Below are 144,179 nucleotides of genomic sequence, written 5' to 3' on the forward strand. Positions count from 1 at the left end.
GGTTGTTTGGTTCAAAGTGTGAGAATGGAATGGATTGGGATGAGAATCCAGGGTGGAATGGAGTTAGAACCCCATACCTTTTAACACTTGTTTGGTTCAATTTTGTAATGGATTGTAATTCAATCAACAGACGGAATGTAACTGGTCATAGACAATGAACTCTACTATTCAATCCTGCGAAAATAATTCAATCATGTGCATATTTCAATATTACTTATACAACAACACAATTTTTTAAGGCAATTGTCATACGAGTCGTCATACAACCCGTAAATATTGTTTAAAGCAATAGACACATGTATTATTGCAACGAATCATGTATACCTATGAACAATCACAAGCAATTTTTTTATAAAAGCAAAAAAAAATATTATGAAAGTACAAGATGAAGACTTACGTAGAGTAGAACAACAGCAATTTGTTTTTTTTTCTTTCTTAATTTTAGGTTTTGTATCCAAGGGGGATTGGATTTAGAAACTTGGGGGAGGAGTAGAGTATGAGATTCCAAGGGATTGAGGTGGATTGAGAAACCCTTGGGGTTCTAAATCCATTCCAAAAGTGGTCAACCAAACACTTGAATCGGTGATATCCATTCCAATCCATTCCATACCCCCCAACCAAACACCCCCTTAGTAGCTTGCCTTCAAAATCCGTCTGAATGGCGTAGTAAAAATCTGGATCGACTTCCTTAAGTTTAATAAATCTAGCCTCCAAAGCCGCTGCATCCCCGTTAATTCTACTACGTCTTCGTTCTTGATTAAGAAAATTCCGTATGTCAGGCTTGTTGATTTTTAAATTTTCATGCCCACCCGCTTCTCTAACGAGAATTTGAAAGTTATTGGCAATAGAAATACCGGCAGCGTCGTTCAATAAGGCCCGTCTTTTGAAATATTCGTCAAACATCCGGTAACTTACCATGTGATGAGTAGTTTCACGTTTTAATACGTGATTGTGTTCCAACGAACACGCACCGATGACAATAAAATCGTTTTGTAACGATGCTTCTATTGCAAATTTGCATTTCTCAAAATTTGCAATGTCTTTAAACCCGTTTTGTTTGTTCGGATTGGCCCCCCATGTGCAACATAATCTTATTCGCTTCATCATATAGAAACGAGGTTGCTTCTTCCCCATACCATTGCGCTTGACACCTCTTTCCTGGTACATCTTCACTAGTTCAGTACACCTACAAAAAGGTTGAAAGGCGTTTTTATACGCATATAGGTACGCAAACGCAGCAAACTCGTCACCATTCACGAAAGACATTCCTCTGGTGGGAGTATTAACTTCTAAAGAATCGCCATTACCGTCCGTGTTTAACATATTTCCTACCTTTTCAACCCATCCTCCTTCAACAACTGCAGGACCATCGTCAATATCGTCTGCGTTGGCAACATCGTTACTAACATCATCATCGATAATAACGACATCACTACTTGATTCATTGTTTTGTTCTTCCCAAGGAACATTCAAATCAAAATCCATTTTAGTTTAAGTTTTGTTTTTTTTTGATCAAATTATAGCAATTTGATCATCAAAACGTGAAATTTCTTATAAACTGATTGATTTTTTTTTTTTAATATTCTACTGTTATTGCTACCACAAAAAAATATTGAAGATCTTTTCTAAAATTTCTCAACAATAAGATAAAATATTGAAAGATCTTTTCTAAAATCTCTCAACAATAAGATAAAATATTTAAAAAAATATTCCATAAATCAATCAAAAATCTTTTCTAATAAGGAAATGTAAAATTCAAAATTTAAAATAAGGCAATTTGTAAATGAGGTAGTTTTTAAATAAGGAAGTTTTAAAAATCGTGGAAACAATTATTTTGATTAGACGGTTAAAAACCGAATTAGGGTTTACTTTTAACAATATAATGAATTGAAATGGGTACTTTGACGTGCTGATACCCCTAGGTTAGATGATTACTATACTCTTTGCAAACAATAGCCCTCTACTAACAATAACCCGTGCTCGAATCTCCTTACCAGCAAATTTTTTTGTTTTTTTTTTCGGTTTCTCAAGTTAGGGTTAGTTCATTTCGATTTTGATTTTTTTTTTCATTTTTTTCGATTAATCATTTCATAAACATTTTCATTTTGATTTTGATTAAGGCAAAATATTTATCTACAATTTCATTACAAAATCGATTAATCAATTTGGGTTTATTGCATTAGGGTTCATCAATTATATGAATTGGAAATTTTCAATTAAAGTTGATTAATTGAATTTTGACGATTACAATTAGGGTTCATCAATTATATGAAATCGAAATTTACAATTAGGGTTTTCATCAATTTGATAAATGAAATCGAAATTTTGAATTCGATTTGATTATTGAAATCGAAATTGGGAATTAGGGTATTCATCAATTTGATTAATAAATTAAAGGGTTATTTCATAACAATAATCCATCCTATTGGTGGTCTGCAATAATCACTTCATTATATCAATAATCTCAATTAAATCCAACCTAAGCACCATAACTTCTAATAACGATCCAACTGATATTTTTTTAAGTTTTTGTTGGATTATTTGATAGTTTTTGGACAACCTAGCTGGTATATGTGCTGTTTATGTGTAATATTTTCAAGTGATGAATCAAGTACTTGGTTTATTTGATACACATAAACATAAAAAAAAATATCAGTTGGTTCGTTATTAGAAGGTATAGTACTTAGGTTGGATTTAATTGAGATTATTAATAGGATGGAGTGATTATTGCATACCACCAATAGGATGGATTATTGTTATGAAATAACCCTAAATTAAATTAGGGTTTGATTAATTGAATTCAATTTTTATCTATTTTATTTTATTGTTTTTAAAAAACCGATTTTCCTAATTATAAAAGCTAAATAACAAAAAAAATATAAATAATAACATAAATTTAGGTAATTATAAAAGAAATTAAAGAAAGTCAAAACAAATTAAAAAACTTCCATAAAAACGGTTAACTACTATAGTTAACTTATTAACCCAATATGTTAAATTACTAATCTAACCTTACTCTAACCTCTACAAGTTAACTCTAATTTGCCATGTGACGCATTTTCATTGGTCGTGTATGAAAAAACTCATACACCTCGTGAGTATCATCTTTTGTATAAGGATTGTAGTCTCTCGGGTCTGGTACACCGTACACCGTACACGTAACTCGTAAGTAGGGTTTAGTTTATCTGCCACATTCATTTGATTTGATTAGGGTTTATCAGTAATTTTTCTCCATTTCTCCGACTTCTGACGATTTCCTTGCATCTCAAAAATGTTGGCTATTCGTCGAGCTTCTGCCTTTTCTCTCAGGTTTATTCTTTTCTCCATCTTCTCCCTTTTCATCTTTTCTTATTATAATTCTTTCTCATGTTCAATCCAATTAATGCTTACATTTCTGTTACTGTTCCATTTTTTTTGCCAATCAAAGATTATTGTAATCTAATTCAGCATGCGCTTATTATGAATTTTAGAATTACTGTCTGGTAGTTTATGTGAATTTCAGTTTTAAAGCGGGTTTGTTTTGTCAATCTACTAATTTTGAACTCGCCTCAAATGACAAACAGGATTCCTTATTTTGTTTAAGATTTTTAATATATTCAAACATTTCAAAGTGTTAGTAGATGCGAGTGTGTGTGTGTGAGAAGATGGCGAATATCAAAATTGGATCATGGTGTGGTGGCTGTTGGTAGTGAGACCTTGAAGGGCAGGATGTATGGCAAGATGGATAAACACGCTGACACTCTTTTTGAATAGTTGGTGTTTCAGTTTTACACGAGAATTTAAAAGAGTTAAATACCATGTTACAACTGTTCGATTTTTGGAATCGATAGGTTGCAAACACTATAACCTGTAGTGGGTTGGGTGGAGAATACCACTTGGGATTATAGAAAATAACCAATAACCAATGAAATAGAGTTGATTAAGGAAGAAGGTGATGAAAATAGATTTCTTGTTAAACAATATTCTTGATTACACTCTAAATGGAGAATGAGGCTTATATAACTGTTAGGAAATGCAAGTAACTAAAATGAGTAACGACAGTTACTAAATTACCCTTCCTCTTAAAAACGGTGTGTATCATTTCCGACCCCTGGAAATCATCCTTGTCCTCAAGGATGAGAGCAAACTCATCAGTCATCAATATATGCAGATGAGATTCAGATGAGCTTAGAACTTAGAAGAGTAGCCCTATGCGAGATTGACATCAGTGTTTCATGGACATCCTTATAAGCCAAGTCAAAATAACCATCAGACACGTCAGCTCCACCAGGAACAAATACCCAAATAACCACTCCACCACTATACTGAATCTTTGGTAGTAAGTCCAACTGTGCTAGAAAAAATGACATGGCTGCTTTAGTTTCATCTGTCTTCAAAAATCTGGAGTTCAGCTTGTCATTTTTAGTGGTATACCCACTTAAAGTACAAACAAAGAACCAATTTTCGACTTCATTGGCAGCAGCAACAAATACTTGTCCCACCATATTTCTCTTCATGTGCTCTTGCCCAAACTGATATACATGGGTGAAGAAACTCTTATCCCTTAACATTTCTTCTTTGCTTCCATTCTCACCAAAGTTCTTTACATTCTCAATCATCAAAAGATAATCCAAAAATATCCTCGCATTTTTCAAGTTATTATGGTTTCTCCAACTCACAAGAAACATGGCATCCCTAGGCCAACTGTTTGCAGGAATAACATTGTCAAGCATGGAAAATTCTAAGTAGGTTACCATTTTATAATCAAACTGAGCATGCAATGTTTCTTTTCCCTTATAAGCATCTACCCACATAAAATTTGTATCAAGAAGCTTAAAATCCCAAATACTAAGAAACTGTACTATTCCATCGCCCATGAAAACACTCTTGTCCTCAAACATGATCCCAAACATGTAAGAAATGAACTTGCTATAGTGCGATCTGATCGATCATATGGGCATGACCTTTGCCGCCAGTGTTGATGATAATCACCAAATGATATGTGATTGTGTCTTTAAACAAAGGATGTGTAATACCATATTGAATAGAAGGGGGCTCTATTGTATTATCTAATTTCTTCCAGAAAATCAATCTCATTAGTTTACCCCAATAGTGTACCTACTTCCCCTTGAAAACACCCTTGTCCTCAAGGAGTCAAGGGTGATGGAAAGAATGCAATCTTGTAACTCACTAACATCAGTTGTAACGAGGAAGGCGTTACTATAATACATGGAGTAAAGTGTATTGGTAAACAGACATATCAACTTACGTCCATCATCCAACGCACTTGGGACAACCAATGAGCACAAATATCCTCCGAGGTCAAAAACAATTAGCTTTAGGTCGAAGGCATCAAATAATAAAGGTACTTGTAGAGCATACATATTGAAGTTATTATGCTGAGGTGAAAAGACTGAAACCATACCAGCTTTTTTTTTTTTTTGAAGTAAAAGATCAATTCATTAATAAAACGCCAAACGACACTTACAAAAGATAGGCATAATCGAAAACAATTCTAATAGAAACCAAAGGACAAATTTCTCATGTAAAACTACGGATCTCAAACATGATATGACAATTCGGCTCGTCCTTGTATCGCTCTTTTCATATAGCTTTTAAGGGGATCCTTTGTTTGATTCATTGATGGAGAAAATTTACCTGCTACTGGCACCATAGATCGCTGACGAATAACGCATATCCATTGTAGAGTCGTATGATGAATCATCAACAAACCGCTCTTATCTATAATTCCAATAATAATACTAAACCCTAGAAAGACAAGGACTGAAAAAACTCTGAAAATAGAGACGGAAAAATAGATCTCACCAAAAGGGAGACTTTTATTGATTAATTCATAATATTCCATACTAGAAATTGATAAATGAAACTATTTGAGGGGCTTACCATCAATCAATGATCGATGGAAGCCCCAGATTTGATTGATGGAGGCTAGGGTTTATTTTTTCCATACCAGCTTTTTTGAGATACCAACATCCCTATCATGCCCGAACAACTCAGTTTTGACGAAATCGTCACTTAACAAATCATAGTTATTATGCTGAAAATAAGGAAACCAACCCGTATGCTTCACCCTCGCCCCACAACCTAAATTACCAACTATTTTTTCCAAACTCAAAAACCTATTAACCATCTCAGCAAGTTGGAGAAAAGGCTTAGTTATAACCTTAATCAATGTTGGCATTACTGTAATTTCATGCTCAAAAGAAGTCACTACTGGTATAGACTCGTTTTCTGGTACACACAGTTCGTTGAACATGTTGTGGGCGTTTTTCTTTTGTTCATCTTCGGCAAAATGGTACTTTTATGTTGCTCATGATCAAATTCAGCAGCTTTATCACTCTCCATTTTTGCACTTTGAACCATTTCCCGTATAAAATCTGGCAGAGGCATTTCGTCGAACACCTGGTGTGCTTGAATTACAGAAGTTGTAGTGCTCGTAATACCTTCAGTCGGAAGGTTGTGCACCTGATTTTGGCATAAATCATTAGCAGGCGCTTGAGGATTTGGTGTAGGAAATTCGTCGAACACCTGTTGTGCTACACAAAAATTTGTCTCCCTCGCCTTTAATATTCTTGTCCGAGCCTCAAAATCTTCATCTACTTCAAATGTTCTAGGCGAAATTTTGTCGAACACCTTCTGCTCACCAGTGACCATTGCTCCCTTTTTCGAAATATATGAGTTCAACACACTCATTTCATCAAACAACTCGTCTGCAATAGGAAGTGGTGCTTCATGTTGAGTAATTTTTTGTTTCCTGGGCTTCAACACCTCTTTAGGTACCTTAACGAGAGCAACACCTTCACCGTCCTAACCAAAAGTAAACCTACATTTATGATCAGGTGCACTGTCACAAATATGGTCGACAGACCATAATTCGTCACACTACAAGCACAAATCCCTGACTCTTCTTGCATTCATGGCACTCTTGGTAGTGAGTATGTAGGAAGTGATGATGCCATCTTGCTTTTGCATCTGCAATTCGTTCTTCATCTGAGCCGTCAAGCCTCAAACTCTTGTAGAATTCTTCGATGATAATTCTCAATCTTTTTGTGAATTTTTTTTTTTTGGGATATGATGGCAGTCACTAGTCCGAGGATGGAGTAGCTCTGATACCACTTTACAACTGTTCGATTTTTGGAATCGATAGGTTGCGCACACTATAACCTGCAGTGGGTTGGGTGGAGAATACCACTTGGGATTATAGAAAATAACCAATGAAATAGAGTTGATTAAGGAAGAAGGTGATGAAAATAGATTTCTTGTTAAACAATATTCTTGATTACACTCTAAATGGAGAATGAGGCTTATATAACTGTTAGGAAATGCAAGTAACTAAAATGAGTAACGAGAGTAAACTACCCTTCCTCTTAAAAACGGTGTGTATCATACCATCATTATACCAAATTAGACTCTTATTGCGACCTTTTCGTTGCATTGATACATTAATTAATTGAGATTACCGTCTGTATTACAATAAGTGGATATTTAATTCAAGGTTGGCATGTCTTTTCTATATCACATTTAACTAATGGTATAGTATTTTCATTGTACTTTTAGAGCTCCAGGTTTGAAGATAGCAGCTTTTCGAGCCTGTGCTGGACATGGACCAGTCAGCATTCATAAAGAAGACAAGTCAAGTCCCTCTGAGCTTCATTTGTTCAGAACTGATAGATCAGTTACATCTAGGACATGCAATTGCACAGTACTTGTTCCCAGACTATTCTCAGTCGGGTGTCGATGTCTTTCTTCTCAAGCAGGCGCTAAGAGTGGTGGAGAGGAAAATGATGATTTGGAAGACGGGTTTTCTGAGCTAGAAGCCCCGGAAGCTTCTGCAACAACCGAGGCGAAAGTTGTAGATGGTGACAGTTCTGCTGACTCTGCATCTGATTCTGAGTCTGACTTATCTAGTCTTGACGATGCGAGTTTGGAAGAGACATTGGAAACTGATCTACTTGGAGAAACAGAGGAGGATGCGGGCAAGGCAGCATCAAAGAAGAAATATGCACCCTCACCTCTGTTAAAGTTAATTTTGGAAGAGTCAGGTCCATCTATGGCTGGTGCTCTCGACAAGTATTTTGAGGACAAGGAGTTTAGTCGCCCTGAAGTATATGAAAGTTTGCTGAACCTTCGTCGACGCAAGCTATTTGGGAAGGCATTGCAGGTGTGTTTTTGCGTGATCAGTATACTCTCTTGTGCTCTGTAGATGAGTCTGTAGCTATGCCATGATTTTTGTTCTCAGATTTATCTTCGTTACTGTTTGACATTCATAGTTATTTTCCTTTTTCTATACCAATTGGGCTTCTTACGTAGAAGTGATGATAATTGGTATATTTCTCTTGCAAGTTTTAGATGAATCCTACCTTTTGAAGGGGGGCTCTTAAATAGCTGAGCTACCGCCGTTCAACAGAGCGATCAAATAGTGGGTACAACTTCAATTGACCTATTTAATTCCAAGGGCATTGAATTTCGACCACAAACTTCAATTTGCCGTTATATATAATTTGGATTTACAATGATGCTTTTAACTAAATGTTGCTAATCTTAACGAGCAGCAAAATATTACCTTTGTTGAGTTGTATTAGTTGTGTCTCAACCTGCAATGATTGAGAGGCTTGTTGTTAAATCTACTTTCTTGACAAACTGGGGTTTTGCCTTGTTTCGACTCTGTATAGCTGTTGGATGTACTGAATTTGAGGAACAAAGGAATTTTTCTTCTGCTTGTATTTCAAATGCATATTATCCACGACATATTACTCAGCAGAATCTTTTGTTTTACAGCTGTCAGAATGGTTCGAGAAGAGAGAGGATTCTGATTTTTCGGAGCGAGACTATGCATCCAGGGTTGATCTGATTGCAAAGGTACGCGGGCTTCATAAAGCAGAGAGCTATGTTGACAGTATACCCAAATCCTTCAGAGAGGAGGTGGTCTACAGAACTTTGCTAGCAAACTTTGTGACGGCTAGACGTTTGGATAAAGCCGAACAACTCTTCAATAAAATGAAGGATCTAGGTTTCCCGATCACGGTTTTCACTTGCAACCAGATGCTACTTCTTTACAAGAGAAGCGATAGAAGAAAAATCGCTGATGTGCTTTTAATGATGGAGAAAGAGAATCTTAAGCCTTCTCTGTTTACTTATCAAGTGTTGATTGACACAAAAGGCCATTCAAGTGATATCCATGGCATGGAGCAAGTTATTGAGACCATGAAAGCCGAAGGCGTAGAACCTGGCATCCGTGTTCAAGCCATTTTGGCTAGACACTATGCTTCAGCCGGACTCAAAGAAAAGGCCGAGGACGTTCTAAAAGAGATGGAAGAGACTGACTTGAAGAACAACCGTTTTATCTACCGTACTGTCCTCCCTATCTATGCAAAGCTTGGGAATGCTGAGCAAGTAGAAAGAATCTGGAAATTTTCAGAGTCAAGCCCTCGACCAGCAGATTGTTTTGCTGCTATTGATGCCTTTGGAAAGCTTAAGAACATCAAACAAGCAGAAGCCATCTTTGAGAAAACGATAAAAACAAACATGAATTCCACTAGGCCCTACACTATAATGCTCAAAGTTTATGCAGAAAACAAGATGTTAAGCAAAGCAAAGGAGCTACTTAACCGCATGGGAGATGCTGGTTGTGCTATTGGACCAATGGCTTGGGATTCACTGGTCAAGCTCTATGTCGATATAGGGGAAGTTGAGAAAGCCGACTCGGTATTGCAAAAAGTCGTTCAACAGACCCCAAGACTCAGGCCAATGTTTAGTACCTATATGACCATTTTAGACCAGTATTCTAAAAGGGGTGATGTTCATAATGCTGAGAAAATTTTCCAAAGGTTGAGGCAAGCGGGTTATGTTGCTCGTGCTATGCCATTCCATGCTCTTCTCCAAACATACATAAATGCCAATGTTCCAGCTTATGGGATAAGGGAGAGAATGAAGGCTGATAATTTGTTCCCGAACAAAGCTTTGGCTGCCCAATTGGCTCTTGTGGACGCATTTAGGAAGACGACTGTGTCGGAGTTACTTGATTGAAGAGTGTGTTTATTTGATGACCGAGAAATATGGGCTAGAGTTTAGATTGGCCAAGGATAAATTCTTGCGGTTGCTGAGGCATAGGCAAACGTTTATGTTTTTATTTTCGTTTTATGATTTGTTTTGCGCAATTAGAAATAGAACTTCTTGTCGTCCAAAACTGGCAATTTATTGTTCCTTGTACATTAGAATGATCGTCTGTTGGGAGTTGAATTGGCGTACCTCGTAAGTTTGGTAATCCCAAAATAATACTCTTATTTTGACGTTTCTTAACTTAACATGTTCTGAAATTGGTTACAAATGTAACTGGATTACAATGTGTCTTAAAATAGGTAATAGTTATGTATTTGTGCAATGTGTTACTAGTAGCCACTTTAGAGTTAATTAAGTATAATTGAAATGGTCACAGAGTGAGTTAAATTGGGTGTATTTTTAGTATGTTAACGGAGTTGTGTGCGATGTTAATCACTTAAACCAAAATGTGACAATGTGTAACCATTTTCTGTTTACCACTAGTTTAGGACCCGTGCAAAGTTGCACGGGCGTGTATAGATTGTATATTTAAATTTTTTCGCAAATTCTTATATTTACAACATTGTTTTGGTTTCTTATTTGAGGTAATTGATTTCCCATATGTTACATGAAAATTATATACTTGACATACAATTACAAATACAATACTTTTATAACAGTATAATCTACATATTTAAATTATAGTATTTTTTTTTTTCAAAATAACATTAGTATTAAGAGAGTATTAATTGTAAAAAACATAGTTATACTCTTGTTGTATATTATGCTTACACCCGTCGTATCTCATATCTTTGATTAGAGCATGCATATGCCGACATGTTTACACCTATGTTAAAGTATGTTAATAATTTCAAATATCGGAAAATTTTACCATATAGGATAAGTTTTGAAATGTTTGCACAAAAATTAAAATTGAAATGAGGACAAAATAAAAAGTAGAATTACTAATTAAGTCAAAACAATATCAGTTAACGTATACACTTGAAAACTCGGCATAAAAGGAAAGAACGCTTATGAGTATACACATTATGATATCTCTATAAATTATTTTCTATTTGATATACTAATCAGTATATGTAAATGATCATACTAAAACCTCTCTGAGCTTTTGAAATTATTTTACGACCCGTTAATTGCGAAACATATTTGGTCTCTATGTCCCATAACATTACTCGTGTCTCATATCTTTTGATGTACACATTCAAAAGTCATAAACTAAGTTGAATTTATTTTTTAGTTTCAAGGTATTCAATATTTGACTGGTAGAAATTGGTACAAAATCAATTTAAAAATCAATTTGAGGTTCATTTTTATTAACATTGTTCCGGGTGTAATTCCGAAGCAAGTATTGTTACCACTCGTGGCTTGTAGAATGATGTCTTTGACTGAATCCTCCTTTTGGCCTCTCCTGAAACAATGAACAAACTGAGGGCTCGGCTTTGGCCGAGCGTACTCACTCCGACGCCCAAGTCAGTGAACTTGAAGAGATAAGTTATGTGTTACTTGGCTAAGTATATATTGTAGAGAGATAAGGAAGATATTACCAGATTATAGGGTATTTAGGTTATGATTTTTGGGATCCTTTCCTCAATGAGGGTTGAGGAGTATTTATAGACTTTCACCTTTTGTCACGTAGTGGCCAAGTGGCCAAGTGGCTAGCAGGTGGAAAGACTGATCTACCCTCGGCCGAGGGACCCATGGCAGGCCGGCGGGCCCTGTTGACTCGCCACCGAGGGGTCTTGGATATGAGTACGCGGATATGTGCCCTACGGCTAGTTGTCCCGGTAGAGACCCAAGAGACAGCCGACGGGCCGCGTCGGTTCGGTTAGGGTTGTCTAAGTCGTTGACTTGTTGTGGATATCTTTGACCTTGCTCAATATGTTGACTCGGTCGGTGGTGCGAGAATATGCCCCATCAATTTGCCCCCAGCGTAGTCTATGCCGTGGTATGGGCTCCGATGTATGTTGAGCGTATATTCTGCGCAAGTAAAAATTTTCTGTCCCGGCTTCTTCTATCTCGGCTTGGTTCTGCTTAGGCCGTACCATATCCCCCCTCCACATGGATGTGTAAAGGGCATCCGATGTGGAAAAGAAAGTGACGCTGGCCGAGACCAGGGTTGAGAGTGCCGGTTGTCTTTGATTGCCCCGTACCGTGCTACCTAGCTTGGTTGATCATGTGGCCGGCGGAGAACAGATACTTAGGAATTTGTTGAGGAAGATGAATAGGCAAAGAGATATGAAGGGGCGTGTTGAAGACGCTTGGTCACTGTTGCGTTGATTGACGTTCAACTGTTGCAACGATTGACATTCCGTGGTTGCATGTCTGACACGTGTCTGTTCGCTGATTGGCTGACGTTTCATGGGCTGTGCCTTGATTGGTCCTTCTTCGTGGGCTTTGCTCTATAAATAGAGCAGTATGCCCCATGATTTCTGCACAAAGTTCATTTCCTCAAAAAATTTTCTTCTTCCTTAGATTTTCAAGGGTTTCCTTCTCTTCAAATCTTCAGAATCGTCACTTCGGCGTAGCACTTTTTCTTCAAGGTAAACAAACAAATTTTCCAACTTTTAATTGTTAGGTTTTTTGTTGTGAACATGTCTTCTGCTGACGCCGGACCTAGTAACCGTGCGCCGGAGGGTTCCCCGTCGCGTCTTGATGAAGAGGAGGCACTGGATGCCATCCCGCTAAGGTCCGGGGGTCCTAGGTCTCCTTCTCCCGAAGTTGACCCAAAAGTTTTGGAGGATTGGGAGGATGATGATGAAGCTGATGAAGACTTTGATGATGACGGTGAGGAAAGGACTCCTTCTGATGGGGATAGGCCGCTTCTCCTGGATCACGGCGAGGCCTGTACGACTGGTCTTGATCGTGCCTGGACCAATAAATTTGCCAGTTGTTCCGGTGAAACTCTTTTCGAGGGTCATTTCTCCTTCGGTGAGGGGTACAAAATTGTTATCCCCGAGGAGGGTCAGGCGGTCTGTTGCCCTCCCCCGGGCCATATCGGCGTATACATTAGGCACCTGGAGTATGGGCTTCGGTTTCCTTTGAATGAATACGTCACGGCCATTATCAAAGCTATGAACGTCGCTGTGGCTCAACTGCATCCGTTGGCCATTAGGACGATAGTCGGCTTCGTGTGGCTCTGTCTCTTTAAGGGGGAGGTCCCAACAGTTAACTTATTCCGCCGGCTTCATCATCTTCGGCCATCAAATTCCGGTAAGGTGGGGTGGTACAGCGTGCATATGGAGCCGGGCTACGTTTCCGTGTCCAAGATTACTTCTTGTAAGGACTGGAAACGGCGGTGGGTGTACGTCCAAGTGCCGGAGGACTACCCATTGCCTCGGTCTTTCCAGAGCCTTATTCACTTGCGGTGCGAGAACCGGGGAGAATATGAGAAATATATCTCCCGGGGTAAGCTTAAGATGGACGCTTCGAAGGTCTATCTTAATGCGGATGAGAAGCGGGCGTCTGTTTGTTTGATCTTTGAGAAGGGATGGATGCCCCGACTCAGATTATTCTTGAGGATGAGTTTGCTTTCTTTGCGTCGGCCTCATCGGCCCTCAACCGGGGTGAGTAGGGTCGGTGTGAGGCCCATCTTTGTCTCTGTTATGTACATTTTTAGAGCTTTGTTTTATTTCTTCTACTTAACTCTTGCTTCGTTTCCTTTGCAGACCATTTTGGCCCGGATCTGTCGGAGGATATCCTTGAGAGAATAGGGCTTGATAAGGACAAGAACGTTGTCAATTTGCATCCTAAGGCCCAAACTCGTGATCGCAGACCGACTCCCACCGACCTCATGGATCAGCAGCTGAAGGCACTGGATCCGGCGGTGGCTCAAGCACGGGTTCTCGAAGGCATGCCGAAGAGAAAACCAAAGGCAGCGTCCAGGTCGGCGACGGCGTCAATCCCAACTCCCTCTTCGATCCCGGCGGTCCAGACGGAGCCGGTGGAGGTCGTCGATATTACCGATGAGGAGGCAACTGTTGCGAAGGGCCCTCCTCCTCCCAAGAAGAGAAAAGAGCCACTGTCTGCTTCCACCGTTGCCGGGGAGAAGAATGACTCAGCCGGCCCTCCATTTAAGAAGGTCCAGACTGGTATGGATCTAACCTGTGGTTCAGACTTAGCTGGTTCATTAGGCATTCCCAATGACAGACTCTCTGACGTGTCAATGAACGTTGACATGGATGCTCTGTGTGAATTTTTTGTAGATCCGCCGTCGGCAGTCGTCGTTCTTACTGAACGACAATTAGAGAAGCAGCCTGAGAAGGCGGGTGATAGAAATGTCACCGTTGACTCCTTACTCCAGAAGGTTCCCCCCGCCGAGCTTGTGGCGGAGGGTACGAGAATATACAAGAGGCTGGCGAAGTGGACTCAACTAGCCGGCTCCCACATTATGGAGCAAGAAAAGGCCATGGCTCAAGCTGGGCCACTGATCGAACGGCTTAAGCTTGATCTTTCCGCTGCGAAGGGGGAAGCCGGGAAGGCTAAGCTGGACCTCCTTGCTGCCCGAAAGCGTGAGGAGGAAGCTGAGAAGCTGCTCTTGGCCGAAAAGGCCAAAGTTGAGGCTGCTGATGCCACCGTTGCCAAGCTTCTGGAGGAGCGGGACAGGTATAAGGGCGGTTATGACGCCGTGGTTGCCAAGAGGGAAGAATGGAAGGATCTGTACTTGGCCCAGTCGGAGGCACATATGGGCACAAGGGCTATCCTTGCCCAAAGGGAGAAAGATATTGAGATGCTTCAAACTGAGCTCATCCCTAACATGTGCGCCCCGGATTAGGGAAGCCGAGAAAGCGACGGGGAGGCAATCAAGAAGCTCGTTCTGAAGGCTCCTTCCCGTGGCAAGCATTTGACGAGCTTCGGATGAGATGGCGTCTTTGCGGAAAAAGCGGTTGCGGAGAAGGCGGAGGCGGCGAAGCGGCTCGGATAGCCGAGGCAAGGCGGCCTATGATGCAAAGGTGAAGGAGGTCGAGAGAGGAGGCCGAGAGGCTAAAGGCGGTGAAACAGAAGCGCAAGTCACCTTCTCGGGTCACCCACCAAAAATGATCTTTTTGATGTCGCCGTTGGCGAGCAGCCAATGAGCATAGGGAGACGGGCGGTCGTCACCGGGTTCCCAGAAGCATCTCGGATAGCTTTAGCTGTTCGGGGGCCAACTATTGAGCCTTTCCTCCCTGCCATCTTTTGGCGCTTCAAATGATATGTTTGTAACCTTTTGCTTTTCTTTTCCTTGTTTTGTTGTAAAACTCTTGGTAGGTTGTGTTTAGGCTATCCCAATGGGGACGGCCGTCCCCGTATTCTCCTTGTAATCATTTTCAATAAAGTTTGTCTTATTTGCCCTCGGCTTGGCGGGTTTTGATCCGATTCTTCACTTGTCTTCTTGCGTTATTAATTGAGCGTTTTTTCATTTTTACCTTCGGCTGGCCGAAGCGGTTAGAATGCGTATCTGTTGTGTTTAACGTCTTTTTAAACATGTTGGCATGTTGGTCGCTTCCTCTTTCACTCTCGGTCTTGGCCGAGGCGTCCGATTTGCGCTTCCCAACCGCCGCTGTGAACATGTTAGCGTATCTGTAGGCATATTGATCGCTTCCTCTGCCAGGCCTTCTGTTGGCCGAGGCGGCTAGAATTGCGTCTCAACCGCACCGAGTATACGTTGCTTTTAGCGTATCGGTCGTTTGTGTCCCCGTCGGGGTTAACGACGCGACAGCGTTCAGTATCTGACACATATTGATCGCTTCCTCTGCGGACCTTCGGATGGCCGAGGCGGCTATATTTGCGTCTCAACCTGCATCGAGTATACGTTTCTTTTTCTTGGGGTGGGCTGCCGGTGGCAACCGTCGGCGTCTACCTCGAAACGACTATGGAGGGGACAAGCACTTTGATGGAAAACTCGGGTGATTCTTCATTTGATATAATCATGCGTTGGGGTGCCCACAATGGGTTTGGACACCTCCGCCGCTATACAAAGTACTTTCTTAGGTTGTCGGTGTTCCAATGGCTCATCAAAGGCACACCCTCCATGTCTGTCAGCCGGTATGTACCCGGCCTCATCTCTTCAACCACTTTGTAGGGACCCTCCCAGTTGGCCGTCAATTTACCATGAATATTTCCTTTGTTGGTGGCGGCCGACTTTCTTAGGACTAGATCCCCTACTTTTAAGTCCCTCTTGTGGACTCTTCGGTTGTAGGCTCTTCTCATCCGGTTTTGGTATCTTTGCCAAGTTGAGGCGCGTCTTGTATCTCGGCTTTCTTCGACCAGGTCTAGGGAGACTCTCAGTCCTTCCTCATTTTCAATCGGGTTAAAGGCGGCCGTTCTGAATGTCGGCACCGCTGCTTCAATTGGCAGGACTGCTTCAGACCCGTAGACTAAGTGGAATGGACTGTACCACGTTGCTTCTTTCTCCGTGGTTCGAAGGGACCATAAGACGACGGGTAGTTCATCGGCCCATCTTCCCTTTAGGTCTTCAACTTTCTTCTTTAAACCGTTGAGGATTGTTTTGTTGGCTGCCTCCGCCTGTCCGTTGCTCTGAGGGTGGTAGACGGAGGAGTATGCAAACTTGATGCCCAGCTCTTCTAACCAGTTCATTATCAGGTCACTCCAAAATTCTCGGCCGTGGTCGAACACCATGACTTGGGGTAGTCCAAAACGAGTTATGACATTTTCCCAGATCACCTTTCTCACAGCCGCCGTCGTCTTCGCAGGTACCCCTACAGCTTCAATCCATTTGGTGAAGTAGTCAATGGCGACAATCAAGTACTTTCTTCCTTCGGATGCCGTTGGAAATGGCCCTAGTAGATCCATCCCCCACTGTGCAAAAGGAAGGGGATTAAGTACCGGCTGCAGGTCTCGGGAAGGTGCATGTATCACCGGAGCATGCATTTGACAGTTCGTACACTTCTTCGTTTTTGCCCTGGAATCTTCAAGCATGGTGGGCCAGAAATAGCCGGCTCGGAGAGCTTTGTGGGCTAGTGTTCTTGCCCCCATGTGGTGTCCACAGATGCCTTCATGAATTTCTCACAAGATATTAGCTCCGTCGGTTTACCGGGCCGACACATTTCAAAAGTGGTCTTATTACGGACCTTCTGTATAGTTCTCCTTCGAACACCAAGTACCTGGCGGCGATCCTTTTTATCTTGGCCGAGAGATTGCGGTCCTCCGGCAACTCATTTGTAAGTTTGTATTTCATTATCGGAGTCATCCACGTCGTCTCGGCTTCCACGTCGCCCACCATGCCGACGGTCTCAGTGATGCTCTTCGCATTCCTGATATCTACCAGCACGGTTCGGCTGACATTCTTGATGGTTGAACTGGCAAGTTTTGAGAGAGCGTCGGCCCGGTTATTCTCAGACCTAGGGACGCATTGGATCTGGAAAGATTTCAGTTTTGCTGTGTCAGCTTTTACCCTTTCCAGGTATCTTACCATCCCGTCGTCCCGAGCCTCATACTCTCCTCTGATTTGGTTCGTCACCAATAGCGAGTCTGTTTTCAACACAATGTGTTCCACTCCGGCGGCTCTAGCTAGCTCGACTCCGGTTATCACCGCCTCGTATTCGGATTCGTTGTTTGAGGCCGAGAAGGTAAATTTCAAGGCATACTCAAACTCGTCCCCGTTTGGGCTGATGATAAGGATGCCGGCCCCCGCGCTGTTCGTCGTGGAGGAGCCGTCGGTGTATACCTCCCATACACCTGGATTTGGCTCTTCTTGATATGTGCATTCGGCCAGGAAATCTGCAAGTGCTTGCCCCTTTATCGAAGGCCTCGGCTTGTACTGAATGCCAAAGCCAGAGAGTTCCACTGCCCATTTGATAAGCCTACCAGATTGTTCGAATTTTTCCAATGCCTTCTCCAACGGCTGGTCGGTTAAGACCGTTACGGGATGTGCGTCGAAGTAGGGTTTTAACTTCCTTGCGGCAACGACGACGGCGAAGGCTGCTTTTTCAATTAGTGGGTAGTTCCTCTCGGCGTCCAGTAGTGTATGGCTGATAAAGTAAATTGGGTGTTGCTGCTTGTTCTCTTCTCTGACAATCACGGCACGGACCGTGGCCGAGGTAACTGCTAAGTATAGATATAACATCTCCCCCAGCATCGGCATGGACAGGGTCGGCAGTGTCAGAAGGTGAGCTTTCAGTTGCCTGAAAGCTGTGCTCTGTTGCTCCCCCCAGCTGAAGTCTTTATTCCCTTTTAGCACTGTAAAGAATGGAGTGCTCTTGTCGGCTGACCGAGAGATGAAACGGGCAAGAGCTGCCATCCTCCAGGTCAGAGTCATTACTTCTTTTCGGTTCCTCGGCTCCGGCAGGTCCAGTATTGCTTGGACTTTCTCTGGATTGGCATCAATTCCCCTGGCACTGACAAGTACGCCGAGGAACTTGCCGGCCCGGACACCGAAGTTGCACTTCTTTGGGTTTATTTTCATCTTGTATTTCCTTAGTGAACAAAATGTCTCGTGTAAATCGGTTAGGTGCTCGTTGTCAGACTTGCTCTTTACAATAGCATCGTCGACATAAGCCTCAACGTTTCGCCCTTTCTAATTTTGGAACACTTTGTCCACCAGTCTTGTGTAAGTTGCGCCGGCGTTTTTCAAACCGAACGGCATCATTTTATACATGAATGTGCCGTCTCTGGTGATGAATGCGCATTTAGGCATGTCTTCTTCGGCCATGAATACCTGATGATACCCTGAGAAGGCGTCCAGCAGCTCAAGATAGTGTAACTTCTGCCGTGGCGTCAATTAAACTATCTATCCGAGGCAAAGGATAACAATCTTTGGGGCATGCTTTATTAAGACTGGTAAAGTCTACACACATTCTCCATGCCCCCGATGATTTCCTCACCATTACAACATTAGCTAGCCACTCAGGATAAGTACAAGGCATGATAAAGCCCGCCGCTAGTAATTTGTCTACTTCGGCTTTGATGGCTTCGTCCTTCTCGGCTGAGGAGTTCCTCATCTTCTGCTTGACAGGGCGAGCGGTGGAGAGTACGTTAAGCTTGTGAACAATCACCTCCGGCTCACACTGCATCTCGGCCGCCGAGTAGGCGAAGACATCCTTATTCTTCCTCGGCAGTCCGGAGGTTGGCTCGAATTTTGGTTCCAGGTTGACACCGACAGTTACGGTGCGGCCTGGGTCAATCTCCACCTCCTCGGTCTCTGCTCCTTCAACCATGCCGACGGTGGTATCCATGCGTTCGCCCTCCTGTCGCAAGGATGGGCTCTTCCCTTTCTCTGATTTCTTCGCCACTTTGAAGGATTGCATGTTACACCCTCTGGCGGATACTTGGACATTGACTACCTCGTCCTTCTCGTTCTTCGAGACGAGCTTATGCGCTTCCCCCCGGTCCGAGACATACATCAATGTCAGGGCCCGGATGGACATCACAGCGTCGGCCTCACTCAAAGTGACTCGGCCTATGAGAACGTTGTAGGCGGACGAGCCGTCAATGACCACGAACTCAGACATAACATTCTTGGCCGCACTCCCCTCGCCGAACCTCACCGGCAGTTTGATTGACCCAGGGGGGTAGGCCGGCCGGAAAAAAGTCGTACAACGGGTTGGTGCAGGGGCTCAAGTCCTCAACCTTCAGACCGAGGTTGAGAAAGCATTCTCTGTACATAATGTTTGTGTAGGCGCCTGTGTCAATCAGGCACCTCTTCACCAAGTGGTTGGCTATGTCCAAGTGGACTACAAGCGGGTCGCTGTGAGGGGCGATGACTCCCTCGTAGTCCTTCTTCCCAATAGTTATATCGGGGATGTTGGAAGCGGGGTTCTTTGTGTTGGGCACAAAGTTGATGGCCACGATACTGAGTTCATTCAGTGCCGTTTGTGCCCATGAGCGGACCCACCGTTCTCGTTGCCCCCGATGACAACATGGATTACTCCTATCCGTTCGAAGACGGATTTCTTATTTGACCCACCGGTATCAGTTTTTTGGCCTCCGGCAACATATTTGCCGAGGCTCCTCTTCCGGATCAGCTCTTCAATGGCACTCTTCAGATGCCGGCAGTCGTTAGTTAAGTGGCCGGTGTGGCCGTGGTACTCGCAGTATTGGCTCGTGTCACCGTCCCCCCTCGCCTTGGGAGGCCTTTCCCACTTTTGACCCTCATTTTTGCTCAGGGCGAAGACTTCGGCAGGAGATACGACTAGGGGAGTGTGATCATTGTACCGCTTTTTGTAGTACGGTACCGAACTTCCCCCGGCGCCCGCCGAGTTTTGCTTCCTGGCGGATCTGTCGGACCGTGACTTATTATTGTCACATCGTCCTTCATCCGGGTTGTCATCCCGGTGGCTCTTCTTTTCTGAGTGCCCAGCCTCGCTGTGGCCTACCCAGGTCTTGTGATAGTCCTCCACCTTGATGGCTTGGTCGGCCATCTTCCTAGCGGCGTCTAAGCCCAGGCCTCCGTACTTGATGAGCTCGTTTTTTAAGTCTCCCCTTGGGAGGCCTTTCATCAGCGCGAAGGCCGCCAGCTCGGGATTCAGCTCTCGAATCTGCTGAACCTTGGCGTCGAACCTCTTCACATAGCTTCGTAGAGACTCGCCCCCCTCCTGTCTGATAGTCAAGAGATCCGATGTCTCCACGGCCCTCCTCTTATTGCAAGAGTACTGGGCTAAGAAGGCGTCCCTTAGGTCGGCGTAACAGTATACCGAGCCGTCGGGCAGCCCCTTGTACCAACTTTGAGCCATCCCATGCAAGGTCGTTGGGAAGACTCGGCACCAGACCTCATCGGGTTGTTCCCACACCGACATGTACGACTCAAAGGCCTCAGCATGGTCGGTGGGGTCGCTATCCCCTTTGTATGTGAGCGCCGGCAACTTCAGCTTGGTTGGCACGGTGGTTTCAAGGACATAGCACCGAGGGGGCTGTCTGACCACGTGTCGAATGACACGCGGCGATCGGCTCCTCGCAAACCTAGTCCGGCTACTCTCCCCGTGGCGGGAAGGGCTCCTTCTCCGACTCGGGCTTCTTCTCCGGCTCTGCTGGGTCGGACTCCTCTGGCTCCTTTGGGGTAGGCCTCGTTGGTGTCGCGGCGGCGCTGTCCTTCCCTGAGTGCGGGAAGGACTTAGGTCTACCACTACCACTCTAGGCTCCTCCGGCGTCTTGACATGGTCAGCTTCCTCCAAGTCTTCGTTCAAGTTTCTCGGAGTCACATTTTGGGCCCTGGTCTCCGGTGGGGGTGCCGCCGCTCTTGTCGTTGTGACAGTGTGAGTCGGCGTGCCCCCCATTAGGTCCAGGAGTAGCTTCAGTTTAGCTGCATCAACCACATGTCCCATGATGGTGACCTGGTCGGCGGGCAGCGGTGTATCTTGTTCCTTTGGCATCCCGTTCGTCGTATCGGTGATACGGCCGGTGGGGGACTACCCGATTTCAGAGTTGTGGAATGTGTCATCCTGGTAGAATTCATTTTCCACCAGCACCTTCTCTGGTTGTTTCGACATCTTCTTAGCTTGATGGGTGGGTTTTGTTTTTATGTTTTTTTTTGTTTGGGAATGAATGTGACTAGCTTCTAGTATCCTTCCCCACAGACGGCGCCAATTGTTCCGGGTGTAATTCCGAAGCAAGTATTGTTACCACTCGTGGCTTGTAGAATGATGTCTTTGACTGAATCCTCCTTTTGGCCTCTCCTGAAACAATGAACAAACTGAGGGCTCGGCTTTGGCCGAGCGTACTCACTCCGACGCCCAAGTCAGTGAACTTGAAGAGATAAGTTATGTGTTACTTGGCTAAGTATATATTGTAGAGAGATAAGGAAGATATTACCAGATTATAGGGTATTTAGGTTATGATTTTTGGGATCCTTTCCTCAATGAGGGTTGAGGAGTATTTATAGACTTTCACCTTTTGTCACGTAGTGGCCAAGTGGCCAAGTGGCTAGCAGGTGGAAAGACTGATCTACCCTCGGCCGAGGGACCCATGGCAGGCCGGCGGGCCCTGTTGACTCGCCACCTAGGGGTCTTGGATATGAGTACGCGGATATGTGCCTCGGCTGGCTAGTTGTCCCAGCCGAGACCCAAGAGACAGGCCGACGGGCTGCGTCGGTTAGGCTGTCTAAGTCGTTGACTTGCTGTGGATATCTTTGACCTTGCTCAATATGTTGACTCGGTCAGCGGGTGCAGAATATGCCCCATCAAACATGATGGGCTCATTTCATAGTTAATATTAGTGGGCTAATGAATTTTGGTAAAATTGTGCTTAGTATGAGGTGAGTATTTAGGCGGGAAATTAAAAAAGATATTTATGGTTTGTGTTTTATTATTTATAATAAGTAATAAATAAGAAATTGATCACTTTTATCAATGTAAGTAGAATATAGACTGGTAAAAGTGACCAATTTATAAGAAATAGTGAACATTATGTGTAAAAATGATTGTTTTTTTTTTAAGTAGTCACTGTTAGTAAAAAATAGTGGTAACTTTTAATATCAAAAGCTAAATTTTTACCATAAAATGGTCATTTTTATGTGGTCTCACCATATTAGGGTATCATATCATAGTATAATTTGTGATTGAGAATTAGGCCATTGAAACTCTAGAGTGTAAACCCCTTATTCATGTTCGCTAACGTTAAATATACATCCAATCAAAACTCTTTAATACATACCCTTTAATACTTTATTAATGTTTAAACAATGTCAACCTACTCATAATCAAATTTCATTCGTATAAATTGCATTAACTAATAAAAATTTATGAGGAAAATCAGAGATAGTCTCTAAAGAAGTTATTGATATAACATTGTAATCATTTATCGTTTTCATGACCATTATATAATTATATTGTTAATCATGACTTGAAACGACTCTTTAACTTTGTATATATTCTTATAATAAGTGTACTCATTTAATTTTTAACCATGTTTTCATCTGTTTTATTGACAGTGGTATTGTTTTGTATTATAATTATAAAATAAGCTCATAATAAATTTATTATGAGACCTTCTCTAAAGACATTTACCCAATGATTCTCAAATTCAATTTGTTAGTTGTTAGATTATTCAATTTACTCGTGCAAGGAAAGGGGAGATGCTATAATAACATGATAATCGAAGATCGGCAACAAAACATTAAGTTCATAGTAAAAAAAATTAATCAAGATACTATAGGAATTGTTATTGTTTTATTAATTAGTATAGATAGTTAGATTGAAAGTTATGAACACTTCAACATGATTGGCCACTGTAACAAATAGCTATTCACACCGATTTAAAAACGTAAAAAGAATGATTTTGAGACTAACAATTATCTAAATTGCATGATTAAACAATATTGTCTAATCGAGTAAAAATATGATGCTTAAAAAATTTAAATTCATGCCATCAAACAATTGTATATACTATATAGGATATGAAAATTATTTAAAAAAACCACCAAATTCTAAAACTAATTATGATATTATGGAGACCTTAAAATATAGAGAAGTTAGTAAAAATAACAATAAAATATGGTGGTATAAATTTTATGTTAATAACATAAAATATATTTTATATATTGGGCTATTTAGTTAGTGGGCCTATTTTTAAGGAAACCTAAAATCTATGTTAAATGTGGAGTGGAGTTTTGGAGGGAAAAAATATGTTATGGTTGTTGTTTTATTATTTTATATAGATTCTATCATTTTGTGCTCTCTGAAATTGGATGACAATGAGGAGAAATATTTCGGTGGTAGCCGTTATGCACAAGAACCTGACGTAGCAGTTGGAAGGCTAGGAAGAGGGAGCTTATGAGCCTTACGGATCAATAAATGAAAGTGAGATAACGCACCAGGAGGAAGAGGGTCACTGGAAGGAATCAATAGTCTCATGTTTCGGGGTTTATTTAGGACATGTTGTATGACCTTATTTTGGACATGGTGTATGATTCTGTTAATTTGTCTGTAAACTTATGACTTTGCTTATGCCCTTATTTTACGACATGCTTTGTGAAGTATTTTGGGCATTTACTTTTGGACAATTGTGCCTACAATGGTGACATTTTCCTTAAGAATGTGAAGTAGTTAGTCATATATATTGGCAATTGCAATTTGTCTGAATGATCACATGGTGGAACACAATTGTTTACATTTTTAACAATTATGTTACCATAAGAAAGATTGAACAACGTTGCCATTAAAATACAATGACAAGAATGTCAATTGTTTACATATTGATCTATTATGTTACCAAATACAATATGGTAACATATTGTGCAAGAATTAAGACATTACATAACTTATATAATGTAACCAACTATGAAATGGTGACATTTTCTTAAAAAAAATGTGAACTTAATGGGCATAAACATTGGTTATTACAATTTGTTTAAGTGATCGCATATATGAACACAATTGTTCAAATTCTTATCAATTATGTTACCAAATTGTATATAGAAACATATTGTTCAAGAATGGCAATGTGACTTATAAATTTCAATGCCTTAAAAAATACTACATTGATTGTGATTTGTTTACATATTGCGCAACATTGAAAAACATTACTGTTAAAATGCATTGGCAAGAATGTTAATTGCTCACATATTGATCTATTATGTTACCAAGTTATATATGGTAACATCTGGTGCAAGAATGAAGACAACGCTTAAATTACATAATGACAACTCTAATTCACCTTGTGTAAAATATACTACAATAGGTGTCCCCATGTCTATCCATTATGTTACCAATTAAAAGATGCTAACAATATGTGCAAGAATGGAAACATTTTTTTTAACAACTTGTTGACATACTTGTCCATAACTCACAACATTATTTGAAAATGACAAATACTAGATCATATTATTATTTGAAACTGACAAATAGTTGAGCACATGTATTAAGCTTAGCAAAACGTAATGTAGTGCATTGTCATTTGAAAAAATTAATGTGGTGCATAGTCAATTGGGGTGTAGACATCAACATTGTATAGAAACAAAAGGGGTGACCAAGCCTTCTCTCATGGCCTTTATAGCCTCTCACTCGGCATCAGTTATTTTCCTCTCCGACGGGTGGTGCTTCTGCTCCTCTCCGAACGGTGGTGCTTCTGCTTGTGGACAGCGGGGGCCCACGGGGGCGCTTGGGAGGAAGAGAACAAGCGTTTGCATTTTGTTGGAGTCGCCACCAATTTTTATGAGAAATTGGAACCGTTCGAATACCTCGTGTCATGTCAAGACACAAAGTAGAGACATGAACACCAAGAACTCGTTACCCTTAGCATTCTATGTCTAGAATGACTCTCGTGGATGCCAATGAACACGGATGTTCACAGAGATCTGGAGTAAGGGGTGAGGGTACGTATTAGGAAGCTCTTTTGATCGAACACCTAATCCCGCCCGCCTCGATAGCGGCCTCTACTAATGATTAGAGACATCATCTATACTCGATATATCGTCGATTATATGCATGCAATGCAACATCCAAGTTTTAATCCTAACATGTGAAGATTAGACTAGGTCGGTTAACAATTAATTTAACATACAATTAATGTCGAAGTAGGATTTAATGCTCAATTACATGTGAAAACATACAAATGATGCAAGAAATATGATAAATACAATAAAATAAAAATTACAATAATGAAAATTACAATAATTACAATGGAATAGGCGATTTATGTCGAAAATACCTTTAAAACGGATAATTTGAGAAAACGAATAAAAGAATGAATCAACGAACAAGTCAGAAGGTGATAATACGGATAATAGTCAATTATACGTAAGCTAATTAAACTAGGTCAAGCAACAACGGAGTTCAGAGGCAGAACTCAACCTGGAACAGGCGCAGCAGAAGTGCATATGGAAAGAGACAGCTTGATTCTTGCGTCATTCCAAGGGGTGAGTTCTCGGGCATTTGTGAAGCGGAAGCGCAAATCGTTAATTTGAATCGGTGAATTTAAGGATTAATTAATATATTTACTCGGATGGAAGTGATTAATAGGTTATTTACATGTGATTAATGGTCATAAAAGCAATAAAACATGGATGAGACAGAATATTACTAATTATTTACATGAACGAATGATTGATTAGTGACATGGGTGAATGAAATAGGCTATATATGACGAATTAATGACAAATTAATGGCGAACATGCGATGAATATGACAATAAACAGATGGAAATATATCAAAGATCGAATTCCAGAAATCCGATATGAACGAATCGAATTTCTACAACCCGGATTGATTTTAATGACGAAAACCCGCAAATATGATATTATAGGGGATTTAAGTCGGATTTATGATGGATAAAACATGTTAATGATGAATAATAATATACATGTGAAATTAATATGATATTGTAACAAAGAATTAACAAGAACAAACAAAGACGAACGAATTACAGAGGACGAAGAAAGAAGAAAGGAAGCAGGAACTGCAGCAGCCTCACGAAGAGGCGCAGCAGGAACTGCGCTCCTTCGAAGAGGCGCAGCAGTTGCTGCGTCCTTTCTCGACGGTTTGTCTTCTGGAAATCCGTAAAAGAGAGGTTTTAAACAAGGTTTTAGAAATCGGTTTTAAGAGGTGTTTTCGACATAAACCTTACATTAATGATACAAAAAGTAAATAACAATAATAAAACAAGGATTATACACCCTCAGACTTACATGTTTGACGAAACGAGAAGGACTAAGTTATCGATTAGCGATGCTCGACTCGAACTATAATGCAAATATGAAAGTGCCCTCGTAAGAGGAAAACGATTAGATTAATTATGTTGATTGATGTGGAGTTGGTCAAATTGGTCGGTTATGCAAAGGAGGCTGGTACTCAGAAGGATCCGAGCTTACGTGGTCGAATGTTCAAGCACGTAGACGCCAAAAAGTAAGAACAAAGGTCTAGAATGCAAATGGAGAAGAGAAGGGCGGACACTCGCGTGAGAAATATGAGGAGCGAAGGCTCCTATTTATACTAATCACGTGAAGGAATTAAGGTTTCGGAGAGTCTTTGGAAGTGAATCTCGGAAAGATATGAAAAAGATACGAAAATTACGCAGAAAAGGACCTGGGAATAGGCGCAGCAGCCACTGCGTCTCTTGGAAGAGGCGCAGCACCTGCTACGTCTGTTCCCAAGTGGTTTCCTCCTGCGGAAGAAAGATTTTCGTGTTTAAGTTATAGAAGGACGGAACAATTTGGTTTTCCTTAATATTTTGTGTGAATATTACGGGAAATTGTTTACCAAAATTAAAGATTGTGAAATATTTATAAAATATGGAATAGAAATATCCGGAACATTCCAGAACATTCTGACTCGGGATTTAACGGTTATCAGAAAATGAAGACGGTTTTAGGCCCGGACTCTAAATGTACTCTAATTACTGTCAAAACGACCGTATCGGCACGTAGATGACAACTAAGAGGTAGGTATTAATGTTTGAGCAATCACTTGACGACAAACTTACGAACTGTCACAAATCGTTCCGCGTAGCAAACATGCGGCCCAATCATCACCGGGTGGTTTGCGAGAGGTGCAGAAATGAGGTATCTACAGAGCCCCCACTTTGACCGAGGCTTGGACAAGGCGAAAGTCAAAGTATAGCCATCAGGTCAATCGAAGATTACAACCTGATGACTATGGCGACGCGAGGCGGCTCAAGGGGTTTGAACCAAGGATCTGTCGTCGGGAACATTTTAGAGTCTGTCGACTATCGGGGAGGGTCGTTTAAAGTCCATTAGACTACGTAAGGAGGCTCGCCAGCCATAAGAAGAGACCATACCTGAGACTTGTTCCTCGAGATGCTTCCGGAGGTGCATAGGAGCTAAGGGTGAGACCTAAAAGATATATAAGGATTGGTGCTAGGGTAGGGGGCCCTATGAGTTTAAACTAAAGGGTAACTAAGGCTCGAGTATAGGAACTCTACTGGTTTGGGAACTTATGGAGAACGACATATTTATCGCACTCCGAGGGGAAACAAGAAATATTGTGCGTAGCAGGACACAGGCGGGAACTGCTGGGAGAAATCTGTTCGTGTTCAGCTTCGAACAAACTTCGGAAGAAATGGGGGCTGATGTTGATCTCCATGTCTCGAGAGGGAAAGTCTATCCGCTTACTCTCGTTGGGGAAATATAATCGGGAATTAATCTCCATGTCTCGAGAGGGAAAGTCTATCCGCTTACTCTCGTTGGGGAAATATAATGAAGGTGTGTCGAAACACTTGTGAAGGAATATCTGCTCGTTGCGACAAGCAAAGGGGCTTGGAAGCGATAAATAACGTGTAATAGTCTGTTGTTGGCTTGGAAATGCGGGCCGGAACGAAAGATAATCGTCAAACGGACCAAAAAGATAAAATAGCATCGGGGAATAGGCGCACCAAAGATGGGGTCACAAATAACGAACTCATAACGAATTTTTGAAAACTCGTATAGAGGGAACACCAGGAAGAGGCGCACCAAGAGCTGCGTCTCTTGGAATAGGCGCAGCGCCTGCTGCGTCTGTTCCCAAGGGTGTATTTTTTTGCGTAAAAACGCGATAAACAGAGGGATTATTTCATTTGTTTCGAAACACAAATCACACAATACTCTCTCAAATCTTAACCATTTCCGCCAAGGTTTGATCCAAAAGCTTTCATTAATCATGACTAAATCGAGGTATGTGTCTCATTCTTACATTAATCTTATGTATTTGTTCAATTTTGGATCGAAAAAATTAGGGTTTGTGACCCAATTAAATCGAAAATTTAGGGCTTTTCCCCCAAATGCATTTGCCTTGTGAAATGGGTATTAGAAACGGATAATTGGTAATATAAGGAACATAACCATGTATTTGTTTCGAATTTTCGTTGAGTTTTGAGCATTTGAGTGAATTTGAGACGGTTTCACAGCTAAACCGTAAATTGCTTCGAAAATAGCCGTAGGATTGCCCATTTGCGATGAAACTTGATATTTGGGATCCTTGGATGACGGGTAAACTTCCTATAATCTCGGAATTTTGGTTTGTGACAGCTTTTTCAGGACACTTTTCTAGGGCATAATTGCCGTTATAACGAAATGCTGCCGAAATTTCGACTCGAACCCGGAAATAGGCTTTAAATTAGGCTTGACTTGACCCTAATTACCACATGAGTGATCGGGTTTGTGAGAATATGGCCAAAGATGGCGAGAAAAGAGCGATTTCAGGGCTTCCGAAGGCTCGAAAATCCCTTAACTAAGGCTCGCCGTCACGTGACGCGGCCTAAATTCGCTTTAATGTTGCAGGTGATGAGGCTTCTACTTCTGGGAGAGCTCCCATGGAGATTGACACTGCTGTGGTTGAGGAGGCTTTGGAGTAGGCTTTCACCGCCGCGGTGATGGCTGCTGGGGACGAGGTCCGTGAGGAGGAGGCTGTTGAGGAGGAGGAGGCCCCGAGACGGGCCAACGTTGGGCGAGGAGGTCGCCAGCTGAGGGGAGCTCCCGCGTGGGCTGAGACCTGGGAGAGTAGGTGAAGGAAATGTAGATCTATATACATACTAACATACTCATATATGTTTAAATTAATTTGTCATAAAATTAAAGATGGAACTTATGCATGAAAACAAATGATAAAATAGAGGAGAAATCATGTTCTTACATTGGGTATTTCGGTTTTATGGGCACAAGAGAGATCACCTTTCTCTTCTTGTTCTTGTGCTATCCTTGAATGGAAGAACCAAGATCCAAGTATATGATCTCTCCCTAAGCTTTATACCCAAGGCTTTCTCTTAATTCAAATTAATATTATAAGTACTAGTATAATATTAATCTAGTAGAAAATTGACCCAAAAATATTATAATACACTTAATATTTTCGGTTTATAGAGAGAGGAAGAAGAGAATTATTTTTCTCTCTAGAATTGATATTTTGGATGAGTGAATGAATTAAGCACACACTTGAAGTAATGTGTTAATAGAAAATCTAAGGCAAAACTCTTGCCTTTCCTTTGGTAAAACCGGGTAGGAGGGAAGAGGAGGGAAGAAGACTTACCCAATGCATGCCCTTGTTTGCCTTTACAATGCAAACTAGGGTTGCATGCCTACTCTTGTAAGTAATCATTATGTTTACAAGTTATAATATAAACATAATATGTAGCTAAATACTCCTCCAATTTTCGGCACTTTTCTTAATATGGATTCCATATTATTTTTGTCAATTGTCAATATGTCACATGTCATATGTCACATAAATTTGTTATGTATTTTTTAACATTTTAAAAATCAACGTATTATTAAAAATACGTCACATACAAAAATCGACTTAGTAATTTCATAATTACTTGTACCAAAATATTTTACCATTTATAAATCACAACAGATTGTATTTATAAAAATTCATTCAATTCCGATTGTTTCTTTAAACAATAATTTCATCCGAGTAATGAAACAATTCGATTACTCAGACCGTATCTCATTTAATCATTATTCAATATGATACGTAAATTTTACTTCCAAAATCGTCCGTCAATTTTCAAGTAATTTAATTAACTCGTAACGTTATACGATTAATTAAATAATCAATTAAGAGTGTTGCCCTATAGGTATGACCTAGGGGTCAATCGATCACCACCGTCACACGACAGTAATGTCAAACTCTAGTCAGCCAATCATTACCGATATATGTTGACCAGTTGACAGTAACAATATTACTTCCCAATTGTATTCTTTATAATGAGACTTGAACATGTGATCATCATGATCAACAGTCGTGATCGCATTATTGTCGGAGGACACATATTCCAACAATCTCCCACTTGTCCTCGACAAGTGTGCGTCACCAATTCTCTTGTCCTATTACTATCTCCCACTCAATGCAAGGTGTCTTTCAGGTCGTACTTGCAAGTGATCGTATCGAGAGTGGTTTCCTCGATCTGGAGAATAACTGATTGACCGGATTTATCCACTCTTGATACCTTCCGAGCGTGGCCACGCATTTCCAGTTCATTACTCCTCGAGTGGCCCTAAGATATTTTTATAACCCTGACTAGGGGTGGACAATTCCTATCGCACTCATTCCCTTCGACTAGCCACATCCATCATAACCCAAAATATGCCCATTTGACCCCATTTACGAAGGTCGTAGTAACACAAATCAAAGTTAATCTGAAACTGTGCCATCTTAGGTGAATAGTCTTTAGTCAAAAGAATCGACTCATTTGAATACTATAGTAGCTCTCGCCACGACCAGGCTATATAAATTTGCCAGAACTCTATAAGCGGTCATTAGGCCCGACATAATGTTCCTAACAGTCTGTCTATGTGATCGACTAGTCATCTCACATGACTCTATGGCACTTGAACTTGCCATCAATCGCATCACACTCTAGTCACTTCGAGATGTCACCTCTTACAAGCGACTATGGGCAAATACTATGTTAATCCGTGTTCACTTTAACGGGGTTCAATTGTCTCCACAACCCGTTTGGATGTAACAAGGTATAAGGTGAGTTAATAATAACTCAAACAACAAATGTCGACATCACACTCGGGTAGTCAATATCATATTACAACCTTGTGATGTATATCGTAAGTGTAAACACTTATTGATTGCAATAGAAGTTTAACATGCCATGTGTCCATGTGTTCAAACTTCTTATACTTGCAATTTCCTTTACATCCATGTTCTCTCTCATAGCATGAATCTTGCCAAGTACACATCAAGGTTCCCAACCTTGGTGTCGGTTCTTTATCTTGAAAGAACTTCCTTGTTGATTATCACATAACGAACGAATTTGTGGTGAATGATATAACTTGTACTGATCAAGTACCCATCCACACACAATGCACTAGGTATATGTTTTGTAGAATCTTACAACAATTGTCAAGATGATTAGCGTAGCACTTCTAACAAGTCCTAACTTATTAGGAAAGATTAGTTTTAAGCAACTTCTTGTTCAACTAAGTGTCTTTCCACAACTTCTTATTTCTCTTTCTAGCTCGAAAGTTTCTAGGATTCTCATAAATCCTTACATGTGCTCGGATTTCATTTATATGTGCAACCTCTTGTCACATAATAGAGTATTCCGTCAAACACCGAAATCGCTCATCGGATTCTACTTGAGAATTCATGACGTTTCTATTATGGCTTGCCAATCAATCATCATGCTCTTATGCATATGATTCATATTTGGACATGTGCATGATTATTCTAATGGCGGAAACATTAGTAACTAATAATCATGAGATCAACCGTTCTTAGGTTCTATGAACGACCATGACTGCTAATGGTAATTCCATTTTCATTCATATGAATAACCTATGTTGTAAGTTGATGTGATGTGTATCTCTCAATACTAATCCAACATCCCTTGATATAATTGGATTCATCATAGTCCATTTTCATCCAGAATTGAAAACTCAAAACTTCCTTTATGAAGGAAGGTATTAGCTCGTCATTCTTCAATGAGTGATGAGTTATAACCCTTTTTCAAGATGATTGCTCCCACTAAATTCCATGTCTTCACATGATAATTGCCTAACTCCCACTCAATTCCACATGTTACGAAATTGACTTCTCAATCGGAACCTTATAAGAATTGAAATATTAAATTGCATTGCCAAGTTATTAAGATAGAACCATATATGTTCCCATCATATCCCTTCAAAATACCTATTTTGAAGTGGTCTCACCTTAACCTTATAAAAGGAGATTTTAATCTCTAATTCACACATATTATAATGATGTGTAGCAATGTCATTATATAAATATAAATAATATTTAGAACACGTCCTTCGAAATACCCTATCAGAAGGAGGTTTAACCATTTCATTTTCATAATGAGGTTAAGAAATGACATTTGCATGGTCAATGCTTAACTTAGCTTTTGAAGATATCGGTATATCAATCCTTGCAATTTATAGTCATAAATCTCGTATGTATATACTAGAATGTTACTATGATTCATTTAGGCTCTTAAGTAAATCTCGGTTGAAACTATAGGTCAAAATTTATCACAAAAATAGTCTAAACTTAGTCAAAACTCTCATTAAGACTTTACATTAGTCATTTCTTCCAAAACTTTCTTTTGGTGTCCTCACGTAGTTATCTCAAGAATATAGACTTTCGATTACTTCACGTGGTCTCTTTAGTCATATAGAACTTGCTTGAGACCATAGATCTCATCCATCGGGTATACTATTTAAATAGACATACCTCTATGCAAATCATTCTTCTCTTGCGTAGATCTCATTTACACAAGTACACAAGTTTAATCTCCCCTCGTGTGTTGTGTCCTCATCTCATTTACACAAGTACACAAGTTTAATCTCCCCTCGTGTGTTGTGTCCTCATTTTTCTCCCACTCTATCTTTAGAATAAATACGCTAGAGATTCAAAGATAGCATATGAGACACAAATAATGATTTTTGAAGTATAAGGAGAACTACCTCATAGGTTGACTAATAGTTTTAGATTTTGTATGTGTACTTGGTGATTGACATACCTTTAAGAGAGTTCATAGACTCAATACTCACGTTATAAATGATCATACACAAGCCTTAAGCATGTGGACATATAATGAAACCGATCATTATATTTGTCTATTAGATCACTTTAAGTGAATAATCTTATGTTTCTAAGTGCAAGCATTTAAATACGAATTTTAGAACGTAAGGATAAATTGATAAAACGGGTGACTTGGGTTGCAAACCAAGTCACCATTATCCAAAATACAAACCATTATCCAAAATACCTTTCCATGTCGAACACGGAAACTTAAGGTTCTAAAATCCAAAACATAATTTAAAATAAGACAATGAAAAGCAAAGCTCCATAAAAGCTATCCCTAGCTTCTTGATGGTTTCTCATGCTTGCTTTTCCTTTCCCTTGTCTTTGCTTGGTGGAGGCCCTATTTACAATAAAAAGGGAGATACATTATCACAACTTTGCATCATAATACCATAGTTGAATTAGAAACATAAAAGAAGGATAGTCTTTTACCTACTGGAGTAATCTTTCCAGCTTTGATATCACCAAGATATTTGGAACAATTTCTTTTCCAATGTCCCATACCATTACAATAATGGCATTTATCAAGAGGACCCTTCTTGATCTTTGAAGTGCTAGCTTCATTAGGCTTAGCTTTGGTGAATGTGGGATTTTGCTTCTTGCCCTTTCTCCCATTCTTCTTGAACTTCCCCTTACTCTTAGTGCTTATGTTAAGCACATCCTTGGGAGGGTTCACATTTAACCCCATGTCCCTCTCGGCTTGCACAAGTAACTTGTGCAACTCCTCAAGAGACACATCCTTGTCTTGCATGTTAAAATTCACCTGGAATTGAACATACGCTTTTACTTTGGACAAGGAGTGTAGAATCCTATCTACGATGAGTTCTTTGGGGATTTCAACCTTTTGAATTTTCAAGGTCTCGACAAGCTCCATGAGTTTGAGCACATGAGGGCTAACCTTTTGGCCCTCTTTGAAGTCGAGATCAAAGAATGCCGCGGCCGCCTCATATTGGACGATCCGCGGAGTTTGTGAAAACATGGTCACAAGTTTGGAGTAAATTTCATTAGCATTGCCCATTTTAAAGGCTCTCCTTTGGAGGTCCGCCTCCATCGCAAATATCAAGACATTTTTCATTGCGGCGGACTCCTTTTGGTAAGCCTCATATGCTTCCCTAGTGGCGGCGGTTGAGCTAGTAGTAGGTTCGGGTGGAGAGGCCTCGGTAAGGTAACGAAGCTTGTCGTCACCTTCGGCGGCTAATTTGAGTTGGGCATCCCAATCGGAAAAAATTGACCCATTCTTTTCAAGTTTACATCGATCCATGAAGGATCGGAGCCAAGACGAACTAGCGAGAGGCGTGGTATTAGGGGTTGGTGTTGCCATTTGTTATGAGAAAAGAGAAGTGGTCTACAAAACAAAATAGAAGGAGTAAAACAAATGTCGTTTTAATAATACTCGTAAAAATGTATGATTTAAACAAGTTTTATGCATTTTTCTAGTGACCTCTACCCAACTAGATAAATGATTCCAAGACCCAAATTCATATCAACTTAGGCACGGGGTAGCCGATGAAACCTTTATCAATATAACTCGGTGGATTAACCTTTTAATCGATTCTACTTTTAGAACTCTTGGTCGATAAAATTACTCTAATGTTTACCTATAGCCCAAAACACATCAACAAGGGCACGGGGTAGCCGATGAAACCCTTTTCAATTACTTTTGTTGAGTTCAATCCAAATTTCGAATAAATGTGTCCATTATCCAAACCCATATTAACTTAGGCACGGGGTAGCCGATGAAACCCTTATCAACATGAATTCGGTGGATTAGACATTTATCACCCACTTCCCCTACGTAACAAGGTTTGTACCCCGGGGTAGCCGAGTGCACTCCCTCGCGAAATAGGTTTTCATGGTTTCTACTATTTGGTAAGGCTATGTCTCAATTAATTGTTTTAGCGAGAGGTCATGTCAATTTATTATCTATCACGTTTTAAGTGAACTAAAGCGGTGAACTACGATAATTCTAATTGACACGGTCGATGAATTCGATAAAATGACAATGCATGTTTAGTTATGGCGATTTAGCAATGCATGTTACATAAGATAAAATGCAAGCATAAAGTAAATAAATCCTAGTATGGCATTTCCTAAAATAGAAAAACTATTTAACTATTACATTTCGGAAACCAACTCCATTGGTCCCTTGAACTTCGGTTGTGACAAGCATCTCGAGGTAACACCGTCTTTATGTATCGCCATTCTTGAAGAAATCCGTCTTTGGGAACTCCGGAATGAATAAAATTACATAAAAATTACATAATTTCCTATTATACATTTGTAACTAAAATAAAATAAATCTATTAAATTACAAAACGGTGATACGAGATCACAATAAAATTACAACCGAATCGATATTCCCATACATTTCGGGAAATACCAATTAAAATCTAAGGCCATACTAAGTAAAATTACATAATTCAAAATTACATAAATTAAAATTATGACAATCATAAAGAAAAATGCAGCATTATAATATGTATGAACATGCTTCATTTTATGCTAAATCGCCTTTAATTAGCCAATATCGTATATTACTCGGTTTTTACGGATTTGCGTGATTTCAACATTTTATAATCACAAAAATTACATAAATTCATATTTATGCACTAGTTAATTACCCTAACCACTTAGGACTCAAAATTTAGTCTTCACTAATAAATTGACCATAATTAACTCAAAATTCTAAAATTGTTCATTAATAGTCCAAAATTACAAAAATAAGCTATTAAACTTCAAATAAATCACAAAACTTCAAATAAATTCAAAATTCAAAATTTAAACTCATGAACATTCTGGAAAAATACCATGACACTCATAATGTTCAAAATCTTAGGTTAAAAAATTTCGAAATTTTCGGAAAAACAATGTTGCGGTTTATCGATTTTAACTAAAATAATCATAAAACATGAGAAAAATTATATTCATTAACTTTTCAATTTTAGATCTGAAAATGATAATAAAAACAACATTAGACGTTTTTCCTAAGTCCTAGATTATGTTTTATTAATTTTTTACTAATAATGTCACTATTTATGCTATTTTTCTTCAAAAATCCATAAATCATGCAAAAAGACTTCTTTATGGCCAATTATTTTACACACATCTTGTAAAATTGCATGTGACAACATATTAAATTTCTATGACCAGATTCGAAATTTAACTCATATTAACCTATTTTTCACATAAATCCGAATTAAATAATGAAAAATCCATTTTTCGATCATAACAAGTCCAAAAATTATGAAAATTTACAGGTTATCTCAAAATAATATATGTGACAACATATCCAAAAATCACTGGAAAATTCGAAGTATAGCAAATTTTAGACCGAAAATGACATTTTTACTCATAAAATCATATTTAAATGTCATTATTGTATAATATGAACAATAAAAATCCGTAAAATTAACCAAAATATCCTAAAACATTTTAGGACCAGAAATATTAACATGCATGGATGAATTTCGTGATATATCATAATAACACAAAATATACAAGTTTTATATGTTATTCTTTATAACTCGGAAAAACTTTTAACCGATTTGCATGCCAAAACCGTGGCTCTGATACCAATTGAAGGAAATGTAGATCTATATACATACTAACATATTCATATATGTTTAAATTAATTTGTCATAAAATTAAAGATGGAACTTATGCATGAAAACAAATGATAAAATAGAGGAGAAATCATGTTCTTACATTGGGTATTTCGGTTTTATGGGCACAAGAGAGATCACCTTTCTCTTCTTGTTCTTATGCTATCCTTGAATGGAAGAACCAAGATCCAAGTATATGATCTCTCCCTAAGCTTTATACCCAAGGCTTTCTCTTAATTCAAATTAATATTATAAGTACTAGTATAATATTAATCTAGTAGAAAATTGACCCAAAAATATTATAATACACTTAATATTTTCGGTTTATAGAGAGAGGAAGAAGAGAATTATTTTTCTCTCTAGAATTGATATTTTGGATGAGTGAATGAATTAAGCACACACTTGAAGTAATGTGTTAATAGAAAATCTAAGGCAAAACTCTTGCCTTTCCTTTGGTAAAACCGGGTAGGAGGGAAGAGGAGGGAAGAAGACTTACCCAATGCATGCCCTTGTTTGCCTTTACAATGCAAACTAGGGTTGCATGCCTACTCTTGTAAGTAATCATTATGTTTACAAGTTATAATATAAACATAATATGTAGCTAAATACTCCTCCAATTTTCGGCACTTTTCTTAATATGGATTCCATATTATTTTTGTCAATTGTCAATATGTCACATGTCATATGTCACATAAATTTGTTATGTATTTTTTAACATTTTAAAAATCAACGTATTATTAAAAATACGTCACATATAAAAATCGACTTAGTAATTTCATAATTACTTGTACCAAAATATTTTACCATTTATAAATCACAACAGATTGTATTTATAAAAATTCATTCAATTCCGATTGTTTCTTTAAACAATAATTTCATCCGAGTAATGAAACAATTCGATTACTCAGACCGTATCTCATTTAATCATTATTCAATATGATACGTAAATTTTACTTCCAAAATCGTCCGTCAATTTTCAAGTAATTTAATTAACTCGTAACGTTATACGATTAATTAAATAATCAATTAAGAGTGTTGCCCTATAGGTATGACCTAGGGGGTCAACTGATCACCACCGTCACACGACAGTAATGTCAAACTCTAGTCAGCCAATCATTACCGATATATGTTGACGATTGTGAGAACAATATTACTTCCCAATTGTATTCTTTATAATGAGACTTGAACATGTGATCATCATGATCAACAGTCGTGATCGCATTATTGTCGGAGGACACATATTCCAACAGTAGGCACCTGCTTTGGGCTGAAGAGGGTCACCTGTCCTACGGGACGGTGAAGAGTTTGGTAAATAGGAATTCACTACTCATCACTCATCTTCTTTCACTACAAAAAGAATTAAAACAGGCGACTGATTTTGGCGACTGAAATCAGTCGCCAAAATCAATTTGGCTACTGAAATCAGTCGCCAAACGACAGTCGCGGACCTTAGTCGCCTTTTCTAGCTTTGGCGACTAAAGTCGGTCGCCAAATTTGGCGACTGCCAAATCAGTCGCCAAATACCAAAAATGGCGACTGATTGGGTAGTCGCCAATTTGGCGATTAAAGGTAGTCGCCAATTTGGCGATCAATGAATAACGCCGCCAAATGCCAACTCGATCGCCTTTTTTGGGTGACGAGCAGATTTGGCTGACCAAATTTGGCGACTGAATTGGGATTTAGCGACTGCTATTCAGTCGCCATTTTGGCGACTACCTTTAATCAGTCGCCAATTTGGCGACTGAATTGTAGTCGCCAAATCACAAATCAGTCGCCAAAACCACTGTATGTTTTGGTGGTTTTTTTCGTTTTCATTGCTAGCCAAAAATTTACAACCTGCATACAAACCGATGTTCCACAACACCATACATCCCATTTCAACACACACAACACCATACATTTCAACCCAACACCTCCCAATTTCTCAAACTTCATTTCATATATTGAAAATGAAAGTTTTACAAGCTAAGCTATTCTAAATGTTCAAGTCTAAATGTTCAAGTCTTACAAGCTAAGCTAACCTCCCAATCATCCTACTTGGAAGCCAACACCGGCTCCACTCCCCCCATGTGGACCATGCGGATCATTTGGATCGTAGTTGGGTCCAGGTCCGGGGTTACAACCTTGCCACCAAGTCTCAAACATTGCCATTCTTTCCTTCATTTGGCGCAATTCTTCATCACGTTTGGCATCACGTTCATCACGCTCTCTTATTTGACCTTGAAGTTGACTAATAATTCCCGGTTGATACGTGTTGCTGGGAATTGTTGAAGTCGATCTCCTACGCGTTTTCTCATAGAAAGCCGGTGTTGAACTTCCGGTACCATACACGTGCCCTTTCTTGAAGCCATCCACCAACTTATACCATATGTCATTATCCAGGAGTTTCGGATTGGCGGCTTTTTCTTGTTCAAATGCTTCCTACAATATTAAACAAATGGTTGTAAGTTAATATGGTAACCACCTTATATACGACATTTTAAAAGAGAGTAAATTAACAAAAATTAAGTGTTACGGAAACTTACATATAATTGCTTGTCTTTTGGCTTAGTCCAAGTTCTAACCCCTTTGTGGTCAACCCTGGAATGCGTGTCCGTAAACAGATTCCGTACCGTCGCAATCGGGGCTGTGACTTCTTCTTCCTTCTCTCGAATGAAAAAAAAAACATACATGTTAGAAAATCAACAAAAAATCTAACATAAAATAAACATGTTGCATTGAAAACAAAAAAAAAAAAGTGTGAAATAATAGACAAACTTACCCCCAACATACGATTCCAGAACGATCGTGAACCCGCGTAATGAGTAGGCTCGTTCACGGCGTCTTCCTTTCCTCCTCTTTTGTTGAGGGTTGCTTGCTTAGACTTCTTCTGAAAAGCGGGAGTTTTGGTATGCTTTATTAAGCCTTCATACTTGTCACCTGCAATTACACATGAAATCATAACTAATAAGTTACTGATATTATTTATAATATAAGAGAGTATATACTAATTAATACAAATAACAAAACAAGTTAATTAAATACCTTTCATGTGCTCTGGTTCCTTTGGGCGCCTAACTACCTTCCAAATCACGTCCCGATATCGTCGAGTACCGACTTCCTCGTACCTGATACGGACATTCCGTTCTTGAGACGGTGACCAAGCATATGCTTGCTACAAAAAAAAAGCGACAAAATTTCATATTAGTATTTATAAAAGTATAACCTTGGTTATTAAAACAAAGAAATACGGAAAATATATACCCGAAAGTTATTGAACCACGCATCTCTTTGTGCAGGAGAAGCTTGTGTCCACGATGTAGGAATTGGACCCACGAAATTAGTCTTCGTGCTTTTCGTGACACCTCGTACCACGCAATCGTCCATAAACCTGCATTTATTTTGAACATGTAAAATTACAAACAATTATTATTTAAAAAAATAAATAAAAAAAAAACAAAATAGTAGACTAATAAAGAATAAAACTTACCATAATCCCGCCGGCTCAAGGATCATCTTATGATCCGAAGTGTACCGTATCGGCACCCGTGGTGTCTCGTCGGTAGCGTCGGTCTCTCTCACCACCGTCACCCTCATGCCCGATCGGATCCTCCTGCACAAACTCCTGCTCCTGCTCCGGACGCGTACTATGTCCTCCTCCTGAGCCGCCTCCACGCTTCCTACCTCGACCTGCTCCAGCCATCTGCAGTAATACAAATAAAAATTAACACAAATAATGATAAATGAAAATTATACAGACTTCTAAATTTTAATAATTTACTCTTGAGGAATACAAAATTATACCAATTTAATCATCTTCATCTTCAAACCCCTCGTCCTCATCCTCTTCCTCATCGTCATCATCGTCATCATCATCATCATCATCATAATCATCTTCATCTCCAAACCCCTCGTCCTTCCTCCTTTTCTCCTCCTCACCTCATCTTCCCCCCTCCTCTCCTCCTCTTCTTCCCTTCTCTCCTCCTCCTCCTCCGCCTCATCCTCCCCCGGCAGTCTCTCTTCCACATCATAAAATTATTCCTCTTCCATGTCTTCACCATCTTTATTCTCATGTTCATAGTTGATTTCATCGGGTGGAGACAAAAGCGTTTCATTTGAAACGTTTTCTTCTTGGAAAAAAGTTGTATCAACTTGTGACCGTGCCTTTGTCTTAAAGATTGCACACCACGCATTTTGATTTCTATCATTTGTTGTGCTTGGATAAGTAGCAAAATACACTTGATGAGCCTGATGTGCAAGTATAAATGGATCATACTTAGAGTATGTTCTAGTACGATTCACTTCTACAAGCTTGTATTGTTCATGTACTCTCATTCCAGCCACAGAATTATCCTTCCAGTCAACCTTGAATAAGACAGTTTTATAAGCTCGGTCACGTCCACTATAACTAATTTCAAAGATATCTTCAACTATACCATAGTATTCGTTGTCATCAAGAGAAGAAATAGTAACCCCCCAATTGCACCTAGCCTTACCTTTACCGTGGTTGAATGTTTGAAAATTAAACCCATTAACCGAGTATCGATTCCACGTTCTTACCATTTTTAAAGGACCAAAAGCCAAACTTCTTATCAAATCATCTTGAATATTCAACTCAATTACATGTTTCTGAAACCATGATGGAAATTGGTCCTCATGTTTGTCCCAAACATCATCCTTACTTATATTAGGATTCCTCTGAATGAAATCATTAACAAACTGTGTTTCGTATGGCTCCAAGAGGTCACAATTAGATAGCACGTAAAGGTGGGCACGATTATACTCTTTATCATCCAAATATCGTGTTTTCCCCTTTGATGAACACCCTTCATCATCTTGAGTTTGAAAAAATTCGGGTAAACTTCCGTCTACTTCATCCGGTTTCTCAACATTCAAGTTTTTTGCTTTGGTTTCTATATGTTTTTCAAAGTAAAGAGAACAAAAGTTTGCAATCTCTTCCGTTAAATAAGCATTGCATATAGAACCTTCCACCCTAGCTTTATTACCAATTTTTTCTTCAAATGATTAAGAAACCTATAAAAGTTAATGATGAGTTTTATTAATAATAAAGTTAACATATAATAAATAGATTAGTTATTATTATTAATTTTAATTTAAAAGTAGCTAGATTATCTTAATTACCTTTCAAATGGATACATCCACCTATATTGGACGGGTCCCCCAACTTTGGCTTCATATGGCAAATGAACCGGTAGATGCTCCATGGAGTTAAAAATGCAGGAGGAAAGATCATTTCAAGCTTACACAATATCTGTGGTATTTGCTCTTCCAGGCATTTAATCATGTCATCAACACATATTGAAGAGGCACATAAATCTCGGAAGAATTGACTAATCTCAACAACTGCATTCCAAACGTTTGTCGGCACGAGGTGTTTCAAAGCAACGGGAATAATCGCTCCATGAATACATGACAATCATGACTTTTCAAGCCTTGCAACTTCAGCTTCTTAAGATCAACACATCGACTAAAATCTGATGCACACCCATCAGGAAACTTCAAATTTTGTAACCACTCACACAATGCTTTTCTCTTAGCTTTGTCGAGAGTGAAAATGGATGTTGGCTTAGACCCGTCGCCGCGAATGTGTAATTTGGGACGATGACAAAATTTCTGCAAATCTTTTCTAGAAGCAATGCTATCACATTTTTCACCTTCTACATCCATGATCATGTCAATTAGTTGCTCAAAGAAATTCTTTTCTATGTGCATTACATCCAAATTATGTCTTATCAACATTGTCTTCCAATAAGGAAGGTCCCAAAGAATGCTTCTTTTAAACCAACCGTTTTTCTCGCTTTTTTCAATTCTTTAAATTCTTCCTCGGTACCATCAATAGGGGATGGTAAATCACATACCGTCTTCCATATCTCATCCCCAGGCACTCGTTTCGGAGGGGCATCAAGCACCTCTTTACCTTTTGTGAAAGCTTTCTTGTTCTTCCTATGTGGATTTCCCTCTCGTAAGAAGCATCTATGACAATCAAACCAGCTTATTTTCTTGCTATTGGGAAGCCAAAATGCTTTACTTTCCTCCATGCAACAAGGACATGCTTTTTGTCCTTGTGTAGTCCACCAGAGATAGCATACCATAGGCGAGAAAATCATTTATTGTCCACAAAAGGAAAGCTTTAAGTTGAAAATTTTGTTTTTTAGACACATCATAAGTTTCCACCCCAACTTCCCACAAATATTTCAACTCCTCCACCAATGGTTGTAAATAAACATCCAAATTACGTTTCGGGCTTTTTGGTCCGGGAACAATAAGTGACAAGAAGATAAATGGTCTTTTCATACATAACCAAGGTGGTAAGTTGTATGGTGTGACCATAACGGGCCAACAAGAATACTTCCTCCCAAAATTACCGAAAGGATCAAATCCATCCGTACACAAGCCAAGTCATACATTGCGGGGTTCCTTGGCAAAATTAGGATACATCGATCAAATCGTTTCCATTCTTCCCCATCACTAGGATGACTCATCTTCCCCGGAGCACGTGGGTTTTCTTTGTGCCATCTCATTTGTTCGGCAATGTTTTTGGTGGCATAGATTCTTTGAAGTCTTGGTGCGAGAGGAAAGTAAAACAATTGGTTACATGCTATTGGTTTCTTACTCTTTTTGGCCCTCTTACTACCGTTGCCTTTTTTCAACACCAAAACTGTATCTCCTTCACTTGTCTCATATCTATCCGCCCCACAATCTTTACATTTGTCAAGCAAAGCATCATCTTTCCAAAATAGCATACATCCTTCAGGACATGCATCAATCTTTTCATGCGGTAATCAAGACCTTTAACTACTTTTTTGGTAGTATAGAAACTTCGGGTCATGATATTATCATCGGGGAAAGATTCCTCAAGGAACGAGGCAATGCCATCAACAGCAACAAATGGCATATTGAACTCACATTTCAAGGTAATTAGCCTAGAAGCTGCTTGTAACAATGTCATTCTGCTTCCTTCATACAAGGGTTTTTCTGAGGCTTTTAACATGTCAAGAAAGGCTTTTGCTTGTGGGTGTAGCGGTTGTTCTTCAGAAATAGTTGTATGGTCATCACTATTAAAAATAGTGGAATCCATAGCATCAACAACCATCTCTCTATATGGGTTCTCATCATTTTGTATTTGTTGGGTGTGAGTTTGTTCATGAATTGGAGAATATGCTTCTCCATGTGAAATCCAATTGTAATAATTTGGCTTAAACCCGTTTATAATGAGATGTTCTTCTACTACAATGTCAAGCTGGTATTTTAGGGTTTTGCATTTGGCACAAGGGCACCTAAGTTTTTTGTCTACCGAGTCATATTCATCTTGTTGTTTAGCAAATTCAATAAACTCGCTAACACCCTTTATAAATCTAGCGGTAGGACGTCTTTTCTTATTGGAATGGTCTAATCTTCCTTCATACATCCATGAACGTTCCAATCTCTTCATTTTAATCTAAAGAAGACCCCAAAGAAATTTAAACATTTTTAAAAAATAACAATAATATTAAATACAAAATTTAAACATTATACTCCACATTATACAATAAACATATGAAAACAATATATAAATATTGTCAATAAGTAATCCATCTTCGAATGGGGTCCTTATCACTCCAACCTAAACCCGTCAATGTATGTTTCAAGTCACTAGCAAACACACTTGTAATTTATTAATGAGGAAAACATTCGGCAGCAATTCCCTTCAGTTCTCCAAATACACATATACATGTATTCGGAGAACATTAAAGGGATCGCCACCAAACTCATTCCTCATTAATAAATCACAAGTACGTGTTTACTACCTAAATGACTTGAAACGTACAAAAAGACGATCCCAAAATGGGGACTATTCAAGAATTACTCCTAATGAGTAATTCTTGAACGGTACTAAGTCAACATCAAATCAAACAACAACACAATCAAGTACTAAATTAATTAAGTCAATCAATAGCCCAATTCAACCACATAGTAAAGGCTTCTATCCTAAAGTCCGTAACATAATTTGAACTAAAATTAGTAAATTTAAAAGGTAACTGGTAAGAGGAGGTTACCTAATCAAGTAAAAGCAAAAATGAAAAGAAAACAAGAAGCAATCAGACTACCGCGACGGTGGTGCCTAGCAGTAGCGGTGACAACCACTGAAAAGAGAAGAAAAAACAAAAAAACAAGGTTATTCAACCTCAATTCATCAATAACATGAATTATCAAACTAAATTTATCAAAATCAAGTCCTAAAGAAGGTTCCACTTAGCTAATAGCTAATTTCTCTTAATCCAAAAGACGGTTCCACTTAGCTAATTCCATTAATCCAAAAGACGGTTTCACTTAGCTTAATATTAATAATAATACGACGATTTCACTTAACTTAGTAATAATAATAATATTATTATTAATTAAGGCGGTTCCACTTAGCTTAATACTTATGATAATGAGACGGTTTCACTTAGCTACCCAACACCATACACCACCCACGACCCACCCACGGCACCCCACGACCCACCCACCCACGGCCCACCACGGCCCACCCCCGACCAACCCCACCCACGGCCGAAACCCCCTCCCCCCATAACCATAAACCTAAAGACAAACCTCTTAATCATTCCCTTTTAATTCAAACACAAATTAAACTAAATCTAACTAAAAATTAATCTAACATACTAACTACAAATAAATCTAACAAACTAACCACAAATTAATCAAACTAACTACAAATTAATCTAACAAATTAAACTGAAATTAAACAAAAAAAAACTAACCTAATTAAAGAGGGTGGAAGTGGCGGTGGAAATGGCGGTAGAAATGGCGGTGGAAGTGGTGGTGGTAGTGTAGTCTCGTCGCCGTTCGTCGTAAATCGCAATTTTTTTTTTTTTTTTTGGTTTCGAAAGAGTAAAGTAGGAGAGAGGGGGGTCTGGTTTGTATAAAAAAATTTGGCGACTGAATTTGTATTTGGCGACTGATATTCAGTCGCCAAATTGGCGACTACATTAAAATCCGTCGCCAAAATTGATATATCAGTCGCCAAATTAGATGCCCTTTTTAAAAAAGACAGTCGCCAAATTGGCGACTGATTTCAGTCGCCAAATTGTAAATCAGTCGCCAATTTGGCGACTACCAGTATCAGTCGCCAAATTTCGGTCGCCTGTTTTAGTTATTCTTGTAGTGTTTCATTCATTTGTTTATATCTCTTCAATTTCCATTCAAAACTAAAGATAGCTTTTGTTTCAAATCACAATAGGAGGCCGGGAACATCAGGTCGTTCTCGGGTTACACGACGGCGATGGAGTGCTACGAGCTGCTGTCGGCGGAGGAGCGCGCCATGATCGATCGTGGAGAGTTTGGTGCCTTGGTACAGGCCTGGAGGGATATCGCGAAGAGGAAGCTGTGGGCTAACCTTAGCCTGGTCCGCGCTTTCTTGGACCGATTATGGGATACGACTTCCACTTTTCACATGCCTTTTGGTGAGGTGGGAGTCACTCTGGAGGACTACGGCATGATTTCCGGGTCTGCAGGTGTGGGTCTCGAGGTCGTGGAGTGGCGGAGAGGCGCCATGAGGGTGGACTCGGCCGAGGCTAAGAGGTTGATCGGCTGGAACTTGTCGCCGAAGGCTATCACAGTGCCGGGTTTGATGCCCAGCTCCTACGTTCGAGACTACTTCGTAGGAAAGATCCCGGCGCTGGTGACGATTGATGGGAGAGAGACGACTCCTCCTCCCTGTACTGCTGAGCAGAGGGCTCGTTTGTGGCTCTGGTGGTTTCTGTCTTCGATTTACCTCAGAGACAAGGGAGAGAGGCTGTCGACGAAGCTTCTTCCCTTCCTTTCTGACCTGAGCTCCCTAGGGCGTTGGGACTGGGTCACTGCTGGTTTTGCGGTCCTCATCCGCTTCATGAGGGCCATGGTTCGTCTGGAGTTGATGGAGAAGGGGACTTCTCCTGGCGCTGTCGGACCTGGACTACTGTTGGAGGTATGAACCTTCATTTAGACCAAAATCAATTCCTTTTTTTGACACATTACGAAAGATCGTTATTGACTATCTTGCTTCACAGGCGTGGGTGTACTCCTACTTTCCGGGCCTCGCGCCCAAGAGGACGGAGCCGCTGGAGAAGGCCTATCCCGTGGTGAGGGATTGGGTGATGTGCAGGACGAAGAGCAAGTGTTCTTCCCACGGTGTCTACCGACGGGACGTGAACGCTCTTCAGCTAGACAGCGTAAGGATCTTACTTATATTCATTTGCTTCCTCATTGCTTTTAAATTGATCATAAGAATGATTCCTTGTTTGTCTTGTCCCAGTGGGTGCCCAGGCCTTGGGCGGAGTACGCTGGAGCGCCTCCTTTTGTGGCTGAGGTCCTTCGACCTAGGAGCTCGAGCCGGCTGCTGTTGAGGACGTCGATAGGTCCTGTGTGGTACTTGGGCGAGCGCTTGGCTCGTCAGTGCTCTCGGGGCGTGTTGACGGTTCCCATCGATCCTCCTGGGACGATGTTCAGGGAGCCTTCTGAGGCAGAGAGGGAGGCCGACTTGGCTGGCGTTAGTGGTGACGCCCTCCTTCTTCCTGGCGAGGACTACTCGGCGTTCCTCTACGGGAGGTTGGCGTACTGGCCGGTTGTGGTGAGCATATTTTCTCTCCTTTATTTTACTTGATTTTTGAGAACTATGATGAAAGATCATCGATTAATGAGAAATATTTGACTTTGCAGGAGGTTGAGGCGGCGGGCATCGAGCCCCCAGAGTACCCCGAGACCCTCGAGTACACTGACACGACTGGGAGGACGACGATCTCCGAGCTACGTGACTTTGACGTGGCTGTGACGGATGCTGGCCTGGACGATTGGCAGCATCTGATTCGGAGGGTGAGCCTCTAACTTTACATAATTTTTGTGTAGGAACACATTTGATTGAGCTTGTTCAATTATTGAGAACTTCTTTTTGAAAATGCAGGTTGCGCCGTCTCGGTTCGTGGCATTATGGAGGGTGGCCAACCGGTGCGAGCACTCTGAAGTCGAGGCACTTGTCGGCGGTCGAGGCCGTCAGGTATGAACCTTGTGCCTATTTCATTTTTGAATTTTGATTTTCCAACTTTTCTTGTAATTGTTTGAAATGATTGACATGAGCCAATTTTGTTGTTTACAGGGGGACCGCGAGCTGGAGCGAGAGTTGGCTCAGTCTCGGGAGGAGACAGCTCGCTTGTTGAGGGAGCTCAAGGTTCGAGACGCCGAGATTGCTGCTCTTGCGGCAAGAGTTGCGGAGCTGGAGGGCGACCAGCAGTAGTTTTGTGTAGTTTTTGTTTGTATTTTGGCCATAGTTTGCACATTTGTACATTTTGGACCTTCATTTTGAACATTTTGGACTTTGTTTGGGGCGAGAGCCCCCAGTTTGTTGTACATTTCTCTTTTTGGTTGTATAAAAGATGGCCTGAGTGCCTTTGCTGCTGGGTTGTGTTGCTTGTATCTGCAGGTTAGCTTTGAACAGGTTTGGTAGATGACGGTTTATGTCGTCATGCTGCCGAAATTTACATAGAAATCACGCAAAACATACATTTGTATATACACATGGCCTGAATTAGCGCAAAACGAATGACTCAAAAGCATGCAAAATGCAAAAATTCTGCCGGAAATGACCGGACGGTAGGGAGGGTTACCCCTAAAAAAATAAAAAAATAAAAACCTATAAGTTTGAAATGAAATGATTAAAAAAAAATGAAAGAAATATAAATGAAATAAATATATAAATTTGGAAATGAATTAAATCAATATGAAAATTATTTCCTAAAATGAATGATATTAAAAATGAAAATGCAAGTGTGGTAAAAATGGCGAAAATGTCGATGTCGCCTCGAGATGCGTGCCCGCGGAATTAGGAAACACGAAATATGGTAACTTCCACGTATTTACCAAAATAATAACCCGTAGGAATAGGAAATTATTCGTCGAGGAATTAGGAAAGATCCAACGCGGAAAATCACAGAAGCTTAGCTGAGGAAGAGGCGCAGCATGAGTTGCGTCCCTTTGAAGAGGCGCAGCAGGTGCTGCGCCTGTTCCAAAGTGGTTCTGTTATGGCAGATTTTTGGAAACAGAAATTAGTATAAATAGAGACGTCGATAGAGCTTTTATTCACACAATTCTTCCGTCTCTTCTTCGTCTTATTACATAAAATTCTCAAAATAATCCCTCATCATGAATACTTTGGAGATTCGCTTAAAAGAATGGACCAACGAGTTTTCAAACATGGAGAAATATGATATGGGCGCCTATAATCTTGGATCTTTGTTGAGTCTGAAGCTTATCAAGGTTGTCAAACCATTCTTGGATGCTTGTCTTGATTATTGGGACCCGAATTACCATGTTTTTGCGTTCCTGGGAGGCGATGAAGCCCATTTCTGAAGAAGTTCTTTGCGATTGGCGGATGGGACCCTGAACACTTGCCTGCCATTCCTTCTACTTCGCAAGGGTACAAGAGCAAATTTAGAGACTTGCTTGGGTTGACTAGACTCGAGGTGGACCGTCTAGTGACCACGAAGGGAGTGCGAATGTTGGACTTCATTGACCGATTTATTCACAGGGCCGACCCCACCGTTTCTTATGTTGCTAGACGAAGGGCATTTGGGTTTTGCTTGTTGCATGTGTATGTCTTCCAAGGGCATGTTGATGAAGACTTGAGAGGTGATCCCCGTCTTCTGGGCCTTGTTGAGCAAATGGAGTGCGCGGGGAGCCCGGCTTGTTTATGTCTAGGAGAGATCCTGTTGGGCTTGGATAATAGGAAAGCCAACCGCGACCTACCGTATTTGGGAAGTCCCGTCATTCTGCAGGTAAAAGAACGCTTATTTTTCTTTTCCTTTTTTTTTTTCGTTCGTTTTTTTTTTTTCGTTTTTTTCGTTTTTTTTTTTCGTTTTTTGTTTGTTTTTGATGTCTAATACCCGCTTTTGGTAGGTTTGGCTTATGGAACGGCTTCGATTGATCGAGCCCCTAGTTCACGTTCCTTCTTATCATGCTCGTTCGATTGCAATGAGGACCAAGCTTTACATGGTGGACTTCACCCGAGTCTGCAATTATTGGGAGAACAAGCTGAAGAGTGACGATGGCCCTTTGATTAGGTGGATTGTACCGTGGTGGCACCTCAAATCTGTCACTGGAGTGTCTTCTTTGGATCCTACCCGATCTGTGCGCATTCCTGGCTTGGAATTTATGGTGTGCATCTTCCTGGAAAGGCTGATGAGACAGGTTGGACTAAAACAGACGATCCCCAAACTTGATACCGTCCCGCAGACTGCCGTGGCGCTTACTACAGAGAGGCGAAGGGAGTGGGCCATTAAATGGGCCCAAAGAAACATATGGTTCTTGAACTCTTCTGCCAATGCCTTATGGGTGTCGGATTCCTATCTGCGATGGAGGAAAGCTACCACTCCGGAAGAGCGCGAGAGATTGAGGAAGCGCGAGCCCATTGACTACAAGGTGCGCGAGGTGGAAAAGGAGAAAGAGAAGCATTTGACTGAGGGAGAGGAAGAAGTCGGGTTTCGAGTTGTTCATCCTTCGAAGAAACCGAAGACCTCTCCTGTCGTGGATAAAGTGATTGACAAGAATGGGAAGTCTAGGCCTCGGGAAAGACCGTTGGTGATTAGGTCCGAAGTGGCGCAAGAGCGTCCGGCTCGAGGTCGTGACAAGAAATATGACAAGAATGACAAGGGCAAAGGGAAGATGGAAGAATAGCCCTAGTCTTTATTTATTATTTATTATTATTATTATTGTTGTAATAAAAAGGTGGGGTTTTTAGAATCCTAGCATATTTTTATTTTTATTATGTAGCGTACTATTATTAGAAAATGAATGAAATAAAAAAGGTTAAATGGTTATGAAACCGTTGTGATTTTTCTATTTATTATTCTTGTCGAATTCCAAATGCAATGCAAATGTCCTTCTATTTACATTTTGAAATAATGGGTTGTATCCTGTGAAGGATTGCCTACGTATTCATTAAAAATGAAATCAAACCCTTGCGCGTAGTTCGAGTAAATGTAAAAGAATAATTGTTCTAGCAAGAGCTTGTAATGAACTTAGAAAATAAGCATGAGCTTTTTACTTACTCTGAAGGTGCAGTTTAGTTTATTTGATGATATGAGGATGACAAGTTTGTCAAAATGCAAAAGCAAAGTGACATTAGCCTATTTCAGCTTGGCCAGGGGGCGTTTATTTAGTGCCACAAGAGCGACACGTGAGGTTACGCGAGGCGCGTTTTTGTTCCTATTCTAGGCATAGTACCGTTTAAATTGGTCAAGGTTCGTTGGGTTGGAAAACTCATTCCCGTCTAGGTCTGTGATTCTAACCGCACCCCCTGGAAGTATGGACTTGACTAGAAATGGTCCGGTCCAATTGGGTTTGAATTTTCCCCGTGGGTCAACAGGTAAAAGAGCTCTAACCGATTTGAGTACTAAGTCTCCTTCCTTGATATTTCTTGGCTTAACCCTTTTGTTGAAAGCTCGTTTGATACGTGCTTGATATATTTGGACATTATGCAAGGCGCGTAGCCTACGTTCATCCAGGAGGATGAGTTCTTCATATCTATCCCTCTTCCAATCGGCTTCTGGGATTTGACTTTCGTGTAAAATACGCAGGGATGGTATCTCTAGCTCGACTGGTTGTACAGCTTCCATGCCGTAGGTCAAATAGAAAGGAGTAGCCCCAGTGGGCGTCCTAACAGATGTACGATATCCCCACAAAGCAAAGGGTATCTTACTTGGCCAGTCTCGATAGTTGTCAATCATTTTCTTGAGAATCGTGACAACGTTTTTGTTTGCCGCCTCTACCGCGCCGTTAGTCTTTGGTCTATAGGGCGAAGAGTGGTGATGCCTAATTTTGTACTTGGCTAGCAATTGTTCAGTCTCAGCTTGGAAGTGTGACCCATTATCACTAATTATCTCATGCGGGCAACCATATCGACAGATGATGTTGTTTTGTATGAACTTTGCCACATTTTTAGCCGTGAGACTAGTGTAGGAAGCCGCTTCTACCCATTTGGTGAAATAGTCGATTGCCACTAGGATGAAACAGTGACCTCTGTTCGGTGGGGTTATCTTCCGATTATGTCAATTCTCCAGGCGAGAAAATGGCGAGGAGATGCCATCGTATAGAAGAGCAATGAAGGAGGGACGTGTTGTACATTCCCGAAGATTTGGCAATTGTGGCAATGTCTTACGTATTTGATGCAATCGGATTCCATTGTGGTCCAATAATACCCCAAACGTGTGATTTTCTTTGCCATCATGGGCCCACTCATGTGAGGACCGCATTCTCCATCGTGGACTTCTTCCATCACTTTTCGTGCCTGTGAATGATCAAGGCAACGTAGGATTACACCAAGAGGTGTTCTTTTGTATAACTCTCCTTGCATGAGAACGTATTGGGAACCTAATAGGCGTATAGCACGTTGTCCCCTCTTGTCCATATCCGGTGGATAGGTACCGTTGAGCTTGAAATTCAGGATTGCTTGGAACCAGGGTTCCTGCGCGATTTCCTCTTCGTCGGTGATTTGGTGGACATAAGCTGGCTCTGACCGTCGTTCGATGCATAAAGGCATTTCCACCATGTCATCTGGCATATTAATCAAAGATGCAAGTTTTGCAAGAGCATCTGCAAATTGATTTTCTTCTCAAGGTAGGTGTAGATATGTCACATGATCGAAGAATTGGGCAACTTGGTCTATTCTGGCTTGATAAGGTGCTAGGCTTTCGCTTCGAACTTTCCAAGATCCCGTAACTTGGTTGATGATCAGGGATGAATCCCCGTTTACTCGGAGGTTTTTAATGCCTAAGCTCACTGCCGCTTGTAGTCCAATTAGACAAGCTTCGTATTCTGCAGCGTTATTTGTCACCTCGAAGTCGAGTTTGACAGAGATTGGTGTATGCTCGCCTTCAGGAGAAATGAGCAACACTTCTATTCCAAATCCTCTTAAGTTTGATGCTCCATCAAAGTAAAGGTCCCAGGAGTCTACATCAGTTTGAAGTATATCCTCGTCTGGAAATGACCAAGTGTCTATTGTTTGTGCATCATTGATGGGATTTTCTGCGAAGAATTCGGCAACGGCACGACCTTTTATAACTTTTAGAGGTACGTATGTGAGGTCGAATTCTGAGAGCATCAAGGTCCATCTTGCTAGGCGTCCGTTGAGGACGGGTTTCTCGAAGAGGTATTTGACTGGATCCATTTTGGAGTATATTTTGACGGAGTAGTTAAGCATGTAATGGCGTAGCTTCTTCGTTGCCCACACAAGAGCGAGGCATGTCTTTTCGAGTTGTGAGTATTTACACTCGTACTCCAAGAACTAAGGTAGTAGATAGCCCTTTCTTCGCTTCCTACAGTTTGAGCTAGCATGGCACCCATGGCTGTTTCGGTTACTGTGAGATATAAATCAAGAGGTTGATCTCGTTGAGGTGGCATGAGCACTGGTGGTTTAGCCAACATCTCTTTGATTCGATCAAATGCCTTTTGACAATCATCATCCCACATGGTGTGGTATGTCTTCTTGAGCTTCTTGAAGATAGGCTCGCAAATCATGGTGAGTTTCGATATGAATCGACTTATATTATGCACTTTTCCCAGGAATCCTCTGACTTCTTTTTCTGTTTGAGGTTGTGGCATTTCGATCAGAGCCTTGATCTTGGAAGGGTCTATTTCTATACCTCGTTGGCTAACGACGTATCCCAGGAGTTTGCCAGATGTTACTCCGAATGTGCACTTCTGAGGATTGAGCCTCATGTTGTACTTTTGTAGCCTTGCGAAGAATTTGCGAAGGTTCGCAATATGCCCTTCTCTATCCTTGGACTTGACAATCATGTCGTCTACGTATACCTCAACTTCTTTGTGCATCATGTCATGTAAGAGTGTAGTTGCGGTGCGTTGATATGTAGCTCCGGCGTTGATCAATCCGAACGGCATGACCGTATAGCAATAGGTTCCCCATTGAGTGACAAAGGCGGTCTTATGCATGTCTTCTATGGCCATCTTGATTTGGTTATAACCCGCATACCCATCCATGAAGGATAGTAATGCGTGGTGCGATTATTGTCCACCAATATGTCGATGTGTGGTAGAGGGAAGTCATCTTTAGGACTTGCTTTGTTTAAGTCCCTAAAATCAACACAAACACGGATTCTCCCATCCTTTTTGGGTACCGGTACTATGTTGGCTACCCAGTCAGAATACTCGGAAACTTTGATGAACCCGGCTTTGAATTGCTTATCGACTTCTTCCTTAATCTTGAGAGCCCATTCCGTTCTCATTCGTCGAAGCTTCTGTTTTACAGGTTTGAAACCTGGCTTAATCGGGATTCTATGTTCAGCGATATCCCTGTCGATCCCTGGCATGTCTTTGTAGGACCAAGCGAAAACGTCTTTGAACTCGTTTAGGAGGTCTATGAAATCGACCCTTTCGGTAGATCTCAAGATAGTCCCTATCCTAAGTTCTTGGGGTTCTAGTTCGGTTCCTACATTGATGGGTTCGGTGTCCTCTATTACTGGTCCCCCTTCCCTTTCCTGTAGTATTTCCTTGGCTACGTAGGGAGGTATTTCGATTAGTCGGGTCTTGGTCATCCTCGGTATCATCGTAAACAGAATTGCACTCAAGATAACACAAAGAGTAAGCAGAACCGATTTATTCATATTAAAATTTGAGTAAAGTTGAAACAAATAAGCCATCCGATCCGTGGTCGGTGGCGGAAAAGGACGATGGTTGGGACATTTCCGAACTACTGTGACTACTCGAGGCTAAGCTAGGAGAAACAAAGGGAATGGGGATGACGACAGGAGGAGACTCCCTAGTGACTTCTCTAGACTCCGACTCTGACTCCGACTCTGACTCGAACTCATCGTCTTCTGGTTCTCCTTTGAACATATCTCCTTCTCCAGTGGTGAGCTTGAAGAGTCTTCCTTGATTGTTGGTCCACTTGATTGATTTTCTCCATCCTTTCTGCTGACTCGCGTTAGTTTCCGTGATTAACGCGGTGGGGTTGAAGCGATCGTCTTGAAGTATCACGGTAATGATCTCATCCTGCGCGGCTCTAACAAATCGATCTTCTCCGAACAATAGACTAACAGCTTGTTCGTCTAAGCAAGGTGCTTGACGGGTTTTGACGGTAGGAACCGTTTCTGGAGGGATGAAGTAGCAATCGTGAAAGATCTCGATTCCGGCTAGCTTCCTCTCGAGATAATGCCAAGGCTCGGGAAATCCGTGAAAGAGTTCTAGACTTCCTTCCTTAACAAAGTACCCATTTAGGGTAGGGAGATAGGGTCGCATTTGGACTCCTACGTACTTACGGTTTTGAACTTGAGCAAGCATCTCGAGAACCTCTTCTTTAGTGGGTTTGTACCCTAGTCCAATTGGTATCCTCTTTGAGTTACCTTCCTTGTATGGTGCGAAGGTGTTTCTTCGAATAGGGTTCAAAGGCATTCCAGGGAAGTATCCCTGGGATTTGAGTATGTGGTTGACCACCAAGTTGGAGTAGGGATCATAGTATAAGGGTGCCAATTCGCTTTCTATGACACTTATGCTTTGGAATCCCCCAAGTTCATATACTGGATCTGCAAGGACTTGATTGTTCGACTTCTTTTCGATTATTGCTTTGATGGGTGACGAAGTGATCGTCACTACTTTGCCATTTAGTGGGATCTTGATCTTTTGATGAAGGGTGGATGTCACTGCTTTGGAAGCGAGAATCCAAGGTCTTCCTAGGAGTATGTTGAAGGAAGTTTCGATGTCCACTATTTGGAAGTTAACCTTTCGCTCAATTGGCCCTGTGGCTATGGTTAGGTTAGCAAGTCCTACCACCTTTCGTCGTGTACCATCATATGCGCGGACACCTTGATTGGTAGGGGTCCAATCCGACTCTTTCATGCCTAATTTGTATGCCGTTTTGAGGGGTATGACGTTGACCGCAGAGCCATCATCTATCAAGGTCATTGGCACGTTCTTCTTTAGACAAATGACAGTGATGTAAAGAGCTAAGTTGTGACTAGCGCCAAAAGGTGGCAAATCTTCGTCTGAGAAAGTAATAGGATTACTTAGCTTCGGTGATTCTTGGAAGACCAAGTTGACTACATCTTCGGGTGTCGAGTTATGTGCTACATTTAGTTTGGCCAAAGCTTGCAGTAAAGCTTGGCGATGTGGGAATGAGCTTGCTACTAATTGCAGGACCGAAAGATCACCTTTGTCTTCTGTAATTGCTTGAGCAAATGGTCAGTGGAGTCATCTTCGTTATCATTTGGTGTGACAACGTTGGTTTGACCATTTTGAGTAGTGCTTTGATATGGACGTCCCGAACGAGTTAGGTGGTCCACATCTTGGTCTTCACCATTTTGGACTATTTCCTTGACTAGGGAGTTTTCGATGAGGTACTCGTCCTCATCATCATCGGCCCAAACTCCATTGATTGTAGCTAGTTCCCTCATTTTCATGATTTCGTCTTCTAGTCGTATGATTTGGTCGACTAATTTATCAACCATGGCGACTATTTCTTGCATAGTGGCATTTTGAGAGAAGATTAATGGCACATGCTCCTTAGGTGTTGCGTTGGGATCATGTAAAGTTGTCACCACATTTTCTAATTCCCAAACTTGCCTATCCACACTCCTTGCCCATGTGATGAAGTCGGAAATGGTAGGGGAGACAGTAGAGTAGAACCCTTCATTCTCGATTGCATGGATTTCATCTTCAATTGGAGAAATGAGGTGTGAACAATCTAAGGTAGATTCGTCACTTGTAATCACTAGAACTCCAAGAGGATTCTGAGTGTTGTTGGGTTTACCTCCCGACGGTATTGGTAATCGACCATCTTCAATCATGTCTTGAAGCACATTTTTCAATTTGTAGCATTTTTCTGTGTCATGACCCTTGCCCCTATGGTATTCACAGTACGAGTTCTCGTCCCAGAATTTGGATTTCTTTTCGGGTTCGGGAGTAGGTCCAATGGGTTGAAGTTTGCCTTGTTTCATTAATCTTTTTAGAGCGTTGGAGTAAGTGTCCCCAAGATTTGTGAATTTCCTTGGTGGGGTACTTTTCTTGGATGGCTCGAGAAGGTTAACCTCATCGGTCTTTCTAGTGGAGTCGTATGAACGACTTGTTGAGCCTTGGTATCCTCGACCTACCGTTTTGGACAAGAGCCCTTTACGGATGTCATCTTCAATCCTTGTCCCTAGTACGGTTAAGTCCTTGAAGGTCTTGATGTTTTGGTATCTCAAATGGTTGGCATAAATGGGTTTGAGATTGTCCACAAACTTTTCCACAAGGGTAGCTTCATCCGGGCGTTCAACTAGTTGGGTACTAGTCTTCCTCCACCAACTTAGGAAGTCGGTGAATCCTTCTTTGTCATTTTGGGTAAGAACCTCTAGAGTGCGCATGTTAACTTGGATCTCGGCATTATCCGCGTATTGCTTAGCAAACTCGATCGCGGCATCTTCCCAAGTAGCGATCTTCTTGTGTTCTAAAGAGTAGAACCATTGCTTTGGGATGGTGTCAAGAGATGAAGGAAAGATCCTTAAGAACATCTCGGGTTTGATGCCTTTGATAGACATGTAATCCTTGAAGGCACGGATGTGGTTCAAAGGGTTTTCGTGCCCCTTGAATTTAGGGATATCCGTCATATTGAAGTTGGTTGGCAATTTGGAATTGACGTCCTCATACTTACGATTATTCTCCCTATAAATGTCATCCCCTTTAAGGTACATCAATTGCTCCTCTAAGTATTGGAGTCTTTTCTCAGCTACAGTCAGTCCCATGGGAGGATTTTCGTCCCTGGATTCATCCGCGTAGTCACCTGCTACTTCACTTTCATGAGGAGGCAATCTCCCCTCTACGGCGTAGATCCGACCTTCGATGGTCTCAAGGCGATCATGCACTTGGTCTTGGGTAACTTGGATTTGGGCTAGCGCGGCTAGGATTCGATCATTACCATCTTGAAGTTGGTGGAGGTTTGTTTCGCTGGTTCCAGGCATCTTGAAAACTGGATAAGAGATCGATGACGAATCAAAACACGATCGACCATTCTAACACACTTGCTAAAAGAAGAAATGTTTTGACTCGTGAAGTGGGTGTGTGCCACTTGTGTTGAGTGAGCTTTGAAGAAAAGAGAAGGTTTGAAAATGTGTATCCTAGTCAACCATAGTGTAATTGTAGGAGTGGACTCGAAGTGAGGTTTTGAAATGGGCTTGGGCCCGAATTTTGACTCGACAAATGGACAAAGTTTTGACTGGGTTTTGCGCTAATCAAATGGCCTTTTTCAAAATTTTGATTAAAAAGGGTTTTGATTTTTACAAAAATCGTCATGGTTTCGTTTAGAAATGGTGATCACGTAAAGTACAAGCATTTATACAAGCATTATAACGGGATGCTGAGTGCATTTAAAAGGGTTTTGGTTTAAAGGGTGGGTTGCCATACCGAACCATCAAACCCGAAGTTTGTGGAGAGGCTCGTACCAAACAAGAGTAAGGCCGATTCCTAGTCCATTTCCTCAAGTAGTGAAGGCCCTTGATACAAACAAGAGTAAGCATCATGGTATGGATGACGTCAATCGCTATCCATCCTTAGGCCCAAATAAGAATTAGGACCGTTTAGACGGGACGATTGGTCGAATGGGTTGGGTTGAGCCTAGGAAGGCCGAATAAAATGGTCTAGGAAGACCGAGTTATGAAAACCGACAATTGTCTTGTACAAACTATTCCCTAACCTTGTTCAAGTTTCACCCTTGGCTACACGTAAGTGTATTATCCCCAGCGGAGTCGCCAAACTGTGGACAGCGGGGGCCCACGGGGGCGCTTGGGACGAAGAGAACAAGCGTTTGCATTTTGTTGGAGTCGCCACCAATTTTTATGGGAAATTAGAACCGTTCGAATACCTCGTGTCATGTCAAGACACAAAGTAGAGACATGAACACCAAGAACTCGTTACCCTTAGCATTCTATGTCTAGAATGACTCTCGTGGATGCCAATGAACACGGATGTTCACAGAGATCTGGAGTAAGGGGTGAGGGTACGTATTAGGAAGCTCTTTTGATCGAACACCTAATCCCGCCCGCCTCGATAGCGGCCTCTACTGATGATTAGAGACATCATCTATACTCGATATATCGTCGATTATATGCATGCAATGCAACATCCAAGTTTTAATCCTAACATGTGAATATTAGACTAGGTCGGTTAACAATTAATTTAACATACAATTAATGTCGAAGTAGAATTTAATGCTCAATTACATGTGAAAACATACAAATGATGCAAGAAATATGATAAATACAATAAAATAAAAATTACAATAATGAAAATTACAATAATTACAATGGAATAGGCGATTTATGTCGAAAATACCTTTAAAACGGATAATTTGAGAAAACGAATAAAAGAATGAATCAACGAACAAGTCAGAAGGTGATAATACGGATAATAGTCAATTATACGTAAGCTAATTAAACTAGGTCAAGCAACAACGGAGTTCAGAGGCAGAACTCAACTGAACAGCGCGAGCGAGTGACTGCGCCCTGCTGGAAGAGCGCGGCGATTCTTGCGTCTGTTCAAGGGTGAGTTCAGGCTGTGGTTTAACCGCAAATCGTTAATTTGAATCGGTGAATTTAAGGATTAATTAATATATTTACTCAGATGGAAGTGATTAATAGGTTATTTACATGTGATTAATGGTCATAAAAGCAATAAAACATGGATGAGACGGAATATTACTAATTATTTACATGAACGAATGATTGATTAGTGACATGGGTGAATGAAATAGGCTATATATGACGAATTAATGACAAATTAATGGCGAACATGCGATGAATATGACAATAAACAGATGGAAATATATCAAATATCGAATTCCAGAAACCCGATATGAACGAATCGAATTTCTACAACCCGGATTGATTTTAATGACGAAAACCCGCAAATATGAGATTATAAGGGATTTAAGTCGGATTTATGATGGATAAAACATGTTAATGATGAATAATAATATACATGTGAAATTAATATGATATTGTAACAAAGAATTAACAAGAACAAACAAAGACGAACGAATTACAGAGGACGAAGGAAGAAGAAAGGAAGCAGGAACTGCGGCAGCCTCACGAAGAGGCGCAGCAGGAACTGCGCTCCTTCGAAGAGGCACAACAGTTGCTGCGTCCTTTCTCGACGGTTTGTCTTATGGAAATCCGTAAAAGAGAGGTTTTAAACAAGGTTTTAGAAATCGGTTTTAAGAGGTGTTTTCAACATAAACCTTACATTAATGATACAAAAAGTAAATAACAATAATAAAACAAGGATTATACACCCTCAGACTTACATGTTTGACGAAACGAGAAGGACTAAGTTATCGATTAGCGATGCTCGACTCGAACTATAATGCAAATATGAAAGTGCCCTCATAAGAGGAAAACGATTAGATTAATTAAGTTGATTGATGTGGAGTTGGTCAAATTGGTCGGTCATGCAAAGGAGGCTGGTACTCAGAAGGATCCGAGCTTACGTGGTCGAATGTTCAAGCACGTAGACGCCAAAAAGTAAGAACAAAGGTCTAGAATGCAAAGGGAGAAGAGAAGGGCGGACACTCGCTTGAGAAATATGAGGAGCGAAGGCTCCTATTTATACTAATCACGTGAAGGAATTAGGGTTTCAGAGAGTCTTTGGAAGTGAATCTCGGAAAGATATGAAAAAGATACGAAAATTACGCAGAAAGGACACTGGGAAGAGGCGCAAAGCCCATGCGTCTCTTGGAAGAGGCGCAGCACCTGCTGCGTCTGTTCCCAAGTGGTTTCCTCATGCGGAAGAAAGATTTCCGTGTTTGAGTTATAGAAGGACGGAATAATTTGGTTTTCCTTAATATTTTGTGTGAATATTACGGGAAATTGTTTACCAAAATTAAAGATTGTGAAATATTTATAAAATATGGAATAGAAATATCCGGAACATTCCAGAACATTCTGACTCGGGATTTAACGGTTATCAGAAAATGATAACGGTTTTAGGCCCGGACTCTAAATGTACTCTAATTACTGTCAAAACGACCGTATCGGCACGTAGATGACAACTAAGAGGTAGGTATTAATGTTTGAGCAATCACTTGACGACAAACTTACGAACTGTCACAAATCGTTCCGCGTAGCAAACATGCGGCCCAATCATCACCGGGTGGTTTGCGAGAGGTGCAGAAATGAAGTATCTACACTGCTCCTCTCCGAACGGTGGTGCTTCTGCCGTTGAGTGGGGGTTAAGCCATGGTTGTGTTCTATGACATGTTAACATAATGACATTTGAACAAAAAGTAGAGACATTTATAAGATATACAACCTGTGTCTTTAAATAATCTGTCCTACTCTAGTTGACAGGGTGACATTAGGACTAAAAGTATAAACATTCATTAGATATATAACAACATGTGCCTTTAAATATTCGGGAACACTTGTGATGAACCAAATATTGGGGAGAAGATTGATTTCAGGTTAGCTTGTGAGAAGTGTTGGATGCTTAAAGGGGAGTTTGGGACGAGATTGTCACTTGAGTCTAGAGATCGCCTTAATTCATTCAGACACTAGTTATTTTATTTCCGCTACTGTTGTTTTAAAAACGTACCTTGTAATATTTAATTAGATCGTTGGAATTTTGTAATAAAGTCTTAAAGTACTTTAGTAATTGTTTGTCTTTTATACTTACTACCTTAGGCAACTGAGATGGTAACACCTTTATTTACTTGAGAATGTTTTGCTAAGGCTCTTAAATAAATGAGGGTGTTACAGGTAATACATCTGATTTTGTACTTTCTGAGTTTTATGATAATTTTTTTGAGTTTTATTTTAAAAAAATATAAATTTTAAGTATAAAGTTTTTGAGTTCATTCATTTAAGGGGTTGTTTGGTTCACTAGTTAGAACTGAAATGGATTGGAATGAGAAATCATGGAAGTATGAGGTTCTAATTCCATACCCTTTAAAACATGTTTGGTTCATTAGAAAAATAAATATAAAGGAATGAAGTTTGAATTCAGAGAAAGGAGGTGGGTATGGAATTCCAAGGGGTTGGGGTGTAATGAGAATCCATCAGGATTCTAACTCCATTCCAAAATACCCCAACCAAATACTAGAATGACTAGAATCCATTCCATTCCACTCCAAACCTCCCAACCAAACAGCCCCTAAATATTAAGCGAAAAAATACAACATTGCTTAAAAACTATACTTATAAATTCTACTAATTCTGAGTTTTGCCATCAAAAAATTATTATAGAACATATAAATTTTTAATGCTAAAAAAAAAATACATATAAACTCAAAAATTAGAAAGATGTGAGATAATACATCCGATGCGTAGTCCTTTTTCTCCATTTAATGCTTAGAGTATTATATTCTAATTATTGGTATTAAATATTGTGGAATATAGAGTCTGTTAGGAAGTTAGTTAGATATAACTAACTTGATTATACTTCACCTAACAAACTAGTATAAATACTCCAACGCTGTAATACATTGTTAATTAATTCAGAATATTCAGATTACTTTTCTCTCTTCTTCTTTCTCTCATCTCTCTTATACTCATCATCATCATTACAGTTTAATCACCATGATCTGATTTCACTATAGTTCACCTGAACCAGATTCTCTTTTTTCTCCGCTTGATGATCCTTTATTCTTGTCTCCTACTGACCAGCCTGGGTTGAAGCTTTCAGAAACAGTCTTTGATGGCTCTAATTTTCACCATTGGCAGCGCGAGATCATTCAGGCTCTGCTTTCCAAGAACAAAATTGGATTTATTTCTGGAGAATGCATGCTTCCTGAGAAAACTGATAAGAGGTATAACGCCTGGATTCGTTGTGATATTTTTGTCTCTCGTTGGATTAAAAATTCTATGATCAAAACTTTACAAGATAATTTTCAATATACTCAGTCTTCTAAGCATTTGTGGTCTGAGTTAGTTGAACGTTTTGGGCAATTGAATGTTCTTGAATTGTATGAGTTAAAGAAAGAACTCGCCAATGTTAAACAAGAAAATGCCTGCTTGATAGATTACTATAGTAAGATTAAGGGTCTATGGGAGAACATAGATCATATAGATCTCGTCCCTTAATGTATTTGTGGCATCATGACTAAGTGTACATGTAATCTGTTGAAGAGATTGGTTGAAAGGGAAACACAATCGAAATTGATTCAATTGCTTATGGGTTTGCATGATGGGTATGAACAAGTTCAGTCGTCTCTCTTGTCTATGGAACCTTTGCCACCCATAAACAAAGCATTAGGTGTCTTGCAAAAGATAGAACGCCAGAAATCTATTAATGATAGTTCGGTTCTGTCATTCGAGAATGTAGCTTATCTTTGCCAAGAAAAGGTTTAATGGTTATAAGATAGCTGAGGACAATAACAGAAACAAAAAATCTAAAGATAATTCTGGTCAGGCTGTAGTTGTTGGGCAGTTTGATAATCCACCTTGTGCTTAGTGTGGGAAGACAAATCATAAAATTGCAGACTGTTTTCAGCTACAAACATGTCTATTTTGTGACATTAAGGGTCACATAATTGAGCATTGTTATAAGTTTAAGGCATGGAAAGCCAAACAAGCAAAGAAATCCAGTAATTCTGTTGAAACTGTCACACCAGCACCTCCACCACCAAAGACTGCCAGTAATGTTGAAGTTAGTCACAATCAGGATGCTGAGTATGCTGCAGTTTATATTTATGTTCCTTCTTGTCTTTGGCAAGATGGCAATTTTAATCCTTTTACCCTACTTCATATGGTTACAATAATCCAATGGGTTCATTTCAAGCTTCTCGGATACCATCGCACTTTTTGTTGATGCATCTGTTGCTTCTCAAGTTTCACGGACATTTGTGGGGCATTGTTGATTGAGTAACACATAAGGTTCTACAAGCTTTGTCTGAAAAGACTTCTTCTTCTAATTATGATGGACCAGCTTCTCAACCTTTTAGTCATTTTGCAGGTATCACTCTTCCCTACTCTTGTGCTAATTATGGGTCTTCCAATTATAAAGATTGGGTTATTGACACTGGAGCATCTGATCATATGACATCAGATATTTCCTTGTTGCATAATATTGTATTTCTGTCCCATCCTTTGTTTGTTGCTTTTACGATGGGACACTGAAACGATACATAAAAGCTGGGACAGTTTACTTGACTTGAGATATTATTTTGTTTGATGTCTTGCTTATACCTGATTTTCAACCTAACCTCTTGTCTGTTGGAAAATTGATAACCAGGTCTAACTTAACTGTCACTTTTTTACATGATGCTTGTTTATTTCAGGACCATTCAAGTAAAACTACTATTGCTTATGGTAAAAGATGTGGAGACTTGTACAAACTTAGAGTATTCAATAATCACAATGCTTGTAATAATGCATCCTTTGTTCATTCTGTTAACAAAATAAATGTAGATTTATTTCATTCTAGGCTTGGCCATTCTTCTATTGAGAAGTTGAAACATGTACATCCTGCTACTATGAAGAATGTTAATAAATTGTTTTGTGAAACTTGCATTTTAGCCAAGCATCATTCTTTACCTTTTAATAGAAGTGCTTCACATGCTGTTAAATGCTTTGATCTTGTTCATATGGACTTGCGGGGACCATACAAACAGGCTGATAGGACTGGTGTACAGTCATTTCTTACCATACTGGATGATTATTCCAGATGCACCTGGACTTTTTTTAGTTCAGCAGAAAACTCAAGTTCCTAATTTGATAGTCAATTTTAGAAATTTGGTTGAAACTCAGTTTAGTACCAAGATTAAAATAATTAGATCTGATAATGGCACTGAATTCTTTCAATCCACAATGTAAAGATTATTTTGCTTCCAAAGGAATCATACATCAAAGAAGTATTGTTGGTCGTCCTCAACAAAATGGTAGGGTAGAGAGAAAGCATAGACACCTTTTAGAGACTGCTCGTGCTCTTAGGTTCCATGCTCACCTTCCTATTAGATTTTGGGGGGATTGCTTACTTACTGCAACTTATTTAATAAACAAGATGCCTTCATCTGTGTTAGATTGGCAGACTCCTCATGAGTTATTATTTCACACTAAGCCTAGCTATGATGAATTGAGAGTGTTTGACTCACTTTGCTATGCCACTAAGCCTCCCACTGCTAGGGACAAATTTATGCCTAAAGCTAGAAAATGTATCTTTCTAGGGTACCCTCCTAACCAGAAAGGATATAAGCTCTATGATTTAGAGTCACATGACACTTTTATAAATAGAGATGTCATTTTCTATGAGTTTTGTCAACCTTTTAAGGCTCTTTGGTTCATCGGCAGTTCTATGCAAAACAATGATTTCTTGGTGATCTTGATAGTATACAAGTGGCTACTCTGCAATAACAAATAATATGCCGGATAATACAAAGGTTACTACATCCAAGACTCAAAAATCACAACATAATACTCCTTCTATCTTTGGAGATTTTTATGTACGATCTGTTCATTCTCGCATCTGGTTCTCCTCTAATCGAGAAAGTCTAGTAGAAAAAGACAACAACCAGCAAAGTTGGTTGATTACCATTGTTCAATGCTCTACATCTTCTTGTTATTGACGACTTCATGATGATTTTGATCCAAGCTATACATCATCATTGAATAATGTCATTCAAGAGTTTGAACCAAGTTATTACAATCAAGCTAGTCAGGATGCTAGATGGGTCACTGCCATGAATCAGGAACTAAGTGCTCTTGAGAAAAATAATACATGGGAGTTGACATCATTACCTGTTGGCAAGAAGGCTATAGGTTGTAAGTTGGTTTACAAAATAAAACACAAGGCTGATGGAACAGTAAAGAGGTTCAAGGCAAGGTTGGTTGCTAAGGGTTTTAATCAGGTTAAGGATAAGGACTACAAACACACCTTTTCCCCTGTTGCAAAGTTCACTACTGTCAGAACCTTACTTGCGATGCTTGACTATTAGAAATTGGTCTCTTTATCAGCTAGATGTCAATAATGCCTTCTTACATGGCTATATTGATGAAGAAGTTTACATGAGACCCCCTTTGGGTTACACTAAGGCTAAGAAAGGTCAAGTGTGTAAGCTTATAAGGTCATTATATGGTTTGAAGCAAAGGCTTCGGACAATGGAATCAAGAAGCTGACAAAATTTTTGGTTAGTCATGGCTATGTACAATCCAAACAAGACTACTCTCTTTTTACTAAACATAATCCTTTAACCAATAAGTTAGCCTTGGTTTTAGTGTATGTTGATGATATATTGTTGATTGGTGATGATCTGAGTGCACTAGATACACTTTGAAGTCAAAGCGCATTCAAGTATACTATTAAGGACTTGGGTGAGATGAGGTATTTTTTAGGCTTGGAGATTGGAAGGAATGCTTACGGTATAATGTTGAATCGGAGGAAGTATGTTTTAGACATCATTAAAGATGCGGGGTTTGAAGATTGTAAAGTCGCTTCATTTCCTATGCAAAAGGGACTCAAGTTAGCTATTGATCAAGGAGAGTTATTGGTGATCCCGAGGTATCTGAGAAGACTTATAGGCGAGGTTGCTATACTTGAGTCGACAAGACGACATTGCTTACGGTGTACATCACCTTAGTCGGTTCCTTTGACCACGGGAACCACATTATCAAGTCGCACAACATCTCCTTAAATACGAAAGGCACTTATCAATCTTTGGTTTATTTTATTCTCTCTCGCCTCCCTTAGTTTCCAAGCATACAGTGATGCAGATTGGGGTTCGTGTGCATCTAGTTGCAGGTCTTTAAGTGGTTACTGCATTTTCTTAGGGAATTCCTTGGTCTCTTGGAAAACTAAGAAGCGAGTCACGATTAGCAAGACTCTGCTTTGGCCAGAATACAGAAGCATGTCCTATACTACCAGTGAACTAGTGTGATTGGTTGGATTACTCAAAGATTTCAGAGTTGACATCAAGCTTCCCATTCCTTTATAATGTGACAACAAAGCTGCTCAACACATTGCATTAAACCCTGTCTTCCATGAAAGAACTAAACACCTCAAAATGGTCTATCACTTTGTTAGAGACAAGCAATTGGAAGGGTTTCTCTACACTAAGCATGTCAGGACAGGTTTACAGCTTGCAGATGTGATGACAAAAGCACTTGGCAAACAAGAACATCATTTCTTTACTGCAAAGCTAGGACTCAAGCTGTATCAAGATTATCCATCTTGAGGGGGGATGTGGAATATAGAGTCTGTTAGGAAGTTAGTTATACTTCACCTAACAAACTAGTATAAATACTCCAACGCTGTAATACATTGTTAATTAATTCAGAATATTCATATTACTTTTCTCTCTTCTTCTTTCTCTCATCTCTCTTATACTCATCATCATTACAGTTTAATCACCATGATCTGATTTCACTATAGTTCATAAATATTAATAAGAGTACAAAGAAGTCCCACTAGCTGCCTAAAAATTCTCTTTTTGACCGCCATTTAATTATGCACCCGATACCATATTTATTTAATATGATATATATTCGACCCGTCGCAAACTTGCGATGGGTATGACCGTCACAAATGAGAATTTGTGAGACATTTGAGAATTGAGAGTCGTAACTCGTAAGTGATAAACTGATAACTAGGGTTTAAGGTTTATGTGCCACATTTCATCATTTTATTTATTAGGGTTTATCATCATCATCATTCCCCCCCTTCTCTCCGACTACCGACGATTTCCTTGCATCCCAAAAATGTGGGCTGTTCGTCGAGCTTCTGCCTTTTCTCTCAGGTTTATTCTTTTCTCCATCTTCTCCCTTTCCATCTTTTCTTGTTATAATTCTTTCTCCTTTTTTTTTTTCCTTTTTGTTCAATCCAATAAATTCTTACATTTCTGTAACAAAAATTAAAGTCATTGTTTCATTTTTAGCCGAATGTTGGTAATCATTGGTAATTGTAATCTAAATCAGCAGAATTATGAAATATAGAATATAGAATTAATGTCCGGTAGTGTGAATTTTAGGATAAAACCGGTTTTGTTTTGTCAATCAAGGATGCTGATGGGATTTGCACATAGGCTTGCTGACAATCAATAGTACCTTGCAAACCTTACGCGTCTATATGTGATTTGTTTGTGATATATTTTGCTTGATTTCCCTAATTCATGAATCTGTTGGTGATAAAAGTTATCAAAAACTGCGAATGAAGAGGTCATAGGTTGTGGTGAGGAGGCGGTGATAGGTTATTTCAGTTTTTAACGAGAGTTAAGTATTGCGACTCTTATTGCGACATTTTTGTTGGATTGATACATTAATTGAGATTACTGTCTGTATTAGAATAAGTTGATATTTAATTGAAGGTTGGCATGTCTTTTCTGTATCACATTTAACTAATGGTGTATTATTTTCATTGTACTTTTAGAGCTCCAGGTTTGAAGATAGCAGCTTTTCGAGCCTGTGCTGGACATGGACCAGTCAGCATTCTTAAAGAAGACAAGTCAAGTCCCTCTGAGCTTCATTTGTTCAAAACTGATAGATCAGTTACATCTAGGTCATGCAATTGCACAGTAACTGTACCCAGACTATTCTCAGTCGGTTGTCGATGTCTTTCTTCTCAAGCAGGCGCTAACAGTAGTGGAGAGGAAAATGATGATTTGGAAGACGGGTTTTCTGAGCTAGAAGCCCCGGAAACTTCTGAAACAACCGAGGCGAAAGTTGTAGATGGTGATAGTTCTGCTGACTCTGCATCTGATTCTGAGTCTGACTTATCTAGTCTTGACGATGTGAGTTTGGAAGAGACACTGGAAACTGATCTACTTGGAGAAACAGAGGAGGATGCGGGCAAGGCAGCATCAAAGAAGAAATATACACCCTCACCTCTCTTAAAGTTAATTTTGGAAGAGTCGGGTCCATCTATTTCTGGTGCTCTCGACAAGTATTTTGAGGACAAGGAGTTTAGTCGCCCTGAACTATATAAAGTTTTTCTGAACCTTCGTCGACGCAAGCTATTTGGGAAGGCATTGCAGGTGTGTTTTTGCATGATCAGTATACTCTCTTGTGCTCTGTAGATGAGTCTGTAGCTATGCCATGATTTTTGTGCTCAGATTATCTTCGTTACTGTTTGACAGTCATAGTTATTTTCCTTTTTCTATACCAGTTGGGCTTCTTACGTAGAAGTGATGATAATTGGTATATTTCTCTTGCAAGTTTTAGATGAATCTTACCTTGTGAAGGGGTGCTCTTAAATAGCTGAGCTGCCCTTGCAAAGTTATAATGATCTATCAAAATGCTGTTGGGTTTTTGTATCGCCGTTCAACAGAGCGATCAAATAGTGGGTACAACTTCAATTAACCTATTTAATTCCAAGGGCATTGAATTTCGACCACAAACTTCAATTTGCCGTTATTATATAATTTGGATTTACAATGATGCTTTTAATTAAATGTTGCTAATCTTAACAAGCAGCAAAATATTACCTTTGTTGAGTTGTATTAGTTGTGTCTCAACCTGCAATGATTGAGAGGCTTGTTGTTAAATCTACTTTCTTGACAAACTGGGGTTTTGCCTTGTTTCGACTCTGTATAGCTGTTGGATGTATTGAATTTGAGGAACAAAGGAATTTTTCTTCTGCTTGTATTTCAAATGCATATTATCCACGACATATTACTCAGCAGAATCTTTTGTTTCACAGCTGTCAGAATGGTTCGAGAAGAGAGAGGATTCTGATTTTTCGGAGCGAGACTATGCATCCAGGGTTGATCTGATTGCAAAGGTACGCGGGCTCCAGAAAGCAGAGAGCTATGTTGACAGTATACCCAAATCCTTCAGAGAGGAGGTGGTCTACAGAACTTTGCTAGCAAACTTTGTGTCGGCAACACTCGTGGATAAAGCTGAAAAACTCTTCAATAAAATGAAGGATCTAGATTTCCCGGTAACGGTTTTCACTTGCAACCAGATGCTACTTCTCTACAAGAGAAGCGATAGAAGAAAAATTGCTGATGTGCTTTTAATGATGGAGAAAGAGAATCTTAAGCCTTCTGTGTTTACTTACCAAGTGTTGATTGACACGAAAGGCCAGTCAGGTGATATCCATGGCATGGAGCAAGTTGTTGAGACCATGAAGGCCGAAGGCGTAGAACCTGACATCCGCTTTCAAGCCGTTTTGGCTAGACACTATGCTTCAGCCGGACACAAAGAAAAGGCCGAGGACGTTCTAAAAGAGATGGAAGGGACGGACTTGAAGAACAACCCCTTTATCTGCCCTATTGTCCTCCCTATCTATGCAAAGCTTGGGAATGCTGAGCAAGTAGAAAGAATCTGGAAGTTTTCCGAGTCAAGCCCCCGACAAGCAAATTTCTTTGCTGCTATTGATGCCTACGGAAAGCTTAAGAACATCAAACAGGCGGAAGCCATCTTTGAGAAAATGATAAAAACATACAAGAAGCTCACCAGTAGGCACTATACTATAATGCTACAAGTTTATGCAGAAAACAAAATGCTAAGCAAAGCAAAGGAGTTACTTCAACGCATGACAGATGCCGGTTGTCCTATTGGACCAACGGCTTGGGATTCGCTGGTCAAGCTCTATGTTGATATAGGGGAAATTGAGAAAGCCGACTCGGTATTACAAAAAGCCGTTCAACATAACCCGAAACTCAGGCCAATGTTTAGTACCTATATGACCATTTTAGACCAGTATTCTAAAAGGGGTGATGTTCATAATGCCGAGAAAATTTTCCAAAGGTTGAGACAAGCGGGTTATATTGCCCGTGCTAAACCGTTCCATGCTCTTCTCCAAACATACATAAATGCCAAAGTTCCAGCTTATGGGATAAGGGAGAGAATGAAGGCTGATAATTTGTTCCCGAACAAAGGTTTGGCTGCCCAATTGGCTCTTGTGGACGCGTTTAGGAAGACGACTGTGTCGGAGTTACTAGAGTGAAGAGTTCGCTTGTTTGACGACCGAGAAATAAGGAATGCTTCGAACTAGGTAACTATGTTTTAGGTTTTTGTTTTCGTTTAACGACCTTATGGAGTTTAGATTGGTCAAAGGATAAATTCTTGCGGTTGCTGAGGCATAAGCAAACGTTTATGTTTTTATTTTTATTACTACTACGTATCATTTATGGTTTGTTTTTGCTTGTTACTGGAATTTAAGGTATATCCCGCTCGCTGAAGTGGCTATTAGAAATAGAACTTTTTGTCGTCCAAAACTGGCAATTTATTGTTCTTGCACATTAGGAATTGATGATCATCTCTTGGGAGTTGCTTTTGCGTAACATCTAAGTTTGGTAATCCAAAAATAATCCTAAATTCACATTATGGTTTCAAATTTCGGTCGAGATTTGCATATGGATCCTTTCAACGCAAAATTGCAGGAAGCAGGATCAAAATATATCGATATCACACCCCCAGAAATTACTATTTTACCCTTTTCCTCAAATTTCCCATATTTTTGTGAGCCAGCAATAATGTCTTGTTGGAGATTGGCGTGTTCGTCACGAGCTGAAGCACAACCCGGTGTAGCAAGGAATTTTTGGTGGCCTTATGGTGGTGTGTTAGTGTGTAGACTGTAGAGGCTTTTTTATTTTTTATTATTTTTTTTAAGACAAACTGTAGAGGCTTGGTTATAAGTGTAACTTATGAGGTTTGTGGAGAAGGCACCAGGATAATAGTGAAGCAGTAGTAATTACTCCTAGTAAATAATGAATTGATTTTTCAAATTGCTATTCAACTTTAACAACTTTTCCAAAAGTGTTTTTCAAATGTAGAAGCATTAAATTGGTACTTCTATTTTTATGGACGCCAGTTTATGAAGAAGAAAGAGTAGGCGGTGAGCGAGCAAAACAACACAAAATCTTATTGAAGACGGCACGTATCCGTCACTTTGGAGTGACGGATACCATTTCCTCTCACAAATGACCCAAATAGAGGTGAGAGGGAAGCACATGTGGGTGCCCTCACCTTGTCCCCCCTATCCGTTTTGTGAGTGGTATTACCCGTCACTTGCTCCGACCCGTCTTCAGCAAGACTAACTGGCAAAACAAAAGGAGCATGAACTTGAAAAAGCCTTGCTGCGGCAGCGTCATTATGATTCCCTAGGTACGGACATGTAACCCCCACGTCCCTGCATGGGTTCAGACGTGGATTATCCATGTCTGAATCCAGGCGGGAACGTGGTGGTTCCATTTTCATACCTCGGGTTGGATGTGGTGACTCCATGCCTGATCCCAGGGTCGGACGTCGGTGGTTCCACGTCTGGTGCTGTCTTCGGTGAAGATGGTGGCCTCTCCGTCCAGTTCTTTAAATGTCAGTTTGACTTCGAGGATTAGATTATTAAGTGAATGTGATTAATCATTAGTGGTTTATGTGATTGTCAATGCAAGTTCTAGCAAGTGGCTAATCATCCCGACTAAACTAAAATAATAAGAAATTCTCAATGTTTTCCCGCCTAATTGATTGACATAGTGGTGGGTCATGCTAAAATTATAATAATTGCTATTGATTGACTAACAAAATAAAGTGGGACACATGTTATTCTATACAAGTTTATTCAAGTCAATTGATACAATCTTCTACACTACATTCTTAAACCGGATTCGTTTATATCGACGACGTTTTAGTAAACGTCGACGACGTTTTTCATAAAAAAGACGATGAATGCCCCTACTATCTCACATAGAGGTGGCAATTATTGACACGACCCGAAAACACGACACGAACCCGACACGAAGTTAGCGGGTTAGGGTCAAGACGTTGTGACCCATTTAAGTAATTGGGTTGACACGAACACGACACGAAACTTAAATGGGTCGGGTTAGGGTTGAGCTCTTTTGACACGAACCCGACACGAATAACCTGCTTATTTAAAAGTGTCAATAATCCAACCAAACAACTTAAAAGTAAGTATTTTCATTCCTCGGTTGTGGGATAATAGGCTTATAAAGTTTGGTTTATTTTATTAGTTTATTGGGTTAAACGGGTTAAGTGGGTTAAAAATGATCCGCTAAAAGATAAATGGGTTAAACATGATCTGCTAAAAGATAAATGGGTTAAACAAGTCGGGTTGGGTTATAGAAAAATTAAATGGGTTGGGTTAGGGTTGAGACAAATGACCCGTTTATGTAATTGGGTCGGGTTAGGGTTGGGGTAGTGGTGACCCGTTTAAAGTTGACACGAACACGAACACGACACGACCTGATCTGTTTGCCAGGTCTAATCTCACTAACCTTTCACCAATTCTCTCTTTATTCTCTCTAACTCAAAACAACTAAAAATCAACCTTCCACCAACACCACTACCACACCCCCGCGGCTGCAACCACCACACCACTGCTACCACCACGGCCCTGCCGCCGACACCACCCCCTGCCGCCGACACCACCCCCTGCCGCCGCTGCTACATAGAAAGGTAAGTGGCGTTTTTTTTTTTTTGGTTAAATTAGTTTAGAAAATTGAAAGTAATTGAATTAAACTATGAAATTAAATAGTTTTCTTTCCTTTATTGTTTTTGTTAATCGATTAAATTGATTGGGTTTTGTTTTAGAATTGAAATTAGGTTATGTGTTAGGTTTTTATTAAAATTAATTGAATTAGTTTAGAAATTGATAGTTTTTCTATTAAAATTCATGTTAATTAGTTGTTATTATGTAAATTCATGGCCAAACTATGTTGTTTGCGAAATATAGTTGATTGGGATTGATTTTTGAGTCGAAATTTGTTGTTGTTAATCGGATTGGGAGTGAATTTGTTGCGTTTTGTGGTCGAAACCACGGCCAAACGTGGGAAATGGGCGTTTGGGCCGTGGTGAAACGTTGCATTCCAACGTTTAAGGGCAGAGCAACGTGGGATTTGGAGGTTTGGCCGCGGTCAAACGTTTAATTCTCACGTTTGACCGTGGTCAAACGTTGGAAAAAATTGTTTGGCCGTGGTCAAACATCCATTTTCGTTGTTTGGCCGCGGTTAAAAAAAAAAAAAAAATGTTTGCCCGCGGTAAAAAAAAAAAAAAAATGTTTAGCCACCGTCAACTAAGGGATTTTTTTGTTCAACCGCGGTCAAAAAAAAAAAAAAAATGTTTGTCCGCGGTAAATTAATTTTTTTTTTTAAAAAACCGTGTTTTATGCTATTATTTGCCGATTTTTGTTACTTTATATGATATTTAGTCGATTAACGTGTTTTCTAACAACTTCCAATTTCCTAATGCAGATGGCGGATCGAAATGAGAGAGGAAAGGCAATCATGAATGCTCGGCTCCGCCTAACATACACGCCGTCATGCTGGGCGTTATGTTACGGCTCAAGCGTCGTTTGCGAGTTAAGCGAGCCCAAGCAGCCACCCCCACTTCGAGAGACGTCCGGTATGGTTATGATGCCTACTCCCGGTCACGTCGTTAGCGAGTCGGAGGAGGCGAGGTCTCGGGAGGTTCTTTGGTAGTTACAAAGCATGATAGAGATGATGAGCCGTCGGATGACGGTTACGGGGAGGAGGAGGAGGAGGAATTTGGAGAGTATGTGGTCCAACCGAACGGCACCGCCGAGAGTGTTGAGTCTGAAGTTGGGCCGGGATAGTAGAGGACGTTATTCGAGTGTTAGAGAGTCCTCTAGCACCGATAGGTCGAGGAGGCCGAGTAGGGATAGTTCTTGGGTCCTGAGAGAGCCCGTTCCTGGTGGTCCTAGGAACATTAGCACCCTACGGAGTTTTGGTGGTCACGTTGCGTTCAACAGTTGGTCGGACCCTAACCCGGAGAATATGAGGTCGTGGATCAAGATCTACGAGAGGCCGAAAGCTGCGAGGGAGATTAGGCACATGGTTCTCACTGAGGGTGTTGCAGCTAGGGTAGAGGCGAGCGGGCTTGGGGTTTTGAAGGGGTGTTTTACCACCGGTTTAGATGATAACCTCCTTAGTGCTTTTATCGAGAGGTGGCACCGGATACTAACACTTTCCATATGCCTTTTGGAGAGATTAGTATCATGCTCCATGATGTCCAAAGATATATTCTTGGGATACTGTTAGTGGTGATCGGGTTCTTGTGGCCGGTTCGGGCGAGGATGATGACAGTGGTTTGCGGGGCAAGATTGCGAGGTTTTATGGAGTTCCTGAGTCCGATGTTGTACCACCGCTCTACAAGAATGGCGGTTTACTAACATCGGAGTTGAGTCGTGTTGTTTACCTAGGGAACGAGCATGACTCGTTACGGGCTTACCTCTTGATGTTACTGGGTCACACTCTTTTCATGGATAAGAGTGGTGATAGGGTGTCCGCTCAGTTGTTGCCCTTGTTTGATAGTCTTGAGCGGGTTGGTTCATATGCTTGGGGTGCGGCTTGTTTGGCTTACTTGTACCGACAGCTAGGGATAGCATCGTGCCGAGATAGTTTGGGTGTTAGTGGGTGTCTACCGTTACTCCAGGCGTGGATATACGAGTACTTTCCCAGGTTCCGACCCGGTGCTGGATTCTGTTTTGAGGGTCGTCCTCTTGTTGAGGGTTGGGCCATCTTGCCTCGGAGTAAGGGCGATTCTCATACTTTTCAGTTGTATCGTCATAGTTTGGACGATCTTACGGCAGAGCATGTCCGATGGTTGCCTTACGGGAACCGTCCTCAGGGAGCTTGCAGAGTATCGCTTTACTCGGGTTTTATCAGACATCTTGATATAGTAGAGCCGTACCAGGCGGATCGATGCATGCGTCAGTTTGGGTACCGTCAGGATGTCCCGGCCTCGATGCCTATTGCGGTGAAGGAGTCTCGGCCCGCGAACGGGACTTACAGGCTGGATTTCGGGCAAGACCCCGATAGGACATGGATGTCCGAGATATCCATCATACACCTCCGACACCTGTCAAAGAAGGCATATATGCCTTTCGAGTGTACTAAGGGATACATGGCTTGGTATGTAGAGCATTCACACCCCTACTTTTATCCCCCCTCACACCGCGTCCATTTTCGGCCTGTCGAGTTTCATGAGGAGCCGGAAGTCGCTCTAGCTGTTAGTCGTAAGTTGAAGACGGTCTTCCAGCAAGATGATGAGGAGACCGAGAGAGAGACTCTAGAGGATTTGTTTGAGGGGATGCGTCCTTACTATGCAGACGTGTATGATGACTAGTTTCTTTTCATTTTCTTATGTTTTTCTATTTCGTTGGATTATGTATGTTTGGATGATGTTTGTATGGTTTTTTTAGTATCTTTGTATGGATAATTTTTATGTTTTATTTTTATTATTGTTTGGAGACGGTATTTAAGTAAATGCAACGATATTTAATTAAATGACTTTAAACATAATTTAATTAAAACATTCATTAATTGAAATACAAGGACATTACATAAAGCACTTAAAATATGATTAAAACATAAACCACTTAAAACATAAATTCAAAACTAACAACAACACCCCATTCCCTAAACCCTAAACCCCATACCCTAAACCCTAAACCCCATACCCTAAACCCTAAACCCCATACCCTAAACCTCATACCCTAAACCCTAAACCCCATACCCTAAACCCCAAACCATAAACCATAAACGATTATTACTTAAAACATAACATAAATAAATAACTATCGAACTTAATTATCTTCCGATGATGAAGACGACGATTCCGTATCTTCTTCATGGTCATGAACCTCAATTTCTTCAGGTTGGGTAGACATATATTGAGTCAACAAATCATTCAAGTAGAGATAAAGAATTCCTTGGCCCGAAGACTCTACCAAAGACATAAGTCCGATAGTCTTGGGTAATCGATCACGGTGAGAATGCGCTCAAAATATGTTAAGATGTCACTTTTTAACCTACGAAACTCCCACATCTTCTCGGTTAATGCTTCATCAGAGACAACCTCATCTGTAATTCTTTGGAGTTAGCACATCTTCTCGGTTTCCTTGTAAAATTATACAAAGGCTACCAATTGGAGGCTCTTCAAGCATGTGCCATACAAAGGCACGGGAACCACCGATTCAAGACGCTCAATTAGAATTGGTAAATTTTGAACAATTAGGTCGATTCTTATTTGATAAACTCTGGTTTTTTGTGCATTTGTGAGATCCATTTTAGAATTGTATGTTGTGAATATAATTGGATGTTGTGATTAGAATTGGATGTTGTGATTGAAATTGAAATAGAACGGCCTATTTATAAGCTAGTAATTGTAACGGCTATTTTTGAATTATAACGGTTATTTTGAATTATAACGGTAACATTTGAATTATAACGGCTATTTTTGAATTATAACGGTTATTTTGAATTATAACGGTAACATTTGAATTATAACGGCTATTTTTGAATTATAACGGTTATTTTGAATTATAACGGTAACATTTGAATTATAACGGCTATTTTTGAATTATAACGGTTATTTTGAATTATAACGGTAACATTTGAATTATAACGGCTATTTTTGAATTATAACGGTTATTTTGAATTATAACGGTAACATTTGAATTATAACGGTTATTTTGAATTATAACGGTAACATTTGAATTATAACGGTAACATTTGAATTATAACGGTAACTTAATAGTTTTTTCAATGCGAACAACTACTAACTGAGATAACTGTCGCACTATCAGACACCTGACTTCTACGACGTGTTCTCGGAGTTTCTAACATGAACGCTTGCCAAATCTCAATGTTATGTTGGTACAAAGTCTCTAGGTGAACGACACTGGGATCTCGGAAGGTCAACCAAGCGGGATCAAGTGGCGGCATAGGGAGACTCTCAAGGGGGCTGCTAGAATGCAACCGCATCCAATGGCTATGATGTAGGACAAACCACAAAATACCACACGGTAGTCGGCCTTCAACTCGGGTCTTCAATGGCACGAAATTTTGAACGGCACGAATACGAAACTTGCATGAACACTTCTGCGACCTCCTTGGCTTTTCAAGATCGTCCGTTTCTTTTGGTTTACCATGTCTTTTACATCGAAAATAACTTGCCAACAACCCGTTCTTTTTCCTATTTTTAGCTCCGTTATTTGCTTTAACCAAAGCAAACCCATTCTCGAATGCGATTTTCTGAGCCCAATTGAAAGCATCGTCACGCGTTTCGAAATCTTTATTAGTCTCGAACAACGGGTTGTAATCAATTGGATTCTCGCCAAAATCCTCCCACGATTCCTGTTACAAGCAATAAGGACTATAGTAAGACAATAAAAAGGATTAATAAACAACATAAGTTGCGTAAAACGAAAGAAAAACATGTAAAAACGAGTAATTCATGCCTAAAACATTGAATTCCAACGAGACTCAATAAACGACCGCGGCAAAACATTACTTTTCATCGATCAACCGCGGACGAACAACGAAAACCATTTTTAATCCGCGGCCAAACAATGAAAATCAACATTTGACCACGGCCAAACAACGAAATCCAACGTTTGACCACGGCCAAACATTGAATTCCAACGTTTGACCACGGCCAAACATTGAAATCCAACGTTGGACCATGGCCAAACGTTGAAATCCAACGTTGGACCATGGCCAAACGTTGAAATCCAATGTTGGACCATGGCCAAACGTTGGAAATCAATGTTTGGTCCGTGGCAAACGTTGGTTTCCAACGTTTGGACCGTGGTCTGAACGTTGGTTTCCAACTTTGGCCATGGTTCATCTTTCGGGGGACATTTTTCAGATTACGCAACAAATTCTAACATTCGCTACTATTAAGTTAATACGTCAATTAATTCAACTATCGAATAGAATGAACGATGCGCAAAAAAAAATTGAAAAATTAAGCAAATGATTAAGTTGTTTACATACCGTTGAATCGAGATCCGACATATTGTTAATTGTTGTTGTTGTTGTTGTTGTTGTTGTTTTTTGTTTTTTATTTAGTTGAATTTGAGAGAATTTTTTTTAGAGAGATAAAGTCAAAAGGGCATTCATCGTCTTTTTTATGAAAAACGTCGTCGATATTTACTAAAACGTCGTCGATATAAATCAGCCCCCTTCTTAAATGAGTACAAAATAAAGTGGGCCCGATTGATTGACTAATAAAAGAAAGTTAATATATGTTTCCGTTTAGATGTGTCGTACTCCCTCCTATTCTAGATAAACCTCCCTATTCATGGGGGCACTAGAATTAAGGAGAGATATTAAAATAAGGTAAAGTATTGTAGTGGGGTTTGGTAATTGGGGAGAGGGAAGGTATTGTGGGGTATTATTGTGGGTGAGGTGATTAAAATAAGTATTGTTGTGGGGTAAGTTGATTAAAATAAGTATTGTTGTGGGGTGAGGTGGGTATTGTTGTTGGGTAAGGTGATTAAAATAAGTATAAAATTTTACTAAATAAGGAAATAGGGAAGGTATTGTGAATAGATGAAAAAGGAAAGAGAGAAGTTTATGTAGAATAGGAGGGAGTATTATTTTTGTATATGTTTCCGTTATAAAGTTAATATATGTGATTTACTTAATTTCGTCCGTTTAGATGTGTCATATTATTTTTATATATGTTTCCGTTATAAAGTTAATATGCGATATATTTACATTTCGTTTTTAACAAAATGCTCATATCCCCTATAAGTAGTGACCCTATATTAGATTATGTTTTTCCATAATAGTCGGCTTTCATTATTTTTAATAATAAAAAAAGGTTCGCACAAAAATAATTTAATCTAAAAGTCCTTTAAATAATACACTTTTCTTGAAAATATCACTAACATTATAATCAGACATTACAACTTATTATAAGTACAACTCATTTATATAAATATTTTAAATTCTTACTATATAAGCCAAGCTCACAAATACCGCGCTTTAGCTCTCAAATGCCGTGCTTTAGCACGGGATCTCAACTAGTTAGTGCACTAATTAACAAGTTGCAGTCGAGATTGGAGATGGAGATGTATGGGAGATAATATTGGATTGAGATTGGAAGACCTCACTAATTAACATAGCTAGCAAGCTAAATTATCAGAGTTAGGCCCTGTTTTTCTGGATTTTTCTTTACTTAATTTAAGTTAAGTAAAAATAAGTTAAGTTCAGCAAAAATAAGTTAAGTTAAGTTCAGCAAAAAATAAGTTCAGAAAAGTTAAGCAAAAATAAGTTAAGTTTAGCAAATACAGTATAAGTTAAGTTTAGAAAAGTTCAGCAAAAATAAGTTAAGTTAAGTTAAGTTATGCAAAAATAAGTCCAAAGAACAGGGCCTTAGTTAAGGGTAGTTTTAAGCTGTTAGCAGGTGAGTTTTATTGTAAGTATATAAGCTAAACAGAAATTATTTTTATGAACAATACAACAATTGTATTCATCTTCTCTAAGATTTAATATTGTAAGAAAATATGAACTTAGCTGATTAAAAATATCCTTAATCGGAGAGTTCTTGTAACACCCCCATACTCCAAGTGCCTTACCAGGACCACTCAGGTATAAGGATACTACCATCTCGGTTGCCCGAGGCAATGAATATCATAAGACAATAAAGAAACGTACTTTAAAAGTAATTATAGTTTAAGTGATTACATGTTCAAAACCAAAACTGATAAAAGGAAATACAAGTTCTCAAAACTATCTACTATCAAAATACTATCAAGCGTCAGACACAGCGGAAGACTTCTAAACTGCAACGTGGTGACTCATCCCGACCATCCCATACGCATCGTCTCATACCGCTCAATAATCGCTCACCACCCCGAATGGATCACCACAGTTTTTTAAAACATTTAAACGGGGTCAGTACTAATCACACAATTTATATGATCAAATAACACAACAAACAACATAGCTCAAACAGTCACACACACAATCACACCCACTCCAATCAATCTCCGTCACCGATCGTCCTTTGGACCAGCCACCGCCGATGGGGGACCGCAGCCGTTCCCACCTAAGCCCCGCTCATCATACCGAGCGATAACCCTGTCCCATTAATGTGCACATCCCCTTCCGTGGCGGGTTCCACGAAGGGCGAAACTAGGGCGTGAAGCCACTCCCGCAAGTGGCTCCACTCAGCCGAGAACGCATCTCGAGAACCACGGACAAACAATCACAATATCAACAACCGTCTGAATCTATCAACAATGTATAATCACAACCGTCTGAATCAATCAAGAACACTAATTACAGCACAAACACCACACATTATGTAAGAAATACTGAGTAGGGAAACCCTACCTGGAAAGCACAACAATCAGACGATCTCACAGCTGATATCAAAAAGCTTTCTCTACGAAACCACCTCCTAACATACAAACATATAATCACTACCATGCATATAACACAACAAATCCCCCAATTCCCAATATTAGGGTTTAACTAACTTTACAGAAACATCATAAAAACGGTATGTAGGTCTTACCCTTGACGCAAGGATCACAACGGTATAAAGAAAGGTGAAATCCGACCTTCCAAGCTCCGGGATTTACTAACAATGCGATTAAGGTGATGAACGTACTTTGCTTTCTCTCTTGACAGTAATTTAGGTTTTGAAAAGTGTTTAGAACAATGACGGAAAAGATTATATACCTTAATCGCATAATTAACAAAACCCGAGAAAACAACCCCCGTAAACCGGCTACTCGATCGAGTAGCTAAGGTACTCGATCGAATGCCCCCTTACTCGATCGAGTATCTACGTTACTCGATAGAGTACCCAACATGTCAGAAACTATTTTAAAACGCAACACACCCTTACTCGACAGAGTAAGGCCTACTCGATAGAGTACCTAGAGACTCATAAAACCGTAGTATTACAGTCTTCCCTCCTTAAAAAGAATTTCGTCCCCGAAGTTCAACCCATACATAAAAACAACATACTAACTCAGTCAAGACGTAACAAAGCTACTAAGAACTCAAAACAAAACCCCAACTTACAAAACATGAAACCATTAACTCTTAACACCAACTCTACCAACTATTCCTAGTCGCTCACGATGTCGTATCAACTACATCATAAACTCTCCCGACACTAACTCCATACATAACCAACTACATAAACATCAAACGGAATGTTACATTCTACCACCCTTAAAAGGAACTTCGTCCTCGAAGTTTACTCACACTCATAACCTCATCATCCAACTGTCAACACTATCGAAGTATTCTCGCATTCCTAACATCGAACTACCACAAGCACGTCCATGACCTTTTAACACTATCAACCACAACATATACAAATCCATATCTTATGCTACACCAACACTCTACTTCCAAATATACTACCATATGAACAACCATCAAAATCTCTTTTATCGCATCCTACTCCTCTTAAGATAAATGTTACGTCCTCGTAACTCACTAATACTAAATCCTAGATATATCTTTTCATTATCCTCATCACCACCGCATGTCAAAGATAACCACCTATAACCTAAACACTCGCCATGCACATATCCAAGGCTCTCTTACTTAAACATTTTTCATACCTCAACTCATACGGCACACCACCTAACCTATACCATAAAACTCGTAGCAAAATCACCATACTAACTCTCCATTCTTACTGCAAAACAACATACCTCTCTGTGTAAGGCACCTATCTCCCAAAATCATAACTCACGACCTACACTCGTCACGTACACTCACACTAGATCCTCAAGTTCGTTTCTTTATTACCGCAAAACTCATACAAAACTTAACATGACACTAATTCCCAACACCCTACACTCACTGTCCCAAAATCTGATTATGAACCACCTGCAGCGTCCAGATCAATACAACACATGTTCCACCTATCACTTATCATGACTATGTCTAAAGCCTCATCTTAAAACAAGATCAAAAGTACTGTAACAACTTTTGACAACTGTGTCCCATCAACAGAATGTCACTATACCATGACAACAACGAAAACATATACAACTCTCTTTCATATCATACTCTACCCTCATACCAAAACTTAACTGGTAAGAAACATCAATAAACAAAACAACTGTCTATCTGTAAAAACTGAAACTCACAGGAAGCAACATCAAACAAAACAACAATTTATATGTAACTGGTATGTACTTTCGAAACTCGAATCGTAATCATCCCGCCTACTCCACCACAACCGGTGACGACATCGCAACACCACCACCAACAGCCACACCACAGTGCGAAAATACCCGCATCACAACATTAGGTACCGTGCCCGGATCATCACCCGAGGCACCACAACTACACCGATAGACATCACAACAGACACAATCCCATAAACACTGACCCAACATAACTTCTCGGACAAGAAAAACTTACTCAAATCCACTTTACTAAATCACAATGCAACATGTTATATGAATTAAACAGATAATAATCTCATGAACATCATCCTTACCATTTCACGGAATAAACAAGTATCATCCATACACATACAATTTTAACTATCCATGCCAGATCAATCACATTATTACCTTTTGAACTCATTCCATTAGTATACCGTACCCAACATAAATTACAAAACAATCATATAACAACTTTATAATTATCACACCATACCACTTCTTGTGAGGTCAGAACCTCACACAAACATTTACACGTATCATAGACCCGTAATCGCATCCACCTAGTCAATCCTGATCACGTAAGTTACCACTCAACAAAGGTTACATGTCGCCCGAACTTAACTCATATGCCCCTCATAACATATTCTCCCATTCGCATATCCATCACCCCCTGCCAAATGTAACCATACTATTAATACTCAACTACTAACAACCGCCTCATATAACCACATCTTACACTCTCTCACAACCATACATATCAACCTGGTCTCTGCAAAATCAACCGCTTCAGAATTGTTACCTTTCTAATATACCATCACCCTTATCCACTAGTCACAAACCATAACTCTACCACTGTCCGGACATCAAATCCTTACACTCATCATTAAATATCACGATTTCTTTCCTATCTTTGGTTAACATCCCAAATAACGAACATCAAATCCATCAACAAAATTACTTCAACACTCTTCCCAATACCATTCTTAACTGTATCATCATCTAAATCTCCACCAAAATCTCATATCATGCAGATATTCTACCAACTTCTTACTTTCCTGAATTCCTCAAAACTCAAGACTAATCATGTTATCCCGAAACTCCTCTATAACCATTAACTAACATCCTCATGATTGGTAGCACACATCTCGACGACTCCTTACCTCTATATCACATAACTCCGGTCAACATTTTCTTAGTTTTATTCCCCTCATTCTTTTCTTTTACACTCTACAAAATCAATTAACCATTCAACTCTTTTTCACTTCTACCTAACTCTTTAGTGTTCCGGTTACTTTCTCACTGCTCCAAAACTCACATCTAATTATTTCATATCGATATCATCTCACTCTTTCTTACCACAAATATTCTCTTATTATGTCATCAATCACCCTTGCCACTAATCCATCCATAGAATCAACGTTTACTGTTCAACAATTACATCTCTAGAAATCAAAATTCCTTTCATACCGCTAATTGCCCAAGGAAATCAGACAGTAGTTTCATCTCTTAATAAACCAAATCTCCCAAACTCATTCACTGTCTACAAATCCACCTTGCGACATGTCTCCACAAGGTTCACTATATACTACTCTTCTCAACCCTTTTAAAACGAACTTTCACTATGTATATTCTTAAACCACACGACTCCTAACCATCCCCCTGCATGATTCTTTACACATCTCAAGATGCCACCATTTGCGTCCCTCATTTCAATCTTTTCATTCTCACGTTCCATAAACTCACCTCATCCCTTGCCCACATTTAATTACTTTTGCATTACTCAACGTACAAACATATCGCTCATCTCATCTCACAAAACATGCTCTATGTCTCAATAAACCATAACGATCTTCCTTTTCTTTTTCCACTATCTATCACAACCACGTATAACTCATGTCCTCCCACCGAACTCATACTCACCACAGGTGCCACTCACTACACCACAAGATTGGGTAACTTACGCATCAAGACCAACGTACATGTAAAACAATGCATAAAGAAGCAAAATAACAACTTTGAATTAAACATAATATGCAACGAATTCAAAAGATAAGCATATATATGACCCAAAACAGGGGTCACTAGATCGAGTACAGGACACTCGATCGAGTAAGTGACTTACTCGATCGAGTAGGTGAAGATCAGAAGCACGTAAAACAAATTACCAAGGCTACTCGATCGAGTAACTAACGTACTCGATCGAGTCCCCCCCTACTCGATCGAGTACCAATGCTACTCGATCGAGTACCTACGCATTTCTCAGCGCTGTCCAGTTTTCGTAAAACAGTCATAACTTACTCATTTCTTGGTCGTTTTGGGCGTGTGACATATCGTTAGAATCGTAAAAGGACAAGCTATCACCTCCAATTGAAATCACATTAAAATCATTTATGCATCTCAAGTTGTAACAGTTTAAAAACAACCTCCCTATAATCGAAAACACAACTACTTGATTTTACTTCCCAACAACTTAAATGACAACATGGTAAACAAAAACAACTCGATGCTCATAAAACCAGTATCCCTAACCACATGTTACTAACTTCAAAAGCCAAGCAACAAATAACTCGATGCACATATATCATTCAACTTACCAATCACATATTACCCACATGTTTTTATTATATAACTTTACGTAAACAAAATCACAATTATATGACATCAAGTATCATATTCACATGTTACTAGCATAACAACCTTATAAAATCTCTTCCATCATACAACATGCGTTATAAAAAAAAAATCATATTATCATGCAACAATTATCATCTTTTTCCACCAATTATTCATGCTCTTACTCAAACTTTCAGCTATATAAACTCGTACAACACTACCAACAACATATATGTATACATAACTCTATGTATAACTCCAATTAAACAAATTTTCTTTCCGTATTTCTATAATGCCATATCGTAAAACAACTATCATACTTTCAATCAATAACTTACGAAATCACATCATCACCATCTTTTCTACACATTCCCCATTCTCAACATACATACATCCACTGATTCATGCCACAAATCACTACATAGGTACACAATACACAAGGTAAACACATAGCGACCCCGATTCATATCCCATAGTGACCGGTTCAAAATTGTAGGGCGAGTTCGCGACTTTAGGACGTCTCCCAAGTCTTTGCATTAGCTCCTACAACTTTTACCCCGGGTTCATTTTATTTGACTCCCTATGTTTATTGGGTTCATTGGTTACATGTTTCAGGATCGTCACTCTGATACCATTTGTAACACCCCCATACTCCAAGTGCCTTACCAGGACCACTCAGGTATAAGGATACTACCATCTCGGTTGCCCGAGGCAATGAATATCATGAGACAATAAAGAAACGTACTTTAAAAGTAATTATAGTTTAAGTGATTACATGTTCAAAACCAAAACTGATAAAAGGAAATACAAGTTCTCAAAACTATCTACTATCAAAATACTATCAAGCGTCAGACACAGCGGAAGACTTCTAAACTGCAACGTGGTGACTCATCCCAGCCATCCCATACGCATCGTCTCATACCTGCTCAATAACTGCTCACCACCCCCGAATGGATCACCACAGTTTTTTAAAACATTTAAACGGGGTCAGTACTAATCACACAATTTATATGATCAAATAACACAACAAACAACATAGCTCAAACAGTCACACACACAATCACACCCACTCCAATCAATCTCCGTCACCGACTGTCCACTGGACCAGCCCTGCCAGTGGGGGACCGCAGCCGTTCCCACCTAAGCCCCGCTCATCATACCGAGCGATAACCCTGTCCCATTAATGTGCACATCCCCTTCCGTGGCGGGTTCCACGAAGGGCGAAACTAGGGCGTGAAGCCACTCCCGCAAGTGGCTCCACTTAGCCGAGAACGCATCTCGAGAACCACGGACAAACAATCACAATATCAACAACCGTCTGAATCTATCAACAATGTATAATCACAACCGTCTGAATCAATCAAGAACACTAATTACAGCACAAACACCACACATTATGTAAGAAATACTGAGTAGGGAAACCCTACCTGGAAAGCACAACAATCAGACGATCTCACAGCTGATATCAAAAAGCTTTCTCTACGAAACCACCTCCTAACATACAAACATATAATCACTACCATGCATATAACACAACAAATCCCCCAATTCCCAATATTAGGGTTTAACTAACTTTACAGAAACATCATAAAAACGGTATGTAGGTCTTACCCTTGACGCAAGGATCACAACGGTATAAAGAAAGGTGAAATCCGACCTTCCAAGCTCCGGGATTTGCTAACAATGCGATTAAGGTGATGAACATACTTTGCTTTCTCTCTTGACAGTAATTTAGGTTTTGAAAAGTGTTTAGAACAATGACGGAAAAGATTATATACCTTAATTGCATAATTAACAAAACCCGAGAAAACAACCACCGTAAACCGGCTACTCGATCGAGTAGCTAAGGTACTCGATCGAGTGCCCCCTTACTCGATCGAGTATCTACGTTACTCGATCGAGTACCCAACAGGTCAGAAACTATTTTAAAACGCAACACACCCTTACTCGACAGAGTAAGGCCTACTCGATAGAGTACCCAGAGACTCATAAAACCGTAGTATTACAGTTCTCCTAGGGTTTATATGGAGAGGTCCGTCTATGCGAGTCTTAGCGTCTTCCTTGACAATTCAGGGCTTATTTTACGTGGTTTTCACGTAGAAATCTGACCTTTTCTTTCATTTCACGTAAATGGATGTTTAATTTCCGTCTTGCATGCAAATCAACATTAAATCCAACTCACATCAAATACTTGATACTTAGGTTAAATAACCGACATAGAAAGCTCACATGTTAGGTTCAAACTTGTGGATACGCATTCATGCATTTACCCGTTTTATCAACTTTTGCATTTAACCAACCAAGATCGATCAGTAGAGGCCGCTACCGCGGGCGGGATTGGGTGTCCGATTAAAGGGCTTCCCAATACGTACCTTCACCTCTTACTCAGAAACTTTGGATAGTGGACGACCTTATCCAGGGCGTATGGGAGTCATTCTAGAGATAGGATGCTAAAGAGGAACGATTCCTTATCTTTAGTACCTATGTCAAACACCGCTTTATGCCTTGGTTGACCTAGGTATAAAGTGGATTCGAACGGGTTCCAAGCATCCTACAAGTGCTTTGTGGCGACTCCGAACATCTCTTGCATCGTTTCGAGACCCTTGCCGAGACGAAATCGACCGATCTAAAACGATCCGGTCGAAAGCTTGGGATATAGCCACGGATTGGCTTGGGATATAGGTGGCTATGTCCACAATGCCGGGTATTGACAGAGAAATCGCGGAACATAAAATTCCGATCAAACCGAGTTATAAGCCAGATAAGCAAAGGTTGCTCAGAATGAGAACTGCGTGGTCCTTGAAAGTTAAGGAAGAAATCGACAAACAGTTTAAGGTCGGGTTCATCAAAGTGTCAGATTACTCTGATTGGGTAGCCAATGTCGTGCCAGTGACGAAGAAGGATGGTAAAGTTCGAGTATGCGTTGATTTTCGATATTTGAATAAAGCAATCCCGAAGGACGATTTTCCCTTACCTCACATCGATATATTGGTTGACAATACCGCAAATCACGCATTACTATCCTTCATGGATGGATATGCTGGTTACAACCAAATCAAGATGGCCGAGGAAGATATGCACAAGACTGCGTTCACAACGCAATGGGGAACCTATTGCTACACGGTAATGCCTTTCAGACTGATACATGCTGGGACAACCTACCAAAGAACAGCAACAACATTTTTACATGAGATGATGCATAAAGAAGTCGAGATTTATGTCGATGACATGATCGTGAAATCTAAAGAGCATAGTGGCCACATTGGTGCATTACACAAGTTCTTCAAGAGGTTGTGAAAGTACAATATGAGATTAAACCCTCAAAATGTGCGTTTGGAGTTACTTCGGGCAAACTGATGGGTCACATCGTTAGCCACCGTGGCATCGAGGTCGATCCATCGAACATTAAAGCCATAATGGAAATGCCCCACCCAATGACCGAGAAAGAAATTCGTGGTTTCTTGGGCGGAATCCAGTACATTAGTCGATTCGTTGCAAAATTAACCATGATATGCGAGCCGATCTTCAAGAAACTTAAGGTTAGGGAACATACCATGTGGGATGATCAATGTCAAGCTCCTTTTGACAAAGTTAAGGAAGTACTGTCAAGTCCACCAGTACTTAGCCCACCGATAACTGGGTTGCCACTGTTGCTATATCTCACAGTTACAAATACTGCAATAGGGGCAATGTTAGCTCAAAATGTTGATAAAGAAGAAAGATCAATTTACTACATTAGTAAAAAAAAATTAGAGTACGAGGTTAAGTACACTCAATTGGAGAAGACATGCCTAGCCTTATTATGGGCCACGAAGAAGCTACGACACTACATGCTCAATCATAGTGCCTGTGTTCACTCGAAGATGGACCCAATCAAATATTTGTTCGAGAAGCCAATATTGAGTGGCAGAATGTCAAGATGGACTCTCATGCTCTCTAAGTTCGACCTAAAATATGTGCTGCTAAAGGTGATAAAAGGAAGGGCAGTTGCAGATTTCCTGGCCGATAATCCTATAAAAGAAACTGAGGTTGTGGATACATGGTCGTTTCTCGATGAAGACATCGTCTATATAGACAATGATACGTGGGACCTCTATTTCGATGGTGCGTCGAATTACAGGGAATATGGGATAAGCGTTCTACTCATCTCGCCAGAGGGTGAACATGTGCCAATTTCGATCAAGTTGGACTTTAATGTTACCAACAATGCTGTCGAATATAAGGCATGTCTACTCGGTTTGCACAGTGCTATCAAGTTAGGCATCAAAAAGCTTGTAGTACACGAGGATTTCTCACTAGTACTCAATTAAGTGGTCGGGACATGGAAAACACGAAGTGATAGCCTGACATCATACCAGGCAAAGATAGAAGAATTAGAGAAGTTCTTTGTTGATATCAAATATGTTCATCTCCCACGGGATGAAATTCAATTCGCCGATGCGTTGTCAAAGCTAGCTGCTTTAATCAACATGCCAGATCATATGGATAATATGTCATTATGTGTCGAACGAAGGTCGTCGCCAACTTATGTAAATGCAATCGGAGATGCTGCAGAAACTGAGGCTGAGCCTTGGTATTAAGCCATACTGAAATTCAAAGAATCGGGAGAGTACCCACCTGACACTGACACTCGTAAAAAACGTGTTGGAGTAGGCGTCCTCCACAATAGTGCGTTTACTTAATAAATCTCACTAGAGGAATATACCCAAGATATATATTATTATTATACTCGTCAGCTGATCAACGTATATCAGTAACGGTTGGCTAACTAGAGTTTGACGTTACTTTCGTATGACGGTGGTGTTTAGCTGATCCCTTTCGATCACACCTATAGGATAGAGCCCCAATGGAAAAACTAATTTTTTGTATATGATACATTGAAATTAGTCCCTTGAATAATTGACTAAATAGTTAGTCGTGTGAGTTTATTATTTGATATTGAGTTTGGAACTCGAGTCAATTAAGTTTATTATTCAATTATATGATAATTGACTAATAAAGTGTGTATCTTATTTTAATATGATTAAATAAGATTTAGTTTAGTAATTAAATGTTAATTTTTTAAATTAGTTGAGGTTTTGTATATATTTTGAGGTAGAGGTAATTAGTTAATTATATTTACAAGGAGTTCTAAATTAAACTAATTGGGCATTATGGGACCCATTATTTATTGATATAATGGTAAAATATCACTTAAAAGTTAAGAGTATATTATTTGGTTAATTGTGACATTTAATTGTTAAATGATCAAATTAACACTTAATTATATAAGATAATTAAGTATGTGACTTATAAGTATTTATGGGACAAATATCAAAAGTCAAAATTAGACTCATTTGGACTTAGTGGACCGAAATTGTTGAGTGTATAAGACACTTGTCTTGTTTACTCTATTTTGTACATAAAAACATAATGATGTTAACCAATTCAATAGACTACTTCATTATATATTACAACAAGTAAAGTATTTGTATGTGACTTTTAGAGAAGACCAAAAATTTTCTATCTCATGGATGATAAGAACAATTGTTGTTCTCAACTTTTCTCTCTAAAAAAAATCTCACATGCAAACCTCAAAATAATTCACAAAAAAATTATACAAAATATATTACTAGTGTAGTAATAATATTGGTAGTATACACATATATTTAAAGGGTTGATCTTATAAATATCTAGTTAATATTTATAGGATTTTTGGGGTGAAATCTTGCGTGCCATTCGAAGGAGGCAATCTACTTTGGATGCTAGATGGTAGGAGTTCCATCTTGATGCGTGCATTTTATATAAACTTTTTGTATCATATTTGCACGCATCTCTATGCAGTTTGTGTAGTGTTTAGCTACAAATGTCCCCCGAATTGTCTACTTTGGTTTGTCTTGTATTATTTACAGGTATGAACCGGAAAGTAGCATAATCAAGCTTAATACATGTCCCTATGCATGCATTTAGGAGATGAGTTGAGTCGGAGCTTGGAAACTACTAATTGTGATGCGCAAAGAAGTAAGATAGCTAGGTGAGCAAAGGAAGAACTTCAAATTACTAGTGCCTACTTTGAAGAGACATATCTCGAGTTCTACAACTGATTTTCAGGTTATTCCAATTTTATATTAAAGCTTGTCCTCTTAGCTTTCCAACGCCACCAGAAACGCTCTGTTTGCCCAAGTAACGAAGAAATGGCAGCCATTTGAAGTTCAGTGCGCGAAGCAGGAATTGTGCGCTGGAAACCACTCGATCGAGTACTATTGTGTTCGATCGAGTAGTTTAAGTCCTCAACCGAATTGCTTATTTTAGATAGTGTTCGATCGAGTAGGTTTTCTACTCGATCGAGAGGTTTTGCTATAAGTTACTCGATAGAGGAGTTTTAAAGTACTCGATCGAGTACTTTCCTATCTGCCGCAAGGTTTTAATCCGTGTTTAGGTTATGTTTTGTTTATTTTCACTTCCCTATATAAGGAAGTCGTCATTAAGTTAATAAACATCTCTTATCACATCTCATATACTCTTAATCACTGCTCTTACTCTTAATATCTGCTGCTACCTTGTTCTTTTGCCGGATTCTAAACCTCTGTAACCTTTCTTCTCTTTTATATTAATTCTCTTTTGCTTATTTCTTCATTATGTTTGTTCTTGCTTCATCTTTCTCTTTTGCTTTATTCATTATTATGTTTAGCTAAATTGCTTGCTAGGATTTAGGGGATCCAATGAGTTGATGTTAATTGCTAATTAGGTTTGCAGATCTGTTGCTAAAATCACGTCTTTGTTGTTAATCACTGCAATTAACTGTAATTAGCTGCTTGAGTCGACGCATCTAGCTAATTGATTTGTTAAGCCTTGACCTAGACCGGAAGGTTGGAAGGGGTGAGACCTGCAATGAACATTAGGATGCTTTAGTGAGGGCGGAAGCTAAGCTAATAGTGTTTTAGGGTGAATTGAGACCGCAAGGAGATATTCGTTGCCCCTTAGACCGATACAAGTGACCGATCTGTGACCTTAGCTGCAATTGTCTGACATTCATGGGTGACCCGACAATCCTAGTTTTATCTCTTTATTGTTAATACCTTTATTTTTATCGCTCAATTTCTCTTTCCACCTCTCTTAGTTTAGAAATCATACTCAAACCCCCGTTACTCTTAGACTAATTTAAAACAGATAAATCTCAATTTTGCCTCCCTGTGGAGATCGACCCTACTTACCGCTAGCTTCTGTTAGTAGTACTTAGGTATTTATTTTTGGTACTAAAACGACGGTATCAAATTTTGGCGCCGTTGCCGGGGAGGCAGCGTAGTTTTATCTGTTTTTATTTAGTCTATTTCTTGTCTCAAGGAACCTCGGTTCCTTGAGACCATTCTCATGTCTCTCGTTCTTGACTTTCCGCAGAGATAGAACGAAAGTTTTGGTTCTTATATAGACAGGTGGGAGGAGTGGCTTGAACCAAGACAAGGAATGCTTTCGGGACTCCAAACTTTCGGGACTCCAAATATGCATGTCTATCATCCGGGGAATTAATGCCCCTACGCGAGCATACTTTGAGGCTAATGGTAAGTGGGATTTCGAAGGAATCCCCGTAAAAGAGGTATTAGAATCTTTTGAATGGTTTGCTACTGAAACTCTTAAACCCAATTTCTCTCTTCATGTTGACTCAGATGAGGGGGTGGGTGAGACCTTGGAAACCGTTTTAGGAAATACTGACGGAGAAATATAGGAGACCATTAGCATGGTTGATAATTCTATTTATAAGGATAATTTAGAACCCCTATATGATTCTTGCACAGATAGTGAGGACGACTGGGGAGGTCTCTTTGAGAACTTCCCTACTAATGAGTCTAGCTATAGGGAGAGTGAGGAGAAAAGTTTTGACAGTCTTGAGGTTAAATGGGATAGTTATGACGATATTATGGATGAACCTATTATTGAGGACCCAATTGACCGAATTGACTTTACCGTCCCTTGCATTTGGGATGAATACCCACCTTCTCCTTTAGAAGACCAGATTCCTTCACCTCACAATACAAACCCGTCAGTGCATCTGGATTATACTCGCGTTATTTTTGAGTCAAATGCGCATGAGCTCTCTTATTTTCCACTCGCGGTTAATTTGAGCTTTTATATTTCGCCCGTAGCTGGAGAGCAGAATTATTTAGTGGATCAATTTGGGAGCTGTCATAGGAAATTCGTTAGGCTTAAACGGAAGCACATTTCAATTTCCTATATTATTATTATATTATGGTGCTACTTACAGTTTTGTGTAGCACATGCGCAGATTTATGATCTTATGCTAAGAGCTTTGAGTTGCTTTGATTGTGACCAACTGGAGCAGCTGGATGAAGAAAAGAAGGTTGAGCTGGGACCTGTCTGAAACTAGCGCTACCCGGGAGGCAACCCGAAGTTTAATTTTTTTAGCTGTTTTACATTTCAGTTTTGTGTGTGTAATAAATGATTTTTGCAACCATAGACTCTGAACGATCTAGGCTTGGTTTTTGGTTGTATTTGTAGTTGCTATTTGCGTCTTTGTAGGTGTTCCCTTGATCGAATGCTTTCCATCTTCGATCGAGCATCCACAGACACGACCATTTCGATTGAGCATTTCCCTTTTCTCGATCGAGCACTTCCACAGCCCATTTCACTCGGTCGAATAATCCACTCTCTCGATCGAGTTGGCTTCCTTTGATTCGCTTCCTGTGACGCTGTTCTGGGGCTATTTAGCGACCTCCCATGTTGCTGGCTGGTTTGGGGAGGTCCCTACTTCGCATATTCTTGTGAGTTTTCCGCATCTCCACTCTCTCCTTTTTAGTTTGCATTTCCTTTCCCTATTTTTGAGTACAATGAGGGCATTGTACGGTTTGGTTTGGGGAGGTTATGCATCCATATCTGTGTCTGCATGTTGTTTTTATTGCATTCTTGTTGTCACGTTTAATTTTTTGTATACATTGTTGTTTATTTTTACAAAAAAAAAATCAAAAATCTCATAAAAATTTAAAAACTCTATAAAATTAAAAATTTCATGTTTATTTTAGCATATAGGTTGAGTCGGGACGGTAGATTTCAATGATGAAATTGCACTACATTTAGTCATTTTGCTTAAGCCTTGCTTAAACTGATATCTATAGCTTTGTCTTTTCGCATATCTACGAGTTAATGTTAAAATACAGCTGAACAAATAGACTTGACCTGAAATTTTGGCAAGCTACTTATAATTTCTAAGGATTAGAGCCTTATAGCTGGTGTCATTTATGACCAGTTCATGTAGGATTGTGAGTAGTTACTCCTTGCATAACATGTATCATCAATTTGCACAAATATGAAATTCAATTGCTTTTTGCCAGCATACATTCGGTTTAGTTGTTGGTGTCACATGCAGGGAGGTGCTTACACTTCCTTTTCTTCTATTTTTACCCATAAACTCCACATTTAGCCAAATTTGCCTTTTGACCCTTAACTACATCCCAAATTTAGCCTGCCTTGTCAAGCTAGTTTAGTGTATTTTTTTGCGGTATATATTTTATTGATCCGAATTTGGTTTGTATTATATTGATTTGGAGTTGGTAGAAAAGAAAAAAAGAGGGTGATGAAAAAAAAAGAAGTAATAAGGAATTGAAAAAAAAAAGAAAAACGTGAATCAAAAGAGTAAAAAAAAGAGAAACCGAGAAAGAAAAAAAAAAGAAAAAAATTGTTTGATTGTTGACGGTTTCACTCCTAGGCTATATTTATATCTATTAAGGAGTATGTTCGGTTCGGTTTGGTGAGTTTGAATGCCAAATATGGGCATTGTGCTTAATTTTGATGGATGGGAAATGGATGTTGTCAGTTTGGCTCTGTTTAGGTACTAGCTTAGCCGCCTATACCCTCACATTTCCAAAAAAATGCTTTGCCTTTTCTTATCCATTACCTCACTTTACCATGTCTATCATATTAACTGCATGCATGTTTATGTGGGTCGTAGTTTAGGTGAGCGACTAATTTTCTTCCTCTCTTACATTCATATGCTTACCCTTTGCTTCATGAGAGAAGAGTGACCCGTGAGAGTCCTTTATCAAAGGTCTTGCAAGGTCAATAGTTCAGCTTTATTATAAACATCCTACAACTCGTTTGCATTTGACATTTTTGCTATAAGTGTTAGTTGGCTGCATTAAATCGGTTTAAGTGGCCATTTGTAGCTAGCTCTGAGCTTTCTTTTTCCGTTCCATTAGTTTGCATATAGTTTGCGTGGGGACAAGAAAAAGTTTGGTTTGGGGAAGTTTGATGCGTTCATTTTATATAGACTTTTTGTATCATATTTGCACGCATCTCTATGCAGTTTGTGTAGTGTTTAGCTACAAATGTCCCCCAAATTGTCTACTTTGGTTTGTCTTGTATTATTTATAGGTATGAACCGGAAAGCAGCATAATTAAGCTTAATACATGTCCCTATGCATGCATTTAGGAGATGAGTTGAGTCGGAGCTTGGAAACTACTAATTGTGATGCGCAAAGAAGTAAGATAGCTAGGCGAGCATAGGAAGAACTTCAAATTACTAGTGTCTAGTTTGAAGAGCCATATCTCGAGTTCTACAACTGATTTTCAGGTTATTCAATTGGAGATGAAAGCTTGTCCTATTAGCTTTCCAACGCCACCGGAAACGCTCTGTTTGCCTAAGTAACGAAGAAGTGGCAGCCGTTTGAAGTTCAGTGCGCGAAGCAGGAATTGTGAGCTGGAAACCACTCGATCGAGTACTATTGTGTTCGATCAAGTAGTTTAAGTCCTCGATCGAATTGATTATTTTAGATAGTGTTAGATCGAGTAGGTTTTCTACTTGATCGAGAGGTTTTGCTATAAGTTACTCGATAGAGGAGTTTTAAAGTACTCGATCGAGTACTTTCCTATCTGCCGCAAGGTTTTAATCCGTGTTTAGGTTATCTTTTGTTTATTTTCACTTCCCTATATAAGGAAGTCGTCATTAGGTTAATAAACATCTCTTATCACATCTCATATACTCTTAATCACTGCTCTTACTCTTAATTTCTGCTGCTACCTTGTTCTTTTGCCGGATTCTAAACCTCTGTAACCTTTCTTCTCTTTTATATTAATTCTCTTTTGCTTATTTCTTCATTATGTTTGTTCTTGCTTCATCTTTATCTTTTGCTTTATTCATTATTATGTTTAGCTAAATCTCTTGCTAGGATTTAGGGGATCTAATGAGTTGATGTTAGTTGCTAATTAGGTTTGCAGATCTGTTGCTAAAATCACGTCTTTGTTGTTAATCACTGCAATTAACTATAATTAGCTGCTTGAGTCGACGCATCTAGCTAATTGATTTGTTAAGCCTTAACCTAGACCGGAAGGTTGGAAGGGGTGAGACCTGCAATGAACATTAGGATGCTTTAATGAGGACGGAAGCTAAGCTAATAGTGTTTTAGGGTGAATTGAGAATGGAAGGAGATATTCGTTGCCCCTTAGACTGTGACACCCTCAATTTTAGCCTTAAATAAACACGTAAATTTTACAGAAAAACTGGTAGGATATGTTTGTAATTGGTTCAACTAGACAAAACCTGTAATTTTTAAAACTTTTCCTAAACCATTCACAAACATCTCCAAATTTAAGACTGCCAATACCTGCAAAAGCTAATAAACCAATTTACATAGCTATGCTAAAGACAGGGAATTATAATGATACAAGCCAAAATAAAAGAGGGAGACATATGTCCCTTCAAAATATATACATAACCAAAAGTTAAAAGGTTTACTACTAAAAAAAGCCAAACTAGGTCCAAGGTTCCTTAAGCTCACTAGCTCGTCTGTGACCCCATTTAAATCTTCAACCTGTCAATCGCATTTTATACAAACACGAAAGCCACAATTCAGTGGGGAGTAACTTGAGTCCTCCCGACCCACGAAACGTCATATTTAATGTAACATGTAATGAAACATGTAAACAACATGATAAACAATTTAATTATCAAGTATTCTAACCTATGACCCCCTAATCGACCAAAATAAACTATCATGTGAAACATATAACAAACAAGATAATCCAAACTTTATCAATTGTAACCGACTTACATCTCACCTATTACAATTCATAAAATCACCATACAAGAAAGGGCAATATATCAAAGAGAGGCATAAGTTCTTAGTACGGTCAATAGTCACTCAGAACTCGAGTCTATACCACGAGGTAGGGAAGGTAATCGAACCGGTATCTTGGCTCAGCGGTTAATATTAATAAAACATGGCCAAGACACAACACAACCCTAGCCTAAAATCTGCGCAGACCTAGACATGCGGATACACACCACCGCACCCAAGACCCACAATTTTTCTAAAACAAAGTGAGTACCCTAAGGAGTCCACCAAAGGGTTGGCTAGTACTTAAGTTGACCACTTACTATCAGAATAAGTAACGAGGTCATGCCCCAACTTGGATATAAATCCACTAGTCAGGAACACAAAGGCTATTAAGCAGTGAACATATACTCGTCAGAGACTATAAATACCTATCTATGACAAACACAACAACCTGCAAGAAAGTATTTAATACCAATACCATTTCTAGCAATATTAACAATATTAAAGGCTTCAGGGAATCTAGGGCCGTTTTTACAATGTAAGAAACTATTAAATTCAACCAACTATACATGTGAACTAAAAACTTGATAAATGGCCTAAAACAAGGAAAAGGCCGATTATCCAATTCATATAAAATTTCATCCAACCGAATTTTTACCCGCAACCCCGATCTGCGGCAGTGCGGGTTAAATTGCGGCTGACCAATCACACAATTGACTGACATCGAATCAGTCAAAGGGACTAAGGCTCAGTTTTCGGCACAATCATCAAAACATTACAATTTCATTTTATAATCTACCCTAACATGTGCAACTACTAATATAAACTTAATTTTTACCATTAACATAATTTTTACTACTAATATGATTCAGTTCAAAGGTATACTCATATGTGACTTATAATAACTATAACATTAATGAACCCGAAATGACAAATATTGCATGAAAAACCGCGAAACAAGCGACGGACCAACCCGGCCCAAGCACGGGCCTGCCGCGGCCCGTCACGGGCCTGTTTCACTGCTGTGAACAGTACCGCGGGTCTGTGAACAGTAACTTTTCTATAAATTTTTCGGTAAAACGACGCCAAATACTCATACGGACTCCGAATTGAGTGATTCAAGTGGCTAAACCACCTAATTTTTCGACGCCGTTCAATCTGTCATATTTTTGGAAACATTTGAAAATGTCTCGGTCCGGTAATGACACGTTCCAGCCAACCCGCGGATTTGTCCCATCAAATAATTACTCATCCAAATTTGTTCTAAACAATAATATACAAATGTTTAACTTAAACTAACAAAAGACAAGCATTAGACATGCATGCAACCCATTTTATCATGTGAAAATTTACTACTCAAACAAAAATCACAAAAACATACAAAAAGCAAAGAATGTGACGATTATTCGTCGAGTAACTCGAAATATGTTACCTTAAGCTAGAAAATGAGCAATTAGCACCTTTAAAACCAAACCCTAACAAGCAACTAGCCACTATCTTCGACAATATACGAGTCCTCAAACTCGTCTTCCTATTCTTCACCTAAATAAACAATAAAAACACAAAAATAAGTATAAATACCGAAATTTGCCCAAAATTCGTCTTAAAACAACTTCAAGAAAACTGAAATTAAAATATACCAGGTTGTAGATCTCGACGAGAGGATTCCGGAAATATAAATTATGTGAAAATCCGATAAGAAATGAGGAAGTTATGATGAATTTTAACTTGAATTTGATGAAAATGGTGTTTATTAGTTTAGATTAGGAATAGAATGTAAGGAAGATGAAGAAAAATCAGAAAAAAAGGAAGGGGGAAGGGGTGTCCGCGGGAAAGGAAGAAAGGAAAGGAGGGAGACGGGTTTAAGTCGGGATTTTACGAGTCGGTTTTGGCTCGTTTCGATAATAATTAAAACCGTTGGTCAAATGCAAATTCCGACAAGACCAAAGTTCTTAAACACGAGATTACAAGAAAATTGAATACTCATACGACCCATTTCCAAAATCGTTTGCCCAATTTTCAAAAGAGTTGTCTTTTTTCCCCGATATGCCCTTATTTCGAATTAAAAGATTTTTACACGGTTTAAACTATTTTTAAACATTTCGAAACTATCAAAATAAATACTTTACTTCAAAATATAATAAAATTATATTTCTTTGAATTATTTTTACTTCAAATATATTAATATTAAATTCAACTTGATTAATAAATTACTTCCGAAATATATTAACGGTCCGAAATTACGGGGTGTTACAATCACCCCTCCTTTTAAAAAGTTTCGTCCTCGAAACTTAGAAGGAGAAATTCTAGTATACAACATATTAATAATATAAAATATAGGTATCTTTTCAATGAAACGGTGATACTCTTGTTGATCAGACAAGAACATCCATATTCCACATCAAGGATAAGGTAAAAAGGCAAATCATTTGTATAAATCAAAAACCAAAATACCTTCAAAACATTAATGAAGAGTTTTCAAGAATGTAAGTCTCATTCATTGAACGGAATTGCTCTTGTCGTGCACACAAGAACGCTATCTTTCCAAATCAGAGACAAATCTTAACGAAATCTCGGGTCTAGAAATTAAAATTACGATAAATGAGTTTATATTCAAGAAAGGAATAGGGAATTAAATCAAATTTTCATTTTCAAGTCTTCAAAAATAGGTTAGGTTAGCAGAAGAGACATAAACTTTCAAGAATGAATCGAAACTAGTAGCTTGAAATATTTAGAAATTCCTCGAAGTGAAAAGTAACTTAGACATCATAGGAGCAGGTATGCTAAAAGGATTCAAGCTTAACTAATCAAAAGAGCTGTATGAATTTCATGAGGTAAGAATTGAAGTCGAACCTAAATGGGTGTCAAAGATGGAGTTTCATAGGTTACCAACATCAAACTTATGAGAGGAGCATGATGAAGTAAGGAAAAGAAGTATGAGCGGTAACGCTCATGATCAAGGAAGAAGGGAAATTAGACCACAAGGAAACGCCATACACCCTTATCTCAAACAACAACATTACTCAAATCGGTTCCAAAAACTTCCTAACAACAAAACTCATAACCACATCGCTCCCAAGGGTTTCCTCAAAAAGTAAACCTTCAATCAAGAATCCCAATACCAAGCTCTAAACTCCAAGAGGAGGTTCCTCAAATATTCCACAAGGTTCTTATTTCAAAACAAGGTAGTAACATACCAACCCCAAAATCTGAAAAATCAATAGGATCTCAAGTTTCTCTATCCTTTTACTCATTAAGGATTCCCAAAAGCGGAACTACACTCAGCCACAACATCATCCCATCATCACAAGTACTCAATGCGACCTCAAGGTCTATAAAACTATAGAGTTAACAAATTCTTCTTAATACTAAGTCTCTCTCAACTCAAGAACTCTCAAGAGCCAACTGTCTCTCAACTCAAGAACTCTCAAGAGCCAACTGTCTCTCATATCAAGCACAACTAACAAGACTAACCAAAGGATTCCAAGTTATATTCTCCTATACAACTCAAACCTTAAACAATCAATTTCTCAACTCGTTCACGCCCTCCAATGATACATTCTCTCAAAACCGGGTTCTCTTGAACAAGGGAACTATCCTGCGAAATAAAAGGAAGGTGTCCACATGGACTCTTATTATAAAAAGAAAACGAACCAAGGATGAATCGGAAGAAAGAATTGAAGAGTAGTTACCAAGGCGAGAGAAGAGGAATTTGAAAGACGAATAAACAACGAGATTGGAAGACTAAGGTAAGATACACTGAAGACTAAGGTAAGATACACTGAATACGAATAAACAACGAGATTGGAAAGACTCTTATTTAATTAATAATGGGAGGGATTACAATTTCAATGACAAATAAAGCTCGACGAGTCTACAACTTGTCAAATCTAAGGCGTCAACTAAAACACCTCACATAATAAAACTAGCACAAAACACACAATAACTAGCTAGTACAACATAATAAAAACTCACAACACTACTACAACATATTAATAAAATGGGTAATGGAGGTCTTCACTCTTCCATTTTATCCTTGCCTTTTCCTTCGGGGTACATATTCCCCTTGCTCTTCTTGTTGGCCCGCCTAGCATGGACTTCCTCCTCGGAAAGGATCCTCGACGGATCTAAGACGGCGACGGCCTCCGGTCTAGCACAAGACCCCATGTTCGACCCAAAAAGAGCCAATGCACGGCCCACCATATTCTTGGGGCCGGAACTCCTCCTCTTAGGTGGCCTCATCACATCAGGGGTAGCTCCATCGACATACTCTTCAAAGAAGGCACGGTTGGCCTTGCCAACCTCTCGATACTTCAAGTCGACAACCTCGTCCTTACGGAATTTGGACCTCTCTTCCAAGGACGGAGCTCTTGACCACTTGACATAAGCGGGAGTCACCCATGTCGTGGCAACGGGGTTTGGTACCTCCCAAAGCGGCCGAGTAGCCCACCATCTTTCGAAGACCTCCACAAGCTCGGAGTTCCGGAAAACATTCTCTTGGACAAGAGTATCTTGAGCGGGCACCTTTTGTTGAGCCCCATTTGCCTCATGAGCCTTTCGGGATAAATGAAGGAAACAACCTTCAAACCCACCACCCTCAAAGAACGAGGACTAGCACCCGAAGCGGGCAACCCCATGAAGGACCTCAAGTGCCACCATGCACCACCCAACGGATGTGAGGACCACCCTCCTCCGCCAATCTCGCGGCCCAATAAGCCTCAGTGGAAGCAAAGCTATCCGGGTACAACTTCTTCCTCATAGTAAGGTGACGGAAGGAATAAGAAGGAGAATTAACTGGAGGCTCTACATACCTTAGCCTCTCCAATAGCCACACTTGAAGGATCCTCGGGGATCCGAAGGAGGGAACTTCTCCACAAGAGCCTTCCTTTTCCAAAGCTTGGATGATCTCGCCAAGCACCAACCATGATGGATCTCTACCATGCTCAATTTGCTCAATCACATGAATAAGGGTCATGCTACCATAGCATTTTGGCCCCTCCTTCTTCAAGACATCAACGAAGAGGTACACATGGACAAGACAAAAGGCAAGAGCCCTTCTCCTAGCCACCTCCGAGACATTAGCATCTAATCGGTTTGAAAAGATGTTGATAGGAGCCAGCATATCCACACCATGTGGAGCAACAAGAAAGTTGATTTGGCTTGTTGACAAGCCCAACATGGAACGGAATTTTTCCTTGTAGCATAATCGAGTTGGAGGAAGCACCGGAACACAACCCGGCCACCCACCAATGGCTCCGACTTCTTCGGCAAGAGGACAAATTTCACCTTTCGGGAAAACGAAAACATGGTGTTTCGAATCCCAAAACCGAGAACATGCTTCAAGAAATGACGGTTGCACCTTGACTTGACGGAGCACCAACAATTGACCAACTCCCATGCAAATGAGTTGATACTTATTGGGAGGCGACAAATCCCGGCACCATTGTCGTAATGCGTTCTCAAAAGCATCCATGAAATTTTTTTTTGGAAGAAGAAGAAGAATTTTTGTCGAGATGTTTTTTTGTTTCGGACGATGAAACAATGAAGCACAAACATCGCTATTTATACAAACTGATCAGCGCGTTTTTTGAGAAAAGGGGAGAGCGAGAGCTTCCATCCATCGCAGTCGCTCGCGCCTCTTTGAGGCTTCCCCAGGATTACCGCTGTTGACTTGTCTCTTTCAACTTGTGTTTTCTCCTGACACCTCAAACCTCCCGCCAGGACGCTCGCGCCTCTTCGGGATGACCCGGGACGTTTTTGTGTTTCCTCACACTCACATTCCCTTATTTTCGTGTTTTACGAAATCCGACACGGTTTCCATGACGCAGCTTTAAACATACGGATTTTTCTTTCTTTTTTAAAGGGGGAAGGGCTAGTCGCCCCGATCTGCGACGGATCGTTTCCATGTCAGTCGAAATTCCGAAAATTTTTCGCTTTTTCGCAATAAAATCGAAAATTGATAACACGACATCAGTTTTCCTCAAAATTTCAAGCGCTCACAAATCCGAGTCTTGATCTCTTAAAAATCAAATATACTCGCAAAAAAAATCTTTTTCTAAAAATTATCCTGACGGTTTGAGTTTGAATTTTTCGAGTCATAAATCAATTTCAACAAATTCGATGCAATTTGATTCGCGACACGAGTTAATTGCTCAAAATTTTCAAATCAATTCCTTTTGAATTCCGAACATGACGACTCGTCACAAATTTTCAAAATTCATTGCAATTTTCAAACTTCAATTTTAACTTCAAGTCATCTTGGTTAATTTTGTTTTCAATTAAATGCTTTTACGTGTTTACGTTTATGCATATGTGCTATCTGTTGCCTATTTTCTACACTAACAATGCAAGAACTGATGCAAAAATAAAGGAGAATCAACAGCCGACAACCCTCCTCCGAAACACAACACAAAAAGCCAAAAATCACTAAATGAACCACAATCCAAAAACACATATATACAAACCGCCTCACGCAAAATGTAAATATGTACAGACAAGAGTCCAAGACACGGACAAACTACAACAACTACTCAACATCTTCCGTCGGACCAGTCCTGGTCTCACTAGGAGTCGCCGCCAACGCAGACACCACCACCTGCTCAGACTCCCTCTCCGGAGAACTCTCCAGCGTCTCCTGCTCCATCACGACGCGAAGCTCCTCCGCCGCAACCAACTGAGCCCTGAGAGAGGCAATCTCCGCAGCTCGTCCTCACGACGCCTCAAATCCTGGTCCCGACGGATGATCCCCAACTTCTGGGCCTCGATCGTCGATCTGGCTACCTCCAACTCAGCACGGACCCGAGCAAGCTCCGTCGGATCCGCAGTACCCTACAAAACACAATAACAGATCCTCAAGATCTAAAAACGTGAAATGCAACACAAAATACACAAAAACAGCACACAAGAGTACCTGAGAAAGCCGAGCCTCCCTCGCAGCCAGGTCACTAGCAAGCGCTCTCCAGCGGTTAGCCGTCCGCCACAAGTTCTGATGACTAACGGTCGTCACCTGCAAATCAAAAATGTCCTTCAATACAATGTAAGGCAAAGTACGACCAAGGAAAGTGTTCGAATCAAGAACTCACCCTCAGAACGATCAACCTCCACTCCATGTCAGCCTTGGTCACCTTGGCTACCGCAGGCTCCGGTAAGCGCAGCTGAAGCTCCTCTCCGCCCGGCCCCTGAAAGGTAGTCTCCGTCGGGAAAGCTAGGGGCTGAGTCCTCATCAGCAGGTCGACTCCCTACCATTTGGATCCACATCAAAGACGACAAACCCTTCTATCAAGAGAGACAATGAAAACAAAAGAACAGAGGAAAATATACCTCGATCGGGTACCAAGCAAGCCTCGACAACCGGAAGGTGTCGTAGTCAACGTCCCGCAGCAACATCTCCTCACCTCCATGACCGTGAAGGTGCTCCTCAACCTCGTCGGGGGTCGACTCCTGGAACAACACCCTAGGCGGGTCGACCGGTACCACAAAATTCTCAGTAAAGCACTGACGAGCTAAACGCTCGCCCAGGTACCAAACCGGCTCGATCGCCGTCTCCAAGTACAAACGCAGAGAGATGCGAGGCCGCAAACGCTCCCTGATGGCAGTCGGTACGCCCGTGTAGTGCTCTCAAGGCCGCCCAACAAACTGCATTCAAAACAAAGCTACTCAACCAACTGGGGGCTTCATAAGCTACCTAGTCATCCTATCTCTATCTATTTCTATAAAGGAGAAGGGCAGGAGAACAAGAGCTTACGCCAGCAATCCGAAGCTTGTTCACGCGACGCCTGCAGTCCTCGTAAGTCGATTTAATCGACTTCTTCCGAGCCACCGTCCAACCCTTCACAACAGGGTAGGTCGAGGGAACACCGCCTGTGGTCCCCGGACGCAGAAGAGTGAAGTAAGCATAAAACCAAGCCTGTAATCAAACACAGCAAACACAAATCAGCCAATTTCTCAAAAATTGCCAAAATCAAAATCAAAATCAAACTAAAAAAAACTACTACAAAAAAATGCTCGTACCTCAAAGATGAGGCCGGGACCAACTAAAGCAGGGGCACTACCCTCTCTCACTGACTCCGGATGCACCACCGCGTGCAAGTACTGAGTGAAACTCGCCAGAGCCAGCGTAACCCAATCAAACTGACCCAAAGTGTCGAAGTCAGTAAGGAGAGGAAGCACTTTGGTCGACAAGCGCTCACCCTTATCACCAAAGTACGTGGCACCCAAGAAGTACCACAACCACAGCCGCGCCTCCTTCGTGTCATCCTCAACCTATGCCTCCGGACTCTCCAACGACGCCGGAGTAACACCGGCCACCCTCCCAGTGAAGTGGTCCTTCACGTACGAACTAGCGATCAAGTACGGAGTGACGTCGGAAGGCTCCGGCAAGGCAGTACCGATCAGACGGGTAACCGCAAGAGAGGACACTCTCTTCGCCGTCTCGGTAAACTCAACAGGCAACTCGCCGCAGGGAAGGCCGGATACCATGGCAAAGTCCTCTAAACTCACGCCGACCTCCCCAAACTCCATGTGGAACGACGACGTCGTATCCCAGTACCGATCCAACATGGCGCGGATCAGACACAGGTTCGCCCTAATCGTAGACCTGTGAATATCCCGCCAAGCTACCACTAACGGCCCAAAAGCCGACCTCTCTATTAACGCCCTCGCCCCGGCTCAGAGAACGTCATAGAAACCCAGGCAGGTAGTGAAGCCCGAGAAAGTCCTCATGGTCCCGATCTCCTGAAATCAAAAACAAACAACGTCAGAATGTCTATTCAGGCCTGACGCTTCAAAAACGGCAAAGGTTCTATCCAGGAACACGACTTACCAAGCCCTCGTGAGCACGGTAGGAGATGTGCCTGTCCAGTCAAAGCAACAACTGGCTACCGTCAAAACCCTCGGCCCAAGCAGGCGCCGCCCGCAAGTGCAACCCCCGTGGGGCTGTAGCTCGTCTGGCCCTCCAACTCGCGACGTCAGCATCATCCTCGACTGTCTCCGCCCTCCGTCTCTTATGGCCACGAGACTCCACATGACAGATGGGGCCCATCTCTACGACCCTGGTGACGTTCTGTAACGTCCGTCTGGTCGCCCGGGGACGACGCTCCCTCGTAGAAACCCTCCTTCCGGAGGTACCAGCCTCAGACCCGGTCCCGAGCTCTCCCGATGTGATAGCCCCAACAACGGGCACCTCAGGCTCCTCAACGGCCCCCGCGGCCCCAACAGTCTGCTCAGGAGGTCCCTCCTCCTCAGTAACGTCCTCTACAACCACGGCGGGTGTGCTAGCCAGAGTACCAACGGCCCCCGCCCCAAACAACTCCTCGAGAGTCGAAGCAAGGGACTCGGCCTGTCCCGAACACTCTCCAACAAAAAAAAAAATGTCAGCCGAAATTTCGGCATTACGACGGCGTAAATTGGACAAGTCCGAAAAAAAAACAAAACACAACCTGCAAAGCAAAACAAGGGCAATCCCGCCCAAAATCCAACCAAACAAAACCATTCAAAAAAAACACAAAAAAACCACTCACCTCTCTTTTCAAGCAAAAGATGAGTCAAAACCAAAAAAGCCGGCATTCCAAGACCCCTACAAGGTCCGCCAACTAACCAAAATACATTCCCAATGCAATGGGGTATTTTTCTACGGCTAAAAAAGGCAACTCATACGCCAATTTGAGCACAAACCGGTCAAAAATTCAAAAACGACCGCAAAAAGGCAAACATGATTTTATCACGCCTCAAAGCGACCTAAACTACCAATAAGGTCCATTCTAAGGCAAACTGACTCAATTCAAGCACAAACAGGTGCTTATTTTGTCAGACATAAGACCGTCACAAAAGGCAAAAATTCCAAACTTTGCCCACGATACCCAACGAAGGTCCGTAAATGGCGAATACGGGTTTTCCCAACTACAATGCAACCTAGTTGACAGGGCAGTCGTATACCTATCAAAAATAACCAACTGGCTCTAACTAATATAGCTAGGGAAGTCTGGTCGATCTCCACAGGGAAATGGGAAAATGTCGGCTTTGTCTAAGTTTGTCACGGTAACCAAATTGGGGGTTTTAATTGGGTTGTTGTTCTAAACTAATAAGAATAAGAGAGAGAGAGAGAGAGAAAACAGAGAAAAAGGATAAAACAGATAAGGAAAGCAGCTAAGACAGACGGTTCACCATGATCATTCAGTCAAGTAATCTAAGTCTCAGGTCAATACAAGTATGGTCTGAGGAGCAGTGAATATCTCCTTCCGGTCTCAATTCGCCCTAAAGCACAGATAGCTTAGCTTCCGCCCTCACTACAGTGCCCTAATGTTCGCTACGAGTCTCACCCCTTCCAACCTTCCGGTCCAGGTCAAGGTTTACTACGATAAAAATGTCTAATTGCGTCGACTCAATTAGACAGATACAATTAACTGCAGCGATTAACAACAAAGACTACACAAGCATTAACCTAATATGGCAACTACTATTCCTTCATAATCATGGATCCCCTAGCCTTAGCAAGAGGGAATTAGCTATGCATCACCATTGAATTAACAACAATAACATATAAATGATAGGAATTAAACATGATAATAAAAATAAGATGGAAACAAATAAGCAATTGCAAAATAACGGAAGAGGGGAAATAAAAGCACTAATTCTATTAAGAATAAGAACAAGAATTAAAAGGGAATAGCAATACCGAATACAAGTTCAAATCCGAGTAGCAAAAGAGTAGCAGGAAGGTAAAAATGAAGAGGCAGTAGAAGTTTTTCTAGTGAAAAGTGAATGAGGGAATGTTACGCAGTCTACTGTATTAGTAGTATGCGAAAATCCTCTCTAAACCTAATCCATAGCTTAATTACAAAAGCCCATACGAAATTAGGCGGAAAAAAGTCTATTACAGGCCAAACCACTCGATCGAGTGGAAATAAACCACTCGATCGAGTAACTAAGCGTAAAACCCCTCGATCGAGTGGAAATAAACCACTCGATCGAGTAACTCCTTGTATTGCCTACATGATTGTATACTGGGACTGCTCGATCGAGTAACCTTCAGTATATAAAGCATTCGATCGACTAGAAAAGTAGTCGATCGAGCTATCTTGGTACGTTTAGGCACTAAACACCTTCCGAAACCAGCTCATGCGTCTTCAAAGTGATAGATTCCAAGCTCCGGCTCCTTGTTCTCCATAAATGCATGCAAATGGGACGAGTTTAGGCTCGATTTAGCTCCTCTTTGGTTTATTCCTGCAATTTACATAAAACGAACCAAAGTAGAATATTCGGGGGCATTTGTAGCTAGATGCCACATAAATAGTACAGAAATGCGTGTAAAAATGACGTAAAAACCTTATATAAAATACACGCATCACTAGTGGGACCCACTACCCAAGCAAATAAACTTGGCATTGCGAAATGAGACGGTTTCTCACCTCACTCACGTTTTTCGAGCATAGGGAGCGGGAACGGGGACCAAAATGCAAACTAAAAGCACCTCTATACTCCTAAACAGGTTTCTAACCTAATGCAATCATCAATTTCACTCAAAATGGGCTCAATCGAAAACGCCCAATTCAATTTTTTCTAGGGTAAAATTCGCCCTAATCCAATTAAGTTAAAGATCAACAAATTTAAATGGATTCATGAGGGAATGCATACCGTGAGATGACATTGTTGATGATAGCACGAATCCAAGCGAGCTAGAAGGTCCAACAATGGCGATCTAAGCTTGTTTTTTGTCGAAATTTGAAGAAGACGAAATGATGAATGGAATGCAGCCTGAACTCGCGTCTTTTACAGAAAAAAGGGAAGCCCCTTTGGTTCGCAAGGAGGCTCGCACCTCAATCAGGGCTCCCCTTGCTTTTTCCCCGAAATTTGGGCTTTGGCCCAATTTCACATATTAAACTTCGAATTTTCATTGACGATATCAAAGGTCGTCATTTTCTCAAAGACAAAAACAAATAGTGGAAATTTAAATTCGCTATTTTCGAAAATTTCAAACGAATGGCGATCAAAACCGCCAACTTCAAAATAATGGTGAAATCAAAGTTCACTATTTTCCTTCAAAAATTTCAAAAGTAATAGTGAAGATTCCAAATTCACTATTTTCTTCAAATTTCAAACGGCGGCATATAAACCGTCACTTCAATTAATAGTGAAGATTCCAAATTCACTATTTCCATCAAATGTCAACGGCGGCACATAAACCATCACTTCAATTAATAGTGAAGATTCCAAATTCACTATTTCCATCAAATGTCAATGGCGGCACATAAACCGTCACTTTAATTAATAGTGAAGATTCCAAATTCACTATTTCGATCAAATGTCAACGGCGGCAAATAAACCGTCACTTCAATTAATAGTGAAGATCCCAAATTCACTATTCCTTCAAATACCAGCAGAGGACTTCCTCGCGGAACCCGCTCATTTCAAAAACAGTGATAGTGAAAATTCGACTTCACTATTTCCACAGCGGCATCACGAGTCCGCTACTTTCAAAACAAGCCCATTCGACGCGGCTATGCTCCCGGTCCAATGTTGTTAGGATCGGGATTCTACTTTGGATCGATGGGGAGGGTAGGATCGAATCGGTAGAATCGGATCGTAGAATCGCAAGATTCTATAAACTCACTAAATATAATTTTTTATTTGGTAAAAACATATAATTGAAAATTAAAACACTTATTTATTAATATTTATTCATAAAATATTGGTAAGCAATGATTTTAGCATCATTGTATGAACATGCTTCTACAACTTACACGAAATTTGAGTTTACGGTGTCATTATATAAAAATATATATTAATTTTTTTTATGATGGAATCGGATCGTAGGATCGTAAAATCGTAGGATCGTATTATGATCCCATTTCTAGAAATTTTCAAATTAACAGGATCGTAAGATTCTACAACTATGATGGAATCGTAGGATCGAGAATCGGTCAAGCATTTTTGGATCGTAAAATCGTAGAATCGTTGGATCGAATCACGATTCTGACAACAATGTCCCGGTCCATCAACCGACCGCCCCATGGCTGGCGAGCCTTTGTCCGCAAACATCAAGGACACATCCCGAAGATGCCTCGGGTACATTTCCTTATCATGGCTGGCGAGCCTTTGCCGCAAACATCAACGACACATTCCGAAGATGCCTCGGGTACATTTCCTTATCATGGTTGGCGAGCCTTTGTCCGCAAACATTAAGGACACATCCCGAAGATGCCTCGGGTACATTTCCTTATCATGGCTGGCGAGCCTTTGTCCGCAAACATCAAGGACACATCCCGAAGATGCCTCGGGTACATTTCCTTATCATGGTTGGCGAGCCTTTATCCGCAGACACTCATGGACACATCCCGAAGATGCCTTGGGTACATTTCCTTATCACAGCTGGCGAGCCTTTGTTCGCAAACGTGCAAGGACATATCCGAAGATGCCTCAGGTATGACTCCTTCTTATGGCTGGCGAGCCTTTGTACGTAGTCTAATGGACTTTAAACGACCCGCACGGACAGTCGACAGACTCTAAACTGTTCCCAACGATAGGTCCTTGACTCATACCCTCGAGTCGCCTTGGCGTCACCCTTCCCGACGGCAGGTCCTTGGCCCGAATCCTTTCGAGCCGCCTCGACGTCGCTTGGGTCTCCAGGTTGTAATTGTTGGAGCTTGTGTCCTCCACAAATTAGTGTGATAACATTTTTAAATCTCTTACAGGTTCACAAGGGTATACTTCGTATATTTAATCAGTTGATTAACGTTTACCTAATAACGGTTGGCTTGCTAGAAAGTTTGACGTTATTATCATACAGATGGCGGTGATCAACTGGTCCCTAAAGGTCACACCTATAGGACGTGTTTGAGAAATGTGGTTATAGAAATATAATTACATTGATGCCCAAAATGACTAAAAAGTTAGTCAATGTGTTGATGAGATAATTATTTAATGAAAATTAAATAATATTAAGTTGAGACGAATTAACTGTCAATTCGTAAATTAAATATAATAAGTTATATTTAATTAAATATATATAAGGTTAGTTTGGACGAATTAATCTGTTAATTCGTAGTTAAATATAATCAGTTGTATTTAATATCAACAAGTTGAATGTGTCATAGTGGTAATAGTGAGGGTACACATACCAAGAGGTCATGGGTTCGATCCTCACTAGATGACAATTTAACACACTTTATATATTTTTGGAAGGACCAAAAATAAGGAGAAAAATACTCCTTATTTCGGTTCACTTGGCCGAAATTAGGGAAAGTTTTTCTTTTCCTAATTGACTCCAAGTTTTGGTCTGTATAAAAAGAAAGGTAGAGAATTATTTCTACCCTAATGCTTTTTCTTGACCTAACCTCTCTCTCTCATCACAAGAAAACACAAAACAACTAAATTTTACAGAAAATTTTAGATCGATATCTAGCAAAATCAAAGGGCATATCTCAGATCGTCTTTGGTGCAACTAATAGGCGAATACCTATTTTGGTATTGTTCTTAGGCCAATTTTGCTAGGACCAAAGGTTATTTCTGAATCTTTTACTTTTGTTTATGTATTTTATTTTATGACTTTTTGATCATCATTGTTAAATCGTTATAATCCTTCTAAATTAAGGGAAGTATACATATTATTTCCCACAAGTGGTATCAGAGCCAAGGCCACGATTTTTATTTTGATAATTTTCATAAAATTGAATTTAAACAATAAAATTTGAAGGATCAAAAAAATTTTCCAGCCGTGAAAAAAAAAATTTTGCCGTCTGAATTTTTTTTGCCGAGATGAAAATTTTGGCAGCCGCGTTTTTGTTCTTCTTTTGATGCGATATTTCCATTTTGATTTTTCATATTGTTGTTTTAATAAGTAAGAATGATTATATGAAGAATTGGTAGATGCTTTGTTTTAATTCGGATTAAATTAAGCTGTAATTGGAATCGTCTTGTTGATGATATAAAAATTTGTTTTTGCTATATAGTTTTGGCATATACAGTTAATCATGTTTCATTAATCCATATGCTAATCTCGTTCTAATAGCATCTATAAACAATTTTTGTTCATCTTAATGTTTTTGTTTAGGGCATGTTTGCCGCAAAAGAAAAAAAAAAGAGCATTAGGGTTCCTGTTTTTTTTTAACCCGTGGAATTTTTTTTTTTTCGTTTTTTTTCTGTTCACGTACAGCAATAAAAAAAAATGGAAAGTTTTCCTAATTGCCGTAAGAAAAATAAAATTTGGAAAGTTTTCCCTTTCCTTTTCCTATTTGCCGATTAAAAAAAAAAGGGATGGGGCTATTATTTTTATTATTTTCAGCCGTGGTAGCTGTTAAAAAAAAAAAAAAAAATTTTGTTTATTTTTCAGCCGAACCATTTTTAATTGTTTTTTATTTTTTTATTTTTTGGCCAATTAGTTATTGTGAATCGGTTCACAATTTAAAGATACCGAGTTATTTTAAAGCAGTTTAAAATTTTGACGGATAGAATTCATATTACAAGTTTAATATGGATTGAGAATGAAATTAATGTGATTTAATTGCGGAATTGTCACTTAATTTAATTTAAATAGGTGGTTTGGATAAATTAATCAACATAATTAATGTATTGTATTATGTATGTTTAATTTATTTTAGTTGATGCTTTTAATTATGTTGAATGAATCGAATGAATTATTTTATTTACATATTTAATTTTGCAATCGGTTGTAATTTGTAATACTTAGTGTGGCCTTAGTCAAATTATGTTTTCGTAATGAAGGAAACATGATTTTTATGTAATTATGAGATCTCGAATCTCCTTTATTTTAGTTTTGGGTTTTTGAAATTAGAATGTAATTAATAGGTCAATTATGTAATTTTTATTTATTGTAATTTCAAAGAAGACCAAAGATGAAGATTGGAGCTCACTCCCACTACATGGATCAAGATGGAACATCAAGACAAGCTTCTTGGGTCCAAGGATGGATTCCAAACTTGTATTTATTGTTCATTTTGATAGGATAGGCCACACTAGGACTTTCACTGTTTTTTTTTACGTTTTTCATTTTATTGATTTTCATTCACCTGTTAGTAATTGCATCATATTCCGCCTAATACCAAACCACCTACTACTAAAATGCATGAAAATTGACTCATATAGGTTGTATGTTAGTTTTCATGGACATGCAGATGTCACAGTCTTTAAGCCATCACCTTAGTTTAATCATTCTCGCATGCTAGATTATAGTTCACTTAAAATGAATTAAAATAAAGTTGATGGGATCTTCCTCTAAAACGGAAATTGAGATTAGTCTTTATAAGGGCAAACATCTATGAATCCCTTCTTCGTCGGTAGGCCTAATATGACCCCTTCTACGTTGGGTAAGTAGTTGTGTTGACTTAGTTTACCTCAACATCATAGTCCGAAGAGTTTCTCGTGATTATGATGGACTATAGATAGAATTTACAGAAATTTATCGACCAAGAATTCTAACGGTAGAATTAGCTAAAAGGTTAGCTTATCAATTTACAGAGAATTGAGTCTTGGGGTCATTTATATAATTCTTGAGGGAGGTCAATTGTATAAATGTTTTGAGTCTTCGCGTTATGACATTAGCTCATTAGACTTAAAATTAAAACGATGCACATGCTTATTATTTTATTCTTCTTTCGCAATGTAGAACACGTTTATTATCGATAATACTGTTACAACAAATGGCTGGAAATAACGCAATCCCAATGCCTAGTGCCACACTACATCGTTCATCCTGGCTAAAAGTGTTCATGGACCAAATGAATCAGTCCACGCGACTGAAGAATGATGGGTCCAACTTTGCGGACTGGGCGGCGGCACTACGGAATGCTGCCATTGCTGACGGTAAGCTCAGGTATTTAACTGAGCCAATACCGGTCAACCCAGGCCCAAATGCAGGAGCCGACGAGTCATTCGATTATAGTGACTTCGTTATGGAAGCGGGTGCGATAAAGAACGTACTCATCTTTGCAATGGAAACCAATTTGCAGAGACGCTTCATTGCCCAAGGTGCAAACAAGATTTTCACCACGCTCACTAACGTGTTCTCAAAGGCACCGAGAATCGTCACATATGAGCATACATGTCGCTTCTTTGATGCGAAACTCCAGAAGGGCCAACCGGTTAGCCCACACATTCTTCACATGATTGAGAATGTCGAGAAGCTGGAGACACTGAATTGTAAAATCAGTGAGAGCATTGTCATTGACCGAATGCTTCATTCTCTTCACGATGGTTTTGCCCTTTTCAGGGCGAACTACTACATGAATGACTTGAAAAAGAGTCCTCATGAGCTACACTCCCTTCTCGTACAGACCGAGAAGGATATGAAATTGAGTGGGAGCGTGAAGCAGGATGTTCTCACGATTTACAACAAAGGTAAAGGTAAGGGCAAGGCTCATAGCGACCTAGCTGTAGGTAAGCCAAAGTTTAAGAAGCCAGGAAACGGTAAGAGTGCGCCTGGTGAGACTAGTGGCTCACAGGGCAAGACAAAGAGCAAAGGCGGTGACATAGAGTGCCACCATTGTCACAAGACTGGACATTGGAGGAGGAACTGTCCCGTCTACCGTGAGGACATCAAAGCAGGCCGCGTCGTTCCTGTTGGTATGTCATCTTATATTCATATGATTGAGATTAACCATGCAAGTTTCGGAACTTGGGTACTTGATACTGGTTGTGGTTCTCATCTGTGTAATCATTTGCAGGGCCTAAAGAACATCATACCTCTCGAAAAAGGTGATGTGGACCTGCAAGTCGGGAATGGAGCACGAGTTGCTGCTGCATCGAAGGGGACATATGTAATCCAACTCCCTAGTGGTTTTGAGTTATCTTTAAAAAACTGTTACTATGTACCCAGTTTATCTAAGAACATTAGTTCTGTTTCCGTACTTGCTAAAGACGGTTTTACATTTTCAATAAAGGATAATAGTTGTATTTTCTCTTTTAATGAAATGATTTATGGCAAAGCAGTTTCCATGAATGGAATTTATATCTTAGATCAAACCACGGAAGTATTACACATGAATAATAAGAAATTAAAGGTTGGTGACAAAGATCAAACCTATCTATGTCATTGTCGAATGGGACACATAAATGAGAAACGCATGAAGAAACTCGTCGATAATGGGACTATTCCCGCATTCGTTTTTTCTACATATGGCACGTGTGAATCATGTCTCATTGGCAAGATGACTCGAATTTCCTTCAAAGGTGTTGGAATGCGCACTAGTGACCTATTAGGACTCGTACATACGGACGTATGTGGACCTATGTCAATTACCGCTAGAGATGGCTATAGATATTTTATCACTTTCACGGACGATTTGAGTAGATACGGATATGTCTACTTAATGAAGCATAAAAGTGAGTCCTTTGAGAAATTCAAGGAATACCGAGAATAGGGTCTGAACCAACTGGGTAGAAAGATTAAAGCACTCCGTTCAGATCGGGGTGGCGAATATCTTTCAAATGAGTTTGATCAACACCTTAAAGACTGTGGAATCGCTCTACAGTTAACTCCACCTGGAACACCTCAATTGAATGGTGTGTCCGAACGGAGAAATCGAACCTTACTCGATATGGTTCGATCCATTATGAGTCACACCGTAGTGCCTGATTCATTATGGGGTTATGCTCTTTTGTCAGCTACTCTTATACTTAACCGAAGTCCGTCTAAAGCTGTCGACAAGACTCCATATGAAATGTGGAAGGGAACGGTACCTAACTTGTCCTTTATTCGGGTTTGGGGCTGCGAGGCTTATGTCAAGTGGAGACACGAGGATAAGCTCGGCCCGCGATCGGTCAAGACATACTTTATAGGTTATCCAAAAGGAACATTTGGTCATTACTTCTATGCGCCTACCGAACATCGAGTTTTTGTTGCGGCTAGTGCGACGTTCTTAGAGAAAGAATTTCTCGAGAACAAGACGAGTAATAGAACCTTCGAGCTGTCGGATATTCCAGAACCAACAACCGAGGAACAGATGGAGGAAGCTGTACCTCCAACTGATGATGCGGTTAATATTCCTGAGGAACCTAGGAGGTCGGGTAGAGTCTCTCATCCTCCGGACAGATACATTGGTATGGTCGAGGAGAATGACGTTTTACTTCTAGAAAGTAATGAACCCGCAACCTATAAAGGTGCTATGACCTGTTCCGACTCAAAGCTATGGCTTGAAGCCATGCAATCCGAGATGGACTCCATGTATGAGAATAACGTATGGGATCTAGTTGATTTACCTCATAAGGTAAAACCTCTACAGTGCAAATGGCTTTACAAAATAAAGCGTTTTGTAGACGCGCAACCAGATATCTATAAGGCACGGCTTGTGGCAAAAGGATTCACTCAAGTGCACGGATTGCATTAAGATGAGATTTTTGCACCTGTAGTCATGCTACGTTCCATTCGGATAATCTTAGCGATTGCCGCATTTCATGATTATGAGATTTGTCAAATGGATGTAAAAATCGCCTTCTTAAAACGGTTATTTGGAGGAAGAGTTGTACATGGTGCAACCCGAAGGTTTCATAGATCCTGAGCATCCTAAGAAAGTATGCAAGCTTAAGCGTTCCATTTATGGACTTAAGCAAGCTTCTCGGAGTTGGAATCATCGTTTCGACCAAGTGATAAAAGAGTATGGTTTCACTCGATCGGTCGAAGAACCATGCTTATATATCAAGTCGAGTGGGAGTAAGATTGTATTCTTGATATTGTATGTCGATGACATACTCTTGATTGGGAATGACATTCCTCTCCTTTCTTCGGTTAAAGAATGGTTGAAGAACCATTTCCAGATGAAAGATCTAGGCGAGGCACAGCGTATTTTGGGAATCCTTATCTACCGAGATAGATCACGACGGACGTTATCACTTAGTCAGGAGTCTTATTTGGATAAGGTTCTTGAGAGGTTCAGCATGACCAACTCCAAGAAGGGGAACCTTCCAATGACGTGTGGGATGCAGTTGAGCAAGTCTCAGTCACCCACGACGCCTGAAGAGGTTGAACGCATGAATCGTGTTCCTTATGCATCAGCTATAGGATCAATCATGTATGCCATGATATGCACACGTCCAGACGTGGCATATGCATTGAGTATGACGAGTCGGTACCAAAAGAATCAAGGTACCTACGGAGGACTAAGGATTGGGTATTGACTTATGGAGGAGATACTAAGCTATGCGCAACCGGTTACGCAGATGCTAGCTTGCAAACGGATCTCAGTCCGGTTCATCTTCACTCTTAGTGTGTTGTAGCAAATTCAACTACTGAATCGTTGAATTAGGATAAGCATGTAGGGCACGTCATTTCCATGGGAATTAAACGTGTTCCAGAGTTGTAGTACTTGATTATGGATTTGATACATTATCTTTTTCATATACTACTTATAACTTCATCGTTTTATATATAATATTTTGTTTTTCATGTGGATTGTACTGACAACATTGAACGCCACAAAGTGAACTGAATCACATTATATTTGTTTTGGTCCGTAATCGCCAAAGTGAGCTGATAACTCCGGCTATTATATTGTGCAGTCGATTGATGGTGGGTTCAACGAGCCATAAGTCAAACGGTTGACTGATCGATCACAGATACGAAATTATGACGATACCTCGTAGGACAACTTTTTGTGACAACGTAATGGAGTCCTAAATGTTTAATAACATTCGGTACCAGGTCGTGGATAGGACATCCATTGTGTTCCTAGAGTCGATTCTTTTGACTATCGACTGTCTCTTGAGATTAAGGCAGTTTTTGGGTGACTTTGGTTTCTTTCTCACGGTCTCACCGAATCGGGGCTAAGTAGATTTTTTTCGGGTCATTTCATACGTGCTTACGTCTAGGATTCGAGTGAGGAAAATATCCAACCCTTATCAGGTATAGTTATTTCTCGGGGCCACTCGAGGAGTTGTAACTGAAATGCATGGCCATGCTCGAATGTTGATTCGTTTATCGGTTAAGTTACTCTCTAGTCGGGAAAACCACTCTTGATACTGATCGCTTGTAAAAATACGACCTTTGTGAATTCGGATTTGCAAATTGTTTTACATTGAGTGGGAGAAATTTTATAGGATATGAGAATCGGTTATCGCACATACACTTGTGAGGACAAGTGGGAGTTTGTTGGAGCTTGTGTCCTCCACAAATTAGTGTGATAACATTTGTAAATCTCTTACAGGTTCACAAGGGTATACTTCGTATATTTAATCAGTTGATTAACGTTTATCTAATAACGGTTGGCTTGCTAGAAAGTTTGACGTTATTATCATACAGATGGCGGTGATCAACTGGTCCCTAAAGGTCACACCTATAGGACGTGTTTGAGAAATGTGGTTATAGAAATATAATTACATTGATGCCCAAAATGACTAAAAATTTAGTCAATGTGTTGATGAGATAATTATTTAATGAAAATTAAATAATATTAAGTTGAGACGAATTAACTGTCAATTCGTAAATTAAATATAATAAGTTATATTTAATTAAATATATATAAGGTTAGTTTGGACGAATTAATCTGTTAATTCGTAGTTAAATATAATCAGTTGTATTTAATATCAACAAGTTGAATGTGTCATAGTGGTAATAGTGAGGGTACACATACCAAGAGGTCATGGGTTCGATCCTCACTAGATGACAATTTAACACACTTTATATATTTTTGGGAAGACCAAAAATAAGGAGAAAAATACTCCTTATTTTGGTTCACTTGGCCGAAATTAAGGAAAGTTTTTCTTTTCCTAATTGACTCCAAGTTTTGGTCTGTATAAAAAGAAAGGTAGAGAATTATTTATATCCTAATGCTTTTTCTTGACCTAGCCTCTCTCTCTCATCACAAGAAAACACAAAACAACTAAATTTTACAGAAAATTTTAGATCGATATCTAGCAAAATCAAAGGGCATATCTCAGATCGTCTTGGGTGCAACTAATAGGCGAATACCTACTTTGGTATTGTTCTTAGGCCAATTTTGCTAGGACCAAAGGTTATTTCTGAATATTTTACCTTTGTTTATGTATTTTATTTTATGACCTTTTGATCATCATTGTTAAATCGTTATAATCCTTCTAAATTAAGGGAAGTATACAGATTATTTCCCACAGTAATCTTCGATTGACCTGGTGGCTCTACTTTGACTTTCGCCCTGTCCAAGCCTCAGTCAAAGTGGGGGCTCTGTAGATACCCGGTATCTGCTGAGAATCCAACAAACACCCGATGATTATCGGACAACAACATGTTTTGGAATCGCGGCGTTTGATCGACAGTTTGTATACAACTTTACGTCGGAAAACTTAAAACGATTTCGAAAATAAAACATTTCAAAACATTTCAAAAATACCTGGAGTGTTAAATGCACGACGACGGAGTCGCAATGACACTAACTAGAGTCAAAACCGACATCGGACCAAAAACCGACTCAAAAATTCAAATCCCGACTCCAACAACGAGTCAAACCGAGTCAACCACCAAAAATAAAACATTTCAAATCTTTTACCTTAAGTTTTCCCAGATTCATGAATGGTCAAGTACCAAACATGTGACTACAAAACTTAGGATAGAACAAATCATGATTGCGTTTGTTGTGAAAGCGACAACTCACCTCGAAGAACCGCGACATGGCTCGCGCCTCTTTGAGCAGCCTAGGTGGCCACGTCGCTCAAAACTCACACAACCACTCATTCTCCTATAAATACCCCTCAAATGCCCCCCATTTGAGACTTATGCGAGTGTCCGCCCCCTCTTTTCTCCCTTAAAATTCTCGACTCGACTTCTTAAGTCACAATCCAACGCGTGTTTACGACCTACCGATCGTAAATACAAGCCTTACACATTGTTTGGTACTGTCATCGTGCATTAAATCACTTGACCGACCACTTCGACCATTACACCGTCACTAAACTTAAAACACTCTTTTTACTTACCAAAACGGTTTTAAACCGAGTCTTTTCCGACCAAACGAGTTGTTACATTTACGTCGGTCACTCGCCATAACCAAACATGTAAGTATGAGGGTGTAAAAATCCTCTTTTATTATGTTTTCATTTGTTTCATGACTATAACATGCTAAAACGTGCATAACATGAACCAAAACATGGAATAAATGAGCCAAAACTGATTTTTAGCCCGAGACAGAAACCCCTTGGTTCGCCGGCTAGCCCGCGCCTAAATGGGGTGTCCAGGTCAGAGATCAACCGTGTTTGTTCTCGTCATTTCCCTTTAATCCATTTTCATATTTGTAATCGGTTTTCACCATTTCAAATATTTTCAAACCCTTTTTATTTCATCATATTTGTTTTAACCATAAAACATTTTTCACCCTTGGTTCCTCATACCATGACGGTTAAATCCGTGTTTCGGTGATAATATTTGGTTAATAACATTTAAAAGGTATTTTAAAACCTTGTATTTCATTTCTTTACATTTCATATTAGTCACTGACACAAAGTCATCCTTGGTTCTATATACCATACCGGATTTCAACCCGGGTACGATGACGAGTATCGACTAATTACATTCAAATGAACTTAAAACAATTAGTTCATAATTATTTTCAAAACTATTCATGTCAAGTTTGTCAAATCGAACCCGACACCGAATATTATCAAAATAATGATAGTTATTCGGGTCTAGTTCTTCAAATCAACAATTGCGGTCTAAACGACCCTTTCAAATCAAACCGGGTTCAAACACCCATTTTCCAACACGTTTTATAACGTTTTTCAAATGGTCATAATACGGCATATAACCGTAGGCTAGCCCGCGCCTAAACAGGCCCTTCATTTCTCATTTCCAAAACCAGGGAGAGGCCCCTTACACTGCCGGCTGGCTCGCGCCTCATATAGCCGTCTGGTACAGGGTCTGTTCCCTTCCAGCATTAGTCTAGGATGATCCCGACTCCAGTTAGCCCGGATACAGGACGGATCAGATGACTATTTACTCGTTCAAAATCATGTTTGCAAAATACCAAGACAAAAGGATCACGTTATGCACCCTAAACCTAATACGGTAAATGGATGCTTAATTTTCGTCTTGCATGTAAATCAATCACTAATCCAACTCGACATCTTATACTTGATACTTGGATTAAATCAACCGACTTAAAAAGCTCTCACATGTTAGGTTTAAATTATTGGATGCGCATTCATGCATTTAAGCCGTTTTATCAACTTTTGCATTCAACCAACCAAGATCGATCAGTAGAGGCCGCTACCGCGGGCGGGATTGGGTGTTTGATTAAAGGGCTTCCCAATACGTACCTTTACCTCTTACTCAGAAACTTTGGATAGTGGACGACCTTATCCAGGGCGTACGAGAGTCATTCTAGAGATAGGATGCTAAAGAGGGACGATTTCCTTATCTTTAGTACCTATGTCAAATATTGCTTTGTGCTTCGATTTGACTGAGGTATAAAGTGGATTTCGAACGGGTTCCAGGCATCCCACAAATGCTTGGTGGCGACTCCGAACATCTCTAATCGTTTCGAGACCCTTACCGAGACGAAACCGACCGATCTAAAACGATCCGGTCGAAAGCATTTTTACGCCGCCGAGCGTGGCTTTCAATAGACCGCTGCATGTCCACATATTGGCCTGGCGTGCAGGTGGGCCGTGACTACGGACCGGTAGGTGGACCCCCAAATCCACAGACCGAGACGTGGCCTATGTCCACAGTTTATTACAAGTTTAATTCAACAAAAAGAAAAGATACAACTGATAACAACAACTAGCAACTACGGTGATACTATACATGCCATGACTTTGTGATAGACTCGTCCATCCAAAGCACCGAGCTAAGCCCCACACATCAACACCTGCTAAGACTGACTGCTCACCATAATGGATCACGACAGACACATAACAAGAAGGAAAACAAACAACACCACACAAACTCAGTAACTGGAGAACAACAGATAACATAAGATACAACATACAATCACAATTGCCCAACACCGTCACATCACCAATCATCTGACTACACACTAAAGTGTGTAGCCCTGCCAGAATACCCATCGCAACAGGTATTCCACACTGCCAGTTGGGGACTGCAGCTGCTCCCACCTAAGCTCCGCTCATCTCCATCGAGCGAATAACCGAAGTCCATTAATGTGCACATCCCCCATGTGGGGGGAACCACAAAGGGCGAATCAAGGGCGTGAAGCCATTCCCGAGATGACTCCACTCAGCCAGGGACGTACTCCGTATAAAAACATAACATCACTATCATAATCAACGATACCATACATCATACAAGACAAACAATCGACAGTACTGAGTAGGAAACCTACCTTTAGCAATCAGCATCAACACCGCATACAACCGCACGAAGACAACGCAACCACCATAGACACCTATCAAAAGAGTAGGGAAAACCCTATTACTAACAACCCTAACCATAAACAAATCTAGGTATGATGATGATGACTTATCTATACTTGGCATTCTGACGACAAGACAACTACCCAACTCAAGCATCCATCCCCATGGTGTCTCCAACTGAAAAGGAAATCTCAAGGTTGAAGGTTGGTGAAGGAGAGAAGTGTCGTCGATTAGGTTTAGAAGGAAAAGGAATGAAAAACTGATTTGGGGTTTACGACTTCACGATATATAACTTACCGCTGAACCACCATACTTGATCGAGTATGAGACTAACTCGATCGAGTAGCCTCTACTCGATCGAGTCTGTAGACTACTCGATCGAGTAGCCTACGCTAGATCGAGTTCTCCACATCTAAAAGTTTCAAAGTGCTAAGTCCGTCTGTATGAAGGTTCTCAAAGGTCTACCATATGTCTAAGGTCCGTCAACTACTAGTCAACGGGTCCCTAATGGGGCGGCTATTACAGTCTTTCCCCCTTAAAAAGAACTTCGTCCCCGAAGTTAAACTCATCATCTCCCGCAACCAAAGGTGTACACTAAGCTAAGATAACCTAACAAAACTTAGCCTGACGAGAACTGTTATAGTCATGTCCAACATACTACCAAACTTCCTATGCCGACTAATCATTATCACCTACCTTTACGAATATGACCATCAAACACAAATTCCTTCTGAGTCCTCCCCCGCATGCTAGCAGTTAAAAGGTACACAAACGCAAACTATCACTTCCATTTTACCAGACGAATCAAACACCATACAACGTCATACAAATTTATCACAATCAACTTACTATTCGCAAACAATTAACTCATTAAACATCCAAACTATAATTTACCAACTACATTACCAAATGTTCGTTTAAATCATTCACACAACAATTATATTACTCAACAAATGCTTAAATTACTTGAACACAATTAAATTATACAGCATAAATAACAATTAAATTACCAACGAAGTACTTAAAAAGGCGATATTTTAGGCATTTTTCACTCGCGACATTAATCTTCCCCTTTTAAAAGGAACTTCGTCCCCGAAATTCACCTTCAAGACGAGTTATAAATATTACAAGAAATAAAAACCATCATCCAACTTTGACATTACGAGATGAATCAAAACATGATGAACGAATAACTACGATCCAACCTTCTTTGACATTACTTGTACAACATGTAAGCATGCGGGTACACTGAATAAAATAACATACAAAATAATTAAATTATGCGCAGCGATACTAAGCCAAAATATGTGAAAATTAAATTAATTGTTTATGTGACACTATGAAAACATGATTACTCGACATAACTATCTTGAAATTATTACCAACAACTATATAAACTTAACGACCATTTAGAATGATACTTAAGGAAATTAGTAACCACATAGGATGAAAACTATGTATACCGTCTTGATGTCACATGTATTGCAATGTAAAGCAGAAGAACGTGACTAAAAGCCATGAAAACAATATATAACTCAACCAAGTACTTCCATGATCACAAGAAAATGGGTTACAAGGGTAAACAAGGGCACTCGATTGAGTTAAAGCTACTCGATCGAGTTCAAGTCATGCTACTCGATCGAGTTAAGCGTACTCCATCGAGTATCTATAGATCAGAATGCTCTCTAAATGGTCATAAGCAGGTACTCGATCGAGTTGAGGGCACTCGATCGAGTAACTACAGGTCAGAATACTCCCAAAAATGAGATATCAAGCAAAGAAATTATACTAATCTCCGGGGATTCATCCCCGACATCACATACCTGCATAACAAGTTTAGAAACTCCAACAAAATACGGCCTTATGGCCAAATACAAACCGAGATAAATTCAAGTACGATCAAAACAAATGTAACAAGTAAACATAAGTCCTCTAACACAACACAACCAAGACAATCACTCAAGGTCGCCTCCTCAATCCTCCTCCATATCCTCATCTCCTCCTCCTCCTCCTGATGTGTCGGCTTCTGACGTGCCTCCTCTGGAGGTCGATCCTGTGCTGGGGTCTCTTCCTGCTCTCCACGGTGGACCCCCAAATCCACAGACCGAGACCTGGCCTATGTCCACAATTTATTACAAGTTTAATTCAACAAAAAGAAAAGATACAATTGATAACAACAACTAGCAACTATGGTGATACTATCCATGTCATGACTCTGTGATAGACTCGTCCCTCCAAAGCACTTAGCTAAGCTCAACACATCTACAACTGCTAAGACTGACTGCTCACCATAATGAATCACGGCAGACACATAACAAGAAGGAAGACAAACAACACCATACAAGGCCAGTAACTGAAGAACAACAGATAACACAAGATACAACATACAATCACAATTCCCCAACACCGTCACATCACCAATCATCTGACTACACACTAAAGTGTGTAGCCGTGAGAGAATACACATCGCAAAAGGTATTCCAGACCGCCAGTGGGGGACCGCAGCCGTTCCCACCTAAGCCCCGCTTATCTCCTTCGAGCGAATAACCCAAGTCCATTAATGTGCACATCCCCCTTGTGGTGGGAACCACAAGGGGCGAATCAAGGGCGTGAAGCCATTCCCGAGATGACTCTACTCAGCCAGGGACGCACCCCGTATACAAACATAACATCACTATCACAATCAACGATACCATACAACATACAAGACAAACAATCGACAGTACTGAGTAGGAAAACCTACCTTTAGCAATCAGCATCAACACCGCATACAACCGTATGAAGACAACGGAACCACCATAGACACCTATCAAAACAGTAGGAAAAACCCTATTACTAACAACCCTAACCATAAAAAAAGCTAGGTATGATGATGATGACTTACCTATACTTGGCATTCCGACGACAAGACCGCTACCCGACTCAAGCATCCATATTCCATACCCATGGTGTCTCCAACTGAAAAGGAAATCTCAAGGTTGAAAGTGGGTGAAGGAGAGAAGTGCCGTCGATTAGGTTTAGAAGGAAAAGGAATGAAAAACTGGTTTGGGGTTTATGACTTCACGATATATAACTTACCGCTGAAACTGCCATACTTGATCGAGTATGAGACTTACTCGATCGAATGGCCTCTACTCGATCGAGTCTCTAGACTACTCGATCGAGTAGCCTACGCTAGATCGAGTTCTCCATATCTAAAAGTCACCAAGTGCTAAGTCCATCTGTATGAAGGTTCTCAAGGGTCTACCATATGTCTAAGGTCAGTCAACTACTAGTCAACGGGTCCCTAATGGGACGGGTATTACAGTTTGTGTTAGTCTCGGCCATATTGGTCGTGTATGTTGCTTTGTAATTTGTTGGTTTTTATTGCAATTGTTTAAAAAATATAACCACTAATGTTTGTTAGTCTTTCTTATGCTAAAGAGTAAAAATATCTCTTTCCCCTTTTTGTTGTTTGTTTAGTTAAAATAGCTAATAAACCATCTCACATGTTAAAACAACTTTGACAAAGTAGTTTAATACATGCATTAAATTGACATAGAAACCATGTCACATGTTAGGGTTTAAAACGACGTTTGCATTTCATAATTGGGATAGCTATGACCTTATTTACGACCATCATTTATTGGAGTAAAAGTCGTTATTGTAACGGGTGAGATTAAGTGTCCTTATGGGCTTCCTAACGCGTACCTTCACCACGAGCTCAATGTCAATGATTAGCAGATCCGTCTGAAAGCCTTTGTAGGGTTTCCAAGTGTCCCTAAGATTTGGTGGCGACTCTAATGAACCACGTGTGAAACCCGTGCAGATGCTAGTGGAGTGATGTCCACACTTATTAGCGGTACGGAACCGTTAATTTTTTTTCTTCAAATCAAATTCTACCCATTAATAGGTAATGGAGAGGAGGGGATAATGGAGAGGTTTTGGTTGGAACTTTTGGAATAGATTGGAATTGATTCAATCCATTCAAGTGTTTGGTTGGAGTATTTTGGAATGGAGTTAGATACCCAATGGATTCTAACTCTATTCCAACTCCTTGGAATCTCATACCCACAACTCCCCCCAAGTTTCTAACTCCATTCCACCAATATTGTTTTTCTTCTCCATTCCAAGGTTGAACCAAACAACTATAAACAAATATGGGTATCTAAATCCATACCTCCATGGATTTACACTCCATTCCAATCCATTCTAACATTTTGAATCAAACGACCCCTTATCCTTATTAGTGGCTTGAGAATATATATAACCTTGATCTTGCTGAGCATTGTGCAATATTCTACGGAGTATTATTTTACTTCTAATATTCTCGCCAAAATTATCCAACTTTGAATATATTCACTTGCTTTTGTCTGTTTTAGCATTTTTTAGCTTTTATTATCCTATTCTCTCTCCTTTTATGTTTCATAGCAAGTATCCCTTAGATCCGACAAATCTGTCACAAATTTGTAATGGGTCAAAGTATTATTTATGAATTAAGTACTTCTATGTGGGTAGATAAGACAAAACATACTGCTACTCCTAAACACTATACTTTTGTCTTATCTATTCATATAGATAATACTTGACTTGTCGCAAGCTTGCGACGATATGTCCGTCACAAATGAGAATTAATGTTCCATTTTACATTTTTTTTTTTTTGGAAATATGCTTTATACTATCCTGAGAGTAGTCTAGACCTGGCAAATCGGGTCAACAGGTCAGGTTTGGGTCGGGCCAATTCGGGTCGGGTCATTTCGGGTTTCTCAAATTTCCGGGTTAATTCGGGTCTGGTCGGGTCATTTCGGGTTCATGGGTCTGTTTCGGGTTTGTTGGCCGGGTCAAGCGGGTCGGGTCATTTTCGGGTCAATGATTAAGAGAGAAAAAGGCATTTCAAGTCTATTGTGGTCAATTAAAGTTATGTTTTGTCGGATTATTTTCTGGTTGAGTAGTTTTGGGTCGAGTCATTTCGAGTTGGGTCTGTTACGGGTCTATGAGAACTCGGGTCATTTTTGGGTCGGATCGGGTCAATTCGGGCTTCGGGTATGGCGATTCGGGTCGATTTCGGATCTCGGATCAGTCTTTTCGGGTCGGGTACTATCCTCTTAATTTACATTATCTTAGGGCATTAGCAATAGAGGTTTGTCAAAAGGTTTGTTAGATGATGTGTCTATTTTTTTAGAGGTTTGTCTACAAACCCTCTATCGTTGGACATGGGTGTTGAGGTTCATGGATGAGAGGGGTTACAATATAGTATACAGGTTTGTGGAGAGAGAATGTGAGAGAAGAAATAGTGTAGTGGGTTATATTATGAACCTTAAAGAGGTTTATCTATTGTTGGTATGAGGTTTGTGAATAAATGTGTTTGTATATTATCTTATGTGGCATGAGAACAAACCTATTAAAGGTCTGTCTATTGCTAATGCCCTTATATCATGGTGCGCAAAAATATATTCGAGTGTATTAAAGAAATGTAGGAATCTTTCATGTGTATTATTCAAAAAAAAAAAAAAGAATATATAAAGAATGTTCAAAAAGCGAGGTGTCTGCGTCTATATGTATTGAAATTGATGCAAATCTATAACCACGTGCATTCGAGAGCAACATGGCCTGTTTTTTTCGGGCTTATTTTTTTTACTACGATTGATTCGATTCGATTCGATTGATTGATTCATTCGATTCGATTCGATTGGGCTCCATTCGATTCGATTCGATTCGATTGACTCCATTCGATTCGATTCATTTCAGCTCACTCCATTCGATTCGATTGATTCGATTCGCTCCATTAAGTTTCAAATTTCATTTCAAATTCTTTTACTCATCTTAAATTTAATAGTTATTATTAATTTTGTTATCAATAATACTATTTTTTAATATTATTCTTTATTATTATTATTATTATTATTATTATTATTATATTTAATAATAATGTTACTAATAATTTATTTATTATTATTATGAATATTATGAATATTATTATTAAAATGAATAATAATGTTGTTGTTGTTGTTGTTGTTGTTGTTGTTGTTGTTGTTGTTAAAATGAATAATAATGTTATTAATGTTAATAATAATATTATTTATTATTATTATTGTTATTATTATTATTATTAGTATTGTTGTTGTTGTGGTTGTTATAATTATTGGTATTATTATTAAAATTAATAACATTTATTATTAATATTATTGATGGGGCATGCCCAACCGACTTGACCCAATAGCCAATACGGGGTCATACAAGTCAACACGCTTGCCAACATGGTTACGGATTCGCTTGATACTCTACGAATCACGGATTGTTAAAAGCGAATTCTATCAATCGACATCGAAAATACATATAACACATTTTCTATAAGCGAATCGCGAATCGATAAGGCGTATTCATAGCGAATATGGTAACCATGCTTGCCAGCCATCATTTGAGGTACACATAGAAATCTATAAATACCTCATTATTCACCCATCAATGGTAAAATACTTCTCACCAACAACTTCCTCTCTCTAGAAGTAAAACTACGTACTCGAGCTACTATGAGAAGGCACGGAAACCTTAGCTTCAAGCAAGGTCCCAACTATCCACCGATCGTAAGGCATCGGAGAAGGACCCTTGCGAACCCTCGAGGCCCTATTTGTTACGCGTGAAAGATCCATCCGGAGAGAGCAAGCATAGGTTCGAGGTGCCATCAAATCGAAAGGAGCGCGTTGACCCGACCCGGATTCGAGCAACGCTTACTTGAGTGTTTTTATTCGAAACAATTATTTTTACTAATATCATTATTAATATTGACATTATTATTTATTATTGTTATTAAGAATATTATTAGTAAAAAATTACTATTTTTTCATTATTATAATTTATGATTATTCATATACTCCTCCCTCTATCCCGGTCAATTGTTGTCCTTTGGTTTTTGGCACAAAGACCAAGGAAAGAGGAGGGGCCAATTATAAATGACAAGCGGACCAAATTGAGTGTGAATGATCAAATTGCTCATCAAGTTCATTCTTAAAATAGAAAGGACAATAATTGAATGAGACACCCCAAAATGAAATAGGACAACAAATTACCGGGACAGAGAGAGTATAATATTATAATTTTTTTTCTTAAAAATATTAATTTTAGTATAAATAGTATTATACTATGAATATTATTATTAGTAAAGTTGATAATAACAATAATATTAAATATTATTATTATTATTAATATTAATATGATTATTTCGATTCGATTCGATTCATTATTCTATTATTCTATTCGATTCGATCGGCTCGGCTCCATTGATTGATTGATTCGATTCGATTGGCTCCATTCGATTCGATTCGGCTCGATTCGATTCGATTTGGGCTCCATTCGATTCGATTGATTCGGTTGATTCGGCTCTAAAAAGCCGGAAAAAAGAAACAGGCCATAGTAGTGGAATACATTGAAGTTTTATCGTGTTATACTAAGGTAACGCTACTCTTCATCTAATCATGTTGGTTTCTACCATCAAATAATTCTTATTTTGTGAAGTTTTCTTTATTCTAAAATATTTTAAAAAATTGGATAGAGTTTAGTGGTTAAAACTTGGGTGAAACTTTTAAAGGTGTCTCAGATTTAAATTTAATCAAAAACATTCTTGTTAGAATATAAAATAGATCTTGGGACTCCAACCATCGGCTTAAGCTTTTAGTTGAGATGGTATCAGAACCTTGCCTCCAATAACTCACGAACTGGAATTTCAGTCCATGGTACGGGGAGCCTGTGCACTAACCACTCTTCGAGCTCAATGAGCCCTCGAGTGAGGAGACAGTATAAGATATAAATATAATAGTTGGGTATTAACCATCACCTCAAGGTTTTGGTTGAGATGATTCATATAACAATTCTTCTTGTATATTAGCATCGAGCTTATGCTTATATCTAACTGAGCTTATGTGTAATTTTTTTGATTTTTCTTAAAGTTTATTTTTTTTTTTTTACTTAAGTGAGTGAGTTCAGAAATTTTATGATATATAATTCGGATTCTTTAAAACAAAACTCGGAATCTTTAATATATAGCGTAGATTCTAACTGATTGTATAGTCTATTAGCTGCTCCAATAGCGGCTATAGTTCTCTCGTCATAAAAAAAAAAAAAACATACCAAGAGACTTTGATAAGAAGTTTATGTAGTTCATTCGCTTATGGGTATCTCCCATTAACAAACTTTCTATCAGATGAAGTGAGCTCTATGATTCTATCTCCTTTTTACGAGTGATAGTCCTAACTCTGCCTTGTTTCATTTTTTTTTTTTTTTTTGAGAAACTCCCCTTGTTTCATTTATACCAAAAGAAAATCACTCCCATATTTTTCTCTTAATATAAAAAAATTTAATCTTTTAACAATAGTAATTGGAAATATTAAAATAGTTTTTTTGCAAAATAAAACATGACAATTTTTTTTTATTGCATCATTTCATATATTTTGATAAATCAATAATCAAAGCTCGAACATGGTGACAAGGTCACGGCTAAAAGTAAATGAACACCATAAAGCTGTTGTTAATCTTATATCACAAACTGTGTTGTATGATACAACATCGTTACTTGTTCGATCGTATGGCCATCATCAAATCAAATATTTGACATAAGAAGTTATTGTTGCGTACCATACAACCGTGTTATTCGAATACTAAGACGTTAATGGTAAATTAGTTAGGAGAAAATGGCGACAGCGCAAGCTCAGTTCACCGACGAAGACAGAGCTATAGTGAAAGAGGTGATTGAAGCGATGAAAAAAACAGCAGGTTGGGACAAAAAAGGAGTGGTTCCGCTTCCGACTAAGGCCACTTTACATACACGTGGTTTTATGTGGAATGGTCACAAGGATGCCCATACAAACCTGGGGCTTTATGACCAACACAATTGGTCCGGTGCTCCAGGTAACCCACCGTACCCTAAGGTCCTCGAGTGGTCCAACCCAAATCATCAGAAGTTCGAGCATCAAGGAGTGGTCCCCAATGGTTCCAAAGCAGGTTTGGTGTACACCGATGCTGAGGAACCCCCTGCTCGTAGGTGGGTTGTCGCTTTTGATGCTGTCAATAACAAGGTATATAATATACGAGTATATACTTCCATTTTGCTTAGTTTATTTTTTGTCAGAATAAAAATAAAATCCATTATTATTCTGATGAGTGAAATGCAGGTATTTGTGGACGCCGGGTCGATAGGGCCAACTGATTGGAATGTGGTTGAGTTCAGATTGGACAAAGATGGAGCAGACTACTATGAATATGTGGATCCGATATTTGGTGGGCGGGCATATGCTACTATCCCGCCCGGATGAAGACGATGCCTACGCTACCAGACTGCTTGTACTCTTCTTTAATTAGGTGTTAACACCATTTCCACTGATGATAATGCATCATTCTGTATGAAATATCTGTAATAATAGCAATATAATTACAAGTAATAGAAAAGTTTCAAACTTTGAATAATGACACTACTCTTACACTTTCAATCATACACGGTTGCTTTTAATACCTTGTTCAAAGTGTATGCAAATAAAGAGTTTTTAGTATCAAAATCACTCAAACACTTAATTACACGAGTTTTAAGTCGACAAAATAGACATACAAATCAAATTACAAACCCGAAGTGCGAAGTCGTATACATTATGCATTCCATTTAGTTTTATTTCATTCACATCCCATCATCGTCCACCTAATATTATTTCATTTATTTAGCCACAGAGTAAAGTGGGTGAAAAGGGCACTCATTAGATAGTTTGACCTTTAAAATCAAAAGGCCAAAACGACAAAGTTTTGTGAAGATAAAATTTCATAATATTAAAATGAGTAATTTTTAAATCAAATTACAAACCTCAAGTCGGTCGTGGTAAACAATAACTTAAAATTGAATACTAATTATATAGTGTGACTAATGTCACCAAGTTATAATGATTGATGATATAAATCTCTATGATAAGATTATATCTATCTGTCATTGGTGTAATAATAGTAGCGGAGAAGAGAGAAAAACAAATAAAGTGTCAAATTTTGATTTTTCATTTATAATGTATTTTTATTTTATTTTTCCATCATAAAATTTCTGTAATTCATTTTGAATACATACTTTTTTTAACATTAATTATAAATGAATTTAGGATATTCATAGGATAGTTAAGTGGGTGATAGACAAATATCTATATCTCACACTATACCCTGAATTCTAAAAAATAAAAATAAAAAACTCATCTACACCTCACCCATTTAATTTAAGGTGGATGTATATCTACAAAGTAAGTGTCGAACTACCAATTACATGTGAGCTTGTGTCGTACATGGGTAACTCATTTTGAGAATAGGATGTACATAGTTTTATAACATACTCACTCTCATTATTAATATCTCCGCCACATTGTTTTTTAGGAGTCGAAATTTTAAACGTTAGTCATAGGCAATTTAAAAAATTATACTCCCTCCATTCAACTCCACATTACAAGTTTCTCTTTTGTACATTATTCACAAGTGAACATTCAATGTCGATTTTCTCCCGATATATAAGTGAAAATATATTCATGTGAGATCTTATTTGATTTGTCTTTAGGATTACATTAAGAATATCTAACTTTAAATTTTTTTGCAAATACGTAGCTAAAGATATTTACCGCGTAACACTCGTTGGCAAACGTGAAAAAGCAAACTTATAATGTGGAGTTGAATGGAGGGTGTATTGACACGCCTAAAATGTCGCTATACAAGACGGCCAAATTAACAATTTATATACCACAATACGTACTAATTAATACTAATTCTAAACTAGTAAAGTAGCAAGCAATGGGATCGAACCCAAGAGAAGGGGGGTTTTGCAATGGTGAATTCAAAAGAACAACTAGAACAATTGTGACAAATTAAACTACAAACAAGTATGGAAAAAGGGGGGGTTTGGTTTGGTTTTCAAAAGTAACAAAAACAAAACAATATTCAAACAAGAGTGAGCAACAAGTAATCAAGCAATCAAGTTTTAAGATGGAAATTTATCAAATTTAAGAGAGACTTAATCCGACTCATTAAAGTGAGACACTTTAGTTGATAAAACCACTCAATCAATCCTTCTAATTAATATTATCACCTTATTGTGGAGATTATTCTCCTAAATCTCCTTAATAATGATTAAATGACAAGGAAATCACACTTAATCAAATAACCCAACTTATCAATCCTACCAAGTAGAAATCACATACATTGGTTAAATTAATAAGAAGATAAAAGCACTAGAGATTCAATAAGGGTAATTAGACACAATGAAATCACGATTAATGCCTAATTACAAGTTAATCCTTTACATTCTAATTAAGCCAAGAAGAAATCGCATTCATTAGCATAATAACAAGGTGTTGCAAAGATGAGATTACAAGGAAATCACACTTAATAATCCCAACAAAAATAAATTAAGGAACTTGATTAATTAAGCAACAAGGAAATCACACTTAATTACTCAATGTAAACAAGGTTTCCAAAATTCAAACAATAAACACAAAGGATTAACAATGATAATGAAAATTAAGGAAAGATTAAGTAGTCTTACAACCAAAGATTACACCTTTGAGCCGGATTAAGATGAGGAGATTAGTTCTCCATAGTAGATCTAAACCCAATCAAAAGATGAATAATACCCCAAAATTACAACTTGATTAATCAAAATAAGCATAAGATGTGTTAACCTAGAGGAAAACACACTATATATAGTCTAACATAACCTAATAACCGTGGGCTTAACATGGGAGAAGCCCGTAATACAAAACGGAGTAGAACCCAGAAAACTCGCACGGTGCGAGAAATGGGAGCAGGAAACTCGCACCGTGCGAGAAAGCTGCTGGAGTGCGTTTTTCAATCGTTGCTTGCTTGATCCTTGGAAGGCTTCTTCATGATATTTCTTCAATGCTTGTTCTTCACCCTTCCTTTGATGCTTCTCTTAGTCTCTTGGCACCTCATTCTTCACTAAAAAACCTTGCTAAATGATAAAGCACTCGGAATTGGTCAAATAATGCTAGAATTGCCTAAATCCGTTACCAAATGCTACCAAATGAGCTCCAAATGATGCCAATTGTATGTAGAAATAGGAGCTCATCATGTATATATATGATTATGATGTAATATTAAAATATTTACACTTGTTATAATAATTTGCTTCATAAAAATAATATTTCAACCAAAAAACTATATATAAATAGCGAAAATCATGGTCAAAATCGGTAACTAGACTATACAATGCAACCAGTTGTATTATAACTGTTGTATAGTTTTTAAGCTTCATAATACATTATTTGAGGTTATATGTACATTTTACGAGATTTTATTGGAATGAATCTAAACTCCTATATAAAAAACGGATTTTCTAACATGTGCCCTTAGGGCTAGGGATGGCAATGAGTAGGGTCTGGGTCAGACCCGGACCCGAGATTTTCCCTTTGGACCCATACCCGACCCAGACCCGTAAGGGTCTAAAATCTGAGGACCCATACCCGGACCCTATGGGTAAGGGTCGGGTCCGGGTCTACCCGCGGGTCTGAGTTTCAGCCACTTTAATAACAGGATTAACAGCTATGGGTCTATAATATTAAAAAAAAAATTCATACTACTTTAACATTATGAGTTTATTAATCTCTATTGTACACTACCAAATCTAATATACATACCAAATAGATTAAGAAAGACAAAGAAGAACTAAATTAATTTTACCTCCAAATACATGTGAAAGAATCAAACTCAGAACCCTAAAATCAATACCGTACTTGATATCCGTCTCCATCTGACCGTCACTGGCCGCCGTCAATGGTGGTTGTCGGTCTCCGCCTATTAGAGAGGTGGTTGTCAGTCGGGTATCAGTGTTGTGGTGGTGGTTTCCTTGTGTCAGTGGTGGAGTTGTGGTATTGTCAGAAGAGTTTGGTTGGGTTTTATCACTTTATGGGATGAGGGAAGAGAAAAAGACTTTAGTTGCTTTGATTTCTACGGTCTGCCAGTATGAATTCAGAAAAGTTGTGATTTTGATTTTTTTTTTTTAAATAAAGGGTCTAAGGGTCGGGTATGGGTCTCATAACTTAGACCCAGACCCGGACCCGAAATATTTCTTAAGACCTATACCCGACCCATACCCATTGGGTCTGAAAAAATGAAACCCATACCCGACCCATTAGGGTCCGACCCTCAGGGTTTGGGTCGGGTCCCCGACCTACTGCCATCCCTACTTAGGGCACATGATAATAAGCTAATTAGGGAAGGTTTGTTGAGAATATATCATGACAAATTAGAGATAAAACTCATATTTACCATAATTAGTGATATAATGTTGAAAATATTTCCATACTTAACTTATTATCATCTGCCCTAAAGGCACATGTTAGAAAAACCCAAATAAAAATGCGAAAACACAAAATATTATAATGCAACTAAAAAATAATACTCTCTCTCTCATCCAAATCAAAGGTAACATTGCCTTTTTGGGAGTCACAGTTCGAAAACTGACTAAAAGTATCGTTAAAACTATGAAATTTTGAAAGACGAAACTTATATATATAGATTTATTATGAAAAAGTATTTCATAAAATTTTATTTTTTGTCTGAAAAAATCATGTATAAGTGAAGAAAAAATACGGTTAAAGTATCGCCTCGAAAACCACCCAAAAGCAATTGTTATATTTGGTTTGGATGGGAGGGAGTACATAGTTCACTTAGATTTTAATTTTGACACGTAAAAAATTTAAATATAACTCAACAAATTTAAAAGCTCGAATAAAATATACATAAGTTCGGTTAGATTTATTATGATTGTACAATACTATTGTACAACCGATTGTATAATCCTATTTAAAAGTCAAAATAGTGCATAGGAGATATCACAAAAACGATATGAAATATTATCGTGAAACGATGTGGGCAGTGGCGGATCTTGAATATTTTCTCTGGGTGGGCCGATACAATTTTTAAACACTAAAAAATGCCAGTTTTCGAAATTGTAAATGTCTGATTTATCTATTATGCTTTCATTTCATTTCAGTTTTATATTTTTTGTCAAAATATGCATGCATATTTATAAAAGAAAACGTAACGAAACGAAGTTGATAAAAGGGGATCCAAAGAAACTGCGAAATCTGATCTTTTTATCTATTAATTAGATAGTTCAATTTTAGATTCTTAAGCATAGAGCATATTACAACTATAATGACCCGTAAGTCTTCAAAAATTAATTTACTCTCTATTAATGGAATATAAGAAGACTATAATGCTAATACTTACTAAGACTCCCACGAGTTATAAAAATCGTCACACATATAAAACGTAACTTGAATCGATTTGTAACCTTGTTTAACATCCTTTTCAAACAATTAAATGTAAATAATAAAGTACTCGTAAAACATACACAAATTCTAATTGTTAGCATACTTATGTTTATACAAATTTAAAATTGATTAAATAAACATGTGTCTTGGGAATATAAATTTGAGAAAAAAAGAAAAGACAATTTGACGTCTAAATTGTGATCAATGAATTTTGTAAATACAGTACTCCTGATTTCAGGTCCCGGACCAGACCGGACCGGAAACCGAAAACTTGGAAAATGGTGGACCGGAGACCGGATCGGAATTTTTAATTCCGATTCCGGTCCACTCGATTCCGGTCCGGACCGGTCCATTTTTCCCGTCCGGACCGGATTATGCCCACCCCTACTCCTGAATCAGCATCAAAGAATCAAAGGCCATTACAAAACAAAAATACAATAATGTGGGACCAAGGAATTAAATGTGCGCAAAATTGTACTCGTAGTACTCGCAATGTTTGTTGGCCCAAAGCACAAAAGGAACAAGCGAACAATAATGAGGTTTAGAGACTTGGGCTTCTTCTTTGAGCCAGGGTGGGCCGGGCCCAGTCCCAGCTAAAGGAAGATCCGCCCCTGGATGTGGGGCAACATAAAACATAAATTTAATGGAGTAGTTTTTTTTTGTGGGTAACAACAAGCCTATATTCTTAAGTAATTACTCTCTTGTAAGATTGCATTACGCAAAAACTGTTTAAAGGATGTTTCTTAACACAAAATTTCTTGACCTATTTAAATGAACAATTGATCTCTTTTAAGACATGAAATATCTGTCATAAGTGTAAAAAGTGTCAAATGCTATCAAACTACATGAGACAAGAGTTTGTCATTTCTTAAACATTCTGCATTTTGTCTCATCCATCTAGTGACTTGTTTTATTGTTTAGACGAATATATTCGTCTTAAACAAGGATTTGTGTTTAATGAAAAAAAAAAAATATTCCTCTCAAAAAAAAAAAGAAAGTTGGAAGCTATGAAAAGATGGGTGATTTCCTTACGTATGGCTAACACACAAATTAATTCCCACTATGTAGTTACTTTAAACATAATTCCCACTATATAGTTAAAAGTAGGTTTGGATTACACAATGCCAAAGGGATGGAAAAGAGTTCAAATTTAGTTTTCCTTAGGTAAGGTTTTGTGAAAAAATTATTCCCAACATATTGTTCCATTAATTTGAGTTTTTATTAGAAAATCATTCTCAATTATTTCACACATAAAATTATAAATTATTAGAATTTAAATCACATTTATATTAAGTTATTAAAATATTTATTTTATTTATATTAGTTTATTTTTACCAAAAACACTTGTTCACCGCTTTACTAATTTTTATTATACCGTATAAAAAATGGACGTTGTATTTACACCAAATTTAACCTTGTATGTATTAATTATACTTTTAATTTTGACCTTAAATATTTTGAAAAGTATATTTTAATAAAATGTAATTATGCATAAATGCAAAAAAAAATATGGTAAAAATGTCATATCAATATTCCAAAAATTCAAGTATTAACTTTATAATGATAATGACTTCGCTTGTCAAATGAATCAGACAAGTTGGGGTTCGAGTCAGGTCATATGGGTCAGAATATAAGTCAAGTTAGATGTGTCACAGGTCGGGATAGACTTATAGCATTTGTAAAAAATTTGTATGTCAAAAAAAAATACTTTACATTCTCTTATCATAATTGTGATTCTTATTATAATATTATAGAGTATAAAATTCTATGTGAATAAATTGTAAAATACAATATCTTATTAGACTTTAATTAATTAAAGAGACAACATATAGGGAATAATTTTTTTTTCTAAGACCTTATTCAAGGAAAAATTAATTTTTCATATTTTATCTAGTTTTGCATTGGGTTATCCAAACCTAACTCAACTATATGGAGAGAATTATATTTCAATTAGCTATATAGTGGGAATTAAATTGTCTCATAGTCATATGTAAGGAAATCACCCTGAAAACATAATTACTAAAAAAATCGTTTCTACACACGGTAAAATCATCTCTAAGAAGAATTTGAAAGTTGCAAATAATATATTTCCTCCATTCAACTCCACCCTACCACTTTGCTTTTTCACGTTTGTCAACACGTGTTTTACGCGGTAAATATCATTAGCTACATATTTGCAAAAATTATAAAAGTTAGATATTTTTAATGTACTCGTCAAGACGAATTAAACCAGATCACACATGAATATATTTTCAATTATGTGTTGAGAGAAATTTGCAATTGAATATTTACTTGTGAATAGTGTAGAAAAATGAAATTGTTAAAGTGAAGTTGAATGGAGGAAGTATTATAAAGTTTTCTTAAATTTAGGGTCGTGTTTTTTCACATACGAATTTTACTCTTTTACATACGTCTTTTACAATATTGCCCTTGTCATTTTTTCATTCCTTCGCCCAATTTTTTTTTTTTTCTCTCTTCCTTCATTTCCCTTCACCACCAAGTCACCACCACCACCGCCTCCAGTCAGTCCACTCACCGGGAAACATCGCTCCGGCCGATCTCACGCCTCCCTTATTTCGCACTCTCCTCTCCCTGCCCACACTCCCCTATCATTGCCCCGCACAGCCGCACCCCCTTCCCTGTACTCCTCTCCCCCGCTCCGACCACCACAGACCATCGGACAACCCATCCCCGACCACAGACGACCTTATTCCGCACACCCCCCCTCCCCCTGCTCCGGCTACCACCGCCGGATTCCGCCGCCATACCCTATTATTATTGTTATCACTGTTACCATGATTTTATTATTGTTATCACTGTTACCATGATTTATACAAGTTTTAATTGAATACAATAAATTAAGAGTATGGGTAGGAAGAAGAAGAAACCTAGGCGCTCTGGATTCACCCTACAAAATGAAAGCATTAATCTTTCTGGTAAAATTCTTCCAAACCCAATTGATGATCGTGTCTTTGAATGTGAATTAACCCCTAGATAATCAATCCCTTTCTTTTTTATGCTAATCAAACTAATTGGGATTAACAAGAAGTACATAATTAATTTCACTAATTAATAAATCACATTGGTAAACAACAAAATTACTAGTGGAGAATTATTATCCATTATTCAAGTTTTTAAAACAATTAGATTTGATTTTAGGAAAAAGGTAAAATGTAAACTTTGATTTGTTTAGGTTTAGAAAAAGGGTAGCATATGGAAAATTAATGAAAAAGTGTATGTGAAAGAGTAAAGTCCGTATGTGAAAAAAGATAAACCCTCTTAAGGACCGACATTTTACAAACTAGGAGGTCCTTTTCTTTTAAAAGGAGGTTGGATATATTAATAATACAAAAAAAATAAATATCATCAAAAAAATTAGGTAAATAAAAAGGAGGTTGGATATATTAATAATACAAAAAAAAAAAATATCATCAAAAAAATTAGGTAAATAATTCATTGAAAATGATTAAACAGCAACTCTCCTATAGGACCGTCCTATAGCATATGACTGGCCCAATAGGAGAAAAGTCCAAGGAAAAACATTGAGATATTAAGTTTTTGATTTTATTTTGATAACTTTATACTTTATAATGAAAACTAACATATTTAAATATATAAGTTATTAATTTAAAGTATTAGGTTATTAAAATAAAAGTATTATTTCATATTTTTATTAAGTAATTTTGTTGGGCCTTATGCTATTGGGTTAGTCTTACCTAAATATAAGTCTTATAGAACAATTTGTGATGATTAAAAGAAAATCATATTTTGATTTTTGATAATCTATGGGCTTGTTTGGTTGCCCATTAAAATCATGTGATTTTAAACTTCCTAGGAAGTGTAAAACCATGATGTTGTTTGGTTGCCAAAATCATGGGAAGTAGAACTTCCCACATGAATCTACTTCCTCCATTATGTGGGAAGTCACTCACCAAGCCCCCCTTGGTCATTGGAACTTCCCACATGAATTAACTTCCCACATGCAAACCAAACACATTTTGGGAATTCATATGAATTGGAAATTCATGTGAACTTCAAGTTCCCGGGAAGTTTAGTTCCCTTATGTCAACCAAACAAGTCCTATGAGGTGGGAAGGAAGAGGAGAAAAAGGGGGGTATCTTCTTTATATTTGATGGTCTAAATTAAGTCAAGAATGGCAAATAGCGTTAGTTATGCAAGGCATTTGCAAAAATTGAACCGAAAAGATCAACAATACAAATTTGTTCAATGTCTTAAAGGCCCCCTTAAACGGCAAGGCGAAGAGGGTCAAATGACATAACCTTATCCGTGCGCGAACAACATCAAGAGAATGTTTTCAAATGGCTAATCATGAAAACTACATCGAGAACATTACTGTTATTCCACATGAATTCTAGTATACCCCATAAATTTGATCAAGGTGCTCTGGGTAATCATTTAGTCTCTCTTCTACATCTTCTAAGCAAGATAACATATCTACAACCGGTTAATGGATTAATGTTATCTTTCAATTTGACAAAATCAAAGGACGCCAAAACCTAGACTGAGAGGATCGTGAGAAGTGTTGATGATCCGATCCAAGTTGCATCTTTCGCGACCCTGGTTTCTTCACCTATATGTCTAACTGCTCAAGGTTGATAATATTAGCTGCATTCTTTATGAGCTCCTTCCTAACATCCACCTGAAATCATTCAAGAACAAGTTGTTTTACCTGTCACTTTTAAGCAGAAAGAACAATAGAGTTCACATTATGCTGTCTTACTCGAGACCCCATGAGGGAGGACAAGACGACGTTTGCTTGAGCTGCATCTTCTACCGTCATTCGTTTGAGCATTCGAGACTCGGGGTTTAGAGTGGTCTCCCATAGTTGGAGTGGCATCATTTCACCCAATCCTGTAAAAAAGGATGCAAAATGATTTAAAAAACGAAATAATTGATAATAATAATCCCACCTTTAAACTTTCTTCTTAGAATAATCCCACCTATCATTAATCTCAAAATAATCTCACCTTTACTTACACCTTGTCTTCTCAAAATAATCCTTGTGAAAATATGACCTACAATATCAAGTCAATCTCCCTCTTCCAATTCCATCCAATTCCATCTCCATCTCCCTCTTCCAATTCCATCAATCTCCACTGCCACTACTCATCCTTTTAACACCTCCATAATCAAAATTTCACCATGCCCGTTTCCAATCGATGCCGGCATTCAAAATCGTTTAGCTTTGAGCCTTTGACAATTGATATTTACTCGTTTGGCTCAACTCGGTTGTTCTGCCGAACGACTCAGTACCCTGAAACTTCACCATTCTCATACCCTCTCTCCCTGCTTTTCCTGTCAATGTCTCCCCTCACTCTCTCAATTAATTCCCAAAACCCGTCATATCATTCTTCTTTATTTTTTCAAGAACATTGCTCAAATCACCCAAAATATTGCCCAAAGAATCAACACTGAAATCTTCATTCTTGTACTAAATACTTCTCAACTTTAGCATATAAATCCCCGTGCTTGATTAATAGATAATATTTTTTTAAATAACTACATAAATTAAATTAATCATCTCATAATCGAGAGTACACAAGCGACCTACAAATGGTTTCCACAAAACTAATCAACAAATCCTAAAGATTTTAATTTCCACGGAAATCTTGTATATCCAATAATGGTGATTCCGCCAATATCCAATTACGATAATTATTCGAGTGCTGAGCAATTACGCTAGGGGTGGTGGATTTAAAAGAATAGGGCGGGAGAAGCAAGGGAAGAGTTAAAATCTAGAAAATACAATGGCAGTGACCGTAAATGTTATGAGGGTAGGGTAAAAGATACAAGTATAACTTTAACAAAAAAAAAAACAGAAAAGCTACCGGTTAAACAGGTAACAAGTCATATAGCTTATTTGGAGAAGATAGGGTATAAAGGTGGGATTATTATGAGATTAATAAAAGGTGGGACTATTATAAGAAGAAACATAAAAGGTGGGATCATTCTTGTCAATTTTTCCTTTAAAAAAAAAGTTAATATCCTATACATAATGGTGGGCATTGAGGCATTCTATAAGTTCTACTCCCTTTGTCTCTAAAATACCTTCCATTTTTCTCTATTTTATTGTTTCCATAATACCTTCCAATATTCACTTGTCTTCATCTCATCCACACAATTACACCACTTAACCCACTTGCATCATAATGTTTGGTTCTAAATGTTTATATTAAACGCCTTAAATCATACAATTTCCGTATTTTAGAAAGTATTTGTGAAAGGGAGCATAAAACGAGCTTGAATATAAACGTGTTAAAGTGCATGAAGGAGAATACCATATTCCCATGGGCTAGATCTGGACCGAACCTGTGTTGGATCCATTTTAAGATTTAGATGGCGCAATGTTGATGACATGAGTCTGTCTGTCTGTCCTGATAGTATCAGGTCAAAAGGAGCAGGATTCTGGACCCTATCGAAGAACTATTGCCAACTTAAGTTATTATTTTCATTTAGGGCTTGTTTGGATGAGGGGTTTTGGGGGATGTGAAATCCCTTGTTTAACAAATGGGGTAGGAGGGATTTGGAGAGGACATTTTCCCTCCTCCAAGCCTAATCAAAATCCCTCCAACAAAGGAGAGATTTGGAAGGAAAACTCCCTTCCTCCATTCCTCCTCCCCCTCCCCTCCCCTCCCTTTCCTTCCACTTTTGCTATCCAAACACATCCTTAGCAGTGAATAGTAGATGTTTTATTTCCAAATGTAAAGCTGTTTATTAATACATTATCAGATTATCCAAACAGACTGTTACAGGCATATGGGAATTACCTGAAAAAATACCCAACAACCAATACAACAACAACATTACCCCAGTGCCTCAATGGCTCCCGCAAATTGCGAGGTAAGGGGGGGTCGGATGTATTTAATTTAAGCATCAATTTCCCCAGATAAATGTAAAGATACAAACATTAATTTCATCCAGTTTGGTTTATTAACTACTTTTGTATGTATACGCGGAGCGGAAAATATGATTAGTTGACATCATTTGATCTTCAACGTCAAATGCAAACAATATATTCCCTCTGTTCCATTCATTTGTTTACCTATT

The 144,179-nt window shown here is 39.3% G+C and overlaps 7 protein-coding genes across 9 annotated transcripts in view; 4 read left to right on the forward strand and 3 right to left on the reverse strand.

The window, feature by feature from the left end:
• The window catches only part of LOC141602266 (protein FAR1-RELATED SEQUENCE 5-like), a 4,024-nt gene extending 2,539 nt beyond the window's left edge, over window positions 1-1,485 (reverse strand). The window contains exon 1 of the mRNA XM_074422568.1: window positions 611-1,485. Coding sequence (XP_074278669.1) covers window positions 611-1,485 — 875 coding nt within the window. The remainder of the gene's footprint in view (window positions 1-610) is intronic.
• Window positions 1,486-3,056: 1,571 nt separating this feature from the next.
• LOC141600432 (pentatricopeptide repeat-containing protein At1g80270, mitochondrial-like) lies at window positions 3,057-10,324 on the forward strand. The gene is made up of 3 exons (XM_074420669.1): window positions 3,057-3,309; window positions 7,558-8,161; window positions 8,779-10,324. The coding sequence occupies exons 1-3, from the start codon at window positions 3,272-3,274 to the stop codon at window positions 10,024-10,026; spliced, it is 1,890 nt and encodes a 629-aa protein (XP_074276770.1). The 5' UTR covers window positions 3,057-3,271; the 3' UTR covers window positions 10,027-10,324.
• A 29,310-nt stretch (window positions 10,325-39,634) lies between these two features.
• LOC141602267 (uncharacterized) lies at window positions 39,635-40,609 on the reverse strand. Its single transcript, XM_074422569.1, has 5 exons — window positions 40,530-40,609; window positions 40,304-40,430; window positions 40,085-40,214; window positions 39,854-39,979; window positions 39,635-39,702 (listed from the first exon to the last, which is right to left on the reverse strand). The coding sequence occupies exons 1-5, from the start codon at window positions 40,553-40,555 to the stop codon at window positions 39,635-39,637; spliced, it is 477 nt and encodes a 158-aa protein (XP_074278670.1). The 5' UTR covers window positions 40,556-40,609.
• A 21,179-nt stretch (window positions 40,610-61,788) lies between these two features.
• On the forward strand, window positions 61,789-64,754 carry LOC141602268 (uncharacterized). Its single transcript, XM_074422571.1, has 7 exons — window positions 61,789-61,803; window positions 61,912-61,967; window positions 62,643-63,117; window positions 63,368-63,457; window positions 63,566-63,761; window positions 63,998-64,113; window positions 64,323-64,754. The coding sequence occupies exons 1-7, from the start codon at window positions 61,789-61,791 to the stop codon at window positions 64,752-64,754; spliced, it is 1,380 nt and encodes a 459-aa protein (XP_074278672.1).
• Window positions 64,755-67,603: 2,849 nt separating this feature from the next.
• LOC141600433 (pentatricopeptide repeat-containing protein At1g80270, mitochondrial-like) lies at window positions 67,604-71,192 on the forward strand. Its single transcript, XM_074420670.1, has 3 exons — window positions 67,604-67,772; window positions 68,402-69,005; window positions 69,671-71,192. The coding sequence occupies exons 1-3, from the start codon at window positions 67,639-67,641 to the stop codon at window positions 70,919-70,921; spliced, it is 1,989 nt and encodes a 662-aa protein (XP_074276771.1). The 5' UTR covers window positions 67,604-67,638; the 3' UTR covers window positions 70,922-71,192.
• A 59,025-nt stretch (window positions 71,193-130,217) lies between these two features.
• Window positions 130,218-132,257, forward strand: LOC141598517 (uncharacterized). Of its 3 annotated transcripts, none has more exons than XM_074418198.1 (3): window positions 130,218-130,260; window positions 131,486-131,879; window positions 131,976-132,257. In XM_074418198.1, the coding sequence occupies exons 2-3, from the start codon at window positions 131,496-131,498 to the stop codon at window positions 132,114-132,116; spliced, it is 525 nt and encodes a 174-aa protein (XP_074274299.1). In that variant the 5' UTR covers window positions 130,218-130,260; window positions 131,486-131,495; the 3' UTR covers window positions 132,117-132,257. The 3 variants fall into 3 exon arrangements, with proteins under 3 accessions (XP_074274299.1, XP_074274297.1, XP_074274298.1); XM_074418196.1 differs by having other exon boundaries at window positions 130,224-130,260; window positions 131,490-131,879; XM_074418197.1 differs by lacking the exon at window positions 130,218-130,260 and having other exon boundaries at window positions 131,409-131,879.
• Window positions 132,258-141,277: 9,020 nt separating this feature from the next.
• Window positions 141,278-144,179, reverse strand: part of LOC141600434 (DNA gyrase subunit B, chloroplastic/mitochondrial-like) — an 11,164-nt gene continuing 8,262 nt past the window's right edge. The window contains exons 20-21 of the mRNA XM_074420672.1: window positions 141,853-141,983; window positions 141,278-141,771 (exon numbers count right to left, since the gene is read on the reverse strand). Of these exons, the coding sequence (XP_074276773.1) occupies window positions 141,703-141,771; window positions 141,853-141,983 (200 nt within the window). The 3' untranslated portion in view covers window positions 141,278-141,702. The remainder of the gene's footprint in view (window positions 141,772-141,852; window positions 141,984-144,179) is intronic.

The sequence above is a fragment of the Silene latifolia genome, chromosome 9 (assembly GCF_048544455.1).
Source record: "Silene latifolia isolate original U9 population chromosome 9, ASM4854445v1, whole genome shotgun sequence".
NCBI lineage: Eukaryota > Viridiplantae > Streptophyta > Magnoliopsida > Caryophyllales > Caryophyllaceae > Silene > Silene latifolia.

Bases quoted from the DNA above. Each gene is read 5' to 3' on its own strand.
- LOC141600432 (XM_074420669.1), top strand. From the start codon at position 3,272: ATGTTGGCTATTCGTCGAGCTTCTGCCTTTTCTCTCAG. The intron at 3,310-7,557 runs GTTTATTCTTTT...TTGTACTTTTAG, and splicing joins GCTTCTGCCTTTTCTCTCAG to AGCTCCAGGTTTGAAGATAG. The intron at 8,162-8,778 runs GTGTGTTTTTGC...TTTGTTTTACAG, and splicing joins TATTTGGGAAGGCATTGCAG to CTGTCAGAATGGTTCGAGAA.
- LOC141602267 (XM_074422569.1), bottom strand. From the start codon at position 40,555: ATGATCCTTGAGCCGGCGGGATTATG. The intron at 39,980-40,084 runs GTATTTAATTAA...GTGTAATTGCAG, and splicing joins GGAACCAGAGCACATGAAAG to GTGACAAGTATGAAGGCTTA. The intron at 39,703-39,853 runs GTTCACGATCGT...ATTCGAGAGAAG, and splicing joins CGAGCCTACTCATTACGCGG to GAAGAAGAAGTCACAGCCCC.
- LOC141602268 (XM_074422571.1), top strand. The intron at 63,118-63,367 runs GTCCCTTAATGT...TCGAGAATGTAG, and splicing joins ACATAGATCATATAGATCTC to CTTATCTTTGCCAAGAAAAG. The intron at 63,762-63,997 runs GCAATTTTAATC...GTCATTTTGCAG, and splicing joins TTCTTGTCTTTGGCAAGATG to GTATCACTCTTCCCTACTCT.
- LOC141600433 (XM_074420670.1), top strand. From the start codon at position 67,639: ATGTGCCACATTTCATCATTTTATTTATTAGGGTTTATCATCATCATC. The intron at 67,773-68,401 runs GTTTATTCTTTT...TTGTACTTTTAG, and splicing joins GCTTCTGCCTTTTCTCTCAG to AGCTCCAGGTTTGAAGATAG. The intron at 69,006-69,670 runs GTGTGTTTTTGC...TTTGTTTCACAG, and splicing joins TATTTGGGAAGGCATTGCAG to CTGTCAGAATGGTTCGAGAA.
- LOC141598517 (XM_074418198.1), top strand. From the start codon at position 131,496: ATGGCGACAGCGCAAGCTCAGTTCACCGACGAAGACAGAGCTATAGTG. The intron at 131,880-131,975 runs GTATATAATATA...AGTGAAATGCAG, and splicing joins TTGATGCTGTCAATAACAAG to GTATTTGTGGACGCCGGGTC.